This window comes from Ranitomeya imitator, chromosome 1 (genome assembly GCF_032444005.1).
Source record: "Ranitomeya imitator isolate aRanImi1 chromosome 1, aRanImi1.pri, whole genome shotgun sequence".
NCBI classification, from domain to species: Eukaryota; Metazoa; Chordata; class Amphibia; order Anura; family Dendrobatidae; genus Ranitomeya; species Ranitomeya imitator.
This window is the reverse complement of record NC_091282.1, coordinates 772718078-772862256: the sequence shown is the minus strand read 5'-3', so window position 1 is coordinate 772862256 and position 144179 is coordinate 772718078. Positions and strand designations below refer to the sequence as shown.

General features: G+C 47.2%; 5 protein-coding genes across 15 annotated transcripts; 3 read left to right on the top strand and 2 right to left on the bottom strand.

Annotated features, from left to right (window-relative positions):
* Window positions 1-21136: 21136 nt before the first annotated feature.
* BATF (basic leucine zipper ATF-like transcription factor) lies at window positions 21137-26357 on the top strand. The gene is made up of 3 exons (XM_069736225.1): window positions 21137-24304; window positions 25695-25799; window positions 25938-26357. The coding sequence occupies exons 1-3, from the start codon at window positions 24242-24244 to the stop codon at window positions 26061-26063; spliced, it is 294 nt and encodes a 97-aa protein (XP_069592326.1). The 5' UTR covers window positions 21137-24241; the 3' UTR covers window positions 26064-26357.
* Window positions 26358-66281: 39924 nt separating this feature from the next.
* Window positions 66282-95386, top strand: FLVCR2 (FLVCR choline and putative heme transporter 2). 3 transcript variants are annotated; one of them, XM_069736178.1, is made up of 12 exons: window positions 66282-66487; window positions 68302-68869; window positions 69065-69206; window positions 81411-81548; window positions 81697-81764; window positions 81835-81938; window positions 82218-82328; window positions 82423-82528; window positions 94013-94124; window positions 94378-94433; window positions 94983-95051; window positions 95230-95386. In XM_069736178.1, exons 2-11 carry the CDS (start codon window positions 68324-68326, stop codon window positions 95049-95051), a joined length of 1452 nt encoding a protein of 483 aa, XP_069592279.1. In that variant the 5' UTR covers window positions 66282-66487; window positions 68302-68323; the 3' UTR covers window positions 95230-95386. The 3 variants fall into 3 exon arrangements, with proteins under 3 accessions (XP_069592279.1, XP_069592288.1, XP_069592292.1); XM_069736187.1 differs by lacking the exon at window positions 94983-95051 and having other exon boundaries at window positions 66283-66487; XM_069736191.1 differs by lacking the exons at window positions 94983-95051; window positions 95230-95386 and having other exon boundaries at window positions 66349-66487; window positions 94301-94434.
* On the bottom strand, window positions 66423-68205 carry LOC138645066 (uncharacterized protein DKFZp434B061-like). Its single transcript, XM_069734139.1, has 2 exons — window positions 68144-68205; window positions 66423-68091 (listed from the first exon to the last, which is right to left on the bottom strand). The coding sequence occupies exons 1-2, from the start codon at window positions 68203-68205 to the stop codon at window positions 66423-66425; spliced, it is 1731 nt and encodes a 576-aa protein (XP_069590240.1).
* ERG28 (ergosterol biosynthesis 28 homolog) lies at window positions 95340-109838 on the bottom strand. 2 transcript variants are annotated; one of them, XM_069736212.1, is made up of 5 exons: window positions 109772-109838; window positions 103383-103563; window positions 103013-103103; window positions 102165-102283; window positions 95340-95571 (listed from the first exon to the last, which is right to left on the bottom strand). In XM_069736212.1, exons 2-5 carry the CDS (start codon window positions 103513-103515, stop codon window positions 95483-95485), a joined length of 432 nt encoding a protein of 143 aa, XP_069592313.1. In that variant the 5' UTR covers window positions 103516-103563; window positions 109772-109838; the 3' UTR covers window positions 95340-95482. The 2 variants fall into 2 exon arrangements, with proteins under 2 accessions (XP_069592313.1, XP_069592305.1); XM_069736204.1 differs by having other exon boundaries at window positions 109700-109802.
* A 62-nt stretch (window positions 109839-109900) lies between these two features.
* TTLL5 (tubulin tyrosine ligase like 5) lies at window positions 109901-135159 on the top strand. 8 transcript variants are annotated; one of them, XM_069736144.1, is made up of 30 exons: window positions 109901-110023; window positions 119604-119710; window positions 121225-121307; window positions 121386-121492; window positions 121779-121909; window positions 121993-122075; window positions 122743-122812; window positions 122976-123060; window positions 123172-123273; window positions 123347-123438; window positions 124356-124463; window positions 124536-124617; window positions 124700-124761; window positions 124840-124901; window positions 124985-125080; window positions 125329-125420; window positions 125496-125558; window positions 125629-125738; window positions 127460-127673; window positions 127757-127865; window positions 129608-129754; window positions 132609-132682; window positions 132762-132868; window positions 132949-132996; window positions 133066-133320; window positions 133412-133578; window positions 134257-134345; window positions 134513-134603; window positions 134678-134769; window positions 134846-135159. In XM_069736144.1, exons 1-30 carry the CDS (start codon window positions 109953-109955, stop codon window positions 135060-135062), a joined length of 3216 nt encoding a protein of 1071 aa, XP_069592245.1. In that variant the 5' UTR covers window positions 109901-109952; the 3' UTR covers window positions 135063-135159. The 8 variants fall into 8 exon arrangements, with proteins under 8 accessions (XP_069592245.1, XP_069592223.1, XP_069592229.1 ...); XM_069736150.1 differs by lacking the exon at window positions 109901-110023 and adding an exon at window positions 118571-118708; XM_069736122.1 differs by having other exon boundaries at window positions 134513-134769.
* The last annotated feature ends 9020 nt before the right edge of the window (window positions 135160-144179 follow it).

Sequence of the window (144179 nt, the reverse complement as noted above, 5' to 3'; positions counted from 1 at the left end):
GTTGGGGCTCACAATCTAAATTCCCTATCAGTATGTCTTTGGAATGTGGGAGGAAACCGGAGTACCCCCACGCAAACACGGAGAGAACATACAAACTCTTTGCAGATGTTGTCCTTAGTGGGGTTTGAACCCAGGACTCCAGCGCTGCAAGGCTGCTGTGCTAGCCACTGCGCCACCGTGCTGCCCCAATGTGTGGATTATGTGTGTGTGTGTTCTCCTGGAGTCACCCTATAGCCTCTGTCACCCAGTTATATATTGCTTTAACAAGAATGCTGTGTGATGGTACAATGTCTTACTATTTGGGATCCTGCTTTTAATTTTGCCCAGGGCCCTAATTTGTCTATAACTGCCCCTGATATTACTATATCACACTGAGAAGGGTGGCCATATCTAATATAATGGTAGGAGCGTCACTGTCTGAAGCCATTATAGACTGCGCAAGCGCGACGTGCCTGCGCAGTCTGGACCCCACAGAGTTACGCATCTGGGGATGAGGATTGTGGCCCAGGAGATCGTTGTATGCCCAAGCACTGAAGGCATACCGTGATCTCTGGCACAACTCCTAGCAGGTGTTGCGTGGGGTAAATTGTGATTGGACTGTGGAGCTTTCCATTCCTGTCCTGCAGCCGTGACACGCGTGTCTGAGCATCACTCGTGTACACGCAGCACGTTACAGTGACGCGCTTCCCGGAGCTGAGCCGTGTGCTGGGGATGGAGGCTGACGAGCAGTGAGAGGACCAAAGCCCTGGTAGCGCCATGTCGAGCAGATAGCACTGAACTCTGCTTCCTGATGGCGTCCCCCACCCTGAATGTCCAGGGTGATTGTGGTCTCCAGTGGGCTGCTGCTGATGATGATAGAGCGCGTATCCTGGCCGAGGTGAAGATCCCTGCTCCCCACGGGGACGTGGCATAACGGACACAGCCAGGAGCCGGAGGAGCAGCAGATCCTGCGGGAGATACAGAACCGGACGCGGCGGGCGTGTGGGCAGCAGGACATAGTGCCTTATACTACAGTGTCTGTGGGGGGGAGGGTTGCAGCCTTATACTACGGGCTCTTTGTGCCTGTGGGGGGGTGCTGCCTTATACTACGGGGTCTGCCTATGGGGTGCTGCCTTATACTACAGGGTCTACTTATGGGCTGCTGCCTTATACTACAGGGTCTGCCTATGGTGTGCTGTCTTATACTGCAGGGTCTGCCTATGGGGTTCTGCCTTATACTACAGGGTCTGCATATATAAAATAAGTCAGTGGAGCGATCCAGCCAGTTTCTACTGAATGAATATATACATCAGCGCAGCAAGCCAGTGCCTTTTTACTGCACATGACAGAATGGGAGTGCAGGATGGGATCAGCACATGGCAGAATGGGGGCGCAGGATGGGTGCAGCACATGACAAGATGGGAGTGCAGGATCAGAGCTCCACATGACATGATGGGGGCGCAGAATTGGAGTAGTACGTACCAGGATGGGGCAGCACATTCCAGAATGGAGGCACAGGATTGGAGCAGCACATGACAGCATGGGGGCGCAGGATGGGAGCACCACATAACAGGATGGGGCGCTGGATGGTATCACCACATGACAGGATGAGGGCACAGGAAGAGAGTAGCACATGACAGGATGGAGGCGCACAAAACAGGATTGGAGCAGCATCTAAGATGATGGAGACCATATTCAATATAAATGCTCACCACCCATGCGTAGAACGGGTTCAATGGCTAGTTACTATATGCAGTTGTGCTCATAAGTTTACATACCCTGGCAGAATTTTTGCTTAATAGCCAAAAAATAAAGAGAAGAAAGCAGAACGGCACTAGATCCGACGGCAGAAAGTGTAATGGTAACCCCGATTTCCAATGACAAGGTGGTGCTTTACATGCTCATTGCGGTGCTCGACATCGTATAGCAATCCATAAACAGCATATATAAAGAAAAAAGGAAAGGTGTGGCACTCACCGAGTCGTGTTGCAATGAAAGTCCTTTATTACTCCGTTACAAGGATTAAGGACATTATTTCAAAAGGCTGTAGGTACATGCAAGGGTGCAAGGTGACCGAGGACGACGGCCGTTTCGCGCCGACTGCGCTTCAACGGGTCCAGGTATTTTTCCTTTCTTAGCCTTTTTTCAGAGGATATGAATAACACCAAAACTTTTTCCACTCATGATTAGTGGTTGGGTGAAGCCATTTATTGTCAAACTACTGTGTTTTCTCTTTTAAATCAGAATGACAACCCAAAGCATCCAAATGACCCTGATCAAAAGTTTACATACCCTGGTGATTTTAGCCTGATAACTTCTGTGAATGCTGACACAAATGGGTAGGACTGGCTACTAAAGGTAACATCCTCCCCTGTGACCGGTTTCCTTGTAATCTGAGTGTGTGCATAAAAGCTGAGTGAGTTACAGGGATCCAGACAGACTCTTGCATCTTTCATCCTGCCACTGATGTTTCTGGATTGTGAGTCATGGGGAAAGCAGAAGAATTGTCAATTGATCTATGGGAAAAGGCAGTTGAACTGTATAAAACAGGAAAGGGATACAAGATATCCAAGGAATTGATAATGCCAGTCAGCAGCGATCAAACTGTGATTAACAAATAGGAAATCGAGGGCTTTGTAAAAACAAAACTACGGTCAGGTAGACCATCTGCGCACGCGCGGCATCCCGCGGCCATTTTCCTGAAGCCCCGTGCAGCAGAGCACTCCATCTGCGCACGTGTGGCCTCAGGAAGATGGCCGCCCCCACCGATAACCAGGGGAATAGCGCCGATCGCGCTCTTTTTCTTCACCTGCGCAGTGGATTCAGCAGTTGGGCATGCGCAAACCACTACGCCAGCAACGGAATGATATGCAAGATCTGGGGGAAGAAACAGCGATGTCACCACGCCCATCTGAATAGACCAGCCTGATTGACAGGCCAAAACGGCGACTTTGGTAAGGTGTTTCGGCAGCATAGGTGGGGAATCAGGATACACAAAATACACTATTGTAATGCACAGCTCAGGCCCTATTTAACAGTATTTTTATCTCATACTGAAAAAACGGGGTGACAGGTTCCCTTTAAATGCGCAATTCATGCTAGAGAGCCCAGAAATTTAAAGGAACTGGAGGCTTTTTGCATCTGAGAAAATAAAAGAACCTCTTCCACAAGTACCACAAAAGACTTCAAGCTGTCATTGATATTAGAGGGGGCAATACACAGTATTAGATTTGGGATATGTAAACTTTTTATCAGGGTCATTTGGATGTTTTGGCTTGTCATTAAGATTTAAAAAGCGAAAACACAGTAATTTGACAATAAATGACTTCACTCAATCACTAACCATGAGTGGAGAAAAAGTTTTGGTGTTATCATTCATATTCTCTGAAAAAAAAGGCGAAAAAAGCAAAAATTCTGCTGGGGTATGTAATCTTTTGAGCACTACCGTTCAAAAAGTTTAGGGTCGCTCAGACAATTTTGTTTTCCATGAAAACACATTTTATTAATCAAATGAGTTGTGAAATTAATTGAAAATCGTTTGAAAAAAAAGATTATTTGAAATAATAATTTTCGCCTTCAAACTGTTTTTGGTCAAAGAATGCTCCCTTTGCAGCAATTACAGCATTGCAGACCTTTAGCACTCTAGCAGTTAATTTACTGAAGTAATCTGGAGAAATTTCACTCCATGCATTCAGAAGCCCCTCCCACAAGTTGGTTTGGCTTAATGGGCACTTTTTGCGTACCATACGGTCAAGCTGCTCCTATAACAGCTCAATGGGGTTGAGATCTGGTGACTGCGCTGGCCACTCCATTACAGATAGAACACCAGCTGCCTGCTTCTTCCCGAAATAGTTCTTGCATAATTTGGAGGTGTGCTTTGGGTCCTTGTCCTGTTGTAGGATGAAATTGGCTCTAATCAAGCGCTGTCCACAGTGTATGGCATGGCTTTGCAAAATGGAGTGATAGTCTTCCTTAGGCTACTTTCACACTAGCGTCGTTTTGCAGAAAAAAATGCATTTTGCAAAGTTGTCTGCAGGATGCGTTTTTTCTCCATAGGCTTGTATTAGCAACGCATTGCCACACGTCGCAACCGTCGTGCGACGGTTGCGTCGGACCGTCGGCACCAAAAAACGTTGCTTGCAACATTTTTTGGTGCGTCATGGATTAAACAAATATCTAATCCAGAACCTGGAAGAAGTTCCTGGTCACTTTAGATTTTAACTTTGAAGAAGGAGTGCTGATACATCAAATCTTAGAATTTCTGCAGAAGGGTTTTGAGTTAAATCTCTCCACAAGTACACTAAAAGTACAGGTCTCAGCCCTAGGTACCCTGTTCTCTTGTAACATTGCCAATAGCTATTGGGTTTCGAGGTTTATTAAGGCAGCTGGTAGAGCGAGGCCCATACACAAAAATGAAACCGCACCACGGGATCTTAACCTAGTCATTTCATCTTTGACAAAGGAACCGTTTGAACCCTTACATTCTGCCTCAATTGAGATGTTGTCCCTTTAAAACAGCTTTCCTGGTAGCAATAATGTCTGCCCGTAGAGTAGGAGACATCCAGGCACTTTCTAGACTTCCTCCTTATACAGAATTCTTGCAGGATAGAGTAGTCCTCAAGCCGGACCCAGCCTACATTAGACGTTAGAAGATGCCTCCTGGAATATATCTGTCACGGATGCTTGGAAGAAAGATAATGCATTATTTTTATCCTTCCAAGGTCCTAGGAAAGGGCTTAGAGAATCAAAATGCACATTAGCGAGATGGATTAGGGAGGCTATCTCTCTGGCTTATACAACAGGTGGGAGTCCAGCTCCGCAGAATCTGAGGGCACATTCCACCTGGGCCATGGCATCATCCTGGGTGGAAAGAACTGGAGTGTCAATCGACCAAATATGTAAGGTGGCCACATGGTCATCCCCTTCCACCTTTTTCAAACACTATCGGTTGGACTTGGGGTTCTCCTCAGATCTCACCTTCGGGTTAAGGGTGCTACAGGCTATAGTCCCTCCCTAAGGTAGCTTACATCTCTGTAAGTCTCGTGGTGCTGTCATGGGTCTCCGAATAAAGCATTAAGTTACTTACCGGTAACTACATTTTTTGGAGGCCCATGACAGCACCCCTAATTCCCTCCCTTTTTTCCCGTGGGGGTTGCACTTCCAAATAAAAAGAAAAAAAGTTTTTTCACATGGTAACTAGTTACAGTTCAAATAAGATGTTTTGTATATAACTGTGTATAAAGTATATCTGTGTGCCATTAACTGCGGTAGTCCTCTCAGGCTCTGAAATACAAATCATACAAAAAGGGTGGCACCTCTCCCACGTATCTGTAGGTTTCCTGGTCGTGAAGGGCGTATCCCCTCTCTCGTGGTGCTGTCATGGGCATCTGAAAAATGCCGTTACCGGTAATTAATGCTTTTCCAATCTTCCTTTGTCCAATATCTGTGTTCTTTTGCCCATACTAATCTTTTCCTTTTATTAGCCAGTCTCAGATATGGCTTTTTGTTTGCCACTCTACCCTGAAGGCCAGCATCCCAGATTCGCCTCTTCACTGTAGACATTGACACTGGCGTTTTGTGTGTACTATTTAATGAAGCTGCAAGTTGAGGACCTGTGAGGCATCGATTTCTCAAACTACAGACTTTAATGTACTTGTCTTGTTGCTCAGTTGTGCAGCGTGGCCTCCCACTTCTCTTTCTACCCTGATTAGAGCCTGTTTGTGCTCTGAAGGGAGTGGTACACACCCTTGTAGGAAATCTTCAATTTCTTGGCAGTTTTTCGCATGGAATAGTCTTCATTTCTAAGAACAACATTAGACTGTCGAGTTTCACATGAAAGTTCCTTTTTTCTGTCCATATTGAGAGTTTAATGGAACCAACAAATGTAATGATCCAGATTCTCAACTAGCTCAAAGGAAGATCAGGTTATAGGTTCTCTAATCAGCCAAATTGCTTCCAGCTGTGCTAACATACTTGCACAAGGGTTTTCAAGGGTATTCTAACCATCCATTAGCCTTCTTATACAGCAAACACAAAGTACAATAAGAACACTGGAGTGATGGTTGTTGGAAATGGGCCTCTATACATGTATGAAGATATTGCATTACAAACCAGATGTTTGCAGATAAAATAGTCATTTACCACATTAACAATGTATAGAGTGTATTCCTGAATTATTTAATGTTAGCTTCATTGGAAAAAAATGTGATTTTCTTTAAAAAATAAGGAAATTTCTAAGTGACACTTAACTTTTGAATGGTAGTGTATATATTACCTGATCATTACTGAGGAGAAGGGTGGCCATATTACTATACACTGTGTTCCAAATTATTATACAAATGATATTTGTCTCGGATTTTCCTAAATGGTCGGTACAAATGACAGTCAGTCTAATAAAAGTCATCACCCGTTAGATTATACATCAAATTTTATTGAAGAAACCTCCCAATTATAACAGTATAATCTCCAAAATAAATAAAAGCTCAAAATACACTGTTCCAAATTATTAGGCACAGAAGAATTTCTATACATTTGATATGTTTTAACCCCTTTACCCCCAAGGGTGGTTTGCACATTAATGACCGGGCCAATTTTTACAATTCTGACCACTGTCCCTTTATGAGGTTATAACTCTGGAACGCTTCAACGGATCTTGGCGATTCTGACATTGTTTTCTCGTGACATATTGTACTTCATGATAGTGGTAAAATTTCTTCGATATAACTTGTGTTTATTTGTGAAATAAATGGAAATTTGGCGAAAATTTTCAAAATTTTGCAATTTTCCAACTTTTAATTTTTATGCCCTTAAATCACAGAGATACAGTACACACCAAAAGTTTGGACACACCTTCTCATTTAACCCCTTTCTGCCATTAGACGTACTATTGCGTCCATGTGGGGTGGGCTTTACTTCCCAAGGACGCAATAGTACGTCATATGCGATCGGCAGCGCTCACGGGGGGAGCGCCGCCGATCGCGGCCTGGTGTCAGCTGTTTATCGCAGCTGACATCCGGCACTATGTGCCAGGAGCGGTCACGGACCGCCCCCGGCACATTAACCCCCGGCACACCGCGATCAAAGATGATCGTGATGTGCCGGCGGTACAGGGAAGCACCGCGCAGGGAGGGGGCTCCCTGCGGGCTTCCCTGAGCCCCCCGCAGCAACGCGATGTGATCGCGTTGCTGCGAGGGTCTCACCTCCCTCCCTGCTCCCTCCAGCCCCGGATCCAAGATGGCCGCGGATCCGGGTCCTGCAGGGAGGGAGGTGGCTTCACAGAGCCTGCTCAGAGCAGGCACTGTGAAGGCTGCAGCGCTGCATGTCAGATCAGTGATCTGACAGAGTGCTGTGCAAACTGTCAGATCACTGATCTGTGATGTCCCCCCCTGGGACAAAGTAAAAAAGTAAAAAAAAAAAAATTCAAATATGTAAAAAAAAATAAAAAAAAAATATTCCAAAATAATGAAAAAAAAAAAAATATTATTCCCATAATCACATTTCTTTATCTAAATAAAAAAAAAAACAATAAAAGTACACATATTTAGTATCGCCGCGTCCGTAACGGCCCGACCTATAAAACTGGCCCACTAGTTAACCCCTTCAGTAAACACCGTAAGAAAAAAAAAAAAAAAAAAAACGAGGCAAAAAACAACGCTTTATTATCATACCGCCGAACAAAAAGTGGAATAACACGCGATCAAAAAGACAGATATAACTAACCATGGTACCGCTGAAAACGTCATCTTGTCCCGCAAAAAACGAGCCGCCATACAGCATCATCAGCAAAAAAATAAAAAAGTTATAGTCCTCAGAATAAAGCGATGCAAAAATAATTATTTTTTCTATAAAATAGTTTTTATCGTATAAAAGCGCCAAAACATAAAAAAATGATATGATTGAGGTGTCGCTGTAATCGTACTGACCCGAAGAATAAAACTGCTTCATCAATTTTACCAAACGCGGAACGGTATAAACGCCTCCCCCAAAAGAAATTCATGAATAGCTGGTTTTTGGTCATTCTGCCTCACAAAAATCGGAATAAAAAGCGATCAAAAAATGTCACGTGCCCGAAAATGTTACCAATAAAAACATCAACTCGTCCCGCAAAAAACAAGACCTCACATGACTCTGTGGACCAAAATATAGAAAAATTATAGCTCTCAAAATGTGGTAACGCAAAAAATATTTTTTGCAATAAAAAGCGTCTTTCAGTGTGTGACGGCTGCCAATCATTAAAATCCGCTAAAAAACCCGCTATAAAAGTAAATCAAACCCCCCTTCATCACCCCCTTAGTTAGGGAAAAATTAAAAAAATGTATTTATTTCCATTTTCCCATTAGGGCTAGGGTTAGAGTTAGGGCTAGGGTTAGGGCTAGGTTTAGGGCTAGGGTTAGGGTTAGGGCTAGGGTTAGGGCTAGGGTTAGGGCTAGGGTTAGGATTAGGGTTAGGGCTAGGGCTACAGTTTGGGTTGGGGCTAAAGTTACAGTTAGATTACATTTACGGTTGGGAATAGGGTTGGGATTAGGGTTAGGGGTGTGTCAGGGTTAGAGGTGTGGTTAGGGTTACTGTTGGGATTAGGGTTAGGGATGTGTTTGGATTAGGGTTTCAGTTATAATTGGGGGGTTTCCACTGTTTAGGCACATCAGGGGCTCTCCAAACGCGACATGGCGTCCGATCTCAATTCCAGCCAATTCTGCGTTGAAAAAGTAAAACAGTGCTTCTTCCCTTCCGAGCTCTCCCGTGTGCCCAAACAGAGGTTTACCCCAACATATGGGGTATCAGCGTACTCAGGACAAATAGGACAACAACTTTTGGGGTCCAATTTCTCCTGCTACCCTTGGGAAAATACAAAACTCGGGGCTAAAACATATTTTTTGTGGGAAAAAAAAAGATTTTTTATTTTCACGGCTCTGCGTTATAAACTGTAGTGAAACACTTGGGGGTTCAAAGTTCTCACAACACATCTAGATTAGTTCCCTGGGGGGTCTAGTTTCCAATATGGGGTCACTTGTGTTGGGTTTCTACTGTTTAGGTACATTAGGGGTTCTGCAAACGCAATGTGACGTCTGCAGACCATTCCATCTAAGTCTGCATTCCAAATGGCGCTCCTTCCCTTCCGAGCTCTGCCATGCGCTCAAACGGTGGTTTCCCCCAACATACGGGGTATCAGCGTACTCAGGACAAATTGGACAACAACTTTTGGGGTCGAATTTCTCCTCTTACCCTCGGGAAAATACAAAACTGGGGGCTAAAAAATAATTTTGGGGGGAAAGATTTTTTTTTTAATTTTCACGGCTCTGCGTTACAAACTGTAGTGAAACACTTGGGGGTTCAAAGCTATCACAACACATCTAGATGAGTTCCTTAGGGGGTCTAGTTTCCAAAATGGTGTCACTTGTGGGAGGTTTCTACTGTTTAGGTACATTAGGGGCTCTGCAAATGCAATGTGACACCTGCAGACCATTCCATCTAAGTCCTCATTCCAAATGGAGCTCCTTCCCTTCCGAGCCCTCCCATGCGCCCAAACAGTGGTTCCCCCCCACATATGGGGTATCAGCGCACTCAGGACAAATTGGACAACAAATTGTGGGGTCGAATTTCTCCTGTTACCCTCGGGAAAATACAAAACTGGGGGCTAAAAAATAATTTTTGTGGGAAAAAATTTTTGTTTTATTTTTACGGCTCTCCATTATAAACTTCTGTGAAGCCCTTGGTGGGTCAAAGCGCTCAGCACACATCTAGATAAGTTCCTAAGGGGGTCTACTTTCCAAAATGGTGTCACTTGTGGGGGGTTTCTACTGTTTAGGTACATTAGGGGCTCTGCAAACACAACATGGCGTCCCATCTCAATTCCTGTCAATTTTGCTTTGAAAAGTCAAACGGCGCTCCTTCCCTTCCGAGCTCTCCCATCCGCCCAAACAGTGGTTTACCCCCACATATGGGCTATCAGCGTACTCAGGACAAATTGTACAACAACTTTTGGGGTCCAATTTCTTCTCTTACCCTTGGGAAAATAAAAAATTGGGGGCGAAAAGATAATTTTGTGAAAAAATATGATTTTTTATTTTTACGGTTCTACATTATAAACTTCTGTGAAGCACTTGTTGAGTCAAAGTGCTCACCACACCTCTAGATAAGTTCCTTAGGGGGTCTACTTTCCAAAATGGTGTCACTTGTGGGGGGTTTCAATGTTTAGCCACATCAGGGGCTCTCCAAACGAAACATGGCGTCCCATCTCAATTCCAGTCAATTTTGCATTGAAAAGTCAAATGGCGCTCCTTCGCTTCCGAGCTCTGCCATGCGCCCAAACAGTGGTTTACCCCCACATGTGGGGTATTGGCATACTCAGGACAAATTGTACAACAATGTTTGGGGTCCATTTTCTCCTGTTACCCTTGGTAAAATAAAACAAATTGGAGCTGAATTAAATTTTTTGTGAAAAAAAGTTAAATGTTCATTTTTATTTAAACATTCAAAAAATTCCTGTGAAGCACCAGAAGGGTTAATAAACTTCTTGAATATGGTTTTGAGCACCTTGAGGGGTGTAGTTTTTAGAATGGTGTCACACTTGGGTATTTTCTATCATATAGACCCCTCAAAATGACTTCAAATGAGATGTGGTCCCTAAAATAAAATGGTGTTATAGAAATGAGAAATTGCTGGTCAACTTTTAACCCTTATAACTCCCTAACAAAAAAAAAATTTTCGTTCAAAAATTGTGCTGATGTAAAGTAGACATGTGGGAAATGTTACTTATTAAGTATTTTGTGTGACATATCTCTGTGATTTAATTGCATAAAAATTCAAAGTTGGAAAATTGCGAAATTTTCATAATTTTCGCCAAATTTCCGTTTTTTCACAAATAAACGCAGGTACTATCAAATAATTTTTACCATTGTCATGAAGTACAATATGTCACGAGAAAACAATGTCAGAATCACCAGGATCCATTGAAGCGTTCCAGAGTTATAACCTCATAAAGGGACAGTGGTCAGAATTGTAAAAATTGGCCCGGTCATTAACGTGCAAACCACCCTTGGGGGTAAAGGGGTTAAAGATTTTTCTGTATTTTCATGACTATGAAAATTGTACATTCACACTGAAGGCATCAAAACAATGAATTAACACATGTGGAATTATATAATAAACAAAAAAGTTTGAAACTGAAAATATGTCTTATATTCTAGGTTTTTCAAAGTAGCCACCTTTTGCTTTGATGGCTGCTTTGCACTCTCTTGGCATTTTCTTGATGAGCTTCAAGAGGTAGTCACCGGGAATGGTCTTCCAACAATCTTGAAGGAGTTCCCAGAGATGCTTAGCACTTGTTGGCCCTTTTGCCTTCACTCTGCGGTCCAGCTCACCCCAAAGCATCTCGATTGGGTTCAAGTCTGGTGACTGTGGAGTCCAGGTCATCTGGCGTAGCACCCCAGCATTCTCCTTCTTGGTCAAATAGGCCTTACACAGCCTGGAGGTGTGTTTGAGGTCATTGTCCTGTTGAAAAATAAATGATGGTCCAACTAAACGCAAACCGGATGGAATAGCATGCGGCTGCAAGATGCTGTGGTAGCCATGCTGGTTCAGTATGCCTTCAACTTTGAATAAATCCACAACAATGTCTCCAGCAAAACACCACCAAACCATCACACCTCCTTCTCCATGCTTCACAGTGGAAACCAGGCATATAGAGTCCATCCGTTCACTTTTTCTGAGTCGCACAAAGACACGGTGGTTGGAACCAAAATCTCAAGCTTGGACTCATCAGACCAAAGCACAGATTTCCACTGGTCTAATGTTAATTTCTTGTGTTCTTTAGCCCAAACAAGTCTCTTCTTCTTGTGCCTGTCCTTAGCAGTGGTTTCCTAGCAGCTATTTTACCATGAAGGCCTGCTGCACAAAGTCTCCTCTTAACAGTTGTTGTACAGCTGTGTCTGCTGCTAGAACGCTGTGTGGCATTGACCTGGTCTCTAATCTGAGGTGCTGTTAACCTGCGATTTCTCAGGCTGGTGACTCGGATAAACTTATCCTCAGAAGCAGAGGTGACTCTTGCTCTTCCTTTCCTGGGGCAGTCCTCATGTGAGCCAGTTTATTTGTAGCGCTTGATGGTTTTTGCAACTGCACTTGGGGACACTTTCAAAGTTTTCCCAATATTTTGGACTGACTGACCTTCATTTCTTAAAGTAATGATGGCCACTAATTTTTCTTTACTTAGCTGCTTTTTTTCTTGCCATAATACAAATTCTAACAGCCTATTCAGTAGGACTATCAGCTGTGTATCCACCAGACGTCTGCACAACACAACTGATGGTCCCAACCCCATTTATAAGGCAAGATATCCCACTTATTAAACCTGACAGTGCACACCTGTGAAGTGAAAACCATTCCCGGTGACTACCTCTTGAAGCTCATCAAGAGAATGCCAAGAGTGTGCAAAGCAGTCATCAAAGCAAAAGGTGGCTACTTTGAAGAACCTAGAATATAAGAAATATTTTTAGTTGTTTCAAACTTTTTTGCTGAGTATATAATTCCACATGTGTTAATTCATAGTTTTGATGCCTTCGGTGTGAATGTACAATTTTCATAGTCATGAAAATACAGAAAAATCTTTAAATGAGGTGTGTCCAAACTTTTGGTCTGTACTGTATGTCATGTAAAATAATTAATAAGTAACATTTCCTACATGTCTACTTTACATCAGCACAATTTTGGAACCAAAAATTTTTTTTTTTAGGGAGTTATAAGGGTTAAAAGTTGACCAGCAATTTCTCATTTTTACAACACCAATATTTTTTAGGGACCACATCACATTTGAAGTCATTTTGAGGGGTCTATATGATAGAAAATACCCAAGTGTGACACCATTCTAAAAACTGCACCCCCCAAGGTGCTTAAAACCACATTCAAGAAGTTTATTAACCCTTCAGGTGTTTTACAGGAATTTTTGGATTGTTTTTAAAAAAATTAACATTTAACTTTTTTCACAAAAAATTTAATTCAGCTTCAATGTGATTTATTTTCCCAATGGTAAGAGAAGAAATTGGACCCCAAAAGTTGTTGTGCCATTTATTCTGAGTCTGCCGATACCCCACATGTGGGGGTAAACCACTGTTTGGGCGCATGGCAGAGCTCGGAAGAGAAGGAGCGCCATATGACTTTTCAATGCAAAATTGACTGGAATTGAGATGGGACACCATGCCACGTTTGGAGAGCCCCTGATGGGCCTAAACATTGAAACCCCCCACAAATGACACCATATTGGAAAGTAGACCCTCTAAAGGAACTTATCTAGCTGTGTTTTGACAGCTTTGAATCCCCAAGTGGTTCACTACATTTTATAATGCAGAGCCGTGAAAATAAAAATTATTTTTTTCTTCACAAAAATTATTTTTTAGCCCCCAGTTTTGTATTTTCCCAAGGGTAACAGGAGAAAGTCGACCCCAAAAGTTGCTATCCAATTTGTCCTGAGCACGCTGATACCCCATATGTGGGGGGGAACCACCGTTTGTGCGCATGGCAGAGCTCTGAAGTGATGGAGCGCCATTTGGAATGCAGACTTAGCTGGATTGGTCTGCAGGCATCACGTTGCATTTGCAGAGTCCCTGATGCACCTAAACAGTAGAAACCCCCCACAAGTGACACCATTGTGGAAACTAGACCCCCACAGAACTTATATAGATGTGTTTTGACAGCTTTGAACCCCCAAGTGTTTCACTACAGTTTATAACGCAGAGTCGTGAAAATAAAATATTTTTTTTCCCACAAAAATGTTTTTTTTTAGACCCCCAAATTTTTATTTTCCCAAGAGTAACAAGAGACATTGTACCCCAATAGTTGTTGTCCAGTTTGTCCTGAGTATGCTGATACCCCATATGTTGGGGTAAACCCCTGTTTGGGCACACGGGAGAGCTCGGAAGGGAAGGACCACTGTTTTACTTTTTCAACGCAGAATTGGCTGGAATTGAGATCGGATGCCATGTCGCGTTTGGAGAGCCCCTGATGTGCCTAAACAGTGGAAACCCCCAATTCTAACTGAAACCCTAACTCCAACACACCCCTAACCCTAATCCCAACCATAACCCCAACCACACCCCTAACCCTGACACACCCTAACCCTAATCCCAACCGTAAATGTAACCCTAACTTTAGCCCCAACCCTAACTTTAGCCCCAACCCTAACCCTAGCCCCAACCCTAACCCTGACTTTAGCTGCAACCCTAGCCCCAACCCTAGCCCTAACCCTAATGGGAAAATGGAAATAAATACATTTTTTTTTTTTATGTTTCCCTAACTAAGGGGGTGATGAAGGGGGGGTTTGATTTACTTTTATAGCGGGTTTTTTAGCAGATTTTTATTATTGGCAGCCATCACACACTGAGACGCTTTTTATTGCAAAAAAATATTTTTTGCGATACCACATTTTGAGACCTATAATTTTTCCATATTTTGGTCCACAGAGTCATGTGAGGTCTTGTTTTTTGCGTGACGAGTTGACATTTTTATTGGTATCATTTTCGGGCACGTGACATTTTTTTGATCGCTTTTTATTCCGGTTTTTGTGAGGCAGAATGACCAAAAACCAGCTATTCATTAGTTTCTTTTTGGGGGGGGGGGGGGAAGGTGGTCGTTTATACCTTTCTGCGTTTGGTAAAATGGATAAAGCAGTTTTATTCTTCGGGTCAGTACGTTTACAGCGATACCTCATTTATATCTTTTTTTATGTTTTGGCGCTTTTTATACGATAAAAACTATTTTATAGAAAAAATAATTATTTTTGCATCGCTTTATTCTGAGGACTGTCACTTTTTTAATTTTTCGCTGATGATGCTGTATGGCGGCTCGTTTTTTGCGGGACAAGATGACGTTTTCAGCAGTACCATAGTTATTTAAATGCGTGTTATTCCACTTTTTATTCGGCAGTATGATAATAAAGCGTTGTTTTTTGCCTCGTTTTTTTTTTCTTTTTACGGTGTTCACTGAAGGGGTTAACTAGTGGGACAGTTATAAAGGTCGGGTCGTTACGGACGCGGCGATACTAAATATGTGTACTTTTATTGTTTTGTTTTTTTTATTTAGATAAAGAAATGTATTTATGGGAACAATATATATATATTTTTTTTCTTTATTTAGGAATTTTTTTTTTTTTTACACAATTTTTTTTTTTACTTTGTCCCAGGGGGTACATCACTGTACAGTGACAGATTGCTGATCTGACACTTTGTCGAGCACTGTGTCAGATCAGCGATCTGGCGTACCCTGCTGAAGACTTACAGACGCTTGCTCTGGACCCGGACGTACTCCCTGCAGGACCCGGAAATAGCCCCGCGGCCATTTTAGATCCGTGGCCTGCAGGGAGGAGACACTCGGTACAAGGTGAGCACATCTCCTTGTACCGATCGTCTCAGGGAAGCACGCATCGCAGTGTGCCGGCGGTATTGGGAAGCATCGCGCAGGGAGGGGCCCTGCACGATGCTTCCCTATACCGCCGGCACACTGCGATCATGTTTGATCGCGGTGTGCCGGGGGTTAATGTGCCTGGAGTGGTCCGTGACCGCCCCTGGCACATAGTGCCGGTGTCAGCTGCGATAGTCAGCTGACACTTGGCCGCGATCGGCCGCGCTCCCCCCGTGAGCGCGGCCGATCGCGTATGACGTACTATCCCGTCACTGGGAATTAAGTCCCAGGTCACCTTGATGGGATAGTACGTCATATGAGATTAAGGGGTTAAAGACCTTTCCCCCATTTCATCAACGGACCTCCCGAGGGCCACGGACTGGGTCAGCCACCGTGACATCCCCACCGAGAACCGAAGGACCGAGTACCCCACGGCCCTTGGGGCCGCTCCAGTTACACTGGCTGCCCATTCATTACAGGATACAATTCAAAGTACTTGTTCTCACCCACAAAGCTTTCCACAGTGCGGCACCCCCTTACATCTCCTCCCTCATTTCTGTCTATCGGCCTAACCGACAGCTGCGCTCTGCAAATGACTTTTGACTAACCTCTGCACTAATCCGTACCTCCCACTCCCGACTCTAAGACTTCTCCCGTGCTGCGCCAATCCTCTGGAATGCTCTACCCCAAGATATTAGGACCATCCACAATTTGCATAGTTTTAGGCGCTCGCTCAAAACACATTTGTTCCGAGCGACCTACCACGTTCGCTAATCAAAGTCATTTTATGTTTGTATGTGTGTAGCCCATTCACTATCTCCATCTACCCCCTGAAGATGGCTGGACCATCATTGTAAATACATCATAGTAAATACCAACCTGTGCTTTGTATCTCCCCCACCGCATTGTAGATTGTAAGCTCTCACGAGCAGGGTGGTCTTATTTCGCTTTAATTATTGTATTGTTAACGTTGTTACTTATGACTGTTGTGATTGAAACTGTTAAACTGTAAAGAGCTGCGGAATATGTTGGCGCTATATAAAGATTATTATTACCCAATTTTTTCAGGGATAACAACCCCTCTTACCGTCCTCCTCAAGGGAAAGAACTCGGTCATGGTTCGGTGGGACCCCCAGGCAGAGGAAGCGTATCAATCTATGAAGGCAGCACTGTGTGGACAGCCCGTTCTAATTAGCCCCTACTTGAGGTACCGTCTCACAGTGGCACTTTGGTCGCTACGACGGCACGATCCGTGACGTTCCAGCTATATACTTACGATCTCGCTGTGTCTGACATGCTACTGCGATCAGGGACCCCGCTGAGAATCGTACGTCGTAGCAGATCGTTTGAAACTTTCTTTCGTCGTCAAGTGTCCCGCTGTGGCGGCATGATCGCATCGTGTAACAAAGGTGTGCACGATATTGTATACGATGTAATGGGTGGAGGAGCTTGATACGTAGGAGCGCACGACTTCAACATCGCAAATACGTCATGAAATTATCGCTCCAGCGCCGTGCATTGCGAAGTGTGACAGCAGTCTATGACGCTGGAGCGATAATAGAGCGACGCTGGAACGTCACGGATCGTGCCGTCGTAGCGACCAAAGTGCCACTGTGAGACGGTACCCTTACAGAAATGCTTCATTGTACAGGCAGATACCTCTTGCATGGGCCTAGGAGGGGTCCTGTCACAGGAGGTGCATGAAGAGGAGCATCCGTTTCCTTACCTAAGTAGGAAACTCACCCCTGCCGAAAAAAACTATAGTGTAGTGGAGAAGGAGTGCCTGGCCATTAAGGGAGCTTTGCAGTCCTTAACCACTTAGTGACAGAGCCAATTTGTGACAGAGCCACTGTCACTTTATGAGGTTATAACTCTGGAACGCTTTAACGGATCCCGCTGATTAGGAGATTGTTTTTTTCGTGACATATAGTACTTCATGATAGTGGTAACATTTCTTCGATATTACTTAGGTTTATTTATAAAAACAAAATGGAAATATGACAAATATTTTTAAAATTTTGCAATTTTAAAATTTTAAATTTTTATGCCCTTAAATCTGAGAGATACAGTATGTCACATAAAATAGTTAATAAATAACATTTCCCACAGGTCTACTTTACATCAGCACAATATTGGAAACAATTTTTTTTTGTTAGGAAATTATAATCATTAAAAGTTGACCAGAGATTCTCATTTTAACAACAAAATTTACAAAACCATTTTTTTACGGACCATCTCACCATTCTAAAAACTACACCCCTCAAGGTGCTCAAAACCACATTTAAGAAGTTTATTAACCCTTTACATGCTTCACAGTAACTGAAACAATGTGGAAGGAAAAAATTAACATTTAACTTTTTACAAACATTTTACTTTAGAACCAATTTTTTTTATTTTCACAAGTGTAAAAAGAGAAAATTAACCACAAAATTTGTTGTGCAATTTCTCCTGAGTACGCTGAAAACCCAATATATGGGGTTAAACCACTGTTTGGGCGCACGGCAGAGCTTGGAAGAGAAGGAGTACCGTTTGACTTTTTCAATGCAGAAGTGGCTAGAATTGAGATCGCCAAGTCGTGTTTGGAGAGCCCCTGATGTGCCTAAACAGTAGAAACCCCCCACAAGTGACACCATTTTGGAAACTAGGCCCTTTAAGGAACTTATCTAGATGTGTGGTGAGCACTTATAACCTTCTATGAAGCACTTGGGGGTTCAAACGTAGAGCCGTGGAAATAATAAAATCACATTTTTTCTACAAAAATTATATTTTTGGCCCAAAAATTTTTATTTTCACAAGGGTAACAGGAGAAATTAGACAACAAAAGTTGTTGTGCAATTTGTCCTGAGTACGCTGATACCCCATATGTGGGGGTAAACCACTGTTTGGGCGCACGACAGAGCTCGGAAGGGAAGCAGTGCCGTTTGACTTTTTCAATGCAGAATTAGCTGGAATTGAGATCAGATGCCATGTCGCGTTTGGAGAGCCCCTGATGTGCCTAAACAGTGGAAACCCCCCACAAGTGGCAACATTTTGGAAATTAGACCCATTAAGGAACTTATCTAGATGTGTGGTGAGCACTTTGAATCCCCAAGTGCTTCACAGAAATTTATAACGTAGAGCTGTGAAAATGAAAAATCTTTTTTTTCCTCAAAAATGATTTTTCAGCCCGCAATTTTTTTATTTTCACAAGGGTAACAGAAAACATTGGACCACAAAATTTGATGTCCAGAGTACGCAGATATCCCACATGTGGGGGGACTACTGTTTTGGCACACATTGGGGCTCGGAAGGGAAGTAGTGATGTTTTAAAATGCAGGCTTTGATGGAATGATCTGCGGGCGTCATGTTGCATTTACAGAGCTCCTGATGTACCTAAACAGTAGAAACCCCCACAAGTGATCCCATTTTGGAAACTAGACCCCCAAAGGAGCATATCTAGATAAGTGGTGAGCACTTTGAACGCCCAAGTGCTTCACAGCAGTTTATAATGCAGAGTCATGAAAATGAAAAATATTTTCCTTTCCACAAAATGATTTCTTAGCTTGCAATTTTTTATTTTCACAAGAGTAACAGGAGAAATTGGACCCCAAAAGTTGTTGTAGAATTTGTCCTGAGTACGCTGATGCCCCATATGTGGGAGAAAACTACTGTTTCGGCACACGTCGGGGCTCGGAAGTGAAGTAGTGATGTTTTGGAATGCAGACTATGATGGAATGGTCTGTGGGCATCATCTTACGTTTGCAGAGCCCCTGATGTGCCTAAACAGTAGAAACCCCCAAGTGACCCCATTTTTGAAAATAATTCCCCCCAAGGAGCTTATCTAGATGTGTGGTGAGCATTTTGAACACCCAAGTGCTTCACAGAAGTTTTAAGCTGAGCCATGAAAATAAAAAATCATATGTTTTCCACAAAGTTGATTTTTTAGCCCCCAATTTTTTAATTTTGCCATGGGTAACAGGAGAAACTGGACCCCAAAAGTTGTTGTCCAATTTGTCCTGAGTAAGCTGATGCCCCATATGTGGGGGTAAACCACTGTTTTGGCGCACAGAAGAGCTCAGAAGGGAGGGAGCACCATTTGACTTATTGAACTCAAAATAGGCTGGAATCAATGGTGGAGCCATGTGGTGTTTGGAGATCCCCTGATGTACCTAAACAGTGGAAACCCCCCCAATTTTAACTCTAACCCTAACCCCAACACACCCCTAACCCTAATCCCAACCCGATCCATAATCCCAATCACAACCCTAACCCCAACACACCCCTATTACCAACCCTAACCATAACCCTAATCACAACCCTAACCCCAACACACCCCTAATCCCAACCATAACCCTAATCACAACCCTATCCCCAACACACCCTTAACCCTATACCCAACCCTAACATAACCCTAATCTCAACCCTAACCCCAATCCCAATACACCCCTAACCCTAATCCCAACTCTAACCATAACCTTATTCCCAACCCTAACCCTAATCCCAAAACCTAACCCTAATCCCAAACCTAACCCTAATCTCAACCCTAACCCTAATCCAAACCCTAGTCCCAACTCTAACTTTAGCCCCAGCCCTAACCCTAACTTTAGCCCCAACCCTAACCCTTACTTTAGCCCCAACCCTAACCCTAACTTTAGCCCAACTCACTTTAGCCCAACTTTAACCCTAATTGAAAAATACATTTTTTTTATTTTATTATTTTTTCCTAACTAAGGGGGTGATAAAGGGGGGTTTATTTACTATTTTTTTTCTTTTGATCACTATGATAGGATCTATCACAGTGACCAAAATAAAGCAAGGGGAAAAATCTTTCTCTTGTTGCCAGGTGCCGGCCAGCAGATCTCGGCAGGAACACACGAGTGGCTGTGAGGGGAAGCAGGAGGACCAAGGGACATCAGGAGACACTGGTAAGTATCTGGGGGGGCGGATCAGGGACCCCATTTCTCTGTCCTCTGATGTGCGATCACATGAGAGGACAGAGACATTGAATGACATATCGGACTTTTTTTTTAGGTCGCCGGTAAACGGTTAATACCAGCGATCGCAAAACAGGGGGTCAGTAAAAACCGACCCGGATCATGTTCTTTGGGGTCTCGGCTACCCCCGGCAGGTGCAATGTGCATTTGCCCGCCATTTTCTTACCGGAAGAAGATGGCGGCGCCATGGGGGGAATCACAAGGGCTGAGGAGCACCGGGAGGTACCGGGGGGTGGGGGGGGGTGAGATCAGGTACCCTATTTCTCTGTCCTCTGATGTGCGATCACATCGGAGGACAGAGAAATTAAGTGGCAAATCACGCTTTTTTTGCGGTCGCCGGTAAATATCGGCGATCACAACCTGGGGTCGGTAAAAACCGACCCGAATCATGTTCTCTGGGGTCTTGGCTACCCCCGGCAGCTGAGACTCCAGAGAAAATCCATCTCTGTGGGCGCTATACACTTTTTCCACAGCGCCATTAATTTATGGCGCTGTGGTTTAAGTACCCTTAACTACCGCTGTTAAAAAGACGTATCGGCGGTCGTTAAGGGGTTAAGTTAATATATGACCTTGGTAACAGATCATTAACCCTTGGTCTGGATGAGGGATGCCAAGGAGAGAAATGCGGGGGTCACCCGCTGGTACCTGCGTTTGCAAAATTTTAATTTTACCGTGGAACATCTGGCGGGGAAGTAACAGGGAAATGCTGTATGGTGACAAATGTTCAACCCCACTAGTTTGAACAGGGAGGGAGGGAGGGGGGGGGGGAAGTATGTAAGGCTGTGACTGGTGTTATTTGCGAGGGTCGCTATGTGTCCCCCAGGATGTGCTCAGAAGCCTATTAGATCTGCTGGAGTGCCTTGTGGTCACAGCAGAATGTCTGTGGGTCACAAGGCAGAATAAAAGTTAGCATGAACCTGGTCAGATTATGTGGCCAAGGAATTGTTCACAAAAATCCAGTATGGGCTTTTATTTTTGAAACTGACTGCAGGAAGGTAGTGGGGCAGGTCCGTTTCCTCCAGGCCAGATCTTGCAAGTGGCCCATGGCCACAGATTCCAGTTGAGAGGAGAAACAAAACCTGCAAGAAGGGTTTGGGCACAGTGTGGACACCGCTACGCTACACCTCTCATATTTGTCTGTCTGGGTCTCTCCAACCATTGGCGATTCCCCATTGACTTTGGACTAATTTATCAGTCGATTTTATCACTGATCCACGCGTGTCGGCAGATAATACTGTAATCTTGGTGGTGGTGGACCGATTCAGTAAAATGTCACATTTTATTGTGCTACCTGTTTTACATAACACCAAGAAGTTTCATCAGAAAGATTGTAATGTTACATGGGATCCCTACAGATATTGTTTCTTACCGGGGGGAATGTCCGTTTACTTCCAAATTTTGGAGGACGTTTTGCACTCGTTTGGGGATCCATCTGTCATTCTCTTCATCATTTCACCCACAGTCTAATGGGCAAACTGAAAAGGATAACCAGAATCTTGAAACGTATCTTAGGAGTTTTGTGTCTGAGAATCAGGAGGATTTGGTTACCCACTTGCCTCTAGCTGAATTTGCGGTAAATAATCGTTGTCATGAGTCTACAGGTAAGTCTTTCTTCGGTGCATACGGGTTTCATTATCAGTTCAGCTCATTTAATAGGAATCGTTCTTCTGAAATACCTAATGTACAATTTTCATAATCAATTACGTCTGTGTGGCAAGGGGTTCTTTATCATTTGAAGAAGATGGGGTCCAAATATAAAAGTGTGGCAGATCTGAGATGTTTGGTGGGTCCAGACGTGTGTTGGTGACTTGGTGTGGTTGTCCGCAAGGAACATTAAGTTGAAGGTTCCTTCTTGGAAACTGGGTCCCAGGTTCATCGGTCCTTATAACAGTGTGACCATCGTCAATGGCGTAGCATTCCGCCTTGCTTTGCTGCCCATCTTTAGGATTCATAAAGTGTTTCAAATAGATAAGATTTTTTAGTACACTGGAAGGGATACGGTCCTGAAGAGAGGATGTGAGTACCAGCGGCCAGGCTGATCCGGTCTTTTCACATGGCACACCCTGATAAACCTGGATCTGAGATTCCGGAGGTCCCTCATAGAAGAGTGGAGACTGTCACGGGTTTACCATGACAGAGAGGAGCCAGAAGACAGCAGTGTCTGATTTCTGCTGCTCCTGAACTGATTAGAAGCACTTCACCTTCTTATTAAATAGTATAACTTTCTTTTAGCAGTGCATGGATTAATCTGCTCAGTTGAGAGCTCTTGGAAGCTTTCCTTCATTAAGGCTCTCAGCTTTTCACTGTTATCCACTCCCATCTCCTATATAATAATAAGAAGATGCAGGAATTTCTGGCCAGTCCATGTATCCTGCTTGTAAACACAATTTCCCGTATTCATCATATTTCTAGCCTGTGGGGATGGGAGGCAACATGGAAGCCTTTCTTTGCAAAAAAAAAAAACAAACAAACCCAGCCAAGTTTAGCTCTGCGGTACCAATACCTCCATCATGTCTGGTAAAAGTAGTAGTGTGTTAAGTAGCGGCTAGGGACTGTGAGGCTTACCTGATCCTTCAAAGTGGGGGGCGCCATAGTCTATCCCTGTCCCCCAGATTACTCCACAAGGTGAAGACACTGGGGTCACATACCTTGCTATGCTCTTATCTTATAATTTATCTGTTCCCTCCCTTACCCAGGGAGGTGTGAGGCTGAAGTGTATAGGATTACACTAACCAGACACACAAGGGAAGACAAACAGGGATGAAAGAAAACTACAATCATACAAATACACTCACCAAACAACAGAGTGGAACACATGGGAGGAGAAACCAAATATTTATTTATTTACTAAAATATGAGAGGAGAATAAGCAAGAAAACCAACTACAAGCAGAAATCTCCTGAACAACTCTCCAACCGCCTACTCCAAACACTGAATTTCTCCTCCAACTCCAAATCAGGCTGAATGACCTGTCACAGGTGTACAACAACAGAGAGGAGCCAGAAGATTCCAATTTCTCCTATTCCTGCACTGATGAAAAGCACTTCACCTTTATATTAAACGATGCAGGTTTCTTTCAGCAGTGCAGGGGTTAATCTGCTCAGCCTAGCACTCATTGTCAGAGCTAGCTTATGCTGCTTGGTTGGAGGTTGTTGGTGGTTGTTATTGGAGAAGGAATTTGGTGGATTTATCTGAGACTGTAGCTAGGTTTTAAATGTGCAATAATTCCCTTTTATTTTCCTACTTTGGTTTAACCCCATCCTCCACTCCCAGTACTTACCTCTGTTGTTTGTGTGAGTATATTTGTATCATTGGTATTTTCCTATATTCCTGTTTGTATTACCTTGTTAGTCTGGTAGGTGTATTACGATACTACTACTTCTCAGACTGAGGGTGGATTCAGGAGCTAAGACAAGGTACGGGTCTCCGGCGTTTTCACCATCAGAAGTAATCCATGGAACAGTGCGAGCTAGGTCACCCCTAGCGGTAGGGACAGGGAAGGAGCTCCTGGTCCTGGGACATCCGACAACAGAATCGTGACAGTACATGTCTCTGTTTCCTGGGTCGTCTGACTCTGTACACGTCTCTGAGTTTTCTGGTTGCACGTCTCTGTGGATGGAAAGTGTTGGTTGCCGCAGGGTGGATGCCTCACTTGCTTCTTGTCACTTCCTGCCCACGGCCCTCACTCCGTCGGGGTTTTCCTAGGTGATTTTTGCCCCGGTCCCTTTGGGTTTTCTGCTGATTGACCTTTCAGATGTTTCCTTCATGTCATTTGCAGCTCAGGTCCCCAGATACCAAAACCACAGGAAGAAGGAGACGGCAGAGCAACAGAGACGGCAGCGAGACAGAGAAAGCAGAGCTGACACTGCCTCACAAGAGACAGGAGGCCAGTGCAGCGGGACATGCAACCTGACTCTGACAGCAATGAGCTCGGATACGTCAGCTCCCCTTCCAGCAGCAAACAGGTACCCAACTCCGAATCAGTGATGTTAGCTCTTTCATGGTGTGATATCACTCTGCTCTGTATGATGTCACGTTTTCATCGGTTGATGCTGTGCTTTTGTTGGGTGATGTCATGCTGCTCTGTATGATGTCATACTCTCATAGGGTGATTCCACGTTATTGCTGGATGATGTCACACTCTCAGAGGGGGATACCTGCTCTTGTCGGGTGATGCCACACTTTTGTCATGTGATATCACTCTACTCTGGTCTGGTGATGTCACGTTGCTATGTGTGATGACAAGCTCTCGTTGAGTGATGTTACGCTCTTGTCAGGTGATGTCATGTTCCCATTGGGTGATGCCACACTCTTGTCAGGTGATGTCACGCTCTTTTCAGGTGATGCCACGCTCTTGTTGGGTTAAGCCACGCTCTCTTCGGATTATGTCACGCTGCTCTATCTGATGACACCCTCTCGTCGGATGATGCTATGCTTTCGTTAGGTGATGTCACTTTCTCATTGTGTCACGTCATGTTCTTGTTGTGTGATGCCACACTTTCCTCAGATAATGCCATGCTCTCATCAGGTGTACCACGCTCTAGGTGGGTGATGTCATGTTCACGTTGTTTGATATCAAGCTCCTGTTGTATGATTCACACTTTCATCGGGTCATGCCAAGCTCTCGTTGGGTGGTGCCACGCTCTCATCGGGTAATACTACGCACTAGTTGGGTGATGCCATGCTCTTGTTGGGTGGTGCCACACTCTCTTGGGGTGATGCCACAATGTCATGCTGTTCTTGATTGATGCCACGCTCTCCTTCAGTGATGTCATGCTGCCCTGTGTGATGCCTTGCTCCAGTTGGGTGATGCCACTTTTTCGTCGGTTGATGCCACGCTGTTTTAAATTTTTCCACAATCTCTTTCGGTGATGTCACACTTTTCTAAATGATTCCATGCTCTCATTGGGTGATGCCACATTCTCATCGAGTTTTGCCACGCTCTCGTCGGGTAATACTACGCACTAGTTGGGTGATGCCATTCTCTTGTTGGGTGGTGCCACACTCTCTTGGGGTGATGCCACAATGTCATGCTGTTCTTGATTGATGCCACGCTCTCCTTCGGTGATGTCATGCTGCCCTGTGTGATGCCTTGCTCCAGTTGGGTGATGCCACTTTTTCGTCGGTTGATGCCACGCTGTTTTAAATTTTTCCACAATCTCTTTCGGTGATGTCACACTTTTCTAAATGATTCCATGCTCTCATTGGGTGATGCCACATTCTCATCGAGTTTTGCCACGCTCTCGTCGGGTGATGTCACGTTCTCATTGGGTGATGTCACGTTTTCGTTGGGTGATGCCATGCTCTCGTCTGGTGATGCCACGCTCTTTTGTGATGTTTTCTTTGATTTTTCAGGATTCTTCTGACGATATGAAAAAAGTTCAAAGACGAGAAAAGAATCGTGTTGCTGCCCAAAAGAGTCGCCAGCGTCAGACCCAGAAGGCGGACACATTACATGTGGTGAGAGGCCTGTACACCCGGGGCAGCAGTGACGTGGGTGTGGCTGCTGTATGGATGAGGGGGTTAGTAGTTGGCCAAAGGACTACCCCTACTGTAATGGTAGTTGCGGTCTAAGCTCATCCTCTTGTGTCCCCCCAGGAAAGCGAGAACCTGGAGCGGCTGAATGCAGCACTGCGCAGGGAAATCCTCTGCCTGCGCGACGAGCTGAAGTATCTGACGTGTGTCCTGAGCAGTCACCAGTCCATGTGCTCCCTGCCTGCCTAGAACCCATACCCCCTCCGCTGCATCCCACCACCCCCCTGCTACCAGCTCTGACAAGTGAGCACCATGCGAATAAAGGGCTGGTTTGTGATCCGTCTCCACCTATTCTGCCACACAGAATGTTAGCTCTTGTGCCACAGTGACTTCTGGCGTTATACAGGTAGAGGTTCTTGTTGCTCTCTTCACAGATGGAGCAGGTTTAGTTGTAGCAATTGTTGCAATGTTTTAGCTTTCTTCTGCTGCTCATTTCCAAATAACGCGATGTCGAGCTGGGATATAAAATGGCATAAACTCTGACATTGTGTGCACTAACGTCTACTCCACCAGACATGTAAACACAGGTGTAAGAGGTGGACACAAAATCCCAATCACCTTTAAATATGCAACATCCGCCTCATATGAGATGTTTACATCTCCCCCTGCTGGGTGCACACTGCACTTCATGAGGTGACAACAGCAGTTAAAATCTCATCAGATGCCCCTATAAGAGATACTGTGCTGATTAACGTCTCTCACTATTCTGCTAGTGCAGTCACAATTTACATTACGTTACTGATCCCGTACTGATCCTGATTTACATCCTGTATCGTACCCCAGAGCTGCACTCACTATTCTGCTGGTGCAGTCACTGTGTACATACATTACAATACTGGTCCTGAGTTACATCCTGTATTATACCCCAGAGCTGCACTCACTATTCTGCTGGTGCAGTCACTGTGTTCATACATTACTGATCCTGGGTTACATCCTGTATTATACCCAGAGCTGCACTCACTATTCTGCTGGTGCAGTCACTGTCAATCAACAACAAGTGGAACATAATTGAGAAGTTGAACGAAATTTATTTGTTATTTTTAATTTTTGTGGAAATTCAAAAACTGAAAAGTGGGGCGTGCAATATTATTCGGCCCCTTTAACTTAATACTTTGTTGCACCACCTTTTGCTGCGATTACAGCTGCAAGTCGCTTGGGGTATGTCTCTATCAGTTTTGTACATTGAGAGACTGAAATTCTTGCCCATTCTTCCTTGGCAAACAGCTCAAGTTCAGTGAGGTTTGTGTTGTGAATTCTGTGGCAGAGCTCCCTCCTGTGGTCACAAGTGGTACTTCGGCTGATTCTCTCTGTGAGCTTCTGTTGGTGGAGGGAAGTGGTACTGCGGCTTCTGAGTTTCCTCCCTCAGGTGATCTGGTGAGGTCGTTAGGTGCTTCTCTACTTAACTCCACCTAATGCTTTGATCCTGGCTTCCTGTCAATGTTCCAGTGTTGGACTTGCTTTTCCCTGGATCATTCCTGTGGCCTGCTGCTCTGCATAGCTAAGTTCTTCTTTGCTATTTGTTTGCTATTTTTTCTGTCCAGCTTGTCTAATTTGTTGCTGGAAGCTCTGGGACGCAAAGGGTGTACCTCCGTGCCGTTAGTTCAGTACGGAGGGTCTTTTTGCCCCCTTTGCGTGGTTTTCTTTAGGGTTTTGTGTAGACCGCAAAGTTACCTTTTCTATCCTCGCTCTGTTAAGAAAGTCGGGCCTCACTTTGCTGAATCTATTTCATCTCTACGTTTGTCTTTTCATCTTAACTCACAGTCATTATATGTGGGGGGCTGCCTTTTCCTTTGGGGTATTTCTCTGAGGCAAGGTAGGCTTATTTTCTATCTTCAGGCTAGTTAGTTTCTCAGGCTGTGCCGAGTTGCATAGGCAGAGTTAGGCGCAATCCACGGCTGCCTCTAGTGTTGTTTGGAGAGGATTAGGGATTGCGGTCTGCAGAGTTCCCACGTCTCAGAGCTCGTTCTATGATTTTGGGTTATTGTCAGATCACTGTATGTGCTCTGACCGCTATGTCCATTGTGGTACTGAATTGCCTTTCATAACAGGTTTGATGGAGATTGTTTGTGAACAGCAGTTTTTAGCTCTTTCCACAGATTCTTGATTGGATTGAGGTCTGGACTTTGACTTGGCCATTCTAACACCTGAATACGTTTATTTGTGAACCATTCCATTGTAGATTTTGCTTTATGTTTGGGATCATTGCCTTGTTGGAAGACAAATCTCCATCCCAATCTCAGATCTTTTGCAGACACTAACAGGTTTTCTTCAAAAATGGTCCTGTATTTGGCTCCATCCATCTTCCCATCTATTTTAACCTTCTTCCCTGTCCCTGCTGAAGAAAAGCAGGCCCAATCCATGATGCTGCCACCACCATGTTTGACAGTGGGGATGGTGTGTTCAAGGTGATGAGCTGTGTTGCCTTTACGCCAAACATCGTTTTGCATTGTTGCCAAAAAGTTCGATTTTGGTTTCATCTGCCCAGAGCACCTTCTTCCACATGTTTGGTGTGTCTCCCAGGTGGCTTGTTGCAAACTTTAAACAACACTTTTTATGGATATCTTTGAGAAATGGCTTTCTTCTTGCCACTCTTCCATAAAGGCCAGATTTGTGCAGTGTACCACTGATTGTTGTCCTATGGACAGACTGTCCCACCTCAGCTGTAGATCTCTGCAGTTCATCCAGAGTGATCATGGGCCTCTTGGCTGCATCTCTGATCAGTCGTCTTCTTGTTTGAGATGAAAGTTTAGAGGGACGGCCGGGTCTTGGTAGATTTGCAGTAGTATGATACTCCTTCCATTTCAATATGATCGCTTGCACAGTGCTCCTTGGGATGTTTAAAGTTTTTTAAATCACTTTGTATCCAAATCCGGCTTTAAACTTCTCCACAACAGTATCACGGAAAAGAAAACCAACCACAACTACAACTCGGACAGCCAGAAAAGTGCACCCACACAGGAAGATCGATTAAAAAGTAGCCTTTATTAATAGTGGCAAATAATACATAAAAATTAAGTACGCGAATACAACAGGACACTGTTAAAAAAATATAGTATATTGAAATCAAAATTGGATATAAATAGGTAACCCCAGAGAGTAAATATTAATAAATGTACATTGCATGTAGTGATGGCCAGAAAAAATAAAATATATTATATAGATTAGAAAAATAATACTAAATTGATATAGAAAAATAATGTATCTAAAAATATGACAAAAAAAATCGGGAAAGAAGTGCACAAAAATATGATAAGAAATAATAAAAAATATACAAAAAAGTGTCAGAAATATATGTGCTACCGCGCAAAAAAATCACACAAATGTGAAGTAAAAATAATTAAGCTAAAGTGCAAGAGTGCTAAACAGAGCCAATATATTATGGTATCTATAGGGCATACAATGAGCAACAACAGCAAGAAAAGTGCAAAGTGCTAGATCGCACAGCAAATCTCAAATGTGCGGAGTAGAGTTAATTATGCTGTAGTTCAAAAGTGCTAGACAAAGACCACTAAACCATGTAATGTGCAAGCCGCACAAACTGCAATGTGCTGCAAACTGGCCATACAAAACAAGGGTTAATATCGCTCAACAGTTTACCTTATAGGGGGGGGTCACCTAAAGTCCCGCAATCGCGCGATTGCGGGACTTTAGGTGACCCCCCCTATAAGGTAAACTGTTGAGCGATATTAACCCTTGTTTTGTATGGCCAGTTTGCAGCACATTGCAGTTTGTGCGGCTTGCACATTACATGGATACTAAGGTATCTTAGTGTTCAGTCACTAATTCTCTCCTTCACAGTGCACCAGTAGGGGTCTATTGATTACGTACATACATATTAAATATAAATTGTTGGATATTTATTGGTGCATTGTGTCTGTTTAAAAACAGTATCACGGACCTGCCTGTTGTGTTCCTTGGTCTTCATGATGCTCTCTGTGCTTCAAACAGAACCCTGAGACTATCACAGAGCAGGTGCATTTATACGGAGACTTGATTACACACAGGTGGATTATATTTATCATCATTAGGCATTTAGGACAACATTGGATCATTCAGAGATCCAGGGCCGTATTTAGAGTTTCTGCTGCCCTAGGCACTTTTAGTGCTGCCTCCCCCTTTGGTGAGTATAACACTATCGGCAGTGACTTTGGCAAAAATCGCTGATGTGAAAGTCGCCTTTTGCAGCAGATCCGACAGTTTTTCCGCATCTGCCGCGTAATGGATCACTTAGGGCAACACTGCATTCGGCCTCATTCATTCCCTATGGGACTTACAGACATGTGCGGCACTTGCGGTTTTGCCGCCATCCGGCAAATGCGGTACTTGCAGCAATGAGAAAAAACACTACTAGCAGTGTTTTATGTATCATCGTAAGTGCAAAACCGCAATTGCCGCACATGTTCGCAAGTAGCCATCACTACCTGTCCCTGCACCTTGCTAGCTCATCCCTATCCAACCCTCCCTGACCTATAACTACACTATAAAGCTTCAGAAAAGCAATTTATTAACTGACATATTCCTATGATAATGAGGGCTCTAGGCTACGGCGTAGACTGGGACGGGCAGTGTCCGGGTCTCCATCCTCTCTGTGCACACCCTCAGTCCCTGCCTCACTGCCTGTGCACAGACCTCCCTCCACCGGACCCGGTAATCGCCGCTCGCAGTAGGATACCGGCAGAGGTGTATCTAGGGTTTCTGGCACCCGGGGAAAGAATTCATTTTGGTGCCCCCCCTCCGCCAAGGACATATGTGATTTGCACACTCAGTCATGTGCCCACGAGCTCCTCTCCCTAATGCTCTCAATGTTCAGTGAAAAACTAAGAGAAGCAGAAGAGAAGCTCGTTGTCACAGGACCATAAGAGTATGTGTCCACGTTCAGGATTGCATCAGGATTTGGTCAGGATTTTTCATCAGTATTTGTAAGCCAAAACCAGGAGTGGAACAATTAGGGTCTGTTTCCACGTGCAGGAAACGCTGCGTGTCTGACGCTGCATAGAGCCGCAACGTCAAACACGCAGCGTCCAGATGTTACAGCATAGTGGAGGGGATTTCATGAAATCCCGTCTCCACTATGCGTGGTAACACGCACGCGGTGGCCCTGCGACTCCGGACATGCTGCGCGTCTTTTCAGATCGCAGCATGTCCGTATATCTTGCGGCGACGCTGCGTCGCCGCAAGATATAGCACAGGGCGCTATGGTGGGGTGCGATGATGCCGGATGTGTGCTGTGAACACATCCGGCATCATCGCGTCCCAGAAAGGGGGCGGGGCTTACCGCAGAGCGGCTAAGCCGCTCCGGCGATACCGCCGGCCATCCTGAAAGTGGACACATAGCCTTAGAGGAAAACTATAATAGAAACATATGCACCACTTCTGTATTTATCACCCACTCCTGGTTTTGGCTACAAATACTGATGTAAAATACTGACCAAATCCTGATGCAATCCTGAACGTGGACACATACTCTAAGTCTGAAAATCGCATATGAGTGACGTGTCCATGTGACGACTACTGGAACTTGCAGAGCTGAATCCTGACATCGCAGCTTCTGAATTCTCACAACGCATGCACTGCACACTTTTAGGATTCTCCCTTGCCGGTGGACAGTCATGTCAGCACAAGTATGTGATTTGTATACTTCTGACCACATTCCGACTAGATGTGCCCGGCCTCGCTCAGTTCATTTTCATTGACGGAGGTCACGCATGTCTAGTCAGCACATGATCGCATTAATGTAAATCCCCAGCATGAGAGAATCCTGACAGCGTGCAGTGTGCACTGTGAGAATTCAGAAGTCTGCAGTCACAAAGAATGACTGCAGACTCATCACAAGCCTGGACATCCCCTTTAAAAGGGACTCTGTCACCTGAATTTGGAGGGAACAATTTTCAGCCATAGGGGCGGGGTTTTCGGGTGTTTGATTCACCCTTTCCTTACCCGCTGGCTGCATGCTGGCTGCAATATTGGATTGAAGCTCATTCTCTGTCCTCCATAGTACACGCCTGCACAAGGCAAGATTGCAGATTGTGCAGGTACAGTATGTACTACGGAGGACAGAGAATGAGCTTCAATCCAATATTGCAGCCAGCATGCAGCCAGCGGGTATGGAAAGGGTGAATCAAACACCCGAAAACCCCACCCCTATGGCTGAAAATTTTTCCCTCCAAATTCAGGTGACAGTGTCCCTTTAAATCTCCTAGCATATATAAAAACATGAGAGTTAGCATCACAAATAACATTTACATCCAGGTACCTGATAGATGACGTCGCCTCTGGAGCCGTTCTCCTTTTCTTCATCTTGTCCAGATCCCATGATGAGTTTTTTCTCATCCACAGCCGTCTCTGCAGACTTCCATCTTCGCCGCTCTTTTGCAGAAAGTCTCCACATGACGCCCTTAAAGATACAAGTGTCATTATAATGCTCCCAAATAAAAAATTGCCCCTCACTATATTGTCTGCACAAAGTATGACCCCCACACTGTCCCTCTTATGGTACATGCTCTTCACACTGACCTCTCCTTTCTATACCGGTCCCCTCTTCACACTGTCCTCTCACACTGTGTCCCCCTTATAGGGCCCAGTATTTATACTCCATATTTATACTCCATCCTCCCACACTGCGTTCATGCCTCCCCCATCCTCCCACCCTGCGTTCATGGCTCCCCCATCCTTCTCCCCTGCAAGCATGGCTCCCCCATCCTCCCACTCTGCGTTCATGGCTCCCCATCCTTCTCCCCTGCGTTCATGGCTCCCCCATCCTTCTCCCATGCGTTCATGGCTCCCCCATCCTCCCACTCTGCGTTCATGGCTCCCCATCCTTCTCCCCTGCGTTCATGGCTCCCCCATCCTTCTCCCCTGCGTTCATGGCTCCCCCATCCTCCCACCCTGCGTTCATGGCTCCCCCATCCTCCCACCCTGCGTTCATGGCTCCCCATCCTTCTCCCCTGCGTTCATGGCTCCCCCATCCTTCTCCCCTGCGTTCATGGCTCCCCCATCCTCCCACTCTGCGTTCATGGCTCCCCCATCCTCCCACTCTGCGTTCATGGCTCCCCATCCTCCCCTGCGTTCATGGCTCCCCCATCCTTCTCCCCTGCGTTCATGGCTCCCCCATCCTCCCACCCTGCGTTCATGGCTCCCCCATCCTTCTCCCCTGCGTTCACGGCTCCCCCATCCTTCTCCCCTGCGTTCACGGCTCCCCCATCCTTCTCCCCTGCGTGCACGGCTCCCCATCCTTCTCCCCTGTATGCACGGCTCCCCATCCTTCTCCCCTGCGTTCACTGCTCCCCATCCTTCTCCCCTGCGTGCACGGCTCCCCATCCTTCTCCCCTGCGTGCACGGCTCCCCATCCTTCTCCCCTGTGTGCACGGCTCCCCATCCTTCTCCCCTGTGTGCACGGCTCCCCATCCTTCTCCCCTGTGTGCACGGCTCCCCATCCTTCTCCCCTGTGTGCACGGCTCCCCATCCTTCTCCCCTGTGTGCACGGCTCCCCATCCTTCTCCCCTGTATGCACGGCTCCCCATCCTTCTCCCCTGTATGCACGGCTCCCCATCCTTCTCCCCTGTATGCACGGCTCCCCATCCTTCTCCCCTGTATGCACGGCTCCCCATCCTTCTCCCGTGTGCACGGCTCCCCATCCTTCTCCCCTGTGTGCACGGCTCCCCATCCTTCTCCCCTGTGTGCACGGTTCCCATCCTTCTCCCCTGTATGCACGGCTCCCCATCCTTCTCCCCTGTGTGCACGGCTCCCCATCCTTCTCCCCTGTATGCACGGCTCCCCATCCTTCTCCCCTGTATGCACGGCTCCCCATCCTTCTCCCCTGTATGCACGGCTCCCCATCCTTCTCCCCTGTGTGCACGGCTCCCCATCCTTCTCCCCGGTGTGCACGGCTCCCCATCCTTCTCCCCTGTGTGCACGGCTCCCCATCCTTCTCCCCTGTATGCACGGCTCCCCATCCTTCTCCCCTGTATGCACGGCTCCCCTTCCTTCTCCCCTGTATGCACGGCTCCCCATCCTTCTCCCCTGTATGCACGGCTCCCCATCCTTCTCCCCTGTATGCACGGCTCCCCATCCTTCTCCCCTGTATGCACGGCTCCCCATCCTTCCCCCCTGTGTGCACGGCACCCCACTTTTTTTCCCTGTCATACTTACCTCTCACCGGCGCGCAGCACAGAACTTCCTGGCATCTCAGCGTCTTCCTTCCTGTCTTCAGCGGTCACATGGTAGCGCTAATTAAGGGTGATGAATATGCGCATATTCATCACCCTTAATGATCGGTACCATGTGACCGCTGAAGACAGGACGCGCTGCAGGCGCTGAGACGCAGTTGCAGCCACCGCTGGAGGAAGGTGAGTATTACGTCTTCAGGGAGGGAGGGAGGGGGGCGGGAAGGAGGGAGGAGGGGGGGGCGGGAAGGAGGGAGGGAGGAGGGGGGGCGGGAAGGAGGGAGGGAGGAGGGGGGGCGGAAACTTGACCCCGGAGTTTTATAAAAAAAAAAAAGAAAAAAAAAGAAAAAACCTAGCTCAAGGGCGCCCCCCCGCATCCCGCCGCCCTAGGCACGTGCCCTCAAGTGCCTAGTGGCAAATACGGCCCTGCAGAGATCCACAATGAACTTCTGGAGTGAGTTTGCTGCACTGAAAGTAAAGGGGACGAATAATATTGCACGCCCCACTTCTCAGTTTTTGAATTTCCACAAAAATTTTAAATAAGCAATAAATTTTGTTCAACTTCACAATTGTGTTCCATTTGTTGTTGATTCTTCACCAAAAATTTACATTTGGTATCTTTATGTTTGAAGCATGATATGTGAGAAAAGGTTAAAAAGTTCCAGGAAGCCGAATACTTTTGCAAGACACTGTATGTGACATTACTGATCCTGCGTTATATCCTGTATTATACTCCAGAGCTGTACTCACTATTCTGCAGGTGCAGTCACTGTGTTAATACAGTGGGCACTGAAAGTACTCCGACCCTTTTACATTTTTCACTCTTTATTTCATTGCAGCCATTTGGTAAATTCAAAAAAGTTCATTATTTTCAAATTAATGTACACTCTACACCCCATCTTGACTGAAAAAAAAACAGAAATGTAGAAATTTTTACAAATTTATTGAAGAACAACTGAAATTTCACATGGTCATAAGTATTCAGACCCTTTGCTCAGTATTGAGTAGAAGCACCTTTTGAGCTAGTACAGCCATGAATCTTCTTGGGAATGATGCAACAAGTTTTTCACACCTGCATTTGGGGATCCTCTGCCATTCTTTCTTGCAGATCCTCTCCAGTTCCGTCAGGTTGGACGGTGAACGTTGGTGGACAGCCATTTTCAGGTCTCTCCAGAGATGCTCAATTGGGTTTAGGTCAGGGCTCGGCTGGGCCAGTCAAGAATGGTCACAGAGTTGTTCTGAAGCCACAGATTTGTCATTTAAGCTGTGTGCTTAGGGTCATTGTCTAGTTGGAAGGTGAACCTTCGGCCAAGTCTGAGGTCCAGAGCACTCTGAAAGAGGTTTTCATCCAGGATATCTCTGTACTTGGCCGCACTCATGTTTTCACCAATGACAACCAGTCATCCTGTCCCTGCAGCTGAAAAACACCCCATAGCAGGATGCTGCCACCACCATGATTCACTGTTGGGATTGTATTGGGCAGGTGATGAGCAGTGCCTGGTTTTCTCCACACATACCGCTTAGAATTATCACCAAAAAGGTCTATCTTTGTCTCATCAGACCAGAGAATCTTATTTATCATAGTATGGGAGCCTTTATGTGTTTTTTTAGCAAACGCTATGCGGGCTTTCATATGTCTAAGGCTGACGTCACACTAGCAGTATTTGGTCAGTATTTTACATCAGTATTTGCAAGCCAAAACCAGAAGTGGGTGATAAATGCAGAAGTGGTGCATATGTTTCTATTATACTTTTCTTCTAATTATTCCACTCTTGGTTTTGGCTTACAAATACTGATGTAAAATACTGACCAAATACTGCTAGTGTGACAGCAGCCTTACACTGAAGAGGGAGAGTCTTCCGTCGGGCCACTCTGACATAAAGGCCTGACTGGTGGAGGGCTGCAGTGATAGTTGACTTTGTGGAACTATCTCCCATCTCCCTACCCCATCTCTGGAGCACAGCCACAATGATCTTGGGGTTCTTCTTTACCTCTCCCACAAGGCTCTTCTCCCACGATTGCTCAGTTTGGCTGGATGGCCAGGTCTAGGAAGGCTTCTGGTGGTCCCAATCTTCTTCCATTTAAAGATTATGGAGGCCACTGTGCTCTTATGAACCTTGAGTACTGCAGAAATTATTTTGTAACCTTGGCCAGATCTGTCCCTTGCCACAATTGTCTCTGAGCTCCTTGGCCAGTTCCTTTGACCTCATGATTCTCATTTGGTCTGACATGCACTGTGAGCACAGGAGTGTGCCTTTCCAAATCAAGTCCTATCAGTTTAATTAAACACAGCTGGACTCCAATGAAGGAGTAGAACCATCTCAAGGAGGATCACAAGGAAATGGACAGCATGTGACATAAATATGAGTGTCTGAGCAAAGGGTCTGAATACTTATGACCATGTGTTATTTCAGCTTTTCTATTTTAAAGGGAACCTGTCACCCCCAAAATCGATGGTGAAGTAAGCTCACCGTCATCAGGGGCTTTTCTACAGCATTTTGTAATGCTGTAAGTAAGCCGCTGATGTTACCTGAAAGAGGAGAAAAAGACGTTAGATTATACTCACCCAGGGGTGGTCCCGCTGCGGTCTGGTCAAATGGGTGTCTCAGGTCCGCTCCGGCGCCTCCCATCTTAATTCCATGACGTCCTTTTCTGGTCTTCACGCCACGGCTCCAGCGCAGGCGTACTTTGCCCTGTTGAGGGCAGAGGAAAGTACTACAGTGCGCAGGTGCCGGAAAGGTCAGAGAGGCCCGGCGCCTGCGCACTGCAGTGCTTTGCTCTGCCGTCAACATGGAATGAAGATGGGAGGCGCCGAAACGGACCTGAGACACCCATTTGACCAGACCGCAGCGGGACCACCCCTGGGTGAGTATAATTTAACCTCTTTTTCTCCTCTTTCAGGTTACATCAGGGGCTTATCTACAGCATTGCAGAATGCTGTAGATAAGCCCCTGATGCCAGTGGGCTTACCTCACCATCGATTTTGGGGGTGACAGGTTCCCTTTAATATATTTGTAAAAATGTCTTCATTTCTGTTTTTATTCAGTCAAGATGGGGTGCAGAGTGTACATTAATGAGGAAAAAAAATGAACTTTTTTGAATTTACCAAATGGCTACAATGAAACAGTGAAAAATTTTAAAGGGGACTGAATACTTTCCATACCCACTGTACATTACATTACTGATCCTTAGTTACCTTCTGTACTATACTCCAGAGCTGCACTCACTATTCTGCTGGTGCAGTAACTGTGTACATACATTTCATTACTGATCCTGAGTTACATCCTGTATTATACTCCAGAGCTGCACTCACTATTCTGCTGGTGCAGTCACTGTGTACATACATTAAATTACTGATCCCGAGTTACATCCTGTACTATACTCCAGAGCTGCACTCACTATTCTGCTGGTGCAGTAACTGTGTACATACATTTCATTACTGATCCCGAGTTACATCCTGTATTATACTCCAGAGCTGCACTCACTATTCTGCTGGTGCAGTCACTGTGTACATACTGTACATTACTGATCCTGAGTTACATCCTGTATTATACCCCAGAGCTGCACTCACTATTCTGCTGGTGCAGTCACTGTGTACATACATTACTGATCCTGAGTTACATCCTGTATTATACTCCAGAGCTGCACTCACTATTCTGCTGGTGCAGTCACTGTGTACATACTGTTCATTACTGATCCTGAGTTACATCCTGTATCTCTTTTTATTATAAAAGTACCAAACAAAACTTACAGGAAAAGCTTACAGGCAAACTCAATAACAAAACAAATTATTTACAAACCCCAAAAAGTCCAATGTCCAGCAGATTTATACAAACAAAATGTTCCTCCATTTCATTAATACCCCCAGCAAGGGAAGAGACCTCAACCTATTTCCTTTTTCCCCCTCATACACACATTCCCATGCATTCATCCCTAGAAGAAAAAAAAAAAAAACAAGTCAGCCAACTGCCCTAAACAAAGTAAATAGGCCACCTGGCCGAAATTAATCATATTTTTATATATTTTTTTATTTTATTTTTTTAATAATTTTATTTTTTTTTATTTATTTTTTTTTTATTTTTTTATTATTATTTTTTCCTCTCCTAAACTATACCACCACCATTCCCCCAAAGGTCCCACAAAAGTTTGTGGCCTATCACACCAGGTCCCACGAGAATTTGTGGCCTATCACACCAGGTCCCACCAAAGTTTGTGGCCTTTCCTATACAGCAAGGTCCGTAAAAGTTTATGGCCTTTTTTTTTCCTCTTCTTGGCATCCCGCCGGACGTCCATTCTCCAAAACCCATTCCCCCACCCCCCAAGAAACCCCCCACCCCACCTAAACTAAATCCCCCTACACGCATCATAGTACACATGTAACATATATATACAACCTTATAATAACATATCAATAATAACATAATAATAATAACCAGTTCACACCTTAACCATGACCAAAGAACAGGCCCAAGTTCAATGCTTGCAAGCCCTATACACAGGTTACCAATTACAAAACAAAAATCTGTAAGTGAGGGTTACAGCACACCACCAGGAACTGGAGACCAGAGGCTCTCAACCTAATCTACCGCACATCACCCTGACCCTCCCTAACAACACAAAAGAGAAAATCCTGTCCCTATAGCCCTACCAATCTCTCCCTACCTGCCCATACCTGTCCCTCACTGACCCTCACTACCAACCTAATACTAATTACCTGTCCCTAAAGACTGTCCCTATCTGTCCCTCCCTGTCCCTACACATCTATCTGACCCTACAAAATAAAAATAAAAAGATAAAACAGACTAACTTAACGCTATCACAGGCACACAGAACCTAACTCTCCCTAGGGCACATTAAAGGAGAAACCCCTCCATAGAAGAGAGGCCCTCCCTGCACCCAGCCTCTCAAACTCCAGCACGCGCACTTTTGCCAGGTCACCCAGGATGTTCCTAATCACCTCTCCCCGGGGGAGGACTTTCCGCTGAGTAGACACTAGACACTGTGCATTCCACGTGTGGAACCTAGTTACTAAACTAACTAAGAAAACAGTGCCCCGATCTCGGCCACCAAGGGACCTGAATGCCCCATAGGCCCACTCCGCATAGGAAAGGCCTGCCAGCCTGGGCCAGCCAATGGAAGCACCCACCCTGCTATAGACCTCTGTATTAAAGGGACACCGAAGCAGGAAATGCTCCATGCTTTCAAGCATGCCGCCACACTCCTCGCGGGGAGAATCCCGGTCATCAGAGCGTCTGCACTTCAGGTTGTCCCTCACATACAGCTTCCCATGGAAGCAGCCCCAAGCCAAGTCCCAAAACTTCAAGGGGATCCGCTTAGAGTTCAATAACCCGAGCCCCACCTCAAGATCCCAGCTTGGGCAATCCCTGAGCGCCAGGGGCTTCTGAAAGTGGGTCAACAGGACCCTATTGTCAAGAAACCTTCTCAACATGGTCCTGATCTCCCACACTCCCAGACCCCACCGACGGATCACCTTCAGAACCGGGGTAGCATAAGCCGGAAGATGCCCATGAGGTGTACGAAGGTCCTTCACCTGCCCTCCTGTCTCCCATTCCTGGAAGAAAGGCCGAAACCACCCCCTACAGGAGAATACCCACAGAGGAGCCCTCTCTAACCAGAGTTTGGCGATGTTTGCCTTAAGAAAGGTGTTTACTAGAAACACCACTGGGTTGACCATACCCAACCCTCCTAGTCTCCTCGTGCGGTATGTGACCTCCCTCTCGATTAGGTTCAGCATATTTCCCCATAATAATTGGAAAAACAGGCTGTAGACCCGTGTCCAAAGAGGCTCTGGCAAGATGCAGACGTTGCCCAGATATATTAGCAAAGGAAGCAAATAGCCCTTGGCAAGACTAACCCTTTCCCTTAGGGTCAAAGACCAACCCTTCCACTGATTCACCTTCTGAGCGGCAATCTTAAGTCTGCCCTCCCAGTTTTGCTGGGGATAATCCCCCAGGCCGAAACTGATGCCTAATATTTTTGCTGTGGCCTGAGGCCCTGGAAGGGTGTCCGGGAGATCAAAACTTGGATCTCCCCCTCCCAGCCAGAGACTCTCACACTTGTCCCGGTTGATCATGGATCCGGATGCCACCGAGTAGCGTTCAACCTCAGACATCACCCAATCTGCCTCCTCTCTCGAGGATACAAAAAGGGAAACATCGTCAGCGTACGCCACTACCCTCAAGGCGGCCTAAAGAAAACACTCCTACCCCGCGACTATAGACCTTCCAGAGATTACCACCACACCAAGATCTTAATCATTAAAATAAATTTTATTATACAGTTCAAGAATAGCAACATTACAACAACATATAAAAGTAAAAACAATTACCAGTACGCACCACAGGACAATAATATAATACCAATATAATATACAATATAATGGCAGCAATACCCAGAGCGATATAGATCCCTACCAATGTAATATGCAGTATCCAAATTTAATATATAGCAAGAAGAGCAATTTATACAGAAAATATTAATATGAACCAATAAAAAAAGGGGTACTACATGTAAAAATTAAAGTGTTTGGTAAAAAAAAATATATATACGAAAATCCGTGAAAAAAACATAAAAATATATACATAAATATATCATATCTATATATAGGGAAATTGTGCCTATAAAACGGTCAATATATATTCTGCCACACACTAGTGTAATAAAAAAGATATAAAAACAATAATCAATATGTTATGGTGCTATAAATCAAAGAAGAATATATTACATGCAAAATTATGTAAACCCAACTAATGACTATAACCAACTATTGCTTCCTTACTAAATGAGTAAAGATCACCTAAAAGGTGACTCAGCTGTAGGTGATACACTGAATCACTAAACCGCTTGTGATATCTGGGATACAATAGAGTGCCCACTAAAAGTGCTATGTGCTGTGCATATAAGAAAACTATATATGTGCCGCAGAAGTATTGCTAGATCTAGTGCTAAAAAAATAAGCTACAAGGGTTGCACGGGACACAATAGAGCACCGTGATAACTGGCGCACATAAAAAGTGCTATGTGCTAAGTGTATAAAGAATCTATGTGTGCCACAAAAGGTTCTGCTATATATAGTGCTCAGCTGCAAGGGATACACATGATACTCTAGATCGCTGTGCTACCCGGATTACAATGAGGTACTTATATACTTATAACAAATGCCAAGGGGGGATCTGAAAATATATTGCCAATGTATACCTTAGGGTCGCTGAGTCCTGTGGAAAACGCACCCCTTTTTTTTATTGGTTCATATTAATATTTTCTGTATAAATTGCTCTTCTTGCTATATATTAAATTTGGATACTGCATATTACATTGGTAGGGATCTATATCGCTCTGGGTATTGCTGCTATTATATTGTATATTATATTGGTATTATATTATTGTCCTGTGGTGCGTACTGGCAATTGTTTTTACTTTTATATGTTGTTGTAATGTTGCTATTCTTGAACTGTATAATAAAATTTATTTTAATGATTAAGATCTTGGTGTGGTGGTAATCTCTGGAAGGTCTATAGTCGCGGGGTAGGAGTGTTTTCTTTACTTCGTGTGGTGGTGGTAAACACACATCTTTTCACAAGAGTACCTGGAATCACTATTTTAAACAATTTGTCGCATATATATATATGGCATAGACATAGATTCTGTGATATTCCCTGGTAACTTCTGTGTTATATAATACCTCAAGGCGGCCTCAGGATCCGCCTGGTCCATCCCGACTTCCACCAACGGTCCACGCTCCACCGTCCTTAAAAGGGGGTCGATCGCAAACACGTATAACAGTGGGCTCAGAGGACAGCCCTGGCGGACACCAGACCTCACCTCAAAAGGGTGTCCGACCCAACCGTTCACGAGCGGAAAAGTCTCTGCCCCATTGTATAAAACTCTCAACCAATCAACAAACCTCCCAGGCAGACCATACCTCAGAAGGACGGACCAGAGGTACTCATGGTTAACCCGGTCAAAGGCCTTCGCCTGATCTAAGGACAGCAAGTACCCCTTCCAGTGACCTGCCCTGCCCTGCTCCATTGCCTCCCGGACACCAAGCACAGCACTAAATGTACTGCGGCCTGGAACAGAGCAGTGCTGGGCCCCCGAAAGGAGCCGGGGCGCAAACTGCACCAACTGATTAAAAAGCACCTTTGCCAGAACCTTTCGGTCCGTATTGAGAAGCGCTATGGGACGCCAATTCTCAATACGGGACGAGTCTTTACCCTTTGACAGGATAATCAGGGCTGACTTCCTCATTGAACTGGGCAGAATGTCCGAGGAGAGACACTCATTAAACATCTCAGTCAAGAGGGGGACCAAAGAGTCCCTAAAAGTCTTGTAGAACTCGGATGTTAAGCCATCCGGACCGGGCGACTTTTTGGGCCGGAGCCCATCAATCGCCCATCTCACTTCCTCTTCCCTGATTGCTTCTGTCAAAACATGAAGAGAGGGGTCATCCCCTGGCTCAGGGATGGTTTCAGTCAGGAAAGCCGACATCTCATCTCGATCAGGATCCCTCCTCCCCAAGAGGTGCAAGTAGAAGGATCTGACCACCTCCAGGATCCCCGATTTGGATCTGTTCAGGGACCCCGTACTGTCAATCAGTCCTCTCACCATCTTACAATTCACTGACAACCTGCAGTTTCTGTAAGGGTCGGGCGAGCGGTACCTCCCGAAATCCCTCTCAAAAACCAAGGATGTGTGCCTATCATACTGACACCCCTTGAGCAAGGTCTTCACCCTGGAGATTTCCTCTCGGTCCCCTCCAGTCGAGACGAGCTGCTCGAGTTTCCTCCCCAGCTCCCGATACTGGCGGTACCTGTTCAGGCCCCTGAGGCTCGAGAGCTGACGGAAGAACCCCGCGACCCTTCTTTTGAAGATCTCCCACCACTCAGACTTACTGCTACAAAGACCCAAGAGAGGTACCTGGCTCTGAAGAAATTCCTCAAAGGACTGTCTTACTTCCGCCTCTTCCAGAAGGGACGAATTCAGCTTCCATAGGCCTCTCCCCATCCGGGGGGTCTCTGTAACATTCAAAGTAAAGAAAATGAAACAGTGATCGGAGAACTCCACCTCAACAGCGGACACTGCAGAAGAGACGGCTTCCTCCTTTAAAAAAACCTATCTATCCTAGACCTACTGCTTCCCCTAAAAAAGGTGAAACCCCCGTGACCTGGGGTGTGCCGGATGTGGACATCCACCAGGCGAGCTTCGCTTACTATGCTATTCAAGGCTACGCTATCATAAGCCAGCCGATCTCCGGGGCCTCCCCTATCACGGAGTCTGGTTACAGTATTAAAATCCCCACCGAAGACCACCTGCCGGCTCGTAAAAAGATAGGGCTTGATCCTCAGGAAGAGACATTTACGGTCCCACTTAGATTGCGGGCCATAGATATTGATGAGCCGAAGCTCCTGTCCCCTCATGAATATGTCAAGGACCAAACATCTCCCCATTTCTACCTCAATCACCCGTCTGCATTCCACCTCCGCGGTCTTAAAAAGGACCGCTACCCCGCTATACGGCTCGGCCGCAAGAGACCAGTATGAGGGCCCACTCATCCATTCCCTCTTTGCTTTATAGATGGACCCCAGGTCGTTAGTCTGGTCTCCTGCAAAAATAAAATATCAGCCTCAACCCGGGTGAAAAAATCAAAGGCCGTAAATCTAGCCGTATCTGACTTTATGCTGGCGACATTAATTAATGCCAGAGTCAACGGGGTAGGTTCCGCCATCATGGGTGATTGAGTTAGATGGCCTGTTTTTTAACCGTACCCCCTGATTTCCTCTTCCCCTCTGAGGAAGAGCCCGACTCACCCCTCCTCTTTAAAGACACCAAGGTGTCCATATCCTCCTTTACAGCACAGGGCTTCCCAGAAATAGATTCCTCGCCCCTGGACCCCGAGGTAGTCCCCCTCCAGAGGAGTGTGAATCCCCCGGAGGACAGACCTCACCACTCCCCGAAAGCACCCCAGATGTTGCGTCCGGCCCCTCACCCCCGACCTCCGACACAGCAGAGTCATCGAGGGCTTGGAACCGATTGGAGAGGGGGATCAGAGGGGAGTCGGTGAGCCCTTCCGTAGGCACCCCAGTGGCCAGGGGGGGGGGGGCTTAGATTTTGTAGCCTTGTTCTTCTTCTTCCGACTCTTACCGGTACGATTGTCACCCGTTTTTTTAGGCTGCTCCACCACCTCTTCATCCAGACTTTCATACTGGAAAGAGTTATCAGAAGCAGCCAACTCCTCCCTCTCCATCCTCCGGATCTCCTCGCTCACTGCCTTCTCCCCCAGGGCCTCAGAGGCTTCGGCTGCCGCGTCCAGGCTGGGGGCAGTCATCACCCCAGTTGCCTGAGGCTTATCCTGCCCCTTGCCCTTATGGCGCCTCACCTGTTGCCACTGGTGGGCAGATGTACCAGCCTCGCCTTTCCTCACTGACCCCTCAGCTCCCCTCAAGCCTCCACCCTCAGCCCCAGCAGAAGTTGCACCACCAGGGACCCCCCGGGGCTCCCCCCCGCTGGGCCAGAGATGGTGCTGGAGAAGGAACGGGGGCAGCGGCTATACGGGTGACCTAGGTCACCACACAGGTGACACCTAATGTCACCACAGGCCGCGGCAAGATGGCCTACCCCGCCACACAAGGCACATTTCTGCACCTTGCAGCCTGCGCTGAAGTGGCGGGGATCACCGCACCTGTGGCAGACCTTCGGTTGCCCCTGGTAGAAGATCTGGATTCTGTCCCTCCCCAGAAATGCTGAGGAGGGGATGTGGGTGACCATACCTCCTGAAACCTTCAACTTTACCATGAAGGTCCAGCCCCCTGACCAAATGCCAAACTCGTCCCTATTTTTCTTAGGGACTTCGGTGACTTCCCCATAACGGGAAAGCCACGTCATTATGTCGACCCCAGAGAGTGACTCGTTACTTGTCAGAACGGTCACCCTCTTTACACTATTTTGACGAGACACCGCCTGCACGGCAAAGTCTCGCCAGCCGGGCTCCCCCTTTGCCAGTTCAAAATTTGACCAGAAAAGCTCCAAGCCCTCTGGCCGCACAAAACTGACATCGAAGAAGGCGGTGCCAAACGGATGAATCGGGGCAAAGATGTCCGTTGCCCTGAAGTCCATCTTCAGAAGGAGCTCCACAACCCTCGCCCTTGGCGGGCACGCTTCACTGCCCCTCCACCGAAGACGGACCACATTCCGCCTGGCCACCCCCTGCCCGGCTGTCGGGAGGGACCAAACCGTTTCCCCTTCCCTTTTATCTTGGAAGGCAGCCAGGCCGTGTCTATCCAACCAAAAGGCCAAGTCCACCACTCTTCCCTCTACTTCGATCGTCCGTTCTCCCTTTTTGAGGGCCTCCAGGAAACGGCGCCACAAGACGCTATCCCTGAGGTCCAGAGGCGAGGAAACCCCTTGACTAGACCCCGAGGCTCCAGCCACCACCCCCGAATAACTCAGAGGACCTGTGGCTGGGGGGGCAGATGGACCGGCCCCCTCCCCCCTTCTCCCACTACCAACAAACACCGTACTCACACTTGCCACGATATTCACACTTGCCACCTTAGACGCACTGCCACTCGCATCCTGAGCCACAGACACTTCCATACCCGCACCCTCCTCATCCACTCCATCAGTCACCGCACTCTCACTCACATGCACACTGGGGTCAGTATTATTTTGCCTCACCTTTTGGGTATTTCCAGGTTTTGTTTTCCCACTGCTACCGCCACCTACTGGTGGCATCTTCCCTGCTGGGGGGTTTGGAACACACAGTGCTGCTGTCCCTTTAAGAGTCCTGCTGCCATTGGGTTTAAGCAGCACTTTCTTACTTTTCACCACAGCAGTCACAGAGCTTCCTCCCTCACTGGCAGGTAGGAAGTCAGGAGCAGACCCGCCTCCAGCTCCATCCTGCCTTGTGGCCGGAGCCCCCACCGCAGGTAAGCCCCCCGACACAGGGGACCCCGCCAGGCAGGCGCCCTTGCTGCTATCTGCTGCAGCTGCAGTTCCTGCACCATTGCTGACCGCAGCTAAGACCATTTTTTTTTCTTTTGCTTGGGAAGCCACGCCCCCAGCCGCACAGGACAGCTATCCAAAGCTGCTCCTACATGGGTAGCGGGTACCGAGGAGGCCACGCCCCCTGAGACCAGCCGCAGCGGGACCCCCAGAGCCGACCCAGAGCTGGATCCACCCCCAGGAATCCCCCCAACGGTACCAGTCCCTTGAGGCACAGCACCCCCCACCACCACACCCTGGGCCACAAACAGCCTGGCCACAGCAACTCCAGCGGATGGCCCCAGGCTAGGCCACTCCCCCTCAGCATCCACCAGCGGTGGTGCCCCCAATGCAGGAGACCCCGACTTCACCGCAGAGCCAGCCAGGGGAGCTTCCACCATTTTCTTTTTATGAGCCTGTTCAGCCGGATCCGCAGGCCCCTCACCCTTTACTTTACTAGGTGCCTGGGTCCCCAGAAGCGATCCAGCTTTAACGGATCCGTAAGTGGGGGAACCAGACACCCCAGCGCTCACCGCCGGAGATGCGGTCCCGGCTGTCACTCTCCTGCCCACCACTGGGCCTACCTCCGGGGGAAGGAGCCGCCGCGGCCTCAGGGGTCCTACGGGTCTTCATGTTGGATCCTTGGCCAGATCTTGTGGCCCTAGCCGGAGTTGGAGTCCTCCCACCCCCCGCCGACTTGGACCGGGAGGTGGGAGCCGGGGGCCCAGCCCCGGAGGCCAGTCCCAAAATGAGCCTTCTTTCCTGGGAAGGGGGCGGACAAAAAGTCCTGGATGGAAAACTTTACCTCCCTTCCCAGGAGCTCTCTCTAGGCAGCACACAGAGCACACGGCAAACAGGCTCCGCCTCTTCCTGTATGACACTCCAGAGCTGCACTCACTATTCTTCTGGTGCAGTCACTGTGTACATACATTACATTACTGATCCTGAGTTACATCCTGTATTATACTCCAGAGCTGTACTCACTATTCTGTTGGTGCAGTCCCAGTGTACATACATTACATTACTGATCCTGGGTTACATCCTGTATTATACCCCAGAGCTGCACTCACTATTCTGCTGGTGCAGTCACTGTGTACATACATTACTGATCCTGAGTTACATCCTGTATTATACTCCAGAACTGCACTCACTATTCTGCTGGTGCAGTCACTGTGTACATACATTACATTACTGATCCTGAGTTACCTCCTGTATTATACCCCAGAGCTGCACTCACTATTCTGCTGGTGCAGTCACTGTGTACATACATTACTGATCCTGAGTTACATCCTGTATTATACTCCAGAACTGCACTCACTATTATGCTGGTGCAGTCACTGTGTACATACATTACATTACTGATCCTGAGTTACATCCTCTATTACACTCCAGAGCTGTACTCACTATTCTGCTGGTGCAGTCACTGTACATACTGTACATTACATTACTGATCCTGGGTTACATCCTGTATTATACCCCAGAGCTGCACTCACTATTCTGCTGGTGCAGTCACTGTGTACATACATTACATTACTGATCCTGAGTTACATCCTCTATTATACTCCAGAGCTGTACTCACTATTCTGCTGGTGCAGTCACTGTACATACTGTACATTACATTACTGGTCCTGGGTTACATCCTGTATTATACCCCAGAGCTGCACTCACTATTCTGCTGGTGCAGTCACTGTGTACATACATTACTGATCCTGAGTTACATCCTGTATTATACTCCAGAACTGCACTCACTATTATGCTGGTGCAGTCACTGTGTACATACATTACATTACTGATCCTGGGTTACATCCTGTATTATACTCCAGAGCTGCACTCACTATTCTGTTGGTGCAGTCCCTGTGTACATACATTACATTACTGATCCTGGGTTACATCCTGTATTATACTCCAGAGCTGCACTCACTATTCTGGTGGTGCAGTCCCTGTGTACATACATTACATTACTGATCCTCGGTTACATCCTGTATTATACTCCAGAGCTGCACTCACTATTCTGCTGGTGCAGTCACTGTGTACATACATTACATTACTGATCCTGGGTTACATCCTGTATTATACTCCAGAGCTGCACTCACTATTCTGGTGGTGCAGTCCCTGTGTACATACATTACATTACTGATCCTGAGTTACATCCTGTATTAGGCCATGTTCACACTTTGCGGTTTTTACCGCGGCGATTTTGCAGCTGCGGGTCCGCAGCAGTTTCCATAGCGTTTACAGTAACATGTAATCCCTATGGAAACTGCAAACCGCTGTACACATGCTGCGGGAAAAAACGCGCGGGAACGCAGCGGTTTACAACCCGCAGCATGTCACTTCTTTGTGCAGAATCGCGGCGATTCTGCACACATAGGAATGCATTGATCCATTTACTTCCCGCATGTGGCTGTGCCCACCATGCGGGAAGTAAGCGGATAATGTGCGGGTGGTACCCGGGGTGGAGGAGAGGAGACTCTCCTCCAGGCTCTGGGAACCATATTTGTGTAAAAAAAAAAAAAAAGAATTAAAATAAAAAAATAATGATATTCTCACCTCTCAGCGCTGCACGCGGCCGTCCGGTCTCAGGTTTGCTTTGCGACCAGGACCTGCGCCCTCCCTCCCCCCCCGCTCAATACACACAAAGGTTACCAAAAATGGTCTTCCTGTTTTGTAGAACTTAAACTGGGCCTAATGGTGTCACCCCCACATGCCACACATGTGACTTAATACCACCACACCATGACCAGGCCACATAGTGACCGAATAATACTACATACAAGGGACAAATACCACAACACCATTTCCAGACCACATATTACCACCACATAGTGACTGAATACTACAATACTGATCAGTAATAAAAAAAAAACCCACAATACTATCACCATAAGTGCCAGTATTCACAGGAGATCTGTACTTAGTATGCAGTGTCTGTGTAGAGGTAATACAGAGATCACTGGTGACATTATACACAGGACCTCTATATAGTGTATAGTGTCAGTGTATAGGTAACACTGACTCACCAGTGACGTCTCTAGGTGAAGTCCTTCATCTTTCATCCAGCACAGACCGCCATCATTCCTTCCAGCCAGGACTCGTTTCTGCAGGAAATAACACAGTTCTCGAGCTCCGCTTGCAGAACACATTACTTAATTTTTCACAACTTCTACATTACACCACATGAAGATAAAAAGGCGATATAGTGTCACTCTGCACAGTAACAGGACCGCCCCCCCATTTAAAACAGTATACTCAAAAAATAAAATAAATACATCACTGCAGTAATAATATCCCTTAATTATCCCCTATGGTAACACTATTCCCCACCCTGGCCCCGTTTATCTCATTCCTGGCTCCAGCCATATGTTCTCGCATCCTGCCCTCATGAGTATCCATTCTACCCCATATGATCTCCCCATCCTGCCCCACCAGCCTCCATCGTATCCGTCCTGCCCCATGATCCAATCCTGCCCTGTGTCTCCAATCATGCCCCGTATCTACATTCTGCCCATGCCTCAAGTCCTGCCCCCAGTGTGTCCAGCATATTACCCCCATGTTGTCCAGCAATCTGCCCCAGTGTATCCAGCATATTACCCCCATGTTGTCCAGCAATCTGCCCGTGTGTCCAGCATATTACCCCCAGTGTGTCCAGCAATCTGCCCCAGTATGTCCAGCACTGCCCCCAGTGTGTCCAGCAATCTGCCCCAGTGTCCAGCCTTTCCCCAGTGTGTCCAGCATATTACCCCCAGTGTCCAGCATTGCCCCAGTGTGTCCAGCATATTACCCCCAGTGTGTCCAGCAATCTGCCCCAGTGTCCAGCATTGCCCCAGTGTGTCCAGAAGTCTGCCCCAGGGTCTCCAGCATTGCCTCAATGTGTCCAGAAATCTGCCCCAGGGTCTCCAGTATTGCCCCAGTGTGTCCAGCAATCTGCCCCATGGTCTCCTGTATTGCCCCAGTGTGTCCAGCATTCTGCCCCATGGTCTCCAGTATTGCCCCGGTGTGTCCAGCAATCTGCCCCATGGTCTCCTGTATTGCCCCAGTGTGTCCAACATTCTGCCCCATGGTCTCCAGTATTGCCCCAGTGTGTCCAGCAATCTGCCCCATAGTCTCCTGTATTGCCCCAGTGTGTCCAGCAATCTGCCCCATGGTCTCCTGTATTGCCCCAGTGTGTCCAGCATTCTGCCCCATGGTCTCCAGTATTGCCCCAGTGTGTCCAGCAATCTGCCCCATGGTCTCCAGTATTGCCCCAGTGTGTCCAGCAATCTGCCCCATGGTCTCCAGTATTGCCCCAGTGTGTCCAGCATTGCACCCAGACAGTCAGACATAAAGAAAAAAAAAAGTAAAATCCTCACCTCTCCCGTTCCTAGCGCAGGTCCGGTGCAGCCAGTCAGCGTCTCTCCGGCTCTGCGACGCTCAGGACAGAGAGGCAGAGCGGCGCGCACAGTAGTGACGTCATCGCGCCCTCTGCTCTGAGACGTCGCAGAGTCAGAGGACGCTGCAGCTGCCGGCGCCGCAGGAACCAGGAGAGGTGAATATTAGAGTGGGGGGCGGGGGCGGGGCCCGGGGGAGGGGGGAGCTGGCCCTGGTCGTGGCGGCGGACGGCGCCGCCCGAAGATTTAAAGGGGCGTCTTTTTTTTTTTTTTTAAATTTCTTCTTCTGCTGCTGCGCCGGCCGCCCCCTGCATTGTGCAGCCCGGGGCGGACCGCCCCCCCCGCACCCTCTTTCCTACGCCACTGTTTATTATACTCTAGAGCTGCACCCACTATTCTGCTGGTGCAGTCACTCTGTACATACATTACATTACAGATCCTGAGTTACATCCTGTATTATACCCCAGAGCTGCACTCACTATTCTGCTGGTGCAGTCACTGTGTACATACATTGTATTACTGATCCTGAGTTAGGCCGGCGTCACACTTGCGAGTTTTACGGACGTAAGAGCGCAGAAACTACGTCCGTAAAACTCGCAAAAAATACGGCACAATTATTCTCTATGCCCCTGCTCCTATCTGCCATATTAAACTGATCAGTATTATACGGCTTTCTACGGCCGTAGAAAATCGCAGCATGCTGCGTTTGTCACCGTATTGCGCAAATAAAACGTCAATGAAAGTCTATAGAAGCCCCAAAAATACGGATTACACACGGACCAGCAGTGTGACTTGCGAGAAATACGCAGCGCTGTTAGAGAGAAAAGCCGGCAATTCAGTGCGGTGTACAGTAAAATCACACTGACAGCTTACAGTAGAATAGGTAGAATAAATGTGTACACATAGAATAGGTATATATATATATATATATATATATATATATATATATATATATATATAGTCAGTAGACACATATATGTATATATATTAATATTTCATCCGGCGCGATATAGCAGAAAGCCGGTAATTCAATTGCCGGCTTTTGCTTTCTCCTTCCTAAACCCGACATGATATGAGACCTGGTTTACATACAGTAAACCATCTCATATCCCCATTTTTTTTTTGCATATTCCACACTACTAATGTTAGTAGTGTGTATATGCAAAATTTGGCCGTTCTAACTAGTAAATTAAGGGGTTAAATGGCGGAAAAAATTGGCGTGGGCTCCCGCACAATTTTCTCCGCCAGAGTGGTAAAGCCAGTGACTGAGGGCAGATATTAATAGCCTGGAGAGGGTCCACGGTTATTGCCCCCCCCCCCCTGGCTAAAAACATCTGCCCCCAGCCACCCCAGAAAAGGCACATCTGGAAGATGCGCCTATTCTGGCACTTGGCCACTCTCTTCCCATTCCCGTGTAGCGGTGGGATATGGGGTAATGAAGGGTTAATGTCACCTTGCTATTGTAAGGTGACATTAAGCCAAATTAATAATGGAGAGGCGTCAATTATGACACCTATCCATTATTAATCCAATACTAGTAAAGGGTTAAAAAAACACACACACATTATTAAAAATTAATTTAATGAAAAAAACACAAAGGTTGTTGTATTAATTTATTCTACTCTCAATCCACTCACTGAAGACCCTCGATCTGTAAATAAAAAAAATAAAATAAACCAAGAATATACATACCTTCCGAGGATCTGTAAGGTCCAACGATGTAAATCCATCTGAAGGGGTTAATATATTTTGCAGGCAGGAGTTCTATTAATGCAGCGCTACTCCTTCCTGCAAAACCCCAGCGAATGAAGGTAAAGTAGGTCAATGACCTATATTTACCTGCATTTGCGGTGAGGCGCCCTCTGCTGGCTGTTCCTAGATCGTGGGAACTTTCCTAGAAAGCTCCCTGGCTCGAGATCATAAGAGGGCGCCCTCTGCTGGTTGTCCTCATATGAACTCGAGCCAGGGAGCTTTCTAGGAAAGTTCCCACGATCTAGGAACAGCCAGCAGAGGGCGCCTCACCGCAAATGAAGCTAAATATAGGTCATTGACCTACTTTACCTTCATTCTCCTGGGTTTTGCAGGCAGGAGTAGCGCTGCATTAACAGAACTCCTGCCTGCAAAATATTTTAACCCCTTCAGATGGATTTACATCGTTGGACCTTACAGATCCTCGGAAGGTATGTATATTCTTGGTTTATTATTTTTTTTTTATTTACAGATCGAGGGTCTTCAGTGAGTGAATTGAGAGTAGAATAAATTAATACAACAACCTTTGTGTTTTTTTCATTAAAATAATTTTTAATAATGTGTGTGTGTTTTTTTTAACCCTTTACTAGTATTGGATTAATAATGGATAGGTGTCATAATTGACGCCTCTCCATTATTAATTTGGCTTAATGTCACCTTACAATAGCAAGGTGACATTAACCCTTCATTACCCCATATCCTACCGCTACACGGGAATGGGAAGAGAGTGGCCAAGTGCCAGAATAGGCGCATCTTCCAGATGTGCCTTTTCTGGGGTGGCTGGGGGCAGATGTTTTTAGCCAGGGGGGGGGGGGGCAATAACCATGGACCCTCTCCAGGCTATTAATATCTGCCCTCAGTCACTGGCTTTACCACTCTGGCGGAGAAAATTGTGCGGGAGCCCCCGCCAATTTTTTCCGCCATTTAACCCCTTAATTTACTAGCTAGAACGGCCAAATTTTGCATATACACACTACTAACATTAGTAGTGTGGAATATGCAAAAAAAAATGGGGATATGAGATGGTTTACTGTATGAAAACCATGTCTCACATCATGTCGGGTTTAGGAAGGAGAAAGCAAAAGCCGGCAATTGAATTACCGGCTTTCTGCTATCTCGCGCTGGATGAAATATTAATATATATACATATATGTGTCTACTGACATTATATATATATATATATATATATATATATATATATATATATATATATATATATATATGGTTTTTTTTTGTTTTTTTGTTACACATGGTTCCCTTGTATAGCCGTATGTCGGTTTTGCAAGCCTGCGATAAAAACACGCATTACGGCTGCCATACGGATTACATACGGAGGATGCCATGCGCAAAAAAACGGTGACACACCCTGCCTACGGAGGAGCTACGGACCACTATTTTCGGGACTTTTCAGCGTATTACGGCCGTAATATACGGACCGTATTTTCATACGCTGTGTGTGACGCCGGCCTTACATCCTCTATTATTCGCCAGAGCTGTACTCACTATTCTGCTGGTGAAGTGTTATGTAGGCAATCCAGTGACACAGTGTGCCAGCAATCAGAGCACATACAGTGATCTGACAATAACCCAAAAACAATAGAACGAGCTCTGAGACGTGGAATCTCTGTAGACCGCAAAACCTGAACCTAACCTAAACACAACTAAAGGCAGCTGTGGATTGCGCCTGACACTACCTATGCAACTCGGCACAGCCTGAGGAGCTGACTAGCCTGAAGATAGAAAAACAAGCCTGACTTGCCTCAGAGAAATACCCCAAAGGAAAAGGCAGCCCCCCACATATAATGACTGTTAGCAAGATGAAGAGACAAACGTAGGGATGAAATAGATTCAGCAAAGTGAGGCCCGATATTCTAGATAGAGCGAGGATAGCAAAGAGAACTTTGCAGTCTACAAAAAAAACCCTAAAGCAAAAAACCACGCAAAGGGGGCAAAAAGACCCACCGTGCCGAACTAACGGCACGGCGGTACACCCTTTGCGTCTCAGAGCTTCCAGCAAAACGAAAAGACAAGCTGGACAGAAAAAGTAGCAACAAAAGCAAAGAAGCACTTATCTAAGCAGAGCAGCAGGCCACAGGAAAGATCCAGAAGCTCAGATCCAACACTGGAACATTGACAAGGAGCAAGGAAGACAGAATCAGGTGGAGTTAAATAACAAAGCAGCCAACGAGCTCACCAGAACACCTGAGGGAGGAAGCTCAGAAGCTGCAGTACCACTTGTGACCACAGGAGTGAATTCAGCCACAGAACTCACAACAGTACCCCCCCTTGAGGAGGGGTCACCGAACCCTCACCAGAGCCCCCAGGCCGACCAGGATGAGCCACATGAAAGGCACGAACAAGATCTGGAGCATGGACATCAGAGGCAAAAACCCAGGAATTATCTTCCTGAGCATAACCCTTCCATTTAACCAGATACTGGAGTTTCCGTCTAGAAACACGAGAATCCAAAATTTTCTCCACAATATACTCCAATTCCCCCTCCACCAAAACCGGGGCAGGAGGATCAACAGATGGAACCATAGGTGCCACGTATCTCCGCAACAATGACCTATGGAATACATTATGTATGGAAAAGGAGTCTGGGAGGGTCAGACGAAAAGACACAGGATTGAGAATCTCAGAAATCCTATACGGACCAATAAAACGAGGTTTAAATTTAGGAGAGGAAACCTTCATAGGAATATGACGAGAAGATAACCAAACCAGATCCCCAACACGAAGTCGGGGTCCCACACGGCGTTTGCGATTAGCGAAAAGTTGAGCCTTCTCCTGGGACAACGTCAAATTGTCCACTACCTGAGTCCAGATCTGCTGCAACCTGTCCACCACAGAATCCACACCAGGACAGTCCGAAGACTCAACCTGTCCTGAAGAGAAACGAGGATGGAACCCAGAATTGCAGAAAAATGGAGAGACCAAGGTAGCCGAGCTGGCCCGATTATTAAGGGCGAACTCAGCCAACGGCAAAAAGGACACCCAATCATCCTGGTCTGCAGAAACAAAACATCTCAGATATGTTTCCAAGGTCTGATTGGTTCGTTCGGTCTGGCCATTAGTCTGAGGATGGAAAGCCGAGGAAAAAGATAGGTCAATGCCCATCCTACCACAAAAGGCTCGCCAAAACCTTGAAACAAACTGGGAACCTCTGTCAGAAACAATATTCTCAGGAATGCCATGCAAACGAACCACATGCTGGAAGAACAAAGGCACCAAATCAGAGGAGGAAGGCAATTTAACCAAGGGCACCAGATGGACCATTTTAGAAAAGCGATCACAGACCACCCAAATGACTGACATCTTTTGAGAAACGGGAAGGTCAGAAATGAAATCCATCGAAATATGTGTCCAAGGCCTCTTTGGGACCGGCAAGGGCAAAAGCAACCCACTGGCACGTGAACAGCAGGGCTTAGCCCTAGCACAAATCCCACAGGACTGCACAAAAGTACGTACATCCCGTGACAGAGATGGCCACCAGAAGGATCTAGCCACTAACTCTCTGGTACCAAAGATTCCAGGATGACCAGCCAACACCGAACAATGAAGTTCAGAGATAACTTTACAAGTCCACCTATCAGGGACGAACAGTTTCTCCGCCGGACAACGATCAGGTTTATTCGCCTGAAATTTTTGCAACACTCGCCGCAAATCAGGGGAGATGGCAGACACAATGACTCCTTCCTTGAGGATACTCGCCGGCTCAGATGAACCCGGAGAGTCTGGCACAAAACTCCTAGACAGAGCATCCGCCTTCACATTTTTAGAGCCCGGAAGGTATGAAATCACAAAATCGAAGCGGGCAAAAAATAACGACCAACGGGCCTGTCTAGGATTCAAGCGCTTGGCAGACTCGAGATAAGTAAGGTTCTTATGATCAGTCAATACCACCACGCGATGCTTAGCTCCTTCAAGCCAATGACGCCATTCCTCGAATGCCCACTTCATGGCCAGCAACTCTCGGTTGCCCACATCATAATTACGCTCAGCAGCCGAAAACTTCCTGGAAAAGAAAGCACATGGTTTCAACACTGAGCAACCAGAACCTCTCTGTGACAAAACCGCCCCTGCTCCAATCTCAGAAGCATCAACCTCGACCTGGAACGGAAGAGAAACATCTGGTTGACACAACACAGGGGCAGAACAAAAACGATGCTTCAACTCCTGATAAGCTTCCACAGCAGCAGAAGACCAATTAACCAAATCAGCACCCTTCTTGGTCAAATCGGTCAATGGTTTGGCAATGCTAGAAAAATTACAGATGAAGCGACGATAAAAATTAGCAAAGCCCAGGAATTTTTGCAGACTTTTCAGAGATGTCGGCTGAGTCCAATCCTGGATGGCTTGGACCTTAACCGGATCCATCTCGATAGTAGAAGGGGAAAAGATGAACCCCAAAAATGAAATTTTCTGCACACCGAAGAGACACTTTGATCCCTTCACAAACAAAGAATTAGCACGCAGGACCTGGAAAACCATTCTGACCTGCTTCACATGAGAGTCCCAATCATTTGAGAAGGTCAAAATGTCATCCAAGTAAACAATCAGGAATTTATCCAGATACTCACGGAAGAGGTCATGCATAAAAGACTGAAACACAGATGGAGCATTGGCAAGTCCGAACGGCATCACTAGATACTCAAAATGACCCTCGGGCGTATTAAATGCAGTTTTCCATTCATCTCCTTGCCTGATTCTCACCACATTATACGCACCACGAAGATCTATCTTAGTGAACCAACTAGCCCCCTTAATCCGAGCAAACAAGTCAGATAACAATGGCAAGGGATACTGAAATTTCACAGTGATCTTATTAAGAAGGCGGTAATCAATACACGGTCTCAGCGAACCATCCTTCTTGGCTACAAAAAAGAACCCTGCTCCCAGTGGTGATGACGATGGGCGAATATGTCCCTTCTCCAGGGATTCCTTCACATAACTGCGCATAGCGGCGTGTTCAGGCACGGATAAATTAAATAATCGACCTTTAGGGAATTTACTACCAGGAATCAAATTGATAGCACAATCACAATCCCTATGCGGAGGTAGGGCATCGGACTTGGGCTCTTCAAATACATCCTGAAAATCAGACAAGAACTCTGGGACCTCAGAAGGAGTGGATGACGAAATAGACAAAAATGGAACATCACCATGTACCCCCTGACAACCCCAGCTGGATACCGACATAGAGTTCCAATCCAATACTGGATTATGGGTTTGCAGCCATGGCAACCCCAACACGACCACATCATGCAGATTATGTAGCACCAGAAAGCGAATAACTTCCTGATGTGCAGGAGCCATGCACATGGTCAGCTGGGTCCAGTACTGAGGTTTATTCTTGGCCAAAGGTGTAGCATCAATTCCTCTCAACGGAATAGGACACCGCAAAGGCTCCAAGAAAAACCCACAACGTTTAGCATAATCCAAATCCATCAGATTCAGGGCAGCGCCTGAATCCACAAACGCCATGACAGAATACGATGACAAAGAGCATATCAAGGTAATGGACAGAAGGAATTTGGATTGTACAGTACCAATGACGGCAGACCTATCGAACCGCTTAGTGCGCTTAGGACAATCAGAAATAGCATGAGTGGAATCACCACAGTAGAAACACAGACCATTCAGACGTCTGTGTTCTTGCCGTTCAACTCTGGTCATAGTCCTATCGCACTGCATAGGCTCAGGTTTAATCTTAGACAATACCGCCAAATGGTGCACAGATTTACGCTCGCGCAAGCGTCGACCGATCTGAATGGCCAAAGACATAGACTCATTCAAACCAGCAGGCATAGGAAAACCCACCATGACATCCTTAAGAGCCTCAGAGAGACCCTTTCTGAACAAAGCTGCCAGTGCAGATTCATTCCACAGAGTGAGTACTGACCACTTCCTAAATTTCTGACAACATCATCCTTCTATATCATCCTGACCCTGGCACAAAGCCAGCAAATTTTTCTCAGCCTGATCCACTGAATTAGGCTCATCGTAAAGTAATCCGAGCGCCAGGAAAAACGCATTGACATTACTCAATGCAGGGTCTCCTGGCGCAAGAGAAAATGCCCAGTCCTGAGGGTCGCCGCGCAAAAAAGAAATAATAATCAAAACCTGTTGAATAGGATTACCAGAAGAATGAGGTTTCAAGGCCAGAAATAGCTTACAATTATTTTTGAAATTAAGAAACTTAGTTCTATCACCAAAAAACAAATCAGGAATAGGAATTCTTGGTTCTAACATAGATTTCTGATCAATAGTATCTTGAATCCTTTGTACATGTGTAACGAGATTATCCATTGAAGAGCACAGACCCTGAATATCCATGTCCACACCTGTGTCCTGAAACACCCAAATGTCTAGGGGGAAAAAAAGACTGAACACAGAGCTGAGAAAAAAAAATGATGTCAGAACTTCTTTTTTCCCTCTATTGAGAATCATTAGGTAGGCTCCTTGTACTGTTATGTAGGCAATCCAGTGACACAGTGTGCCAGCAATCAGAGCACATACAGTGATCTGACAATAACCCAAAAACAATAGAACGAGCTCTGAGACGTGGAATCTCTGTAGACCGCAATACCTGAACCTATCCTAAACACAACTAAAGGCAGCTGTGGATTGCGCCTGTCACTACCTATGCAACTCGGCACAGCCTGAGGAGCTGACTAGCCTGAAGATAGAAAAACAAGCCTGACTTGCCTCAGAGAAATACCCCAAAGGAAAAGGCAGCCCTCCACATATAATGACTGTTAGCAAGATGAAGAGACAAACGTAGGGATGAAATAGATTCAGCAAAGTGAGGCCCGATATTCTAGATAGAGCGAGGATAGCAAAGAGAACTTTGCAGTCTACAAAAAACCCTAAAGCAAAAAACTACGCAAAGGGGGCAAAAAGACCCACCGTGCCGAACTAACGGCACGGCGGTACACCCTTTGCGTCTCAGAGCTTCCAGCAAAACGAAAAGACAAGCTGGACAGAAAAAGTAGCAACAAAAGCAAAGAAGCACTTATCTAAGCAGAGCAGCAGGCCACAGGAAAGATCCAGAAGCTCAGATCCAATACTGGAACATTGACAAGGAGCAAGGAAGACAGAATCAGGTGGAGTTAAATAACAAGCAGCCAACGAGCTCACCAGAACACCTGAGGGAGGAAGCTCAGAAGCTGCAGTACCACTTGTGACCACAGGAGTGAATTCAGCCACAGAACTCACAACAGTGCAGTCACTGTGTACATACTGTACATTACATTACGGGTCCTGATTTACATCCTGTATTATACCCCAGAGCTGCACTCACTATTCTGGTGGTGCAGTCCCTGTGTACATACATTACATTACTGATCCTGAGTTACATCCTGTATTAGGCCATGTTCACACTTTGCGGTTTTTACCGCGGCGATTTTGCAGCTGCGGGTCCGCAGCAGTTTCCATAGCGTTTACAGTAACATGTAATCCCTATGGAAACTGCAAACCGCTGTGCACATGCTGCGGGAAAAACCGCGCGGGAATGCAGCGGTTTACAACCCGCAGCATGTCACTTCTTTGTGCAGAATCGCAGCGATTCTGCACACATAGGAATGCATTGATCCGTTTACTTCCCGCATGTGGCTGTACCCACCATGCGGGAAGTAAGCGGATAATGTGCGGGTGATACCCGGGGTGGAGGAGAGGAGACTCTCCTCCAGGCTCTGGGAACCATATTTGTGTAAAAAAAAAAAGAATTAAAATAAAAAAATAATGATATACTCACCTCTCAGCGCTGCACGCGGCCGTCCGGTCTCAGGTTTGCTATGCGACCAGGACCTGCGGTGACGTCGCGGTCACATGACCGTGACGTCATGAAGGTCCTGCTTGCATAGCATCTTTGGAAACGGACCGCCGCCTGCAGCGCCGAGGAGATCGGGACGTCAGAGGGTGAGTATATCATTATTTTTTATTTTTAACATTACTATTGATGCTGCATATTGCTGCATGTGCAGCATCAATAGTAGGGGTTAAATCCCGCAGCGGAACCCGCAGGACAAAACGTGATAAATCTGCAGGGATAACCGCAGCGGGTTTGCCCTGCAGATTTATCAAATCCGCTGCGGGAGAACCCGCAGCCCCCTTTCTAGGTGCGTCTGAACATGGCCTTATACTCCAGAGCTGCACTCACTATTCTGCTGGTGCAGTCACTGTGTAACATAGTAACATAGTAACATAGTTAGTAAGGCCGAAAAAAGACATTTGTCCATCCAGTTCAGCCTATATTCCATCATAATAAATACCTTGTGTAATGTAATGTACATACATTACATTACTGATCCTGAGTTACATCCTGTATTATACTCCAGAGCTGCACTCACTATTCTGCTGGTGCAGTCACTGTGTACATACATTACAATACTGATCCTGAGTTACATCCTGTATTATACTCCAGAGCTGCACTCACTATTCTGCTGGTGCAGTCACTGTGTACATACATTACATTACTGATCCTGAGTTACATCCTGTATTATACTCCAGAGTTGCACTCACTATTCTGCTGGTGCAGTCACTGTGTACATACATTACATTACTGATCCTGAGTTACATCCTGTATTATACTCCAGAGTTGCACTCACTATTCTGCTGGTGCAGTCACTGTGTACATACATTACATTACTGATCCTGAGTTACATCCTGTATTATACCCCAGAGCTGCACTCACTATTCTGCTGGTGCAGTCACTGTGTACATACATTACATTACTGATCCTGAGTTACATCCTGTATTATACTCCAGAGCTGCACTCACTATTCTGCTGGTGCAGTCACTGTGTACATACATTACATTACTGATCCTGAGTTACATCCTGTATTATACCCCAGAGCTGCACTCACTAGTCTGCTGGTGCAGTCACTGTGTACATACATTACATTACTGATCCTGAGTTACATCCTGTATTATACTCCAGAGCTGCACTCACTATTCTGCTGGTGCAGTCACTGTGTACATACATATATTACTGATCCTGAGTTACATCCTGTATTATACCCCAGAGCTGCACTCACTATTCTGCTGGTGCAGTCACTGTGTACATACATTACATTACTGATCCTGAGTTACATCCTGTATTATACTCCAGAGTTGCACTCACTATTCTGCTGGTGCAGTCACTGTGTACATACATTACATTACTGATCCTGAGTTACATCCTGTATTATACCCCAGAGCTGCACTCACTATTCTGCTGGTGCAGTCACTGTGTACATACATTACATTACTGATCCTGAGTTACATCCTGTATTATACTCCAGAGCTGCACTCACTATTCTGCTGGTGCAGTCACTGTGTACATACATTACATTACTGATCCTGAGTTACATCCTGTATTATACTCCAGAGCTGCACTCACTATTCTGCTGGTGCAGTCACTGTGTACATACATTACAATACTGATCCTGAGTTACATCCTGTATTATACTCCAGAGCTGCACTCACTATTCTGCTGGTGCAGTCACTGTGTACATACATACATTACTGATCCTGAGTTACATCCTGTATTATACCCCAGAGCTGCACTCACTATTCTGCTGGTGCAGTCACTGTGTACATACATTACATTACTGATCCTGAGTTACATCCTGTATTATACTCCAGAGTTGCACTCACTATTCTGCTGGTGCAGTCACTGTGTACATACATTACATTACTGATCCTGAGTTACATCCTGTATTATACCCCAGAGCTGCACTCACTATTCTGCTGGTGCAGTCACTGTGTACATACATTACATTACTGATCCTGAGTTACATCCTGTATTATACTCCAGAGCTGCACTCACTATTCTGCTGGTGCAGTCACTGTGTACATACTGTACATTACATTACTGTTCCTGAGTTACATCCTGTATTATACCCCAGAGCTGCACTCACTATTCTGCTGGTGCAGTCACTGTGTGCATACATTACATTACTGATCCTGAGTTACCTCCTGTATTATACCCCAGAGCTGCACTCACTATTCTGCTGGTGCAGTCACTGTGTACATACATTACATTACTGATCCTGAGTTACATCCTGTATTATACTCCAGAGCTGCACTCACTATTCTGCTGGTGCAGTCCCTGTGTACATACATTACATTACTGATCCGGAGTTACATCCTGTATTATACCCCAGAGCTGCACTCACTATTCTGCTGGTGCAGTCACTGTGTACATACATTACATTACTGATCCTGAGTTACATCCTGTATTATACTCCAGAGTTGCACTCACTATTCTGCTGGTGCAGTCACTGTGTACATACATTACATTACTGATCCTGAGTTACATCCTGTATTATACCCCAGAGCTGCACTCACTATTCTGCTGGTGCAGTCACTGTGTACATACATTACATTACTGATCCTGAGTTACATCCTGTATTATACTCCAGAGCTGCACTCACTATTCTGCTGGTGCAGTCACTGTGTACATACTGTACATTACATTACTGTTCCTGAGTTACATCCTGTATTATACCCCAGAGCTGCACTCACTTTTCTGCTGGTGCAGTCACTGTGTGCATACATTACATTACTGATCCTGAGTTACCTCCTGTATTATACCCCAGAGCTGCACTCACTATTCTGCTGGTGCAGTCACTGTGTACATGCATTACATTACTGATCCTGAGTTACATCCTGTATTATACTCCAGAGCTGCACTCACTATTCTGCTGGTGCAGTCACTGTGTACATACTGTACATTACATTACTGTTCCTGAGTTACATCCTGTATTATACCCCAGAGCTGCACTCACTATTCTGCTGGTGCAGTCACTGTGTACATACTGTACATTACTGATCCTGAGTTACATCCTGTATTATACTCCAGAGCTGCACTCACTATTCTGCTGGTGCAGTCACTGTGTACATACTGTACATTACATTACTGTTCCTGAGTTACATCCTGTATTATACCCCAGAGCTGCACTCACTATTCTGCTGGTGCAGTCACTGTGTGCATACATTACATTACTGATCCTGAGTTACCTCCTGTATTATACCCCAGAGCTGCACTCACTATTCTGCTGGTGCAGTCACTGTGTACATACATTACATTACTGATCCTGAGTTACATCCTGTATTATACTCCAGAGCTGCACTCACTATTCTGCTGGTGCAGTCCCTGTGTACATACATTACATTACTGATCCGGAGTTACATCCTGTATTATACCCCAGAGCTGCACTCACTATTCTGCTGGTGCAGTCACTGTGTACATACATTACATTACTGATCCTGAGTTACATCCTGTATTATACTCCAGAGGTGCACTCACTATTCTGCTGGTGCAGTCACTGTGTACATACTGTACATTACATTACTGTTCCTGAGTTACATCCTGTATTATACCCCAGAGCTGCACTCACTTTTCTGCTGGTGCAGTCACTGTGTGCATACATTACATTACTGATCCTGAGTTACCTCCTGTATTATACCCCAGAGCTGCACTCACTATTCTGCTGGTGCAGTCACTGTGTACATGCATTACATTACTGATCCTGAGTTACATCCTGTATTATACTCCAGAGCTGCACTCACTATTCTGCTGGTGCAGTCACTGTGTACATACTGTACATTACATTACTGTTCCTGAGTTACATCCTGTATTATACCCCAGAGCTGCACTCACTATTCTGCTGGTGCAGTCACTGTGTACATACTGTACATTACTGATCCTGAGTTACATCCTGTATTATACTGCAGAGCTGCACTCACTATTCTGCTGGTGCAGTCACTGTGTACATACTGTACATTACATTACTGTTCCTGAGTTACATCCTGTATTATACCCCAGAGCTGCACTCACTATTCTGCTGGTGCAGTCACTGTGTGCATACATTACATTACTGATCCTGAGTTACCTCCTGTATTATACCCCAGAGCTGCACTCACTATTCTGCTGGTGCAGTCACTGTGTACATACATTACATTACTGATCCTGAGTTACATCCTGTATTATACTCCAGAGCTGCACTCACTATTCTGCTGGTGCAGTCCCTGTGTACATACATTACATTACTGATCCGGAGTTACATCCTGTATTATACCCCAGAGCTGCACTCACTATTCTGCTGGTGCAGTCACTGTGTACATACATTACATTACTGATCCTGAGTTACATCCTGTATTATACTCCAGAGTTGCACTCACTATTCTGCTGGTGCAGTCACTGTGTACATACATTACATTACTGATCCTGAGTTACATGCTGTATTATACCCCAGAGCTGCACTCACTATTCTGCTGGTGCAGTCACTGTGTACATACATTACATTACTGATCCTGAGTTACATCCTGTATTATACTCCAGAGCTGCACTCACTATTCTGCTGGTGCAGTCACTGTGTACATACTGTACATTACATTACTGTTCCTGAGTTACATCCTGTATTATACCCCAGAGCTGCACTCACTTTTCTGCTGGTGCAGTCACTGTGTGCATACATTACATTACTGATCCTGAGTTACCTCCTGTATTATACCCCAGAGCTGCACTCACTATTCTGCTGGTGCAGTCACTGTGTACATGCATTACATTACTGATCCTGAGTTACATCCTGTATTATACTCCAGAGCTGCACTCACTATTCTGCTGGTGCAGTCACTCTGTACATACTGTACATTACATTACTGTTCCTGAGTTACATCCTGTATTATACCCCAGAGCTGCACTCACTATTCTGCTGGTGCAGTCACTGTGTACATACTGTACATTACTGATCCTGAGTTACATCCTGTATTATACTCCAGAGCTGCACTCACTATTCTGCTGGTGCAGTCACTGTGTACATACTGTACATTACATTACTGTTCCTGAGTTACATCCTGTATTATACTCCAGAGCTGCACTCACTATTCTGCTGGTGCAGTCACTGTGTGCATACTGTACATTACATTACTGTTCCTGAGTTACATCCTGTATTATACCCCAGAGCTGCACTCACTATTCTGCTGGTGCAGTCACTGTGTGCATACATTACATTACTGATCCTGAGTTACCTCCTGTATTATACCCCAGAGCTGCACTCACTATTCTGCTGGTGCAGTCACTGTGTACATGCATTACATTACTGATCCTGAGTTACATCCTGTATTATACCCCAGAGCTGCACTCACTATTCTGCTGGTGCAGTCACTGTGTACATACTGTACATTACATTACTGTTCCTGAGTTACATCCTGTATTATACCCCAGAGCTGCACTCACTATTCTGCTGGTGCAGTCACTGTGTACATACTGTACATTACTGATCCTGAGTTACATCCTGTATTATACTCCAGAGCTGCACTCACTATTCTGCTGGTGCAGTCACTGTGTACATACATTACATTACTGATCCTGAGTTACATCCTGTATTATACCCCAGAGCTGCACTCACTATTCTGCTGGTGCAGTCACTGTGTACATACTGTACATTACATTACTGTTCCTGAGTTACATCCTGTATTATACCCCAGAGCTGCACTCACTATTCTGCTGGTGCAGTCACTGTGTACATACATTACATTACTGATCCTGAGTTACATCCTGTATTATACTCCAGAGCTGCACTCACTATTCTGCTGGTGCAGTCACTGTGTACATACATTACATTACTGATCCTGAGTTACATCCTGTATTATACTCCAGAGCTGCACTCACTATTCTGCTGGTGCAGTCACTGTGTACATACATTACATTACTGATCCTGAGTTACATCCTGTATTATACCCCAGAGCTGCACTCACTATTCTGCTGGTGCAGTCACTGTGTGCATACATTACATTACTGATCCTGAGTTACATCCTGTATTAGTCTATGTTGACTTGTTTATGCAGCACGTATTTGTTATGTATTACTCCAGTGCAGCACTCAATAATCCGCTGTTACTTTGTATCTCTTGGTTTTGCTGTATGATACAGTAGTTGGAGTTTGGGGTGCGGTAACCTGAGGACGTAACAGCTGGAGGTTAGAAAAAAGTGACCTTCTATGGGCGTGGCTGCGGGTGGCCACGTGTTACATGGAGGCGGCCAGATTATGTTCTCTTGTAACTGCCGACCTATCAGGGTTGGGGGCGGGGTTACAGTGTGGGACTCTAAGTTTAAGTGGTGAAACCACTGGGAGAGACAGAGAGCGGAGAGACAGAAGCCTGGAGAGAAGAGGACAGCGCAGAAACCGGGCAGAGCGCGGAAAGTTGGGGGCAGTGATTGGAGAGACCAGCGCAGAAACCGGGGCAGCAGCGGGGATCTGATTCCAGTACATGCTGAAATTAAGAGGAAGAAAAAACATGTGATACCCGACCACAGAGAGGAAGGGACGTGACGTGACCCAGAGGTCTGTGGAGGCTGACTGATTGAGGGGGCCCGTAGAGGCTGACTGATAGAGGGGGTCCGTAGAGGCTGACTGATAGAGGGGGTCCGTAGAGGCTGACTGATTGAGGGGGCCCGTAGAGGCTGACTGATAGAGGGGGTCCGTAGAGGCTGACTGATAGAGGGGGTCCGTAGAGGCTGACTGATTGAGGGGGCCCGTAGAGGCTGACTGATTGAGGGGGCCCGTAGAGGCTGACTGATAGAGGGGGTCCGTAGAGGCTGACTGATAGAGGGGGTCCGTAGAGGCTGACTGATTGAGGGGGCCCGTAGAGGCTGACTGATAGAGGGGGTCCGTAGAGGCTGACTGATCGAGGGGGTCCGTAGAGGCTGACTGATTGAGGGGGCCCGTAGAGGCTGACTGATTGAGGGGGCCCGTAGAGGCTGACTGATTGAGGGGGCCCGTAGAGGCTGACTGATTGAGGGGGCCCGTAGAGGCTGACTGATAGAGGGGGCCCGTAGAGGCTGACTGATCCAGGGGGCCCGTAGAGGCTGACTGATCCAGGGGGCCCGTAGAGGCTGACTGATTGAGGGGGCCCGTAGAGGCTGACTGATTGAGGGGGCCCGTAGAGGCTGACTGATTGAGGGGGCCCGTAGAGGCTGACTGATTGAGGGGGCCCGTAGAGGCTGACTGATTGAGGGGGCCCGTAGAGGCTGACTGATTGAGGGGGCCCGTAGAGGCTGACTGATTGAGGGGGCCCGTAGAGGCTGACTGATTGAGGGGGCCCGTAGAGGCTGACTGATTGAGGGGGCCCGTAGAGGCTGACTGATTGAGGGGGCCCGTAGAGGCTGACTGATTGAGGGGGCCCGTAGAGGCTGACTGATTGAGGGGGCCCGTAGAGGCTGACTGATTGAGGGGGCCCGTAGAGGCTGACTGATTGAGGGGGCCCGTAGAGGCTGACTGATTGAGGGGGCCCGTAGAGGCTGACTGATTGAGGGGGCCCGTAGAGGCTGACTGATTGAGGGGGCCCGTAGAGGCTGACTGATTGAGGGGGCCCGTAGAGGCTGACTGATTGAGGGGGCCCGTAGAGGCTGACTGATTGAGGGGGCCCGTAGAGGCTGACTGATTGAGGGGGCCCGTAGAGGCTGACTGATTGAGGGGGCCCGTAGAGGCTGACTGATTGAGGGGGCCCGTAGAGGCTGACTGATAGAGGGGGTCCGTAGAGGCTGACTGATAGAGGGGGCCCGTAGAGGCTGACTGATAGAGGGGGTCCGTAGAGGCTGACTGATAGAGGGGGCCCGTAGAGGCTGACTGATTGAGGGGGCCCGTAGAGGCTGACTGATAGAGGGGGTCCGTAGAGGCTGACTGATAGAGGGGGCCCGTAGAGGCTGACTGATTGAGGGGGCCCGTAGAGGCTGACTGATTCAGGGGGCCCGTAGAGGCTGACTGATTGAGGGGGCCCGTAGAGGCTGACTGATTCAGGGGGCCCGTAGAGGCTGACTGATTCAGGGGGCCCGTAGAGGCTGACTGATTCAGGGGGCCCGTAGAGGCTGACTGATTCAGGGGGCCCGTAGAGGCTGACTGATTCAGGGGGCCCGTAGAGGCTGACTGATTCAGGGGGCCCGTAGAGGCTGACCGATTAGAGGGGGCCCGTAGAACCTATAAGGAGAGATTGTCACATACAGAAGGCCTATAGAGACTGTCCGACTGTGAGCCCAAGTGTCAGAGGAGGTGAGACAAGCCATGACGCAGAGTGTCACCCATAAGGAGAGCCTTGCAGTAATGATAGACTGTGTCTGTAGGCTTTCTTGCAGTAACTGATTGTCAGCTCTTGTGTCCAGTGATATCACAAGCTGTGCAGTAATGGTGACAGACGGGCTCTCGGGGGAAGATCTGCAGCCTGGAGGTGATGGATCAGCTGATGATCGGGTCTCCAATGGGGCGGTTGTGCGGCTGGAGAAGGGTCACATGACTAAGCTGTACGGCCGGCGCTGGCCGATGGTGCTGCTCTTCAGCGCCTACTCGCTCTGTAACTCCTTCCAGTGGCTGCAGTACGGGATCATCAGTAATATCTTCATCGACTACTATGGCGTCAGCAGCCTCGCCATCGACTGGCTGTCCATGACCTACATGCTGACCTACATCCCGCTCATATTCCCGGTGACCTGGCTGCTGGACACTCGAGGCCTGCGGCTCATTGCATTGGTTGGATCAGGACTTAACTGTCTGGGCGCCTGGATAAAGACGGCCAGCGCCCGGCCGGATCTGTATGGTGTCACACTGTTTGGACAGTTAATATGTTCGATGGCTCAAGTCTTCATCCTGGGAATGCCAGCACACATTGCGTCCGTGTGGTTCAGCTCCACCGAAGTCTCCACCGCCTGCTCTCTTGCAGTTTTTGGCAATCAGGTATGTTCTTCAGGGGATGTCGTCCAAAGAATGTAATTCTGTAGCAGGAGGAGATGTGATAGGTTGCCAGACATGGTGGGAGAGAGCAATATGCAGTGCCGCCATGTGACTGCCCCCGGTACGTAGCTTAACTATTTTGTCCACCATGCTGCATCTTCTAATGTCTTTTCATCTCACAAACTCTCTGTTTTACAGCTCGGGGTGGCAGTGGGATTCCTTTTACCCCCAGTCCTGGTTCCCAACATAGAAGATAAAGAGGAGCTGTCACATCACATTAGCATCATGTTCTACGGGACAGCGGTAGCTGCGAGTCTGCTCTTCACCCTGGTAATTTGTGGTGCGCATCATCCAAATCTAAATTACAGGAAAAGAAGATATAAGGCAAAGATGGAGTGTATACTGTGTATAGCACAGGGAGAGTAGATACCGGGCAGGATGGAGGTGTACTGTACAGGGAGAGTAGATACCGGGCAGGATGGAGGTGTACTGTACAGGGAGAGTAGATACCGGGCAGGATGGAGGTGTACTGTACAGGGAGAGTAGATACAGGGCAGGATGGAGGTGTACTGTACAGGAATAGTAGATACAAGGCAGGATGGAGGTGTACTGTACAGGGATAGTAGATACAGGGCAGGATGGAGGTGTACTGTACAGGGAGAGTAGATACAGGGCAGGATGGAGGTGTACTGTACAGGGAGAGTAGATACAGGGCAGGATGGAGGTGTACTGTACAGGGATAGTAGATACAGGGCAGGATGGAGGTGTACTGTACAGGGAGAGTAGATACCGGGCAGGATGGAGGTGTACTGTACAGGGAGAGTAGATACCGGGCAGGATGGAGGTGTACTGTACAGGAATAGTAGATACAGGGCAGGATGGAGGTGTACTGTACAGGGATAGTAGATACATGGCAGGATGGAGGTGTACTGTACAGGGAGAGTAGATACAGGGCAGGATGGAGGTGTACTGTACAGGGAGAGTAGATACAGGGCAGGATGGAGGTGTACTGTACAGGGAGAGTAGATACAGGGCAGGATGGAGGTGTACTGTACAGGGAGAGTAGATACCGGGCAGGATGGAGGTGTACTGTACAGGGAGAGTAGATACCGGGCAGGATGGAGGTGTACTGTACAGGGAGAGTAGATACAGGGCAGGATGGAGGTGTACTGTACAGGGAGAGTAGATACCGGGCAGGATGGAGGTGTACTGTACAGGGAGAGTAGATACCGGGCAGGATGGAGGTGTACTGTACAGGGAGAGTAGATACCGGGCAGGATGGAGGTGTACTGTACAGGGAGAGTAGATACCGGGCAGGATGGAGGTGTACTGTACAGGGAGAGTAGATACAGGGCAGGATGGAGGTGTACTGTACAGGGAGAGTAGATACAGGGCAGGATGGAGGTGTACTGTACAGGGAGAGTAGATACCGGGCAGGATGGAGGTGTACTGTACAGGGAGAGTAGATACAGGGCAGGATGGAGGTGTACTGTACAGGGAGAGTAGATACAGGGCAGGATGGAGGTGTACTGTACAGGGAGAGTAGATACCGGGCAGGATGGAGGTGTACTGTACAGGGAGAGTAGATACAGGGCAGGATGGAGGTGTACTGTACAGGGAGAGTAGATACAGGGCAGGATGGAGGTGTACTGTACAGGGAGAGTAGATACCGGGCAGGATGGAGGTGTACTGTACAGGGAGAGTAGATACCGGGCAGGATGGAGGTGTACTGTACAGGGAGAGTAGATACAGGGCAGGATGGAGGTGTACTGTACAGGGAGAGTAGATACAGGGCAGGATGGAGGTGTACTGTACAGGGAGAGTAGATACCGGGCAGGATGGAGGTGTACTGTACAGGGAGAGTAGATACAGGGCAGGATGGAGGTGTACTGTACAGGGAGAGTAGATACAGGGCAGGATGGAGGTGTACTGTACAGGGAGAGTAGATACAGGGCAGGATGGAGGTGTACTGTACAGGGAGAGTAGATACCGGGCAGGATGGAGGTGTACTGTACAGGGAGAGTAGATACCGGGCAGGATGGAGGTGTACTGTACAGGGAGAGTAGATACCGGGCAGGATGGAGGTGTACTGTACAGGGAGAGTAGATACCGGGCAGGATGGAGGTGTACTGTACAGGAATAGTAGATACAGGGCAGGATGGAGGTGTACTGTACAGGGATAGTAGATACAGGGCAGGATGGAGGTGTACTGTACAGGAATAGTAGATACAGGGCAGGATGATGGTGTACTGTACAGGGATAGTAGATACAGGGCAGGATGGAGGTGTACTGTACAGGGAGAGTAGCTACCGGGCAGGATGGAGGTGTACTGTACAGGAATAGTAGATACAGGGCAGGATGATGGTGTACTGTACAGGGATAGTAGATACAGGGCAGGATGGAGGTGTACTGTACAGGGAGAGTAGATACATGGCAGGATGGAGGTGTACTGTACAGGGATAGTAGATACAGGGCAGGATGGAGGTGTACTGTACAGGGATAGTAGATACATGGCAGGATGGAGGTGTACTGTACAGGGATAGTAGATACAGGGCAGGATGGAGGTGTACTGTACAGGGATAGTAGATACATGGCAGGATGGAGGTGTACTGTACAGGGATAGTAGATACAGGGCAGGATGGAGGTGTACTGTACAGGGATAGTAGATACATGGCAGGATGGAGGTGTACTGTACAGGGATAGTAGATACAGGGCAGGATGGAGGTGTACTGTACAGGGATAGTAGATACATGGCAGGATGGAGGTGTACTGTACAGGGATAGTAGATACAGGGCAGGATGGAGGTGTACTGTACAGGGATAGTAGATACATGGCAGGATGGAGGTGTACTGTACAGGGATAGTAGATACAGGGCAGGATGGAGGTGTACTGTACAGGGATAGTAGATACATGGCAGGATGGAGGTGTACTGTACAGGGATAGTAGATACGGGGCAGGATGGAGGTGTACTGTACATGGAGAGTAGATACGGGGCAGGATGGAGGTGTACTGTACAGGGAGTGTATGCACAGGACAGGATGGATGTGTACTGGTTTAGAGCTGTGTACTGTACAGGGAGAGTAGATAGCGGGCAGGATGGAGGTGTACTGTACAGGGATAGTAGATACCGGGCAGGATAGAGGTGTACTGTACAGGGATAGTAGATACCGGGCAGGATGGAGGTGTACTGGTGTAGAGCTGTGTACTGTACAGGGAGAGTAGATACCCTGCTGGATGGAGGTGTACTGTACAGGGATAGTAGATACAGGACAGGATGGAGGTGTACTGGTGTAGAGCTGTGTACTGTACAGGGAGAGTAGATACCGGGCAGGATGGAGGTGTAGTGTACAGGGAGAGTAGATACCGGGCAGGATGGAGGCGTAGTGTACAGGGAGAGTAGATACCGGGCAGGATGGAGTTGTAGTGTACAGGGTGAGTAGATACCGGGTAGGATGGAGGTGTAGTGTACAGGGAGAGTAGATACCGGGCAGGATGGAGGCGTAGTGTACAGGGAGAGTAGATACCGGGCAGGATGGAGGCGTAGTGTACAGGGAGAGTAGATACCGGGCAGGATGGAGGCGTAGTGTACAGGGCGAGTAGATACCGGGTAGGATGGAGGTGTAGTGTACAGGGAGAGTAGATAGCGGGCAGGATGGAGGTGTAGTGTACAGGGAGAGTAGATACCGGGCAGGATGGAGGTGTAGTGTAGAGCTGTGTGTACAGGACAGGATGGAGGTTGTCACGATTCCCCTGACCGCTGTCACCACTGGGTCAGGATTCACACCGTGACCGTCACCCCTACGTCACGGATCAGGGTGACTTTAGGCCAACAGACGGCTATCACATGTGCAGGGGGGCTTATCTTAGTTATCCCTCCACTGCTAACAATGTGATGAAAAACCACACACAAGGCTATTGACCTCTTAGTTTACAGCAGGGGCTTATTCTAGGTATCCCACTGCTTTTCTATATACCACGAACTGCAGGGATTTATGTATATCCCGCTTACAGTTCCACTTAACACTTGCAGCTCTCTGGCGCCCCCCTTACTCTCAGGTCAGATTAGGTACTGCACCCTGGGTAATTAGTCGCCAGAAAGGCTGCCTGCTATGTACTGGCTATTGGGCACGCTGCAGTGACGCGATAACTACTCCCACACAGGCAGGAACAATAATTATCAAACCCGCAGTTGCTTCAGCATAATCCAACCGTCAGCACACTTTCGCTGCCACCAGCTTCGATTAAACGGGTCCGAAGCTAACCCAACACAACAGTAACAGTAGCGTATTTTCCCTTCAAGAGACTTAGGGTACGGTTTAGAGCGGGAGAACGAACTAATATATAATAGTATATCCCATTCAAAATAACTAGGCAGTGCGTTATTAAAAATAGTTTATAAAGATGTTATACATGAGACAATTGCAAATATGTACAAGGGTAATTATAACATAAAGGGAATAAATGAGAAAAGATAACACTCACATATTAAAAGCATTGCAGGCATCCAGGCTAGTGCAGTTTCCATACATCCCAGTCCATGGGATGTACCAGCTCTTCCAGGACAATAGGACAAAGCAGTCCAGAAGGAGAAATCAGCAAAAAGTGACTCCTCAGAGCCTGCCAGACACTTAAAACATTAAGGCGGTGACATCACAGAAAGGCTGGCTTATCCAGACCCTCCTCTCTCTACATTCTGCATAAACTTTAAACTATTCTCTCTGATTTCTATAACTTCACTACAAAACATGTCAGCGTCCTAAAAAGCTCATCATTCATCTCAGATTAACGTGAGCATTCTAATGAGATCAAATATGTCCTATCTGTGATACATATTTACAGAGAAAACCCTACTTCTTTACCAGATGGAGTTAGAAACTCGTGTTTCATGAGATGTGTAGCTACACCGAGTGGGACTACGAATATATATTTTCGTATTTCTAGCTTAAATCGTTTGCCTAATATCTAACAAAAACTAAACAAAGAATCTTTCATGGATTTTTGGAGCCATTTTTCCTGTTCTAGCTGGACAAGGGCTTACACAGGAAATGCCAGTCGTAAATTCCGTTCGGCCATAAAACTTCCCCCAGTGCAGGGGCAAAGCAGCTCTTGGCTGAATGAAAGGGAAGGGGGGCTTGTTAGCCCACAGCCTTGAGCAAGAGAACTACTTATGATATTTCATACCATATCGTGACACCTCCCCCTTTTGGTGTGCGCTAGGGAGGCAGGACCTGATGGTTCTCCTCCATGCGCACCTCAGCAGGTTCACCCTGGTGGGCCAACCCATCACCATTGCCATGCTCTGGCTCCATGGTGCCTTCGCCTACCCGGTGCCCCAGGTAGTGAACCTCCCTCATGCCCATCTGACACTTTCCCGGCTTGATAGTCAGTCCTGCTTGGTGAATTCGCCTGAGCACCTCCTCGAGATGCTGCAGGTGTTCCTTCCAGGAGGGACTGAAGATGGCAATGTCATCCAAGTACGCCACGGCGTACGTCTCCAGTCCCTGAAGCAGGCGGTTGACCATCCGCTGGAAAGTGGCAGGGGCATTCTTCATGCCGAAGGGCATGACCGTGGACTCGTACAGTCCAAAGGGTGTGATAAAGGCGGACTTCTCCTGCGCCTCAGGGCTCAGGGGAATCTGCCAGTATCCTCGACTCAGATCCATTATTGTCAGGTATTTTGCGCCAGCTAACTTCTCAAGCAGCTCCTCGATGCGCGGCATTGGGTGCGCATCAGAGGCTGTGATGGCGTTGAGCCCCCTGTAGTCCACGCAGAACCGTGTGGTCCGGTCCTTCTTTGGCACGAGGACTACAGGCGATGCCCACGCGCTCTTTGACCGTCGAATCACCCCCAGCTGTAACATCTCATCGATCTCTTGGCGCATAGTCTGCTGCACCTGGTCAGAGATTCGATAGGGTGTTCGCCGTAGTGGGGCGTGATTCCCGGTGTCCACCTCGTGGACGGCTAACTCAGTCCTCCCAGGTCGGTTGGAGAACACGACCCGGAAAGGTTCCAGTGTGGTTTGCAACTGTACCCGCTGGGGTTCAGTTAACGAGGCGCTTACCTCCACATCCTCGATGGACCCATTGGCCTTGGCTTGGGCCAGCATGTCCAGGAGGGTGTCTTCCTCACCGTCTTCGGGCAAGCTGCAGACCGGGAGGACGAAAGGTTCACGTTCGTGATGAGCCTTCATCATGTTGACGTGAAAGGCCTTTCGCCTACCCCGAGCGTGGTCAAGCGTGACCACGTAAGTGACCTGGTTGAGCTGTTGGTGGACGACGTACGGGCCCTCCCAGGCTGCCTGAAGCTTATCCGTTGGTACGGGGACCAGCACCCACACCTTTTGACCCACGTGGTAGGTCCGCTCCCGGGCGTTCTGGTCGTACCAGTGCTTCTGATCAGCCTGAGCCTGCGTCATGTTGTCATGCACCAACTGCGTCAAGGTCTGCATCTTGTCACGGAAGCGCATGACATACTCCACTATGGACACTTCAGAAGGGTTCGGCTCCTCTTCCCAGGATTCTCTTACCAACCCAAGGGGTCCCCGAACTCGCCTGCCATACAGGAGCTCGAAGGGGGAGAACCCCGTCGAGGCCTGCGGAACCTCTCGGTAAGCGAACAGCAGGTGTGGGAGGTACCGCTCCCAGTCGCGCCCTTGAGTCTCAACCAGCATGCGTAGCATCTGTTTGAGGGTACCATTGAAGCGTTCACACAAGCCATTGGTCTGTGGGTGGTACGCACTCGATACCAGGTGCTTCACCTGCATTTTCTTACAGAGAGCCTCCATTAGGCGAGACATAAATTGGGTCCCTTGATCAGTAAGCATTTCCCTGGGAAATCCTACACGTGAAAAGATGGCCAACAGGGCATCCGCCACCTTATCTGCCCTAGTTGACGACAGAGCTACTGCCTCTGGGTACCGGGTAGCATAGTCTACCACAGTAAGGATGTATTGCTTTCCAGAGCTGCTGGGGACGGCCAGCGGGCCCACAATGTCCACCGCGATCCTCTGGAAAGGCTCTTCTATCACTGGCAAAGGGATCAGGGGAGCCTTAAGAGCAGGCCCTGCCTTCCCCACTCTTTGACAGGTGACACAGGAGCGGCAGTAGTTTGACACATCTGTCCCCATCTTAGGCCAATAGAAGTGTTGAGACAGCCGGGCCTTAGTTTTGCTGATCCCCAAGTGTCCAGCTAGCGGGATCTCATGGGCAATCCGCAACAACTCACCCCGGAATTGCTGCGGGACGACCAGCTGTCTTTCCCTCAACCACTCCTTTTGTGATTCTCCGGGTACTGTCTCCCGGTATAACCTTCCTTGTTCCCAGAACACCCTCTCCTTATCAGTCACGGAGGTGGGCGTCTCGGCGAGTTGTCTCAAACTCTCTAGGCTCGCATCTGTGTGCAGAGCGGCCTGAAACTCCTGGCTAGGGGAAGCCAAAAGCGACGTCAGGGTCCCTTCCCCACGGGAACCCTCTTGGACCTGCTCTGGGTCCACCTCTGGTTCAGTCACAGTGGGGACTGAGGAGGGTCCGGAAGGCAGACAGTTATCTGCGTTCCGGGCACTCTGACTGCGGGTGACAGCAGCTACGTAGGCTGTCTCCCCGGGGATTTCTACAGGCCCATCAGCCGGCGCTGCTATGGGCTCTACCTCCCCATCCACCCCCAACACTCCAGGGGCTGTGCTACTTATGGGCCAGTTACCTTCCTCGGTGGCACTGGTCACTTTCATGGCGTCACCTTCCTCACGGTTCCCATGCATCTCCCCATTTCCTGTAGCACCGACACTTGCCCCTGTTAGGGGTTCCTCAGCCGTCTCACTCCGCAGAGCGACGTGGCTGGGCACACCTGTACCTATGGACACATTAACCTTCACAGAAAAATCATTATCAGGTTCAGCTGGCACAGGTACAACATTTTCACCATCAATCCTAGGGAAAAAATCATTAGTAGATGCATCAACACAAGATAAAGCATGGTCAGGTAACACATGCGATTTCCCATCATCATCATCATCAGGGTTAACTTTACCCTCATTAGTAGATTGGGGAGGGGTGTCAGGGACGTAGTATGCATACATCCTCCCCAAATCAGTCCCCAACAAAACATCAGTGGGCAAATTATCAGACAGCCCCACTTCCTTCACCCCGCTCCCAGCACCCCAATCAATAAAAACCCGGGCCATCGGTAAGGGACAGCTGATGCCCCCAATCCCAGTGACAGTTAGGGTTTTCCCCAGAATGATTTCTTCAGGGGCCGCCAGTTCGGGTCGGATGAGGGTTCGTTCAGCCCCGGTGTCCTTGAGGCCTGTAGCAACATGGCCTCCCACAGTGACGGGCTGTACGTTGTCACACACCCTCCCAACCACACCACCCACCAAAAGAACTGCTGCATTAGGCCCTGGGGCCTTGGCTGGGGGGTTCTTCGGCCTGTCTGGACAGAAGGTACGGATATGCCCAGGCCGCTTGCAGGTGTAACACGCGCGAGGTTCGGTGGTAGGTCTGGTGCTGTTGGCCACAGGGCCAGGACCTCGGGTGTGCTGGCTGGCAGGGGCACTGGCGTTGGTTGCAGGCTTACCCCCTCTCCAGCTGGTGGTGACTGGCTTCCGCACTTCCGATCTACGGTTGGCCTCATAGGCATCGGCAATCTGTGCTGCTTTCGTCACGTCTTTGGGTTCTCTGTCCATCACGAACTGTCGCACCTCAGCTGGGCAAAGATGAAAGAACTGGTCTTTGATCATCAGGTCTCGCAGCTGTGCAAAGGTGGTCACTGACAGTCCTTGGGTCCACTGGTCAAAGTGGGTCCCCAGTCCATGCACCACATCACTGTAACTGTCGTGTGGGCCACGTTGGAGGGTCCGGAACTTTCTACGGTACACCTCGGGTGTAAGCTGGTACTTGGCTATCAGGGCCTGCTTGATGGCCTCATAGTCTCCATCTTGTTCTTGAGGGAGGGCAGCAAACGCCTCCAGAGCTTTACCTTTCAGCCCTGGTGTCAGGTATCGGGCCCATTCATCTGTAGGCAGCTGGTACTGCCTGCAGGCTTTCTCAAAGGCCCGCAGAAAAGTGTCCAAATCTCCGTCCTTCTCCATAACAGGAAAGTGATCAGGCCGGGGCTTCGGTGTCTGAGCGCTGCTAGGCTCACGGTTGGTCTGAGACAACCCCTGCATTTGCAGTCGGGCTAACTGCAGCTGGTACTCCCGCTCAGCTTGCCGCTCGGCTCGCTGGGCCTCTCTCTCAGCTCGGGCCTCTCTCTCGGCTCGCTCCTGGTATTGCTGGATCAGCTGCAGACGTCTCTCATGGTCGTCAATGGGGAATTCTTTCAAGGCCGCCTGCAGGTGGGGGTCCAATTCGCCCGGATTGCTAACAGGGCCAGCATTCAGTGGTTGGACCTCTGCTGCAGCACCATGTTCGCTGGTGCTGGCTTCTGCGGCCTCTGAGCTCTGAGATTGGTCTCGAGCGGCTTCCCATTGCACCAGATCTGCGACCAGTTGGGCTTTGTTTTTGCTTGCAAAGTCAATGTGCTGTGTCTTGCATAAGGCAACAAGGGTGTCTCTGGTCTGCTGCTCATAAAAGGTTTCTCCCAGCCCAACCATGGTTGCCAAATAAAAGATAGGATAGAAAAACGAAGAGAAAGGGAAGGGATAATTACCAGTACGCAATTGTCTCACAACTAAAAAGCACTGAGTTCGTTCTCCAAACTTATTTGCGCAGAGTCCTCGCAAGAACTTTCTGCAAGTTTTTAGTGAGAGGAATGATTACTCAAACCAAATCACTAATGCTCTAAGATATCCCACCGCCTTGCCACCAATTGTCACGATTCCCCTGACCGCTGTCACCACTGGGTCAGGATTCACACCGTGACCGTCACCCCTACGTCACGGATCAGGGTGACTTTAGGCCAACAGACGGCTATCACATGTGCAGGGGGGCTTATCTTAGTTATCCCTCCACTGCTAACAATGTGATGAAAAACCACACACAAGGCTATTGACCTCTTAGTTTACAGCAGGGGCTTATTCTAGGTATCCCACTGCTTTTCTATATACCACGAACTGCAGGGATTTATGTATATCCCGCTTACAGTTCCACTTAACACTTGCAGCTCTCTGGCGCCCCCCTTACTCTCAGGTCAGATTAGGTACTGCACCCTGGGTAATTAGTCGCCAGAAAGGCTGCCTGCTATGTACTGGCTATTGGGCACGCTGCAGTGACGCGATAACTACTCCCACACAGGCAGGAACAATAATTATCAAACCCGCAGTTGCTTCAGCATAATCCAACCGTCAGCACACTTTCGCTGCCACCAGCTTCGATTAAACGGGTCCGAAGCTAACCCAACACAACAGTAACAGTAGCGTATTTTCCCTTCAAGAGACTTAGGGTACGGTTTAGAGCGGGAGAACGAACTAATATATAATAGTATATCCCATTCAAAATAACTAGGCAGTGCGTTATTAAAAATAGTTTATAAAGATGTTATACATGAGACAATTGCAAATATGTACAAGGGTAATTATAACATAAAGGGAATAAATGAGAAAAGATAACACTCACATATTAAAAGCATTGCAGGCATCCAGGCTAGTGCAGTTTCCATACATCCCAGTCCATGGGATGTACCAGCTCTTCCAGGACAATAGGACAAAGCAGTCCAGAAGGAGAAATCAGCAAAAAGTGACTCCTCAGAGCCTGCCAGACACTTAAAACATTAAGGCGGTGACATCACAGAAAGGCTGGCTTATCCAGACCCTCCTCTCTCTACATTCTGCATAAACTTTAAACTATTCTCTCTGATTTCTATAACTTCACTACAAAACATGTCAGCGTCCTAAAAAGCTCATCATTCATCTCAGATTAACGTGAGCATTCTAATGAGATCAAATATGTCCTATCTGTGATACATATTTACAGAGAAAACCCTACTTCTTTACCAGATGGAGTTAGAAACTCGTGTTTCATGAGATGTGTAGCTACACCGAGTGGGACTACGAATATATATTTTCGTATTTCTAGCTTAAATCGTTTGCCTAATATCTAACAAAAACTAAACAAAGAATCTTTCATGGATTTTTGGAGCCATTTTTCCTGTTCTAGCTGGACAAGGGCTTACACAGGAAATGCCAGTCGTAAATTCCGTTCGGCCATAAAACTTCCCCCAGTGCAGGGGCAAAGCAGCTCTTGGCTGAATGAAAGGGAAGGGGGGCTTGTTAGCCCACAGCCTTGAGCAAGAGAACTACTTATGATATTTCATACCATATCGTGACAGAGGTGTATAGACTGTGTATAGCACAGGAATAGTAGATACCAGTCAGGATGGAAATGTAGTATAGCGCTGTGTACAGTGCTGGCATAGTAGATACAGGGCAGGATGGAGGTCTACTGTAGAGCTGTATGAACAGTACAAGAATAGTAGATACAGGACAGGATGGCATTGTAGTGTAGGACTGTGTGAAGCACGGGAATAGTAGATAGTGTAGGACTGTGTGTACAGTACAGGACAGGATGGAAGTGTAGTATAGATTGTGTAGCACTGGAATAGTAGATACCTGACAGGATGGAGGTGTAGGTGGTGTACAGTACAAGAATAGTAGATTCTGGGCAGAATGGAGGTGTAGTGTAGAGCTGTGTACTGTACAGGGATAGTAGATACAGGACAAGATGGAGGTGTAGTGTAGAGCTGTGCACAGTACAAGAATGGTAGATACATACAGGACAGGATGGAGGTGTAGTATAGACTGTGTGTAGCACAGAAATAGTAGATACCTGGCAGGATGGAGGTGTAGGTGCTGTACAGCACAAGAATAGTAGATACTGTTCAGAATTGAGGTGTAGTGTAGAGCTGTGTACTGTAAAGGGATAGTAGATACAGGACAAGATGGAGGTGTAGTGTTGAGCTGTGTACTGTACAGGGATAGTAGATACAGGACAAGATGGAGGTGTAGTGTAGAGCTGTGCACAGTACAAGAATGGTAGATACAGGACAGGATGGAGGTGTAGTGTAAAGTTATATACAGCACAGGAATAGTAGGAAACACACAAGATGGAGGTGTAGTGTAGAGCTGTGTATGGTACTGGAATAGTAGATACAGTGCAGGATGGAGGTGTAGTGTAGAGCTGAGTGTACAGAATAAGAATAGGAAATACCGAACAGGATGGAGGTGTAGTGTAGAGCTGTGTTTGGTACGGGAATAATGGATACAGTGCAGGATGGAGGTGTAGTGTAGAGCTATGTGTAGCACAGGAATAGCAGATACAGAAGAGGATGGAGGTGTAGTGTAGAGCTATGTGTAGCACATTAATAGCAGATACAGAAGAGGATGGAGGTGTAGTGTAGAGCTATGTGTAGCACATTAATAGCAGATACAGAAGAGGATGGAGGTGTAGAGCTGTGTGTACAGTACAGGAATAGAAGATACAGGACATGATGGAAATGTGTAAATTGTGTATAGAATAAGGGTGCATGTGAGCACTTGCTTTTTGCATTGGGTGTAGCAATTGTCACCCCCCCCCCCCCACACACACTTTTACTATTGTCTGTTGGTTTCAGTATTTCAGGACCGCCCACCACTGCCCCCCACGTTGGCTCAGGCTGTACAGCATTCTTCTTCTGCGCAGTATTCGTACAAGCTTTCCATTGTGTCTCTCCTGAAGAACCCAAACTTCATTCTACTTGTTTTGTCGTATGGTGAGTCTTTGAGTGGGCACTTCCGGTCATGGCTGTCTTTTTTTGTCTTAAAGTCTTTTTTGGCCCCTGGGTGGCTGTTTACGTCCCTCCGGAGGTGGAGAATCATCAGTGCTTTTTTAATCAGTGGCTCTTTTTTAAATGTTTTTAGGACTTAACACTGGTGCCTTTTACTCTCTTTCCACTCTACTGAACCGCATGGTGATTGAGCACTATCCGGTAAGTGGATTGTGTCGGTTTCGTGCTCCGGTTAGTGTTGCCGCCATTCTCTGATTGCTCTTCTGGCCAGGGAGAAGAGGTGAATGCCGGGCGCATCGGGCTGACAATCACTGTAGCCGGAATGTGTGGAGCCCTGGTTACTGGATTCTGGTTGGACAGAACAAAAACCTACAAGTGAGTGTGAAGAAAATGGGGGATACGTACGTGAGAATGTGGTGTGAGTGTGAAAGAATGAGGGATACGAATATAAGAAATTAATGTGAGAATGGGGGGGGGGAGGTCAGTGTGAAGAGTATGGGGGAGCAAGTGTGAACACTGGGGTTAGTGCTGGTCAGAGGTGTGAGTACTAAGGGAGGGCAAATATAATGAGATGACACTAATGTGAGCTGGACAAAAGCTAAATGTGAATAAGGGGAGGGTTTGGGGGCTGCTCACTCAGGCTCTTTCTTTCAGACAGACCACCCTAGGGGTGTACATCTTCTCACTGGTGGGGATGCTGATTTTTACGTTCACCCTGGACCTTGGCTACCTCTGGCTTGTCTTCATTACAGCGGGATGTTTGGGGTGAGTCTGCATTATGCGCCTCTCATAACGAGTGCTAGTCATGTTTTATCTAAAGTTGGGGTTACTGATACAATTGTGTCCCACCTCCTTCCAGGTTCTTTATGACGGGGTATCTTCCACTTGGCTTTGAGTTTGCAGCAGAATTAACTTATCCAGAATCAGAGGGAACGTCTTCTGGACTCCTGAATGTGTCCGCTCAGGTACTTGTACAAGGGGGAGGAGCCAAAATGTCCCACATTCAGCCAGTCTTGCTTGTATGTCATGTTGTTGGTTATTTTGCGGATTGGAGCAATTGAAGCAATTCCAGGTTTGCATGTTTGTTTTTGTGCCTCTATGATGTTTGTTTTGCCCTGCTTCTTCTAAGTATACTGTGAACCTAGATGTCAGAGATCCCACCGTGCTGCCATCAATTTGTCACGTACCCGCTCTCAGCACGCGATTTGGGGATACACCTGCAAGGATTAATCTCTCCCCTCTCTCAGTCCAGCATTCAACCTCTGTCCTATGCTGTAATGGGAGCATAAATCACACACCGACCCAGGCCACACACCCGCTCATACACACTGCCACCACTCACCGAACACACGGGCAATGAGTCCCGGAAATATTACTACTATTGTCTGCTAATCATAAGTCTCACACAGTTTAAGGCTATGGATTCTTTAGAACATACAAGGTTCAACTAGTTAAAGTTTAATACTTTAATATAAAAGGTACAGTTCTTACAATAAAAATGTTATAAAAATATGGTAATAAAAAGACATACAAATATGGAAAACAGTTATAAAAATAAACAGGAGAAAACTTACAGAAATACCTAACTTTGTAGTCTGCTTTCTGCTCCCTGAGGGGGGTATAAATATAGAATGGAACACATCAGCTTGGCTAGAAGGTGTGAAATGTTTCCCTTTCCTGGTTCCCAGCAAGGCCCCCTGGTGAGATTGGAGACCGTAGACTGCTTGCTCTTGATACCATATGCTGTAACCCCCTGTGAGACCTGCAGTCTCCGGACAGATGTTAAATTATTGCTGGTTACATATATAAACCTATACATATTTCACCACACTAGACATCCACAAAATTGGCAGGATTGTTTACATAAACTAAGGCAAATCAAGTTTTTTTTTTTTTTCCTTCATTAGTGTTGCTTTCCTGGTTGAGGGGGTGGTGAGATGGTTGTAGCAAGATACCAAACCTTGCCCGTATTCGGCCTTTGACTAGGGCTTTTGGCTTCAGAAAGGGAACTTTCTCCCACTGTCAAACCTCTTAGATGCTATAGTTATCAGTAAGTGTGGCATCTAGGGGGTTAAACATCCAGGAACATTGATCTGGTTTCAGTCCACCACGCACAGGACATGGACGTATTATCTGTGGTTACGTGGGAAGGAGCTGGTCACTGTGCTGGGCTCAGCTCGAAGTTAAAGACTGTGTAATATTTAAAGGGATAGAGAGGTTAACCCCTTTCTGCCATTCGACGGAATAGTACGTCTGATGGCAGAATCCCTGCTTTGATGTGGGCTTTGGAGGTGAGCCCGCATCAAAGCCGGGACATGTCGGGAGTTTTGAACAGCTTACATGTGCCCGCAATAGGCGCGGGCGGAATCGCGATCCACCTGCTCTTATTAACTAGGTAAATGTCGCTGTCAAACAGTGGCATGTAACAAGCGCTTACGGCCATCTGGCTGGAAATGCGCGCTCAGGTGACCACCGTCACGTGATCAGGGGGTCATCGGCATGACAACCAGAGGTCTCCTTGAGACCTCTTTGGTTGTTTAGGCCGAATTGTTGTGAGAGCCACCCTGTAGCAATGCTGTAATTCTTATACATAGAGGAGATCTGAGCATCGCCCCTATGTAGCAGAGGTGATCGAGTTATGGCAGCTTCTAGCCTCCCAAGGAGGCTATTGAAACATGCCAAAATTAAACTTATTTTTAATTTTTTTCATATTTTAACTTTTTTTAACTCCTTTTTTTTCGGTTTTTCGTTTTTGTTTTTTGCTACCCTTGTTTCCAGAGCCATAACTTTTTTTTTTTATTTTTCCGTCAATTTGGCCATGTGAGAGCTTATTTTTTTGCGTGACGAGTTGTACTTTTGAACGTCATCATTAGTTTTAGCATGTCGTGTTCTCAAACGGGAAAAAAATTTCAAGTGCGACGATCTTGTGGGAATGCATTTTTTTTGCAATTTCACCGCACTTAGAATTTTTCTCCCAATGATGACGTTCAAAAGTACAACTCGTTCTGCAAAAATTAAGCCCTCACATCGCCATATTGACAGAAAAATAAAAAAGTTTTGGCTCTGGGAAGGAGGGGAGCGAAAAACAAAACACGAAAAGCTCTGGTTGTTAAAGTTAGCTTCAGCTTTATGCCGGGGTCACACTAGCGAGTTTTACGGACGTATGAGAGGCGCAATAACTACGCATTGCACACGGACCAATGATTCTCTATGGGGCAGCTCCTATCTGCCGTATATTTCTGTGCTGTATTTTACGGGCGTAGAAAATCGCAGCATGTAGCGTTTGTCAGCGCATTGCTCAAAAAATCCGCCAATGAAAGTCTATGGGGGCGAGAAAAATACGGATTACACACGGACCAGCAGTGTGACTTTCGAGAAATACGCACCGGTCTTCTATAGAAATGCCGGCAATTCAGTGCGGTGTACAGTAAAATCACACTGACAGGTTAGAATAGATAGAATAAATGTCTACACATAGTATATATAATTTTTTTTTCTACCATGCAATTGTCTAAGGGCCACTTCTGTCTGTCTGTCTGTCTTTCTGTCACGGATATTCATTGGTCGCGGCCTCTGTCTGTCATGGAAATCCAAGTCGCTGATTGGTCGTGGCAAAACGCCCATGACCATTGCCACGACCAATCGGCGACGGGCGCAGTCCGGCGGCAATATGGCCGCCCCTTCCTCCCCGCAGTCAGTGCCCGCTCCGTACTCCCCTCCAGTCAGCCCTCACACAGGATTAATGCCAGCGTTACCGGAGCGCTGTGTAACGCACTCCGGTTATGCAGCTATTAACCCTGTGTAACCAACTTTTTACTATTGATGATGCGTATGCAGCATCAATAGTAAAAAGATCTACTGTTACAAATAATAATTAAAAAAAAACGTTATTCTCACCCTCCGTGTTGTCCTGTCCTCGGCAGTGCAAGCGGCAGGTTCCGGTGCTAAGGATGCTATGCGACAAGGACCTGCCATAACGTCACGGTCATGTGACCGCGACGTCATCACAGGTCCTGCGCTCATTCCAAACCTGGGACCGGAAGCTGCCGCGTGCACGGCACACATGCGACAGGATTACAAGGGGCCCTTCAGAAGGTGAGTATGTTTATTTTTTTTAACCTGTTACATACGTGACTGGCCAATATACTACGTGGCTCTGTGCTGTATACTACGTGGCTCTGTGCTGTATACTACGTGGCTCTGTGCTGTATACTACGTGGCTCTGTGCTGTATACTACGAGGCTCTGTGCTGTATACTACGAGGCTCTGTGCTGTATACTACGTGGCTCTGTGCTGTATACTACGTGGCTCTGTGCTGTATACTACGTGGCTGGGCAATATACTACGTGGCTCTGTGCTGTATACTACGTGTCTGGGCAATATACTATGTGTCTGGGCAATATACTACGTGGCTCTGTGCTGTATACTACGTGGCTCTGTGCTGTATACCATGTGGCTCTGTGCTGTATATTATGTGGCTGGGAAATATATTACGTGGCTGGGCAATATACTACGTGGCTGGGCAATATACTACATCACTGGGCAATATACTACGTGGCTGGGCAATATACTACGTCGACATGCATATTCTAGAATACCCAATGCCTTAGAATCGGGCCACCATCTAGAATAATATATATATGTGTGTGTGTATATATATACATATATACACACAGACACTAGATGGTGGCCCGTTTCTAACGCATCGGGTATTCTAGAATATGTATGTATGTATATAGCAGCCACATAGTATATAGCAGAGGCCACGTAGTATATAGCAAATACTACGTAGTATATAGCAAATACTACTATATAACACAACCCATGCAGTATATAGCAGCCACGCAGTATATAACACAGGCGAGGTAGTATATAACACATGCCACGCAGTATATAACGCAGCCCGCGCACTATATAACGCAGCCCGCGCACTATATAACGCAGCCCACGTACTATATGACGCAGCCCACGCAGTATTTAGCAGTGTACACAGCCCACGGTGTATATAACACTGCCCATGTAGTATATAGCAGCCACGCAGTATATAACACTGCCCACGCAGTATTTAGCAGTGTGGGCATCATATCCCTGCTAAAATAAAAAAGTTATATACCCCCCCCCCTTAGGATCCAGCGAAACTCTGGCGATGCGCGCGCGACTGCCGCCATCTTCCGTTCCCAGGATGCATTGCGAAGTTACCCAGATGACTTAGCGGTCTCGCAAGACCTTTAAGTCTTCTGGGTAATTTCGCAATGCATCTCTGGTAACGGAAGATGGCGGCCGGCGCGAGCGCATCGTCTGATGACGGAAGGTGAGAATAGCAGGTTTTTTGTTTTTTTTATTATTTTTAACATTACTTCTTTTTACTATTGATGCTGCATAGGCAGCATCAATAGTATAAAAGTTGGGGACACACAGGGTTAATAGCAGCGGTAACGGAGTGCGGTACCCGCGGCCCGTTACCACTGGCATTAACACTGTGTGAGCGGTGACCGGAGGGGATTACGGAGCGGGCGCCGGGCACTGACTGCAGGGGAGTAGGGGAGGGACTAATCGGACTGTGCCCGTCGCTGATTGGTCGCGGCAGCCATGACAGGCAGCTGGCGAGACCAATCAGCGACGCGGGATTTCCATTATGGAAGTTGCCACGACAGAAAGACGGAAATACCCCTTAGACAAGACAAATATATATATATATATATATATATATATATATATATTCAGCGACGCGGGATTTCCATTATGGAAGTTGCCACGACAGAAAGACGGAAATACCCCTTAGACAAGACAAATATATAAACTGGGAAAACTTAATAACTCGAGTATAAACCTAGGGTGGGAAATGCAGCAGCTACCGGTAAATGTCAAAAGTAAAAATAGATGCCAATAAAAGTAAAATTAATTGAGACATCAGTAGGTTAAGTGTTTTTGACTATCCATATTGAATCAGGAGCCCCATGTAATGATCCATAAAGTTTGATAGCCCCACACGATGCTCCATATTAAAATATGCCCCATATAATCCTGCATAAAGGTTAATAATGGCCCCATAAGATGCTTCATAGACACATTTGCCCCATATAGTGCTGCACAAATGCTGATTATGGCCCCATAAGATGCTCTATAAAGATATTTGCCCCAATAGTGCTGCACAAACCTTGATTATGGCCCTATAAGATGCTCCATACAGACACTTGCCCCATATACCGTAATGCTCCACAAACGTTAATTATGGCCCCATACAGACACTTGCCCCATATAGTGCTGCACAAATGTTATGGCCCCATACAGTGCTGCACAAACGTTATGGCCCCATATAGTGCTGCACAAACGTTATGGCCCCATAGATCACATACTCACCTCTCCATCGCTCAGGCCCCCGGCACTTTCAATAGTCACCTGCTCCTCGTTCCGGGGCCACTCCGTGTTCAGCACTGACGTTCAGCAGAGGGCGCGCACTAACAACATCACTGCGCCCTCTGACCTGAGCGTCACAGCTGAAGACGGAGCGGCGCCGGAACGAGGAAAGGTGACTATCGCGCAGCGCTCCCCTCCCCGATATACTCACCTGGTCCTGGCGCTGTGCAGGTCCCTGCTTCCCCGACGCCGCAGCTTCATCCTGTACTGAGCGGTCACCATTACCGCTCATTACAGTAATGAATATGCGGCTCCACCTCTATGTATGACTGCTCAGTACAGGAAGAAGCTGCTGCTGCCGGCGCCGGGGAAGCCAGGGACCTGCAGGGACCACGCCTGGAGTAGGTGGGTATTATTAGACAGTCCCCGCTCCCCCTCCCCTGCCAACCCCTGGGTATGACTCGAGTATAAGCCGAGAGGAGGACTTTCAGCCCAAAAAAGTGGGCTGAAAATCTCTGCTTATACTCGAATATATACGGTATATATATTTCATACAGCACTAGATAGCAGAAAAGCCGGTAATTCAATTGCCGGCTTTTCCTATCTCCTACCCAAACCTGACAGGATATAAGACATGGTTTACATACAGTAAACCATTTCATATCCCTTATTTTTTAACATATTCCTCACTAATAAAGTTCCAAGTGTCTGTGTACAAAATTTGGGGGCTATAGCTGTTAAAATAAAGGGTTAAATCACGGCGTGGCTCCCACACCAATTTTCTCCGCCAGAGTGGGAAAGCTAATGACTGAGGGCAGATATTAATAGCCTAGAGAGGTACCATGGTTATATGACCCCCCCCCCTCTGGCTAAAAACATCTGCCCCCAGCCACCCCAGAAGAGGCACATCTGGAAGATGCGCCTATTCTGGCACTTAATAAAATAATAAAAACCAAATCTATAATATAAGGCTGGGAGCGTCACTCTGTCCGAAGCCTTTATAGACTGCGCAAGCGCCGGCGCAGTCTGGACCCCACAGAGTGACGCAGCCCAGGAGATCGCGGTATGCGTAAGCACTGAAAGCACACCGCGATGTCCCGGTCCAGCGCTGCGCGCCGCTCCATCTTCCGGGTCCTCTGCCTGTGACGTTCACAGTTCAGAGGGCGCGATGACGCGCTTAATGTGCGCCGCCCTCTGACTGAACAGTCACAGCCAGAGGACCCGGAACACGGAGCGGTACGCACTGCTGGATCAGGGCCAGGTGACTATAGCAAGAGTCGGGGGCCTGAGCTAGCGGCGACTCCGGCACCTGACCCCCACAGCGCGCCGGTGTCCCCGCCTGCTCAGGCCCCCCAGCACTCGGCGCCCAGCGACGATAGGTGAGTATGTTGTTTATTTTTTTTATATATCGCAGCAGCATACTGGGCATATACTATGGAGCATCTTATGGGGGCCATCAACATTTATGGAGCAGTGTACGGGGCATATACTATGGAGCATCTTATGGGGGCCATAAACCTTTATGGAGCAGTGTACAGGGCATATACTATGGAGCATCTTATGGGGGCCATAAACCTTTATGGAGCAGTGTACTGGGCATATACTATGGAGCATCTTATGGGGGCCATCAACCATCATGGAGCAGCATATGAGGCATATACTATGGAGCATCTTATGGGGGCCATCAACCATAATGGAGCAGCGTATGAGGCATATACTATGGAGCATCTTATGGGGGCCATAAACCCTTATGGAGCAGTGTACTGGGCATATACTATGGAGCATCTTATGGGGGCCATCAACCATAATGCAGCAGCATATGAGGCATATACTATGGAACATCTTATGGGGGCCATCAACCATAATGGAGCAGCATATGAGGCATATACTATGGAGCATCTTATGGGGGCCATCAACCATAATGGAGCAGCATATGAGGCATATACTATGGAGCATCTTATGGGTGCCATAAACCTTTATGGAGCAGTGTACGGGGCATATACTATGGAGCATCTAATGCGGGCCATCAACCTTAATGGAGCAGCATATACTATGGAGAATCTTATGGGGGCCATCAACCATAATGGAGCAGCATATGAGGCATATACTATGGAGCATCTTATGGGGGCCATCAACCATAATGGAGCAGCATACGGGGCATATACTATGGAGCATGTTATGGGGGGCCATCAACCATAATGCAGCAGCATATGAGGCATATACTATGGAGCATCTTATGGGGGCCATCAACCATAATGGAGCAGCATATGAGGCTCTGGATAAGTTGTAAACTTGGGCTGAAAGGTGGCAGATGAGGTTTAACAATGATAAATGTAAGGTTATACACTTGGGAAGAAGGAATCAATATCACCATTACACACTGAACGGGAAACCACTGGGTAAATCTTACAGGGAGAAGGACTTGGGGATCCTAGTTAATGATAAACTTACCTGGAGCAGCTAGTGCCAGGCAGCAGCTGCCAAGGCAAACAGGATCATGGGGTGCATTAAAAGAGGTCTGGATACACATGATGAGAGCATTATACTGCCTCTGTACAAATCCCTAGTTAGACCGCACATGGAGTACTGTGTCCAGTTTTAGGCAACGGTGCTCAGGAGGGATATAATGGAACTAGAAAGAGTACAAAGGAAGGCAACAAAATTAAAAAAGGGGATGGGAGAACTACAATACCCAGATAGATTAGCGAAATTAGGATTATTTAGTCTAGAAAAAAGACGACTGAGGGGCGATCTAATAACCATGTATAAGTATATAAGGGGACAATACAAATATCTCGCTGAGGATCTGTTTATACCAAGGAAGGTGACGGGCACAAGGGGGCATTCTTTGCGTCTGGAGGAGATAAGGTTTTTCCACCAACATAGAAGAGGATTCTTTACTGTTAGGGCACGAGAATCTGGAATTGCTTGCCTGAGGAGGTGGTGATGGCGAACTCGGTCGAGGGGTTCAAGAGAGGCCTGGATGTCTTCCTGGAGCAGAACAATATTGTATCATACAATTATTAGGTTCTGTAGAAGGACGTAGATCTGGGGATTTATTATGATGGAATATAGGCTGAACTGGATGGACAAAAATCTTTTTTCGGCCTCACTAACTGTTACTATGTATATACTATGGAGCATCTTATGGGGACCATCAACCATAATGGAGCAGCATACGAGGCATATACTATGAAGCATCTTATGGGGGCCATCAACCATAATGGAGGGGCATATACTATGGAGCATCTTATGGGGGCCATCAACCATAATGGAGCAGCATATGAGGCATATACTATGGAGCATCTTATGGGCCCATCAACCTTTATGGAGCAGCGTATGGGGCATATGGATGGGAGCAGCAAATTACAGAACGGTGGTGCAGGATGGGAGCAGCACATGTCAGAATGGGGGCGCAGGATGGGAGCAGCACATGACAGAATGGAGGCGCAGGATGGGTGCAGCACATGACAGAATGGGGGCGCAGGATGGGAGCAGCAAATGACAGAATGGAGGCGCAGGATGGGTGCAGCACATGACAGGATGGGGGCGCAGGATGGAGCAGCTCATGACAGGATGGGGACGCAGGATGGAGCAGCACATACCAGGATGGAGACCATATACCAATATAAATGCTCGCCACCCGGGCGTAGAACGGGTTCAATAGCTAGTATATATATGTGTGTATGTATGTATGTATGTATGTGTGTATGTATGTATATATATATATATATATATATATATATATATATATATATATATATATATATATATATATATATATACGGCTCTGCATTATAAACTTCTGTGAAGCCCTAGGTGGGTCAAAGTGCTCGCCACACATCTAGATAAGTTCCTTAGGGGGTCTACTTTCCAAAATGGTGTCACTTGTGGGGGGTTTCAATGTTTAGGCACATCAGTGGCTCTCCAAACGCAACATGGCGTCCCATCTCAATTCCTGTCAATTTTGCATTGAAAAGTCAAACGACGCTCTTTCCGTTCCGAGCTCTCCCATGCTCCCAAACAGTGGTTTACCCCCACATATGGGGTATCAGCGTACTCAGGACAAATTGTACAACATCTTTTGGGGTCCATTTTCTCCTGTTACCCTTGGTAAAATAAAACAAATTGGAGCTGAAATAAACTTTTTGTGAAAAAAAGTTAAATGTTCATTTTTATTTAACACTAGATGGTGTCCCGATTCTAACGCATCGGGTATTCTGGAATATGCATGTCCACGTAGTATATTGCCCAGACAAGTATGTAACGGGTTAAAAAAAACATACTCACCATCTGAGGGCCCCTTGTAGTCCTGTCGCCTGTGTGCGGTGCACGCCGCAGCTTCCGGTCCCAGGGTTGGATGAGCGCAGGACCTGTGATGACGTCACGGTCACATGACCGTGACGTCATGGAAGGTCCTTCTCGCATACCATCCTTGGCCCTAGAACCTGACGCTTGCACTGCCGAGGAGAGGACGCGACGGCGGAGGGTGAGAATAACTTTTTTTTTTTAATTATTATTTGTAACATTAGATCTTTTTACTATTGATGCCGCATACGCATCATCAATAGTAAAAAGTTGGTCACACAGGGTTAATAGCTGCGTTAATGGAGTGTGTTACACCGCGGTCCATTAACGCTGGCATTAACCCTGTGTGAGGGCTGACTGGATGACTGGAGGGGAGTACGGAGCGGGCACTGACTGCGGGGAGGAAGGAGCGGCCATTTTTCCGCCGGACTGTGCAGGTCGCTGATTGGTCGCGGCAAATCAGCCACGACCAATCAGCTACTTGGATTTCCATAACAGACAGAGGCCGCGACCAATGAATATCCGTGACAGAAAGACAGACGGAAGTGACCCTTAGACAAATATAAATATATATATATATATTTATTTTTTTTTCATGAATATTTGAACCCATGGATCCATTGTATGTCCGTTTTGCAAGCCGGCGAGAAAATCTCGCTGTACGGATGCCATACGGAGGATGGCATGCGTAAAATACGCTGCCACACCCTGCCTACGGATAACATATGGAACACTATTTTGGAAACATTTCTGCGTATTGCGTATGTAAAATATGGACCGTATTTCCCTATGCTGAGTGTGACTCCGGCCTTATACTGAGGGTGTAGAACAGTGTTTCCCAAACTCCAGTACTCTGTCCCCTGCTTGTCATGTTTTTAGGATTTCTATAGTGTTGTCAGGTGAGAGCATTCCTGATTTCTTGATAACTAGATGGTGGCCCGATTCTAACGAATCGGGTATTCTAGAATATGTATGTCCTCGTAGTATATTGCCCAGCCATGTAGTCTATTGCCCAGCGACGTAGTATATTGCCCAGTCACGTAGTATATTGCCCAGTCACGTAGTGTATTGCACAGGCCACGTAGTATATTGCACAGGCCACGTAGTATATTGCCCATTGATAATACTTTCATCACCTTTCCAACACTAAAGAAATCCTGAGAACATGACCTGTGGGGGCCATGAGTTTGGGAAACACTGGTGTAGAGGGAGAGCAGTGTGGTGTAGGTTTGCCTCACAGGCTCTGCACAATATGCACCATGAACCCAGTGTAATTCCAGCAGAGCAAGAGTTGAAGATTAGACATATCTGACATTCCCCGAAGTTGCTCAACAATCGGCCTCTGTGAACTTTATCCCATGCAGCTGATCTGAGCAGCTCCACCCTATCCCTGAAGCCAGTGTTGCGATAATCTGCAGACACAGCAGGAGGTGGAGGAGCGAGCCATGCTCTGGAAAGATTAGTGGCGTAATAATCTGCAGGATATCACTCTGTATCTGTCAGCAGTGCTGTTCTGCAGCCCTGGAGGCTTATGGTGTAGTAATCTGCAGTGGAGCGATGCTCTGCTGAGGATGTGCGGAGCTGCTCCTGTCCTACCCATGTGTCCCTGTACTGATCACTGGTCAATACTGTGAGGTCGTGACATGTTGCAGTCAGAGGACAGAATGTCACATGACTAATGCCGGGCTCCGCCCACCGCGCAGCGAATTGCTGAGATCGGACTGCTTAACTCTGTGTGTGCCGGGCAGATGTGGCGCCCTGGTTAATGCGTCTCCTCTCCGCAGGTGTTCGGACTTGTCTTCACCACGGCCCAGGGTCGGATACTGGATAAGTTTGGGGTGAAGCTGGGTAACGTTTTCCTCTGCTGTTTCCTGCTGGTGGGAGCAATTATTACTGGTATGTATTCATGGCTGATGAGAGAGAGCAATAGCAGCTGTGTTGTCTTGGGGAGGTGTAGGGAAATGTGTTCTGTGTCCTTCAATATGGGGAAAGTCTCAGCACATATCGGCCTGACAGGATCCAGAGGTTGGGAAACTTCTGTAGTAAGACTGTGTGCACACTGTGTCTTCTAGATGCTGGTGATGGGTCCCAGAAGTAGCCATCTCTTCAACATACTGTGCCCATGACTTCTGCTTCTTCTTCTTTGCAGCCTTCATTAAGTCTGACCTCCGCAGGCAGAGGGCAAATCTGGAGGCACCACACGCGGTAAGTAGATCACAATTTGTCCGTGTGCCAATGCCCCTCTTCTAATCCTTATCCTAGTGATATTGTACAATGGGTGTCCCTTCCACACCCCGCAGGCGGCGTCTCGCCTGTCTGGGGTAGCACCTGAATGGTAAAGGGATAACACACTTGACATAACATAGTAGCGCAGTGGTTAGCATTGCAGCGCTGGGGTCCTGGGTTCTAATCCCACCAAGGACAACATCTGTAAGGAGTATGTATGTTCTCCCCGTGTTTGCGTGGGTTTTCCCCGGGTACTCCGGTTTCCTCCCACACTCCAAAGACATACTGATAGGGAATGTACATTGTGAGCCCCATCGGGGACAGCGATGATAATGCGTGCAAACTGTAAAGCGCTGCGGAATATGTTAGCACTATATAAAAAAAATAAAGATTATTATATATTTTTTTTTTATTATATATATATATATATATATATATATATTTATATTTATAGTAGCGTCCACCCACAATGCTGCAGCCTGGGGGGTGGGGTAGAGCACCCTCTGGTGACAGCCACTGTTGTTGCAGCCACTTGTGTCGGGCCATACTACGGACACTGTGGACGTCCAGTACGGCTCCGTAGCCATGCGCCAGTAGGTAAGTACCTGGCTTTGTGGTGCTACTGCTTCTCATCTGTCCTTGTTGGGAGAGGGGCTTCCGCCATCATCATTAACCATATTGCTGAAACACGAGCCTCACGTTACTGACTGCGGTGTTGGTGAATGGATGGGGGCTGCATTCCTGTGCATGACAACTACATACTTCCTTTGCACAGGGACCAGCGCCATGCCAGTTGACTACACAGGAGGTCCCACTCCACACCTGATCCAAGACCCCTTAGCCCGGGAGAAGAAACGCCTCAGAACCAAAGATCGGCCGCCGCAATCACAACCACATCATGGTTTATTTAAATAAAGAAGTCATGAAAAGATGGTGGAATGTTCCTTTTAAGTCCTGTCTCCTGGGAGTCCCACATGGCATCAGAGGTGAAAGGTCACGGGTTCTGGGGGCGAGGTTCTGCACTTCCATCAGTTCCTCTTCTTGGTGCTGGAGCTGGGGGGTTCAGGCAGAAGCTCTAGATATTGGTAGCCAATGCCCATTCCCATAATGGAGAAGCCTGTGGGGATGGGAGAAGAGCAGCATGAGGAGCAGATCTAAAATGTAAAGTGCTGCAGAACATGTTGGCGCTATAGAAATAAAACAATAATCTGAACACACACACCTAATCTGCAGACTCTGCCCACCACTCTCCCCCATGCTTCACAATCCATCATTTCCCAAAGATTCTACTATTTCTCCCCCCTGAAGATTCTGCAATTCCACCCTCATCTTCCCTCCCCCTCCATCCAGTTCACATCGTGTTAAAGCAGCCCGTTTAACGCATGTATTGAACAAGTTGCGTTAACACAAGTGTGGATAGAGCTAGCAGATGCTCTATCTGCGCTAGCGGTGACGGACCCGGAAACGTTGCAGCCCACGTCCCAGGGTCCATCACTCAATGACGGAACATCGCTAGCGATGCACCGGAAATAGGGCTTAATGGCAGCGTTAACGGACTGCTTACAGTGCAATGTGAACTTAGCTAAGACCACCACTATCAAGCACAAGCGACAAGCCTGTCTCATGTCCTGACATTGTACCAAGGCAAAGCCCCTTCCTCCTCAAAGGTACTGTAGCAGCTGGATCTCAGCAGTTCTCTCATATTATTGATGCATGCACCGTCAACAGGGGCAAAAACAAACAGACGATGAGACAAGCAGACCATGAAACACACACACAGAGAGAAGCAGATGATGCTCTGCCCTTGCACAGACCGGCCACCGGAAACTTAGGATCCAGAGCAAATAAAAGTGATTCGTAGGTTATGGGTGATGAGCAGATAGTGCAGGACCTTGTCTGATCATGAAGGGGGAGCCATAACATGAGCACAGCCAGATCCTGACCTATGGAAGCTATAGTGTAACAGTAAAACAGTGATTTCTTGCTGACAATATACAGTATCAGCCAAAAGTTTTAGACACCCACCCCCCTACTGCAGTGGTTTTCCTCATTATTATTGGAATGTTCACATTGTAGATTCAGACTGAAGACAGCAAAATATAGAAGGAAGGAAAGAAAGAAAGAGCACGTCTGGATTCAAGAGCTAAAGAGCCGGGTATCACATTCTGGTTTGTGTCAGTCCTCAAACTCCTTACTGCCTTCAATTACTCTACGCCTCTAGCCCCCTTTGTCATTCTCTCTCCACCTTCATCAGGTCTTCAACTGTTCTGAAGAAGCTCACACTTATCAATCCATCTCACTTAAGTTGAGATTGAGCGATTGGAGGCCATGACCTCTGACGCTGCCTCTCTGTCTACTTTTCGGTCACATCACCTGGAGGGGTTTTGGGTCATTGTCCTGTTGCATCACAAATGGGACGATGGTCGCTACAGTGTCCACGCTGTGCTATTTGCCAATTATTTGAAATAATCACCTACGTGTCACCAGCAGACCTCCCCCATCACAGCCTCCCCTCTGTGCTTCACAGTGGGCAACACATGGAGGAACCATGAGCTCAGCTTTACTGCATCTCTCTGATCCAGTGCTTGTGTTGCTCAGTCCATACAAATCATCTTTTTTGCAGTCCTCAGTAGAGGCTTTTTATTCTTTGCCGTTCCTCAGTACCAGGGGCTTTTTTTTTTTTTTCTTTGCCTGCCTCAGTAGAGGCAGCTGCTGCTTCTTTTTTTTTTGTCATGAATAGTGGGTGGGAGTTTGTTCACCCTATCTCCACCCCAGGGTGTGGGTCCAGAAGCTAACTGCGGAACCTTTGGACTCACTCAGTGTTTCTGGAGATGAGCTCCAGAGCTGTGCTCATGTTAAAGAGAACTGAACCATTTTTTTTTTCCCTTGAATGGGCAGATCCCCAAAGACTACACTATATATTATTTTGTTTTCCTGTTATAGCAGAAGGGACGTTTGTTTGATCTAATTTTGCACTGATTTATGCATTTTTTTTTTTTAACAATAAACCAGGTGACACTTAATGGAAAGCGTTCCTGTGACTACCACAGAATGCACAAGAGGAATCTGAGGGGTAACTTATTCTGAACTGTATTAAACCTGTTTCTTTATGCCTTGTTTCTATATGTGCTCCTTTCTATTTTTGCTGCCTTTAGTCTGAGTGCACATGCCAGTAACAACAAGAAAAACTTTTGCATCTACAGGGGTATCCAAACTTTTAACTAGTACTCTATATGTACATCCTGTCAGCACCTCAGATGATGGAAAATACCGCATTCTTTCTTTGACAAAAGTAGCAACAGATAATGATGCACGAAGACAACAAGAAAAGCTGGTGATAAAAAGACATACTGCTTCCTGCGATCACAATATTTAGAGTCATGGCCAAAAGTATTGACACCCCTGCAATTCTGTCAGATAATACTCAGTTTCTTCCTGAAAATGATTGCAAACACATTCTTTGGTATTATTATCTTCATTTAATTTGTCTTAAATGAAAAAACACAAAAGAGAATGAAGCAAAAAATTGATCATTACACACAAAACTCCAAAAATGGGCCAGACAAAAGTATTGGCACCCTCAGCCTGAGGCCGGCGTCACACACAGCGTAAAACAATACGGTCCGTATATTACGGCCGTAATACGCTGAAAAGTCCCGAAAAAAGTGGTCCGTAGCTCCTCCGTAGGCAGGGTGTGTCAGCGTTTTTTGCGCATGGCATCCTCCGTATGTAATCCGTATGGCATCCGTACTGCGTGGTTTTCTCGCAGGCTAGCAAAACCAACATACCGCTATAGAAGTGATCCATGTGTCCCAAAAAGAAAAGAAAATATATATATACTGTCTATATATATATATAGTGTGTACAGTAAAATCACACTGACAGCTTACAGTAGAATAGGTAGAATAAATGTGTACACATAGAATAGGTATATATATATGTCAGTGAGACACATATATGTATATATATTAATATTTATTCCAGCGCTATACAGCTTGAAAGCCGGTAATTCAATTACCGGCTTTTTCTTTCTCCTTCCTAAAACCCGACATGATTTGAGACATGGTTTACATACAGTAAACCATGTCTTCTCTCCATTTTTTTTGCAGATTCCACACTACTAATGTCAGTAGTGTGTATCTGCAAAATTTGGCCGTTCTAGCTCTTAAAATAAAGGGTTAAATGGCGGAAAAAATTGGCGTGGGCTCCCGCGCAATTTTCTCCGCCAGAGTAGTAAAGCCAGTGACTGAGGGCAGATATTAATAGCCTGGAGAGGGTCCACGGTTATTGGCCCCCCCCTGGCTAAAAACATCTGCCCCCAGCCACCCCAGAAAAGGCACATCTGGAAGATGCGCCTATTCTGGCACTTGGCCACTCTCTTCCCATTCCCGTGTAGCGGTGGGATATGGGGTAATGAAGGGTTAATGCCACCTTGCTATTGTAAGGTGACATTAAGCCTAATTAATAATGGAGAGGCGTCAATTATGACACCTATCCATTATTAATCCAATTGTAGTGAAGGGTTAAATAAAACACAAACACATTATTTAAAATTATTTTAATGAAATAAAAACAATGGTTGTTGGAGTATTTTATTCAACGCCCAATCCAGTCACTGAAGACCCTCGTTCTGTGAGTAAAAAAACATAATAAACCAACAATATACTTACCCTCCGCAGATCTGTAACGTCCAACGATGTAAATCCTTCTGAAGGGGTTAAAACATTTTGCAGAAAGGAGCTGTGCTAATGCAGGCTGCTCCTCGCTGCAAAACCCCAGGGAATGAGGCTAAAAATAGATCAATGATCTATATTTAGCTTCATTTGCGGTGAGGCGCCCTCTGCTGGCTGTTCATAGATCGTGGGAAATTACCTAGAAAGCTCCCAGGCTTTCTAGGTAATTTCCCACGATCTATGAACAGCCAGCAGAGGGCGCCTCACCGCAAATGAAGCTAAATATAGATCATTGATCTATTTTTAGCCTCATTCCCTGGGGTTTTGCAGCGAGGAGCAGCCTGCATTAGCACAGCTCCTTTCTGCAAAATGTTTTAACCCCTTCAGAAGGATTTACATCGTTGGACGTTACAGATCTGCGGAGGGTAAGTATATTGTTGGTTTATTATGTTTTTTTACTCACAGAACGAGGGTCTTCAGTGACTGGATTGGGCGTTGAATAAAATACTCCAACAACCATTGTTTTTATTTCATTAAAATAATTTTAAATAATGTGTTTGTGTTTTATTTAACCCTTCACTACAATTGGATTAATAATGGATAGGTGTCATAATTGACGCCTCTCCATTATTAATTAGGCTTAATGTCACCTTACAATAGCAAGGTGGCATTAACCCTTCATTACCCCATATCCCACCGCTACACGGGAATGGGAAGAGAGTGGCCAAGTGCCAGAATAGGCGCATCTTCCAGATGTGCCTTTTCTGGGGTGGCTGGGGGCAGATGTTTTTAGCCAGGGGGGGGCCAATAACCGTGGACCCTCTCCAGGCTATTAATATCTGCCCTCAGTCACTGGCTTTACTACTCTGGCGGAGAAAATTGCGCGGGAGCCCACGCCAATTTTTTCCGCCATTTAACCCTTTATTTTAAGAGCTAGAACGGCCAAATTTTGCAGATACACACTACTGACATTAGTAGTGTGGAATCTGCAAAAAAAATGGAGAGAAGACATGGTTTACTGTATGTAAACCATGTCTCAAATCATGTCGGGTTTTAGGAAGGAGAAAGAAAAAGCCGGTAATTGAATTACCGGCTTTCAAGCTGTATAGCGCTGGAATAAATATTAATATATATACATATATGTGTCTCACTGACATATATATATACCTATTCTATGTGTACACATTTATTCTACCTATTCTACTGTAAGCTGTCAGTGTGATTTTACTGTACACCGCACTGAATTGCCGGCTTTTCTCTCTAACAGCGCTGCGTATTTCTCGCAAGTCACACTGCTTGTCCGTGTGTAATCCGTATTTTTCACGCTTCCATAGACTTTCATTGGCGTATTTCTTGCGCAGTACGGTGACAAACGCAGCATGCTGCGATTTTGTACGGCCGTAGAAAGCCGTATAATACTGATCAGTAAAATACGGCAAATAGGAGCAGGGGCATAGAGAATAATTGTGCCGTATTTTTTGCGAGTTTTACGGACGTAGATTCTGCGCTCTTACGTCCGTAAAACTCGCAAGTGTGACGCCGGCCTAATACTTGGTTGCACAACCTTTAGCCAAAATAACTGCGACCAACCGCTTCCGGTAACCATCAATGAGTTTCTTACAATGCTCTGCTGGAATTTTAGACCATTCTTCTTTGGCAAACTGCTCCAGGTCCCTGATATTTGAAGGGTGCCTTCTCCAAACTGCCATTTTTTAGATCTCTCCACAGGTGTTCTATGGGATTCAGGTCTGGACTCATTGCTGGCCACCTTAGAAGTCTCCAGTGCTTTCTCTCAAACCATTTTCTAGTGAGTGCTTTTTGAAGTGCGTTTTGGGTCATTGTCCTGCTGGAAGACCCATGACCTCTGAGGGAGACCCAGCTTTCTCACACTGGGCCCAAATTTGTTGGTAGTCTTCAGACTTCATAATGCCATGCACACGGTCAAGCAGTCCAGTGCCAGAGGCAGCAAAGCAACCCCAAAACATCAGGGAACCTCCGCCATGTTTGACTGTAGGGACCGTGTTCTTTTCTTTGAATGCCTCTCTTTTTCTCCTGTAAACTCTATGTTGATGCCTTTGCACAAAAAGCTCTACTTTTGTCTCATCTGACCAGAGAACATTCTTCCAAAACGTTTTAGGCTTTTTCAGGTAAGTTTTGGCAAACTCCAGCCTGGCTTTTTTATGTCTCGGGGTAAGAAGTGGGGTCTCCTACTATACAGTCCCTTTTCATTCAGACGCCGACGGATAGTACGGGTTGACACTATTGTACCCTCAGGCTGCAGGGCAGCTTGAACTTGTTTGGATGTTAGTCAAGGTTCTTTATCCAACATCCGCACAATCTTGCGTTGAAATCTCTTGTCAATTTTTCTTTTCCGTCCACATCTAGGGAGGTTAGCCACAGTGCCATGGGCTTTAAACTTCTTGATGACACAGGAACATTCAGGTCTTTGGAGATGGACTTGTAGCCTTGAGATTGCTCATGCTTCCTCACAATTCAGTTTCTCAAGTCCTCAGACAGTTCTTTGGTCTTCTTTCTTTTCTCCATGCTCAATGTGGTACACACAAGGACACAGGACAGAGGTTGAGTCAACTTTAATCCACGTCAACTGGCTGCAAGTGTGATTTAGTTATTGCCAACACCTGTTAGGTGCCACAGGTAAGTTACAGGTGCTGTTAATTACACAAATTAGAGAAGCATCACATGATTTTTCGAACAGTGCCAATACTTTTGTCCACCCCCTTTTTTTATGTTTGTTGTGGAATTATATCCAATTTGGCTTTAGGGCAATTCTTTTTGTGTTTTTTCATTTAAGACAAATTAAATGATATCAAATAATTTGCGTTTGCAATCATTTTTAGGAAGAAAATGATTATTATGTGACAGAATTGCAGGAGTGTCAATACTTTTGGCCATGACTGTATGTTCCAATTGTAATGTGAAATTGTGCAAACTGAAACTGCCATCACAAAACCAGTGACACCAGTCAGCTGAGGGAGAAGCTCTGGGACTGGAGCCACCAACGTAATTTATTACTCACTTGCAACCATCAATGGTGCCATGACTCCAATCGTCATCTGTGCAGTGTGGTAAACCCAGACTTCTGACAAGAAGTGTGCCAAAGCCATGATGAATGTCCACAGGGTGATGTGATACAGCCTGCATGTACAACACAAATGCAGGGTGAGAACAACCATCGGGAATGGGGTCAGAAAATATGGGGGCTAGAAAATGCAAGGCCAGGACACCCCGAGGAAATAAAGATCGCAAATGCAGGTCAACGACTCCATGGGGGAATGAGGTCAGAAAATACATGGCAAGGACTACACGGGAATGGTTGAACAACCATGGGGGAATGGGGTTGGCAAACGCGAGGCAAGGAACAAACACCGGGAATAGCAAACGCAGGGCGCTGAACAACCGCCGGGGCATGGGGATGGCAAACGCAGGGCGAGGAACAACCGCCGGGGCATGGGGATGGCAAACGCAGGGCGAGGAACAACCCATGGGGAATGGGGATGGCAAACGCAGGGCGAGGAACAACCCATGGGGAATGGGGATGGCAAACGCAGGGCGAGGAACAACCCATGGGGAATGGGGATGGCAAACGCAGGGGGAGGAACAACCGCTGGGAATCAGAGATGGCAAACAAGGGTGAGGACGCCACTGGAGAATGAGGCCAGAAAATACATGGCAAGGTCACCAGAAAGCTACAAAATGCATGGCGAGGACCTCATTGGGAAATGATATTAGAAGACACAAGGCAAGGATTCCATGGGAGTTAGACAACATAGGACAAAGACTTCATGGGGGAATAGAAAAAAACAAACACAGGGCGAGGACAAGACGGGAATGGGAGCTACGGACAGGTTTCTGATTAATGCATACATTTTATTCTTGATGTCTATGGCACAGGCGCAGCGGATCACTGAGGACAGCAGCGTCCAGATCCCGAAAGTCCGAGCCTGCAGACCATTAACTGGGGAAGAAAAAAAAAAAAAAAAAAAAAAAAAAAAAAAGATTAGGGTTACATGGTCACATGATGCACGCCTGGCGCATGCCATTTATGATTCCCCCACGGAGCGCCTAAGTTACAGCAGAGGAATGAAAACTTCACTTACAAAACCCTTCCCCACATCTCATACCCTCCCTTTATATGAATACTGAACACCCATCTCCAGTGAGGAGCACCCCTCGGATGTCAGGTGCAATGTTTTACTGGGGTGTGAGGGGAATGAGACGTGGGGCTCACATTTACCTTGGCCAGGCTTCCCTGTGTACAGCTTATCACTGAGGAAACTGTGGTCCCTGAAGCTTTGGAGCGTATTCCCTGCCGCAATAATAGCGACCATCATCAGCCAACTGCGCAAGACGGCGAGAAAACGGCTCATCCCGTATACAACCGCAGGCAAACAGGAGGAAAGAGAATCCTGCAGAGACTAAAAAATGGGGTGTAAGCCATGGCACCGGCGCTGGAGACAAAACACCAAGGACCCAACATTAATCAGAATAAAGGGCCTTGAAAACGTCTTTATACCCTGTCAAGGTTTCTACATTTTTTTCACATCTCACACGCCCACAAAGTTAACATCTCTCAAACTAACACGTGGTATATTGTCCCCCCTTAACACACACACTGTGGTATATATTGCCCCACTGCTACACACGCTGTGGTATATATCCCACCTAATATGGTATATAGATTGCCCCCCTCATACACACATTGTGGTATATATCCACCCTAATATGGTATATATATTGCCCGTCATATACACACTGTGGTATATATATTGCCCCCCTCATACACTCACTGTGGTATAAATTGCCCCCATATACACACACTGTGGTATATATTCCCCCCCCCATACACACATTGTGGTGTATATTGCCCCCCCCTCATACACACACTGTGGTATATATTGCCCCTTCCCCCTCATACACACACTGTGGTGTATATTGCCCCTTCCCCCTCATACACACACTGTGGTATATATTGCCCCCTCATACACACACTGTGGTATATATTGCCCCCTCATACACACACTGTGGTATATATTGCCCCCTCATACACACACTGTGGTATATATTGCCCCTTCCCCCTCATACACACACTGTGGTATATATTGCCCCTTCCCCCTCATACACACACTGTGGTATATATTGCCCCTTCCCCCTCATACACACACTGTGGTATATATTCCCCCCCCCCATACACACATTGTGGTATATTTTGCCCCCCCCTCATACACACACTGTGGTATATATTGCCCCTTCCCCCTCATACACACACTGTGGTGTATATTGCCCCTTCCCCCTCATACACACACTGTGGTATATATTGCCCCCTCATACACACACTGTGGTATATATTGCCCCCTCATACACACGCTGTGGTATATATTGCCCCCTCATACACACACTGTGGTATATATTGCCCCTTCCCCCTCATACACACACTGTGGTATATATTGCCCCTTCCCCCTCATACACACACTGTGGTATATATTGCCCCTTCCCCCTCATACACACACTGTGGTATATATTGCCCCTTCCCCCTCATACACACAGTGTGGTATATATTGCCCCACCTCATACACACTGTGGTATATATTGCCCCTTCCCCCTCATACACACTGTGGTATATATTGCCCCCCCTCATACCCACACTGTGGTATATATTGACCCCTCATACACACACTGTGGTATATATTGCCCCCCATACACACACTGTGGTATATATTGCCCCCCATACACACACTGTGGTATATATTGCCCCTTCCCCCTCATACACACACTGTGGTATATATTGCCCCTTCCCCCTCATACACACAGTGTGGTATATATTCCCCCCCATACACACACTGTGGTATATATTGCCCCCCCCTCATACACACACTGTGGTATATATTGACCCCTCATACACACACTGTGGTATATATTCCCCCCCATACACACACTGTGGTATATATTGCCCCCCTCATACCCACACTGTGGTATATATTGACCCCTCATACACACACTGTGGTATATATTCCCCCCCATACACACACTGTGGTATATATTGCCCCTTCCCCCTCATACACACACTGTGGTATATATTGCCCCTTCCCCCTCATACACAGTGTGGTATATATTCCCCCCCATACACACACTGTGGTATATATTGCCCCCCCCCTCATACACACACTGTGGTATATATTGACCCCTCATACACACACTGTGGTATATATTCCCCCCCATACACACACTGTGGTATATATTGCCCCCCTCATACCCACACTGTGGTATATATTGACCCCTCATACACACACTGTGGTATATATTCCCCCCCATACACACACTGTGGTATATATTGCCCCTTCCCCCTCATACACACACTGTGGTATATATTGCCCCTTCCCCCTCATACACACAGTGTGGTATATATTCCCCCCCATACACACACTGTGGTATATATTGCCCCCCCCTCATACACACACTGTGGTATATATTGACCCCTCATACACACACTGTGGTATATATTCCCCCCCATACACACACTGTGGTATATATTGCCCCCCCCTCATACACACACTGTGGTATATATTGACCCCTCATACACACACTGTGGTATATATTCCCCCCCATACACACACTGTGGTATATATTGCCCCCCCTCATACCCACACTGTGGTATATATTGACCCCTCATACACACACTGTGGTATATATTCCCCCCCATACACACACTGTGGTATATATTGCCCCTTCCCCCTCATACACACACTGTGGTATATATTGCCCCTTCCCCCTCATACACACAGTGTGGTATATATTCCCCCCCATACACACACTGTGGTATATATTGCCCCCCCCTCATACCCACACTGTGGTATATATTGACCCCTCATACACACACTGTGGTATATATTCCCCCCCATACACACACTGTGGTATATATTGCCCCCCCTCATACCCACACTGTGGTATATATTGACCCCTCATACACACAGTGTGGTATATATTCCCCCCCATACACACACTGTGGTATATATTGCCCCTTCCCCCTCATACACACACTGTGGTATATATTGCCCCTTCCCCCTCATACACACACTGTGGTATATATTGCCCCTTCCCCCTCATACACACACTGTGGTATATATTCCCCCCCATACACACACTGTGGTATATATTGCCCCTTCCCCCTCATACACACACTGTGGTATATATTGCCCCTTCCCCCTCATACACACAGTGTGGTATATATTCCCCCCCATACACACACTGTGGTATATATTGCCCCCCCTCATACCCACACTGTGGTATATATTGACCCCTCATACACACACTGTGGTATATATTCCCCCCCATACACACACTGTGGTATATATTGCCCCCCCTCATACCCACACTGTGGTATATATTGACCCCTCATACACACACTGTGGTATATATTCCCCCCCATACACACACTGTGGTATATATTGCCCCCCCTCATACCCACACTGTGGTATATATTGACCCCTCATACACACAGTGTGGTATATATTCCCCTCATACACACACTGTGGTATATATTGCCCCTTCCCCCTCATACACACACTGTGGTATATATTGCCCCTTCCCCCTCATACACACACTGTGGTATATATTGCCCCTTCCCCCTCATACACACAGTGTGGTATATATTCCCCCCATACACACACTGTGGTATATATTGCCCCTTCCCCCTCATACACACACTGTGGTATATATTGCCCCTTCCCCCTCATACACACAGTGTGGTATATATTCCCCCCCATACACACACTGTGGTATATATTGCCCCTTCCCCCTCATACACACACTGTGGTATATATTCCCCCCCATACACACACTGTGGTATATATTGCCCCTTCCCCCTCATACACACACTGTGGTATATATTCCCCCCCATACACACACTGTGGTATATATTGCCCCCCCTCATACCCACACTGTGGTATATATTGACCCCTCATACACACACTGTGGTATATATTCCCCCCCATACACACACTGTGGTATATATTGCCCCTTCCCCCTCATACACACACTGTGGTATATATTGCCCCTTCCCCCTCATACACACAGTGTGGTATATATTCCCCCCCATACACACACTGTGGTATATATTGCCCCCCCCTCATACCCACACTGTGGTATATATTGACCCCTCATACACACACTGTGGTATATATTCCCCCCCATACACACACTGTGGTATATATTGCCCCCCCTCATACCCACACTGTGGTATATATTGACCCCTCATACACACAGTGTGGTATATATTCCCCCCCATACACACACTGTGGTATATATTGCCCCTTCCCCCTCATACACACACTGTGGTATATATTGCCCCTTCCCCCTCATACACACACTGTGGTATATATTGCCCCTTCCCCCTCATACACACACTGTGGTATATATTCCCCCCCATACACACACTGTGGTATATATTGCCCCTTCCCCCTCATACACACACTGTGGTATATATTGCCCCTTCCCCCTCATACACACAGTGTGGTATATATTCCCCCCCATACACACACTGTGGTATATATTGCCCCCCCTCATACCCACACTGTGGTATATATTGACCCCTCATACACACACTGTGGTATATATTCCCCCCCATACACACACTGTGGTATATATTGCCCCCCCTCATACCCACACTGTGGTATATATTGACCCCTCATACACACACTGTGGTATATATTCCCCCCCATACACACACTGTGGTATATATTGCCCCCCCTCATACCCACACTGTGGTATATATTGACCCCTCATACACACAGTGTGGTATATATTCCCCCCATACACACACTGTGGTATATATTGCCCCTTCCCCCTCATACACACACTGTGGTATATATTGCCCCTTCCCCCTCATACACACACTGTGGTATATATTGCCCCTTCCCCCTCATACACACAGTGTGGTATATATTCCCCCCCATACACACACTGTGGTATATATTGCCCCTTCCCCCTCATACACACACTGTGGTATATATTGCCCCTTCCCCCTCATACACACAGTGTGGTATATATTCCCCCCCATACACACACTGTGGTATATATTGCCCCTTCCCCCTCATACACACACTGTGGTATATATTGCCCCTTCCCCCTCATACACACACTGTGGTATATATTGCCCCTTCCCCCTCATACACACACTGTGGTATATATTCCCCCCCATACACACACTGTGGTATATATTGCCCCTTCCCCCTCATACACACACTGTGGTATATATTCCCCCTCATACACACAGTGGTATATATTGCCCCTTCCCCCTCATACACACACTGTGGTATATATTGCCCCTTCCCCCCCATACACACACTGTGGTATATATTGCCCCTTCCCCCCCATACACACACTGTGGTATATATTGCCCCTTCCCCCTCATACACACTGTGGTATATATTCCCCCCCATACACACACTGTGGTATATATTGCCCCCCATACACACACTGTGGTATATATTGCCCCTTCCCCCCCATACACACACTGAGGTATATATTGCCCCTTCCCCCTCATACACACTGTGGTATATATTCCCCCCCATACACACACTGTGGTATATATTGCCCCTTCCCCCTCATACACACACTGTGGTATATATTGCCCCTTCCCCCTCATACACACACTGTGGTATATATTCCCCCTCATACACACTGTGGTATATATTGCCCCTTCCCCCCCATACACACACTGTGGTATATATTGCCCCTTCCCCCCCATACACACACTGTGGTATATATTGCCCCTTCCCCCTCATACACACTGTGGTATATATTCCCCCCCATACACACACTGTGGTATATATTGCCCCTTCCCCCTCATACACACACTGTGGTATATATTGCCCCTTCCCCCTCATACACACACTGTGGTATATATTGCCCCTTCCCCCTCATACACACACTGTGGTATATATTGCCCCTTCCCCCTCATACACACACTGTGGTATATATTGCCCCTTCCCCCTCATACACACTGTGGTATATATTCCCCCCCATACACACACTGTGGTATATATTGCCCCCCATACACACACTGTGGTATATATTGCCCCTTCCCCCCCATACACACACTGAGGTATATATTGCCCCTTCCCCCTCATACACACTGTGGTATATATTCCCCCCCATACACACACTGTGGTATATATTGCCCCTTCCCCCTCATACACACACTGTGGTATATATTGCCCCTTCCCCCTCATACACACACTGTGGTATATATTCCCCCTCATACACACTGTGGTATATATTGCCCCTTCCCCCCCATACACACACTGTGGTATATATTGCCCCTTCCCCCCCATACACACACTGTGGTATATATTGCCCCTTCCCCCTCATACACACTGTGGTATATATTCCCCCCCATACACACACTGTGGTATATATTGCCCCTTCCCCCTCATACACACACTGTGGTATATATTGCCCCTTCCCCCTCATACACACACTGTGGTATATATTGCCCCTTCCCCCTCATACACACACTGTGGTATATATTGCCCCTTCCCCCTCATACACACATACCTCTCGGACGTCACCGGTTATCTGTGTGGCTTTCCCGCTATCTGTACATTATTTACAGTCATCACCTCTCACCTGACAGCTTTGGCCACACACCCCAATCACATGACCTCGCTCTGTCCAATGATTATGCTGAATCGTCGCAATCCTCTAGTGAGAATTCGCCCCGCCTATCTCTGTCACCAAAGGACGCAGGTACCGGAAGTGACGTGTGGTTGTTGTGGTAACGAGGAAAGCGGAGAGTGCTGTGGGAAAGATGCCGGTCTGGGTAACCGGAGCGTCCAGTGAGCGGGCGTGTGCGGCGGAGGAGGCGGAGGCCGGCTGTGGGTGAGTGTGAGTCCAGAGCCCGGTGTGCTTGTGGGGAATATCAGGCGGTGGCGAAGTCACAGTATATAGCCTCATATATGATGTGTGTGTATATATATACACAATTTTCGCATGCTTTCCCACCTACAGAGAATGGAGAGGTCTGTAATTTTTATTGTAGATACACTTCAACTGTGAGAGACTGAATCTAAAAACAAAATCCAGAAAATCACATTGTGTGATTGTTACATAATTTGCATTTTATTGCAATAAATAAGTATTTGATCACTGAAGAACCCGCAAGAATTCTGGCTCTCACAGACCTGTTAGCTTCGAAGCCTCCCACTCTGCTCTCATTACCTGGATTAATTGCACCTACATGAACTCGTCGCTTGTATAAAAGACACCTGTCCACACAATCACTCACACTCCAACCTCTCCACCATGGCCAAGACCAAAGAGCTGTCTAAGGACACCAGGGACAAAATTGTAGACCTGCATAAGGCTGGGATAGGCTACCGGGCAATAGGCAAGCAACTGTTGGCACAATTATAAGAAAATGGCAGAAACACGAGATGACTGTCAATCTTCCTCGGTCTGAGGCTCCATGCAAGATCTTGGCTCGTGGGGATGATTCAGGGAAATGTCAGTAATCAGCTCAGAACTACACGGGAGGACATGGTCAATGACCTGAAGAGAGAAGGGACCACAGTCTCATACATTATCATTAGTAACATACTACGCCGTCATGGATTGCAATCCTGCAAGGCACGCAAGGTCCTCCTGCTCACGGAAGGACATGTCCAGGCCCAGTTTGAAGTTCACGAATGACCATTTAGATGATCCAGAGGAGGTATGGAAGAAGGTCAGATGAATCCAGAATGCAACGTTTTGGTATCAACTCGCTTGTTATCAGTGTCAGTGGCCACCAGCCAGAAGTACTCACTTACGAAGCTGGCCTTCTTCTGATAGTGGCGGCTGCAGGGTGCTACACATCTGCCTCTTATTGATTTTAACCCCTTTCTGCCAGCTGACGGAATAGTACGTCAGCTGGCAGATCCCTTGCTTTGAGGTGGGGTCCGGCGGTGAGCCCACCTCAAAGCCGCGACATGTCAGCTGTTTTGTACAGCTGACATGTGCGCGCAATGAGCGCGAGCGGAATCGCGATCCGCCCGCGCCCATTAACAAGTTAAATGCCGCCGTCAAGCGCTGACAGCGGCATTTAACTAGCGCTCCCGGCCGTGCGACCGGAAGTGCTCGCACTGCGGACCCCCGTCACATGATCGGGGGTCAGCAGTGCATCACCATAACAACCAGAGGTCTCCTTGAGACCTCTATGGTTGTTGATGGCCGATTGCTTTGAGCGCCACCCTGTGGTCGGCGTTCAAAGCAACCCTGCATTTCTGCTACATAGAGGTGATCTGTACTTCACCTCTATGTAGCAGAGCCGATCGAGTTATGCATGCTTGTAGCCTCCTATGGAGGCTATTGAAGCATGCCAAAATTAAAAAAAAAAAAGTGATTAAAAATATAAAAAAAATAAAAAATATATAAAAGTTCAAATCACCCCCCTTTCGCCCCAATCAAAATAAAACAATTAAAAAAAATCAAACATACACATATTTGGTATCGCCGCGTTCAGAATCGCCCGATCTATCAATAAAAACAAAGGATTAACCTGACCGCTAAATGACGTAGCGAGAAAAAAAATCAAAACGCCAAAATTACGTTTTTTTGGTCGCCGCGACATTGCATTAAAATGCAATAACGGGCGATCAAAAGAACGTATCTACACCAAAATGGTATCATTAAAAACGCCAGCTTGGCACGCAAAAAATAAGCCCTCACCTGACCCCAGATCACGAAAATTGGAGACGCTACGGGTATCGGAAAATCGCGCATTTTTTTTTTTTAGCAAAATTTGGAATTTTTTTTCACCACTTAGATAAAAAATAACCTAGACATGTTTGGTGTCTATGAACTCGTAATGACCTGGAGAATCATAATGGCAGGTCAGTTTTAGCATTTAGTGAACCTAGCAAAAAAGCCAAACAAAAAACAAGTGTGAGATTGCACTTTTTTTGCAATTTCATCACACTTGGAATTTTTTTCCCATTTTCTGTTACATGGCATGGTAAAATCAATGGTATCGTTCAAAAGTACATCTCGTCCCGCAAAAAATAAGCCCTCACATGGCCATATTGACGGAAAAACAAAAAAGTTATGGCTCTGGGAAGGAGGGGAGCAAAAAACGAAAATGAAAAAGCGGAAAAAGCTCCGGGGGTGAAGGGGTTAATATGAGGTGGATGTGTAGTAAAAGGAGATGACCAGCTCTGCCATTGAGTACTCATGGCCACCGATAACAGCTGATCAGCGGGGGTGTTGGTTGTTGTACCCTGACCAATGAGACATTGATGACCTATCCTAAGGATAGGCCACCAATGCTAAAGTAGTAGACAACCTCTTAAAGGTGATGAACAGAAATCTCCTTTGAAACGTTTAGGAATTGCAGCCATTTTTCTACAAATCCTTCTCATTTCTGGGACTCAGAAGAAATTTACCAAATTAACTTTCCCATAAATGAAAGGTCCATGTTTGTAGAGAATCCATTGCAGCAATGAAGGACTGCCGTCACCATCGCTCATCTTCTCCAGTGTGAGGCTTTGCAATTATGATGGCCTGGAGGTCATGGATCTCACCATTGCTTGTCTCCTCCAGTGAGAGGTGTTGGAGAAATGAAGGCCTGAAGTCTGAAAGCCATGGCCGTCACAATCGCTGGTCTCCTCCAGTGTGAGGCTTCGCAGTAATGATGGCCTGAAATCTGGAAGCCATAGATCTCACCATCTCTGGTCTCCTCCAGTGTGAGGCTTTGCAGCAATGATGGCCTGAAGTCTGGAAGCCATGGCTGTCACAATCACTGGTCTCCAGTGTGATTCTTTGCAGCAATGATGGCCTAAAGTCTGGAGGCCATTGATCTCACCATTGCTGGTCTCCTTCAGAGTGAGGCTTTGCAGAAATGATGGGCTGAAGTCTGGATGTCATGGCCTGAAATATAGAAGTTCTTTAGTCAAATCTGTCCTATTTTTCAGACTCATTAATGATTTGCACCTTGTCGTCACCCATCTGTATTTCCTCCCATGACTAGAGTTGAGCGAATATGTTTGGAATCGGTCACCAAATCTGAATTTGCCATATTTGTGCCACAACCTGTCCCCTCCCTATATCTCTGAACTAATCTCTCGATATCTTCCCTCACGTAATCTTTGATCCTCCCAAGACCTCCTGCTCTCCACACTTATTCATTCCTCACACAACCGCCTCCAAGATTTCTCCCGAATATCCCCCATCCTCTGGAATTCCACGCCTCAACACATCCGATTATCCACCACCCTCGGATCCTTCACACTGAACCTGAAAATCCATCTCTTCAGCAAAGCCTACAGCCTGAAATAACCATGCTGCCGCCTCACCACCACCCGAGCTGCCGCCTCACCACCACCCGAGTTGCCCCCACGTCACCAACCACCCGAGTTGCAGCCACGTCACCAACCACCCGAGCTGCCGCCTCACCAGCGCTCGAACTGCCACCTCACCAACCACCCGAGCTGCCGCCTCACCTCCACCAGAGCTGCCGCACCCCCGACCTTCTGTTTCCTCCCCATTATCACGTAGAATGTAAGTCCGTAAGGACAGGGTCCTCTCCCCTCTGTACCAGTCTGTCACTGTAAATTTGTTTACTGTAAATGATATCTATAACCCTGTACGTAACCCCTCTTCTCATGTACAGCACCATGGAATTTATGGCGCTATATAAATAATAATATTGGTACCATAATCCTGCCGTATTTATGTTTGATAATCGGTTCTGAACATATTCGGTAATTTCTACTCCCATTGACTCCAATGACGTTCGGCGAATATTGCAAAAAAAATTTGCAGCTGATCGTAATCGGAACCAAATTTTTAAAAATTCACTCAACTCCTGATGTCTTCTCTTTATGGTGTATTTAGATACTGGGACAACGAATTCCTGGAGAGTGGTCTTCACTTGGTCTTCAACCCTCCTGTATCCTGCAAATATTAGCCTATCCCTTTAGCATGGCCTTTGATTAGGTAGCTCCTACCCCTCCCCGCCTGAACATTGGTTCCTGCTGTTAGTCCACATTCATATTTGCATCAGTATTTCACTTCCCATCATCGACCTGGCTACTCTTCCCATCCTGCCTGACCTCTCCGCTCCTGACCTTAGCTTCCTTTACTGTTTCTGTGTTGCCTGCTCTGACTTTGGAGGGTCTGATTACGCCTCTGTTTTGCCCCTCTGTACCTTGTACTGTGACGCTGAACTTCCTGACAACTGCTGTAGTCTCTGGGACTAAAATATCAACCACCAACTGGAGTACTGTACTCATCTGACAAAAAGTCACATTTTTATTTTGAATATCTACAGGACAATATAAAAGAACAATAATAACCATATAGTTGTAGGAGGTTAACCAGAAAGATCCAAAAAATATCAAAGGATTTGCAGCATAATGATCACTAGCGTAAACAGTTCAAATAGTCGCAATGAACATTTTGTAACAATATACAATAAGTCAAATGTCAGAAGACAATACATCTAATAGTATATGAAAAAGTGACCTACAAAATTGCTACTATAGCATATATAGCCATGAACTGTAGATTTAGGATGACACAAGGTAAATCGTGTGAGATGCCCAAATTATCCAATGCAGATGCAGAGCTCTAGGGAAATCCCAAATTGAAATAAATAATGTGAGAAAGCAAGCATAAAAATGAATTATATAGGCAACTTATCGATTCTGATAAAGTTCTTGTGCAAAGTCCAGAGAGGTTCACCAGACTCGGACTACCTTGGAGCGAAACCCAGTAGGTAAGCCCAACCATGGTGCAGTTGATCCACATCACCAGGGTTCTCGCAGGTGAGTATGAGCCCTAAGACAACTGCACAAGTGCTGTACGAGGAGGTCCGCTCTCAGCGTGAGCAGCAGGACTAGTTGATGCAGGCTATCAATGTGGTGGCAACCCAGCTGCAGGATCTTCCACCGCTATGTCCGCTTCTACCATGTCCAGACAGTGCGTTTTTGGACAGTCTGCCGCTATGAGGGATCCACCTTATGCCCCAGTTTATGGTGTAACTGCAAAGCTACGGCTTTGACTTGTGTCTAAAAGAGCTGCAATTTCGTTAATCAATGTAAGACCCACTTTAAACTCCATGCTCACCTTTCCTTCGGACCAGACTTAGATAGCATTTATGGTCTCTTTTACTATCTGGACAAGCCCTCTCCTGGGCAAACCCAGTTTCGGAGTGTGGTGGTCTGGAAACTCAGGATCTCGAAAGGTTTCTGAAGATGTTCCGTATGGTTTTTGTGGTTCCAGGCCATACCTCCTCTGCTGCCTCGTCTCTAAGGCTAAAAGGCTGCTTTCACACATAAGTTTTTTGCTGTCAGGCACAATCCGGCGAGCTTTGAAAAAAACGGATCTGGCAAAAGTTGCCGCCGGATCCGTTTTTTTCTTATAGACTTGTATAAGCGACGGATGGCCTCGTGTTTCATCCGTTTTTCGCCGTATCGTCGATAATTGGTTTTCCAGTGGCCAGAGAAAACAGACATAACGTTTTTTTGTGTCCATCGAAAAAACGGACAGCGAAGGATCCGTCACTGTCCGTCATTTGCTACAATGGAACCCTATGGCGCCGGATTCCTTTTTTTTTTCTTTTTTTAAAGGATCCAATTAGCTCTATCAGCTAGTCGGATCCGTCAAAAAAATCGGATCCGTCGCATCAGTTTTTCACAATCTGCGACAGATCAGTTTTTTTTCAATATTCAACGGATTGTGCCTAATGGCAAAAAACTGATGTGTGAAAGCAGCCTAAGGGAGACCACGGATCCCGTGGCCCAGTATGCCTTATGCTTTAGTACCCTGGTGCTGAAGCTTGCTTGGAACAAAGTAGCTCTAGTGGCAATCTTCTGGCAGGGCCTCTCCAGTCCAATTAAGGATGAGCTTGCTGGCAGAAACTTGCCCTCCTTGCTGGACACCATTATACACCTGGCCAGCAGGATTGATCTCAGCCTCCATGAGCAGATCCTGGAACAACCTTCAGCGTCGCCCCGTGCCTCCCAGACTGCCTCCGAACTTTCAGGCTCCTTTGCTACCACAATTGACACCACCTACTTCTGAACCAATGAAAGCTGAGCGCACTATACTTTCTGTACAGAAAATGAAAAATGGAATAGGCTTTCTTGCCCAGGAGAGGTGACAAAACAAAACAGGGACCCAACTTTTGAAGGACGCCTTGACGTGACAGTTGGGCACACATATATTGGTCAGTTTATGCGCTAAGTACCTTTTTTTTTTTTTTCTATTGTATTTTTCATAGCAATTTTTGCAGATGAATATTTAATATATACATTATGTAGCACTTTTCCCCCATTTTCTATGGCAGTAATGCATCTTCAATGTTCTAGAGTAATCATTCTTGGTAAATCATGGTGCAGCCTTTATTGTAGTTCAACTTTAAATGTTTTTTTGGTTGGCGCCTGTTCACACTAGTTTAAATGTCGCTGTCACAGATTAACAGCGGCATTTAACAGTGTAACAGCCGCGGACGGAACGCTGCTCCACCTGCAGCTGTGAGAGGCAGATGATGGATGATTACTATAGCCATCATCTGCTGGGAAATATGTGGGCTCGGTGTGCAAACTGGCATATGAGGTAACAGTACGTCTTTTGTCAGTAAGTTGTTATGGTCTGTATTGACAAAGGTTCCAATTCATCCTTTGCACTTTTTTTTAAGTAACCTTTCTTTATCGTTTTATTCATTGCTGTTATATTTTTTTTGCTCCAAATTTTCTAAAATTGGCATTTTCTGCACAATAAAAAATGTTTTCTATTTTTGTGCTTTACCTTAGTTGCGCTTTTTTTTTTTTTTTTTTAGAACAAAAGAAATTACAAAATTCTTTAAAATATTACGCACAATGCTAACATTTGCACAAAAAATTCTGGGAAAGAAATTTTCTCTAGAACAGGACTATTATTGTGCAAAAGAAAAATTGTGACTTTTTAAAAAAGTTGTACATAACTATTAGGTTATAGACATCTGAATTACAAAAAATAGGCCCAGAGGGGAAAAAAGTAGATAAACCAGTAGAAAATAGATTTCAAAATAGGTGCAACTTAACTGAAAAAAACACAGCTTAAAACAGGACAAACTAGAAAAAATAGCTGCAAGTACTGTAATGAATCAGACCCATAACATGTATATGGTGCTTAAAGGGATTAAAAAAGGGGTTGATCCAATGATAACACTGTTCTAGATATTTTCAAAAGTCGCTTGAAGGTGCCTTCATACAAGTTTGCTCCTCGGTACCATGGACCTTTCAGGATTCTCAGGCAAATCAACCTGGTCTCCTATAAACTTCAGCTGCCACACAATCTTTGAATCCCAAATGCCTTGCATGCTTCACTCTTGAAACAAGTAGTCCTAAATCGGGTCTACAAGGTCCGTACTCCTGCCCCTATATTTGTTGTTGGAGGCACTTCGGATGTGTTAGAGGTTAATGACATTTTGGACTCTTAAGAAGGTCTTATGGAAGATCTTCTATTTGGTTGACTGGAGAGTTTTGGGAGCCCGCTGAGAGCATCCATGACCCTGACATTCTCGAAAGGTTCCTCCAACGTTCTGGCCAAAAAAGCAGGGGGCATAGGGGGGTCCTGTCACGGCGGTGACTTCCAAGCTTCCCCTGCTCTGCTCTACTCACCGTGCATTTTTTTCTTATATCTGGCTGTCCTGCTGAGTCTGTCAGCCTATCCTATACTAGCATGGCCTTTATTAGGCAGCTCCTCCTACCGCTCCCCACTCGAATGTTGGTTCCTATGCTGCAAGTCCATATTTGCTTGCGTCAGTATTTCACTTCCAGTTACCGACCCAGTTAGCCATCCTGTCCTGCCTGACCTCTCCGTTCCTGACCTTCGGTTTTGTTTACTAGTCCTATGCTTCCTGCCCCAACACCGGACCGCCTGACTTCACCTCTGTTTCGCCCCTCTGCACCTGGTATCGTGCCTTTTGACATTCTGGTCAACTGCTGTAGACCTGGCGACTGCCTTGGAGTGGTACCTGGTGACTACCGGCGGCCACGGCTATCTTCACCAGGCCTTTCTGAGTCCCCAAGCTCATCAGTGTGCTCTCTATTTTGTTTAACGTAAAAAAAACTGTTGATTTGGCCCTTTCCTAACGTATCTGATCTCTCTGATGGATTTCTTTTATTTTTCAGCTATCCTTTGACATGAGCTCCTCAAATTAAAATTGGGTGTCACACTTTAAGCCCAGATTGAATATAGAAATGGGTTTGGGATATGTTTTGGTAAACTGCTCAAATGCCAAAACCTGTGTGACCGTCCAAATATTTCTGAACCTAACTATACATGTATGTATAGGCTAGAATTAAATCCCCACACTACAGGTTCTGATTCGCTGCACCTAGATAGCTAAAACTAGAACCAGGCGTTCACTGGTCAGTCGGCAGGGGGAGCGGAGCAGACTTGATTGTGTTGGAGGCGGAGAGAGACAAGCCAGAATCTCTGAGAGGAGACTGCACAGGCCGAGTGCACCAAACTGCAAGTCTCAGTGGTAGCAGTGGATGATAGCCATTTTGTTTGACCGACCGGGGACTAGCTCTGCTGTGTGTGAGTAGCCAGGGTGTGTATTGTTTAGTTAGCGCCTTGACAAGGCCAGGATTTTGCAAGGCCAGTGGTGTGCAACCTGTGGACATAAACATCACATTGTTTTGACACAAGAATCCAGTACCTGTGTGAACGCTGCGTACTGCTGAGCATGAATCCATACAGTGTATGTATATATTTAGCCAGAAGTCGTTTCATGGCACATTTGCTGCTAAAACTTACCTACTTGGAAACAAGAACAAGAGTCTCAAGAAAGCATAAGAACTGAGGAGTAGAATGTCAGCAAGTGTCTGGACTGAGGAGTCACAATGTGAATATTCAACTGTAACAGAAGCAAATTGAAGGCCCAGAGAGTGGCACAATGAGGGTGTGCAGAAGTAGAGACACACAGTGGGGGGTCCGGTGGGTGTGTGGCTGAATTTCAGCAAGTGGAGTTGAGGATTTGATCATGATTATTGGTATTTTCAATGATGAGAAATCCCAGAGATATTTCTACATCATGTGATACCATCAGGAGGCGTCTGATTGGCGATCACCGTATACTGATGTCGGAGGCCACGGGCAGTCACCGTATGCTGGATGATGGAAGCGACTGGGCGGTGACCGGATATTAATGATGGGGGGCGACGGGTGGTCACCAGATACTGATGACGGGGGTGACGGGCCGTCACCGGATACTGATGACGGGGGCGACGGGCAGTTACCGGATACTGATGACGGAGGCGACAGGCGGTCACCGGATACTGATGGCATGGGCAACAGGCTTTACATTTCTGGCATCTAAATTTCTCTTCAGTCCCTTTTTGCATTTTGTTACTTGATAAAGATAAACTATTAACCCTTTTATACACTGTATGGTTTAAGACAGAGGCTGTATATGATTTCTTTTTTTTCGCAGGGAGCCCTCCTGTATCTCGTGGAGCAGAGGGCCGCACAGAGTCCCTGTGCTGGTGTTTCATGCAGAAGCAATTCTGTTCCAGGAGTCATGGCTGCGCACGGTGGGGGGTGAGTTAGGCTTCAGACTGACCTCTGTATCTGCTCCTCCCTGGGGGGGTTTGGGTGATTATGGTGGCAGGTTGGCTGTTCCTCCATGTGGTCGGGGTGAGTAGGACGCCAGACTGACCCCTGTATCTTCTCCTCCCTGGGGTTTGGGTGAGTTGGATGACAGACTGGCTCCTGTGTCTGCTCATCCCTGGGGTCTGGGTCAGTAGAACACCAGACTGACCCCTGTTTTTCTGTCCTGGGGTCTGGGTGAGTATCTTCTCCTCTCTGGGGTCTGCGTGAGTAGTGCATCACTCTCTCCTGTATCTGCTCCTCCATGGGTCCTGGGTGACTAGGACAACAAACTGACCCCTCTATTTTCTCCTCTCTGAGGTCTGGATGGTTAGGGTGGCAAACTGACCCTTGTATCTTCTCCCTGGGGTTGGGGTTATTAGGGCGGCAGACTGACCCCTGTGTCTGCTCCTCCGTAGGGTCTAGGTGATTAGGAGAGCAGACTGTGTCATATATCTGCTTCTCCCTGGGGTTGGGGTGAGTATGGTAGCAGACTGTCTCCTGTATCTGCTTCTCCTTGAGGTTGGGAGGTTGGGGTGAGTAGGACCCCTGGGGTCTGGGTGATTAGGGTGGCAGACTGACCCCGTATCTGCTTCTCCTTGAAGTTGGGGTGAGTAGGACGGCAGACTGATCCCTGGGGTCTGGATGATTAGGGTGGCAGACTGACCCCGTATCTGCTTCTCCTTGAAGTTGGGGTGAGTAGGACGGCAGACTGATCCCTGGGGTCTGGATGATTAGGGTGGCAGACTGACCCCTGTATCTGCAGCTCCCTGGGGTCTGGGTGAGTAGGACTTCACCTGACCCCTGTATTTTCTCCTCTCTGGGGTCTGGGTGAGTAGGGCGGCAGACTGTCTGCTGTATCTGCTCCTTCTTGGGGTCCAGGTAAATAGAACACCAGACTGACATCTGTATTTTCTGCTTCCTGGGCTCTGGGTGTGTAGGACAGCAGACTGTCCCCAGTATCTGCTTCTCCCTGGGGTCAGGGTAAGTAGGACAGCAGACCAATGGATTTTCTTCTACCTGCGGTCTGGGTGATTAGGGTGGCAGACTGTCCCCTGTATCTGCTCCTTCCTGAAGTATGGGTGAATAGGGTGACAGACTGTCACCTTTATCTTTTCCTTCCTGGGGTCTGGGTGAGTAGGACAGAGCCTGACCCCTGTATTTTCTCCTACCTGGGATGTGGGTGAGTAGGATGGCAGACTGTCCCCTTTATCTTCACCTCCCTGGGGTCGGCTGAGTTAGGTGGCAGATTGGTCTCTGTATCTGTTCCTCCCAGGGGTCAGGGTGATTAGGGCGACAGAATGGCCCCTGTATCTGCTCCTCCCAGGGGTCAGCATGATTAGGGCGACAAACTAGCCCCTGTATCAGCTCCTCCCAGGGGTCGGAGTGATTAGGGCGGCAGAGTGACCCCTGGGGTCAGGGTCTGTTTTGGTGTCTCAAGCTTGTTTTTGCCTTTGCCCCCACAGAACGTTATCACCTGTCTTACAAGATGGTTCGCACAGACAGCCGCCTGGTCCGCAGCATTCTCTCCGCACATGGCTTCCAGGAGGTGACCGGCAACACTGTTCTTTGAGTTTTATGTGTGGACCCCTCACTCTTCACCACTAAAATCACTCTGCTTTTCTAGGTAAACGCAAGGAGCAATGACTTCAACCTGATGTGGACAGGGTCACACATCAAGCCACATCTGATGCGCTGCCTGACTGGCTTCCAGAGGGTTAACCATTTCCCCAGGTACAGAGGTGGGTTGGGAGGCGACAGTGTGGTTCAGAGGTGGTGGCTGGGGAAGTCCATGGAGGAGAACAGCCCAGTATTGAAGATGTGATCTGTCATCCTCCATCTCTTTTGTTGCCTGCTTAGTGCAGCATACCCCTCAGTTGTCGGCAGATGTGACCACAGAATAGACCCCTATGACATTTTTCTCTCTGTGTGGGGACATCTTTGATCTGGGGCCCTGCGAATATCCCACCGTAATGTCCTCCCAGGGCCCCACATTTCTCAGGTTGTTTCTCTGATGCAGGTCGTATGAACTTACCCGCAAGGATCGACTCTACAAGAATGTACAGCGCATGCAGCATACTCATGGAGTGCGGAACTTTAACATCCTACCCCAGACCTTCCTGCTACCAGCAGAGTACCAGGAGTTCTGCGGTACGTGCCCAGTGAGCCCATGAGAGGAGGAATCCATATCTCTGGCAGTCGCATGGCCGATTACAGATTGTCTTCTTCCACAGACTCTTTCTCAAAGGATCGTGGACCCTGGATTGTCAAGCCAGTGGCATCATCTCGTGGACGTGGTGTTTATCTAGTGAACTCTGTATGTACCTGCATCCTCTCCCCCTCCCCCCCCCCTTCCCCCCGCCTGCCTCTCTCCCCTCCTCCTCTGGGCTCGCTCTCAGCCTCTCTCCCCTCCTCAGTTCTCACTGTCGGCCTCTCCCCCATTCCTCCTCCTGTCTCGCCGTCGGCCTCTTTCCCCTTACTCTTCAGGGCTCCCTGTCGACCTCTCCCTCCTCCTCCTCGGGGCTTGCTGTCGGCCCCTCCTTTTCAGGGCTCGCTGCAGGCCTCTGCCTCCTACTTTTTCGGGCTCGCTGTCTGCCTCTCCCCCCTCTTTCTCCGGGCTCGATGTCGACCTCTCCCCCTCTTCTGGGCTCGATGTCGACCTCTCGCTGTCGGCCCCCCCACATCGGGGCTGCTGTCGGGCCCCCACTTCGGGGCTTGCTGTCGGCCCCCCACTTCGGGGCTTGCTGTCGACCCCCCACTTCGGGGCTCGCTGTCGGCCCCCCCCACTTCGGGGCTCGCTGTCGGCCTCTCCCCCTTTCCTCCTCGGGGCTTGCTGTCGGCCTCTCCCCTTTACTCTTCGGGGCTCGCTGTCGGCATCTCCCCCATACTCCTCGGGTCTCTGTTGGCCTCTCCCCCCTCCTCCCCAGGGCTCTCTGTCGGCCTCCTCTCTCCATCCGTTGTCATCAGTCTCTCTTCTCTTGCAGCCATCTCAGGTCAGTGTGGAGGAGAATCTCTTGGTGTCTCGCTATATCAGTAACCCTCTGTTGATCGATGGTGAGTCTCTTCTGATGTGGTGTTTTGGGATCAGGAGCTGCACTGCCACTGATTCATTACAAAGCGTGTTACTCCATAGCACCTCTTGTTATTTGCTGGGGAGGAAGGTACATACATGGTCACCAGGTATGTGGGTTACACAATGCTGCATTTTTTTCTGTAGGGTTCAAATTTGATGTCCGCTTGTATGTACTGATCACCTCCTACGATCCACTTGTCATCTACCTGTATGAAGAAGGGCTCACCAGGTAATATGCTAAATCTGTCAAGCTGCTCCAGTGTCCCCTTCACACTCCTGGTCCTCGCCCTCCTGCCCCCCCCTGACACTTCAAGATTCTCCTCTTTTACCACACTCTCAGGTTTGCTACGGTGCGGTATGATCAAGCTGCCAAGAATATAAAGAACCAGTTCATGCATCTGACAAACTACAGTGTGAATAAGAGGAGTACAGACTATGTGAGGTACAATGCACTGCAGGCAGTGACTAAGGATATCCCATAAAGAGGTATTTTATACATTGTCATGTCCTATTAGTTGCGATGACCCTGAAGTGGAGGATTATGGGAACAAATGGAGTATGAGTGCCATGCTACGTTACTTGAAGCAGGAAGGGAAGGACACAGCTGGTAAGAAAGAGATGCCTCCTACCCACCTTATTGTCATCCTTGCCCACACATGATGGGTGTAAATGGCCAACAATTCACCAATCCACTATTTCACTCCTTCTCTGTTATTCCTTGCATTCTTTCTTGCTTTTCCATTCTATGTGACTCCTCCCCCTCTCTGTTACTCCTTTCTCTTTACCCTGCTCCTCCCTTGTTCTGTGACGCCTCACCCTGTCCTTTGCTAGTCTTCCTTTCTGTGACTTCTTCCCTTTTCTTTGACTTTTCCCTGTCCCCGTTGAATCCCCCATTCTGTTACTCCTCCCGCTTTCTGTGAATCCTCTCCCTGTGCTATGGTCTTTCCGCTTTCTGTGATCCTTCCCCATTAGGTGACTTTTTGGGACTCTACCCTCTCCTCTGGTCCTTCCCCTTTATGTGACTGTTCCTTTTCTCCTCCCTCTTTCTGTGACTCTTTCCTCTTCTGTGTCAGCTCCCTGTCCTTATCCCCTTTTTCTTTCTGTGACACTTCCCTCTCCCACTTTTCTCCCTCTTTCAGTGACTCTGCTCACTGTTATCTGATTCCTCCCACTTTCTGTCACTCTTCTCCCTGTCCTCTGGTCCTTCCTTTCTGTTACTCCTCCCCACTTTCTGTGACTACTTCCTGTCCCTGTCTCCTTCCTCTTTCTATGACTCCTCCCCTTTTGTCTCCTCCCTGATTTTAACTTATCCTGTGATGTTTCTCTGCCCCAGTCTACTCTATCTTTCAGTTATGCCATACAGTCTTGTGACTCCTTCCCTTGCTCCTCCCCGTTTTGTGGCTCCTCCCTGTCTCCTACCTCTTTCAATTACTTATCCCCTTTGTGTGACACCTCTCCACACCACTTGGTTGTGTCCCTCTTCCTGTGTGGCTCTCATGGCTGTATTATCCTTATCCTCCGCAGCGCTTATGACTCAGGTGGAGGATCTCATCATTAAGACGGTCATCTCTGGGGAACTTCCGATAGCCACAGCCTGCAAGTCCTTCCAGGTGCACAGAGGGAACTGCTTTGGTGAGTTTGGGGCAGTGAGAGCAGCGCCTCCTGGTGCATGGTGATGTACTGACCCTTCTTCTGCTCTTGCAGAGCTTTATGGTTTTGATGTGCTCATTGATGGGAATCTTAGACCTTGGCTCCTAGAAGTTAATTTGTCTCCATCGCTGGCCTGGTAAGATATGCCCCTCCACCCCTGGCACCAGCCCCAAACCCTCCGGCACCCACATGACTTATTCATCCATATCTGCTGGCAGTGACGCCCCTCTGGACATGAAGGTGAAGGCCAGTATGGTTTCTGACATGTTGACCCTGATAGGTGAGTAAGATGGATGTACTGCAGGTATCCGCCATAGATCATGCTTTAAATGACAGGTCTTTTCTATGGTCTCTGTAGGTTTGGAGTGTCAGGACCCTCAGCAAGGAACGGGACGTGAGAAGCGGGTCCCAAGACCACAGGTTAGCTCCTATGGTAGCCACCATTAACAGACGTCTTTTCTCATTGATGACACTAAAGTGATGGGTTCTTTGTCTCTCGGTAGCGCCCCCTGTCAGCCAGCGACATTGACACCAAAATGCACCTTGGAAGCAGAGAGAAGACTGGAAGAAGTGGGGTCCTGGGTCTGTCCACGGAGGAGGTCTGTCCACTCCTATCCACAGCGCTACGTGGGCGGTCTTCAGACCCCTGTAATGCACCACTTTAGTAAAGCCCTCCCCCATTCTGTTGCACCCTATGTGTAGATTGTGAGCTCTTTAGCTGAGGTGACATCACAGTAATAACACTGGCCATGTACTCTAAAGATCCCAATACCCGAGATGCCGGCTCTGTGCCCGAGATGCAGGCTCTGTACCGTTTACAGTCTGACACTCAGCTTCATGTGTCCAGGTAAAGATCTTGCGTAGGCTGCAGGATGAGGAAGCGAGACGTGGCGGTTTTGTTCGCATATTTCCTAGATCTGATACTTGGGCACTGTACAGGTAAGTCCGCTATACAGTGAGGCAGATTTCTTGTCCTTCTGCGCCTTCCTTTGATTCCCTACCATGTTCACACAGCTCGTTCCTGGAACACAAGACATCCATGAATTACATGCTGTCCACCCACCTCTTCTCCAGCAAGTATGTAGAAGCCCCCCTGCCTCTGCCGATAATGTAGCCTGTCATGTCATCGTCCTTTCATCTGCCACAGAACAGTTACAAATGACCCCCGACTGACTCTAAATGCAGCTTTGTATGAACGAAAACTGATTTCACTACAACTGCGTAGGGCCAAGAGGCATGGGCGAACACGTAGAACAGGTATAATGTCTGTATTGTGAGTCTAGGTTATGATTGGCTGTGTGTGCTCCTCATGCTTCCCTCCAATTCCTATGATTGGCTGCTCGTGCAACTCAAGTTTCCCAGCACCTTCTATGATTGGCTGCTCGTGATGCCCCAGTTCCCCAGCTCCTACTGTGATTGGTTGCACATTCTTCTCCAGCACCTCCTGTGATTGGCTGCGGGTGCTCACCCAGTTCATCAGGACCTTCTGTGATTGTCTGCACATGCTTCACAAGTTGTCTAGATCCTCCTGTGATTGGCTGTATGTGTTCCTTTAGTTCACCAGGACCTCCTGTGATTGGCTGCATGTGCTCCTCCAGTTCTCCAGGACTTCATGTGATTGGCTGTGCGTGCTCCTCCCGCTCCCCAACAATTCCTTTGATTGACTGTGCTTCCTCCTCCAGTTCCCCAGCATGTCATGTGATTGGGTGCACATGCTCCTCCCGCTTTCCTCCTCTTTGGCCATGCGGGCACATCATGCTTTCATCCCCTGTGATTGGTTCTGTGTGCTCTTATCGCTTCCCTCCTCTGTGATTGATTGCGCTTGTGTGTTTCTCCTGCTCATACTCTTGACTGTGCATATTCCTCCAACTCCCCACCACTTCCTGTGATGATTGGTGGTGCATACTCTTCCTGCTCCCCACTCCCTGCTGTGATTGATTGTGTGTGCACCTTCTGCTTTCATCTTATGTAATCATCGGTACATGCGCCTCTAGCTCCTCTTTACCTCCTGTAGTTTGCGGTGTGTGCTTTTCCAGCTTCTCTCCACTGTGATTGGTTGTTTGTCCTTTTCCTTCTTCCCAGCACATCCTGTGGTTGGCTGTGCGTGCTCCTTCCTCTTCCCGACCCTGTGATAATCTGTGCTTGCTTCTCCTGCCTAGCGGATTGCGCTAACGCAATGTTTTCTATGGGGCTGCGGTCGGGGTCGCGGTAACGTCCCCGATCTGCGAGAGCGGGGAACGGACCGCGGGCGCGCCTCGGACGCTGCTTACAGCGTCCGCGGCGCGCCAGGAAACACCGGCGCGTCGCTAGCGCGTGCCGAACATGGCACGCGCTAGTGAAGCGCGTTCCCATTGCCTTCAATGGGCGTGTTAACGGACGCGTTGCACGGCGTTAATTTCGCCGTGCAACGCTGTCCGTTAAACGCGGTCCCATAACGCAATGGGAACCCAGCCTTACAGTGATTGGCTGTAGTGTTACTGCATCTTCCAACCGCTGTGAATGGTTGTGCATGTTTCTCTCGCTTCCCTTTGTGATTGGTTTGTGTCCTCCTTCAGCTTCCCTCCTCTGTGATTGGCTGTTTGTGCTCCTCCTGTTCCCCAGAACCTCCTGTGAGTGGCTGCACGTGCTCCCTGGCACCTTCTGTCATTGGCTACACGTGCTTCTCCCTGTCACCTCCCATGATTGCATGTACTCCTCTTGTTCTCCACCACCTCCTGTGATTGGCTATGCATGCTCCTATCACTTCCATCTATGAATGGCTTTGTTTCCCCTCACCTCCTCCTGTGATGACTGGCAGTGCATCCTCCTCCCTCTTCCCAACTCCTTCTGTGATTAACTGTGTGTGTTCATCCCGCTTTTCTGTGATTGGCTGCCCGTGCTCTTCACACTTCCCTCTATGTGTGTGTGCTCCTCCCTCTCCCCACTTCATGCTATGATTAGCTCCTTACTCTTTAGTAAAGTCCTGCATTATATTGCAGCTTTGCTTCGCCAATCTGACTGCGGTGTACAGGAGGAAGAGGAGGAAGATGACCTTGAAGATGAGGAAGAGGTGCAGGAGCAGCTGAGCCCTCCAGTACCCACTCTGATCCCCCCAGTACCCGCCTTGATCTCTCTGGTACCCGCCCTGACCCCTCCAGTACCCGCTTCCCGTGTCAGTATCATTCAGCTGTTACATAAGGGGGCAAACCTTAGGTAAGTGGCTAGAGGAAGGCTGAGTGGCGTGTCCTTGCTGTTGTGGGTGCTCGCCATACACTTGGTTATTTTTGTGTCTGCAGTAAGGTCCAGGCTCGTCTGGCTTTCTCTGGCTATTTACAGCGGGTGCAGAGTCGTCTACAGGATGAGCGACATAAAGAGAGTGCAGTGCCGAAAGCTGAAGAGCAGATGGTGAGGCACAAAAGTCACCCCTCCTGAAATACAAACCAGGGGTTACTAGATTTAGTCCTATTGACTTACAGGGTCAATGATACCCCAAAACTGGTGTCTCTGTATACCGAGGACAGATCTGTCGTGGCAGCGGTCTTGCGGCTATATAACAAGGGTGGAGCTATGGCTGCAGTGCCCGTGCTGCTGTATTACATGGGCGGATCAGTGTCAGCAGCGCCCGTTTTGCTTTATAACAAGTGTTGATCAGTGTCAGCGGTGCCCATGTCGCTGTATAACGAGGGCGAGCTGCCGCCTATGTGTATGTATGTATGTATATATATATATATATATATATATATATATATATATATATATATATATATATATATATATATATATATATATATATATATATATATATATATATATATATATACACGTATGTATATTTTACACACAGTACAGACCAAAAGTTTGGACACACTTCACTTCCTTCACTCTGCGGTCCAGCTCACCCCAAACCGGCAAAAGGGCCAACAAGTGCTAAGCATCTCTGGTTCAAGGTTCAAGGTTATTGGAAGACCATTCCCGATGACTACCTGTTGAAGCTCATCAAGAGAATGCCAAGAGTGTGCAAAGCAGTCATCAATGCCAAAGGTGTCTCCTTTGAAGAACCTAGAATATAAGACATAATTTCAGTTGTTTCACACTTTTTTGTTAAGTATATAATTCCACATGTGTCATTTCATAGTTTTGATGCCTTCAGTGTGAATGTACAATTTTCGTAGTCATGAAAATACAGAAAAATCTTTAAATGAGAAGGTGCGTCCAAACTTTTGGTCTGTACAGTACATACATACATACATACATACATACATACATACCTCCGGTCTGTCACTGGAGGGCGGATCAGTGGCGGCGGCGCTTGTGTCACTGTATAATGAGGGCGGATCAGTGGCAGCGGAGCTTGTTACTCTATAGGGGAGATCAGTGGCAGCTTCGTTTGTCACTGTATAAGTAGGGCGGTTCAGTAGCGGTGGCGCCTGTTTCGCTGTATAAAGAGGGCGGATCAGTGTTGACTGCGCCTGTGTCTGTGTATAACGAAGGCGGATCAGTGGCGGCGGTGCCTGTGTCACTGTATAACAAGGGCAGATAAGTGTCGGCGGTGCTTGTCGCTGTATAACGAGGCGGATCAGTGGTGTTGGTGCCTGTTTCGCTGTATAATAAGGGCGGATCAGTGTCGGCGGCGCCTGTGTCACAGTATAACGAGGGTGGTTTCAGTGGCGGTGGTGCCTGTGTCGCTGTATAACTGGGGCGGATCAGCTGCAGTGGTGCCTGTGTCGCTGTATATCTAGGGCGGATCAGTGGGGCGGTGCTTGTGTTACTGTATAGGGTAGATCAGTGGCAGCGGCGTTTGTGTCATTGAGTAGAAGGGGGCCTCTTAATGTATTTCATGTGTCCTCTGACTGCCATAGCCAAATGTTTTTTCTGCCAGGGGTTGACGGACCTTCCTGTCCTTGTTTACATGACTTTTTAAGGTGAAAGCTGTAATGTATTTATTGAGTGAATTTGGCCACGTCCCATCCTGGATACTGTTAAAAAAGTTGTGGCACACCCTGGTTCTGGCTTAAAAGTTGCACAATTGTTGGGGTATGTGAAGCAGTTTTATGCCAGAGATCTGATTAGTTTCTGCTGCGGTTGATTGTGGGGAGAGAGATGTGCGAGTGCCTCTATGTTTATTGCTATGTGTTTGTGCCCCTCAGGAGCTGGTGATGAGGTTTCTGCAGAGGGCGGCTCCTAATTTACAGCATTCGGTGAGTCTGAAGTTGCCAGGCCGATGTTTGCCCGTCCAGGAAAAACGTCACCTGCTGGCCAAGCAGCTGGGAGACTTCATCCACCTGTACGATCAGGTGAGTGCTGCGCACCCCATGGCCCATCTCATTACACTAACACTGTGGATGTACGCTTGTTCACTTGTCCATTTAGGAGTTCTGCTATACATTGGGCATAAAAATTCTACACGCCCCTAGTAAATTCTTAGCTTTTTGTCATGTAAATAACTGTACCACGAAGAATCACTTCAGAACTTTTTCACCTATGTCGCCCATAATCTGTATAGATTCTGGAAGAAACAAAATTAAATAATTTTTGATGGGGAAATAAAAATAGCAAAACTAAAATAATATGGCTGCATAAGTTTGGAGACCCTCCTGTCATTGGGCTCAGAGGTTTTGCACTTCCTAGATCAGGTGCTTCTCCAACCTCAATGGTGTTGTGGCTGCTACACCTTTGGGATCCAGGGTGTTAGGATTTTGTTTAGTTTGACCTGGTGAAGTGGATCCTCTAAGCCTCAGGGCTGGCTGTGGGGGCACACGGACCCCAGGTGTTGGTGCATCTTCCTCCAGGACTAGTGAAACTGTGAGGATTTGGTACACTCAGGAATCTCAGGAGCAGTAGGACAGGTGAAGTGTAACCAACAGAGGTCACCCTTTGTCTCTCCTGAGTTAGGGTTGGCACAGATGGCAGAGTACACCAACATAGGACTCTGGAGTTTCAATTTCAAGACACAGGTGTGTGTATTAGTGGGCCTCAAATAGGCGAGAGGTGATAATGTCATCGAGATACGACAGTCAGCTTGCAAAACCTTATGTGGAGCACAACAGAGGGCAATGGAGCAAGGCGAGGGAAGCAGAGCCTGGGATACCCAGGACAGATATGTAAGAGGTGACATTAAGGGGAGGAAAAGTCTTCAATATGACAATAACCTGGGACTGAAACAGATGTGTAAGTTGGCTAAGTAACAAAAACAGAGGTGGAGAGGTCCAATGATTATTATGGGGTTGGCTGGTTGTGCTTTTTCTTCCATTATGATCCCTTCAGTTTTAGAACAGAAAAAAATCACAACTTGCAAATTTTAGAATAACCATTGGGCCCCCGCCTTTGTTTTGTGACATGCAGCCATTGGGTCTGTGCTAAGCATGAATTCTGGTTGTCTGTCCATGTATCAGAACTCCCAAATGTACATGAGAACTTCCCCTATAATGGGTTGTCCAGTGAAAACAGGTAATCAGCTTTCCACAGGTGGAGGTCTGACCACTGGGAGCGACATTGACCAGCATAACAGAGAATTTGTATCTGTATTAGAAAAAGCAGCAAAGTCTGACCACTGCCTCATTCATTCGTTATGGAGTTGATGGAAGTCGCCACTCACAGCGCCGAGCTGCCCCATAGAGAATGAATCGTGGAGCTTGTAAACTGCAGCTTCTTTCTCATACCGAGAAAAGGGCCTCGTTCTGCTGATTGGATCGGACTCCCATCAGTAAGTTGTCCTCTTTCCTGTGCAAAGGTGATTACTTGTTTTCACCGAACAATCCCTTTTATCACAGCATTCCCCTTTCTCCTCCAGTCCCATTGTCCCCAAAGTAAGATGTCTGACCCATCGCTCCCAGTGTATAACATCCTGCCCCCAGTGTACACCCTACAGCCCCCTTGCTCCGGTGTATAGCATCCAGCCTCCTCGCCCCCGGTGTATACTATCCGGCCTCCTCACCCCTGGTGTATAACATCCAACCTCCTCGCCCCCGGTGTATAACATCCGGCCTCCTCGCCCCTGGTGTATAACATCCGGCCTCCTCGCCCCTGGTGTATAACATCCGGCCTCCTCGCCCCCGGTGTATAACATCCGGCCTCCTCGCCCCCGGTGTATAACATCCGGCCTCCTCGCCCCCGGTGTATAACATCCGGCCTCCTTGCCCCCGGTGTATACCATCTGGCCCCCCGCATGTTGTCTGCCGTTACTATCATGTGACAGATTGGCCGGTGGTGCAGAGCTCCCCGATACCAGCACAATCCTGGAATAGGAGCCCCCGGAGTAACAAGTCCGTCCATGACATTTCTTCCCCTTGGATTTTCCACTTCACTTGTGAGTGATATTATTAAGAAGTGGAAGGAACCGCAGCAACTCTGCCATGAAGTGGAGACTCCATAACGGCTCCGAGCAGGGGGCTGAGTACTGAAAGTCATCAATGCAGATGTATTGTGCTTCTTCGGCCATTTGTCCTGTGTCACAAGTCAGTACCATCAGGTTCCTGTGTCCCGCCGGCACTGTATATATGGCCCCGTTTTTGCTTCTCTAGTAGAAAGCTTCCAGGTCTGAGGATTACATATTGCAAAAGTTTGGTGCAACATTAGGCTGTGTACGCCAATTTCCAGTTGTGAGTGATTCATTGAGAGATGTGTGCTCCTTAATAAATCCAGAGCGTCTGACTCCAATGCACCCCTCGTTAAGACTGGCGTAAACACATCTGCAGATCAGTGGCGGCTCCTTCCTGTAAATCCCGTCTTCTGCAGATCAGTGGCTGCTCCCTACTGTGAATCCCGTCATCTGCAGATCGGTGGCTTCTCCTTCCTGTGAATCCCGTCATCTGCAGATCAGTGGCGTCTCAGTCCTGTGAAGCCTATCATCTGCAGATCGGTGGCGTCTCCTTCCTGTGAAGCCTATCATCTGCAGATCATTGGGGGCTCCCTCATGTCAAACCTGTCATCTGCAGATCATTGGCAGCTCCCTCCCGTTAATCCTGTCATCTGCAGATCATTGGCAGCTCCCTCCCGTTAATCCTGTCATCTGCAGATCATTGGCATCTCCCTCCTGTGATCGCTATCCTTTCACCACTTCTTCTTGTGGCTGTAATGTCTATGTCTAGGGCTGCACATGATAATCTCTTGTCCCTCACATTCTTTAATTAACGCACACTGTTTCCCCAGGAGACGCATGGGCTCAGTGGGGAGGATTTGGGGGTGAATCTGACGGATTTTCAGGTCTTTCTGGCCGAGGCTAGGTAAAACATCTAATACCAAATCGCCAGCCACCATTCCCCCTCCACTGTCTGACAGCTCAGCCTCTCGTGTCTGTTTTAGTGAACTTCAGCTGGAGGAAGTTCTGACATTTTACACCCACAAGAATAAATCTGCCAGCGTTTTCCTGGGGGGATCCCCCTGCGTGGAGACTGACGGTCCACAGGCAGGTGAGTGACCGTATTGGGCCTGTGGCTGAGATGTCCCCCCCCCCCCCCCTTGCTGACATCTCATTACGTGTCCTTTTCAGATTCGCGGATAGCCCTTGGGGCCCCAGGAACATGTTCTCCACAGGAAGGTCAGTGCTTCAAGACATCACCTCCCTCTCTGTCCACCCTTCCTTTTGATCATCTTTTCCTGTCCACAGTCTTGCCGCCATCTTCAGATTCTCACACAGTCTGCTCATCATCGGAGGCTGTTGCAGCACTTGGAGTCATATCATCAAATCACAGGTCACGTCCTCTGTCCTCCTCGAGCCTTTTGCAGCCACCTTCCACCTTTGCACAGTCTGCCTCCGGGGTGCCACGCCTTCAGTCTTGCCGACTGGGATTATTCTCCTCTTTCCAAAGTGCTGCTCAGATCTACAGTCAGCGCCTGAGTCGGGCGGGCTCCACTTGGACAGGTACTACCGCTGAGCCAGCCTTGTTCACACGACATGCCTCCACCCCAAGGTTTCCTTCCTCACTTCCACCATTTTGAATCCGTGTATTTAGCCATTTCGCAGCCACATGTCCTGAGAACTCGAAGCCGCTCTGCGGGGGCACTGAGAGAGCTGGAAGACCCCTATCATGTGGGAGCAGTGACTGCGTCATTGCAGCGCCTGGCAGAGAGGCGAGCTAGACCCTCCAGCTCCAGTCACCGGAAACAGCTGACACAGCAGGTACGGTGAGCAGCCGACTCTCCATGAGGGGCACGCTCTGTCGCCATCTCTACAGGGCTGGGATCTTCTGCAAATGTAATCCTTTCACTGCCATGTTATCATATAGGCCATGATTTCCTATCATAGCGCATTAGAGTAGCTGCGCCAGTATGGAGATGTCTCTTCTTGTAGGCCGTGCAATGCTTATCTTGGCAATGCAATCTGCTAATTTCTTCTTCAAAGAGGAAGAAGATAGGAACTCTAGCCCCACTTAATGGATGTAGCGATCCTATCAGTCCATATCTACCCTTTAACAAGCCTTGCCACATGATTTGCGATAGAAGAGGCTATATGCACATCATGTGATCCATACGTCTCCTACTCCTGACAGAGGCTCTCTCACTAAGCCAGATCACACCTCCTGATTTGTACTGATGAGGGGTAAATGCACTGAAACACTTGTCTACAAATAGAGGCCAAACCACTCAAAGCTTAGAAAAATGCAGTAATGTGGAAGACTGGATAAATCAGCTCTGGACTTTTAGGATTGTGATGTCCAGTAGGTGGTGCTAAAAGTCCTGCCTCTCTGGACAGGCTGTCTAGCTGTAGAGCATGTGGCGGGAGGCCAGGCTACAACTCCCCCCGGAGGGCACTTCTGTACAGACAGGGTCCGTGAACACTGCTCCCTCTCCTCCTCAGCTGTCCCGCATGAACATCAGCAGCAGCAGCCCTCCCTCCAGAGCAGGACTCTGCCTGACAAGAGCTGTTCACACGGAGGAAAAGCACAGGTGAGTGATAGCTGCAGATGACGGATGGTGCTGACCCCTGCCATGGTCAGGCAGGCTCGTCTGGGCCCACTCATTACAAACGTTTAATCATCACTCCTCATCAGTCATCTTCAGCCTGCTCCCAGAGTGGTGCATATGGCATAAACATCTCCCATTGTGTCATGCAGCACGGGGGATGATGGTGACAGTTCAGCGCTCCCCACCACCTGTAGCAGCGCTGCCACCATCTCAACAGAGCAGAGTCACGACCTGGAGGAGGTGAGTCCAGCTCCGGCGCCATTCATTGTGATCTCCTTGTCATTGCCCTATCTGTCTCCTGTCCTTTTCTATAGCCTCCAGACATCCAGCATGGCCGCCTTGAGCCAGCTCCGCCTACTACCCCGATGGGAGGAGCCAGAAAGCTGTGTCCCTCGCGTTCAGTGCGGTACGTATGACCATGTATCTGTGCTGAGGGAGGTGCATACTGACACCCATGTGACCCGTGCACATGCTTCCTGTAGGGTGGTGGTGTCAGACAAACAGAAGAACCCTGGTATTGTCCTTGTTGCGGACCCCGAAGCTGCGTACCTCCATAGCAGGCGGACTTCAGTCACAAGCATTGCACCTGCAGGCCTTTCCGACGCCACCCAGATTGTGTTTGCCAGATCCAGACCTCCAGTCCCTCCACCCAGGACGCCCAGTGCAGTGCAGAAGAGGAGGGTGGTCTGCCCGACATGACGACCACTTCACACCCCCTCCCCCATTGTGTAAAGAATTTAGTTTTATTTTTCTAATTTTAATTTGCATAAGAAGAAAAAAAATCTAATGAATGTGACGTCCTGTGGTAATTACTGCAGGGTGGGGGAGGGGCAGGCCTCTAATGTACAGGCGCCTCCAGCAGTGAGGCTCAGGGCAGAGGCCCCATCACAGCCTCGGCGCCACGGTCCAGTGCTATGTCAGGACGAAATGCCACCAATACAGCAATGCTCTGCTGCGCAACAATGAACCCAGAACCTGCAACAGAGCTGAGGGACGCTGCTGTCAAAGCTGGGTGTGAGCACTGCGATGGGGCAAGTATAGCCAATCTGTTTGTGTATTACAGCAGCGAACGATATGATGGGACAGGCCCGGGAGTGCTGATGGAAGAAGACTGAGTGAGGGTGTCGGCGGAGGATAGCGGGCAGGGCAAAGAGTGAAGGCGGGGCAGTGCTGGTGGAAGAAGACTGAGGGAGGGCTCCGGCTGTCACGGGTTTAACGCGACAGGAGGCAGAAGACCGCAGTGTCTGATTTATCTTACTCCTGCACTGATTAGAAGTACTTTGCCATCATATTAAATGGTGCAGGTTTCTTTTAGCAGTACTGTGGTTAATCTGCTCTGTTAACCCTCCGTCAGATACAATATTCGGACTAACGAGTTCACATACAATGTGCCTGTCAGGCGCCTGCTGGAAAAATACCTATAATATCTAATGTTTGCAATTTCAGTGCTCTAAAAGTGATCAGTGACCTTCATAGGGATGTAATAAAAGAGACTACACATAATCAGTTGCAAAAAAAACCCATTTACTTAACATAAAACTAATAACTATGAAATACAAACTTTTCAAAACTCCCGCCAAATAGTCCCCAGTTCGACGCTCTCAAAAAAATGTACAAAGAAAATTTTTGAACACAAACTTAATTTTAAGGTACCTTAAGTACTATTAAAAACATATTCAATCAGAAGTAGATGCTGAGGTTTCCCCAGAAAAGTCACACTTGCAGAGCAAATAGCAAGAATTACACACCATTTTTGCATGTGTCAGGCAAATTGCTTTATGACATTTGAGACATTCATAATTTGAAAGCCTTCTGGTTCCGCTTTCCGTTTGGCAGGTGGTGCATCTCCTTCTTTTGTGAGGTGGTGCAGATGGTGACTTTTCACCATCATCTTCTGGGCGGAACCTTTTGAGCTAAACTTGAAGGCGAGAGGGGATACCGATTGTTTTCACGCTTCTCCTGCGTAGCTCTCCAAGTACTAGTTCATGGGCCAATTTTTTCAGATACAATCGTCTACGGAGTGGTTCAAGCTTGCTTTCAAGATAAATTACTTGTGAATTTATACCACCCAAATTCAACATAGCAAAAAATATGACCATTGGCCAGCGTTTGATGTTTCTGCTGACGTTGAAAGTGGAGCACATCTGATCTGCTGTATCCACACCCCCTTTGGTGGCATTGTAAAATGTAATTATCTCCGGTTTTTTTTCTGCCCCAGTCCCAGGATCGATGGCAGCATCATCATGAAGTGTTGATAGAAGAAGTACGATTTTTTTGGCATGTGGTACATAGGAAACTAAAGCCTTTCCATTATGGAATGCAAACATACTGCTGTACTGTTGTCTCTCTTTCACACTTACAAACTGTGGCGGCAATTCCCTTTTGTTTTTTCTTACAGTTCCCACATATGACAGCTTCTGAATTTTCAGATAATCAATCAGATCACAACTTGTAAACCAATTGTCAGCTGTAATATTGCGACCCGATCCAAATAAGGGTTCAGCCAGTCTTTTTACAACATCAATGGGTTTGTTGCTCACACAGTAAGGACCGTCTGGTTGTTTTCCTGCATAAACTTCCAGGTTGTAAGTGTAGGTCTTACTGGCATCAACAAGGGCATAAATTTTTATTCCATATTTGTTTGGCTTTGATGGAATATATTGACGAAAGGCACATCTACCACGAAAACCAGGGAGCATTTCGTCAATAGTGAGATTCTCTCCAGGGTAATAACTTTGTTTACAGTTTACAACAAATCTTTGAAATATATCACGAATTGGAGCAAGTCGGTCATGTGTTTTGCGTTCGGTTCGGGTAGTTCTGTCGTCAATCCGAAGGCAACGAATTAGAATCTTGAATCTGTTTATGGACATAACAAGGCTAAATTTTTCAACTCCATCCCCATCTTTACCCCAAAGTTCATCCAAACTTTGTCTATTTGCCCTATAAGCTCCTGCAAGGTACAGTAATCCAAAAAAAGCACGCAGTTCTATTTCATCTGTGGGCTTGATGGTTCTGTTGCAGATGTACTTGTCCTTTATAATGTCTATATATTGGTTGGTATATGTGACAATAGAGTCCAGAATGTCATCTGTAAATATACTGTTCCAGCATTCAACTGCAGTTTTTGCATTACGTGCAGTTCCTATTACTGCAGGAAGGTGAGTAATAATGTTTAAAGGTTCCCTACGTTTTTTCTGGAATGGCTTCTTGTTCCATTTAGTATTTTTATCTTTTCCAATATAATATGATCCAACTTCTTCATCCTCACCACTGTCACCATCTTGCTCTGTTTCAGAATCCAGGACACATTCTTCCACCTCATCATGAGAATCAATTTCACTTTCCTCTCCTAAATCCTCATTCAGTGTGAGGTCTCTATCATCTAACAGCATGTTTGTTACTTCCTCAACATCAAGTTGTTTGGATAAATTGTACATTTTCCTCTCCATTTCAGCAGGTAATCTGAAGCAAGAGAAGGAATATGTTAGGGAACTACTGTATATGCCTGAGCAGCACACTTTCTTTTATAAAATCTCCCTTATTTCTATGAAATATCCTCACATTTTGTGCTATACATTCATAAAACAAGCTAAATAAACTATTGTGATGAATAAAAACATAAAATACCAACCTTACTGAATGTGACGTATTCACATACAATGAGCCTGAGAGATCTGTGCAGCTATATCCTCTCCCCTGAAGCTCTGAAATCCAACTGTGATATCAGGTTTCACAGACCTTCAAGAGACAGGAGACTACCTGGAGGGAGGGGGTTTCCTCACAATCTGGTGAGGAAGGAGAAATGAAAGTAAAAGAGAAGCGCCTGTCAGATCAGTTGTATGTGACGGAGGGTTAAGAGCTCCTGGAGCTAAGGCTCTGGTCTATGCACTGTTAAAGGGAACCTGTCACCTGAATTTGCAGGGATCGGTTTTCGGTCATATGGGCGGAGTTTTCATGTGTTTGATTCACCCTTTCCTTACCCGCTGGCTGCATGCTGGCCGCAATATTGGATTGAAGTTCATTCTCTGTCCTCCGTAGTACACGCCTGCGCAAGGCAGTCTTGCAACACATCAGACCGTGACTCCCTGGCAACCAATAGTGAAGCCCAATATCGCTTTCATCCTTGTTCCTCAGGAGCCGAGGAGCAACGGGTGGGGATAATCTCTCCTTCAGAGGACCCCCAGGCATGGGCATTCTCTCTCCCATCTGTCTCCGAGTTGTTCCAGACGGTGGAGGAATTTTTTCTGGCGCTGGGTCATATATATGACTGCCTATGCCTGGCTAAGTCCACACTACTTCAACTTCAGCAGGGAGACCAACTGGTGGAGGAGTATTGCTCTGAGTTTCGGAGGTGGTCCACTGACGCTAACTGGAATGACCCTGCGCTCCATAGCCAGTTCTGTGAAGGGTTATCAGTTAAGGTGAAGGATGCCTTAGCCTTGTATGAGACTTCAGTTTCCCTTGAGGCGGCCATTTCTTCGCCAGAGATATAAAGAGACACCCCGATGTGCAGGAGGTCCGGGCACAAGGGAAACCTGGTCTGAGTCATCTGAGGAACCTATGCAATTGGGTGGGGTGACTCGTTCTGGAAATCAGACTGTAGTTTGGCGTAAAGGGTGAGTATGTTTTTACTAAGTCATATTGCACGACTCGTTAAAGGGTTGATTGTGACTTGTAGGATCGCTACTTCCAACAGGTGGCGCTATAGAGTTTAAGTCCCCTTTTTCTCAAAAGAGGCAATTTGCATAATTAATTTCCCAGAGGAGCATTGCACGGCGAATAAGCCTCCTTACCTTGACAAGCCAGCTGGTATGTAACTCTCCATAAGGAGAAACGTTACCCCCTTAGACCCCAGTCCAGAGCCTCTCATTTAGCCAGATCCGTTCTCATGCTTCGCACTGACGGGGGCCAATAGCCCGAAACACCGTGTCTGCAAATTGAGATACTGATTTGGCTTTTATCCTAAGTCATATTGCACGACTCGTTAAAGGGTTGATTGTGACTTGCAGGATCGCTGCTTCCAACAGGTGGCGCTATAGAGTTTAAGTCCTCTTTTTCTCAGAAGAGGCAATTTGCATATGTTTTACTGTAAGAGAAAGGACCATTTTGTGGGTGCATGTCCTTCCCTGTCTCACTGTAAACAGCCGCCGGGAAAAGGGGCCTGGGCTGCGGGCAGGTTAGCTATCTCCGTGGGTAGGACACAATTTTTTCTGCCTGCTGAGATCCATCTGGGCAAAAATAAGGTAATTTCTGGACGGTGGGGCGGGGTTTAACTTGATCGATGCTAGGTTCGTCCAGGCCTGAAACCACATACACTGTCCAGACCTATACCCATAATCTCCATTGACTCTGCACCTTTGAGACCGGGGTATTTTACTCAAGTCATCCGAGGGTTACATCTACAGGTAGCTGTCATGCACGCAGAAGGTATTGACTTATGTGCTAGAGGGTCTACCCTCTCCTATGTTTCTTGGACTTTGTTGGCTCACTCTGCACAACCCTGTTGTAGTTTTGCAGATTCGGGAGGTGGTAAAGTGGAGTGCGTATTGTCAAGGACACTGCTTGGAAACCTGGCTCGCAAGGGTAGATACCCAGTCTGTGCGTAAATACCTGTCTGATTTTGGGGATGTTTTCTTGGAGCAGAAGTGCAAAGAACTTCCTCCCCATCATCCTTATGACTGCACTGTTAATCTTGTTCCTGGGGCCAAACTGCCAAAGAGCACGCTATATAATATCTCTGGTCCCGAGAGGCAGGCCATGAAGGACTATCTCACCGAAAGTTTGGCAAATGGTCATGTCAGACGATCCTCATCCCCCATTGCTGTGGGGTTTATCTTTGTAAAGAAGAAAGACGGGGTTACGCCCCTGCCTAGATTTTCGAAAACTCAATCCGATCATGGTCCGAGATCCATATCTGCTCCCTTTCATCCCGGACCTCTTTAATCAGATTGTATTAGCAAAATGGTTTTCTATACTGGATCTAAGGGGGTGTATGATCTAATTTGTATTAAAGAAGGCAATGAGTGGAAAACAGCTTTCAATGCGCCTGAGGGACACTATGAGAATCATGTGATACCATTTGGGTTGACTAATGCTTCCTCCGTCTTTGAGCACTTTGTCAATGATATCTTTAGTCACCTGGCGGGTAGATTTGTTGAAATCTATCTTGATGACATATTAATTTATTCACCTGACCTTGAGTCACATCCGGTCCATGTCAGGCAGGCCTTACAGACACTTAGAAAAAAATTATTTGTCAAAGCCGAGAAATGTATGCTCTCGATTGAGGAGATCCCTTTTCTAGGATATGTTTTATCGTCCACCGGTTTTCGCATGGATCCTGTGAAAGTCCAGTAAGTACTGGATTGGGATCGTCATGAGAATTTGAAGGTGTTACAAAGGTTTTTGGGTTTCGCCAACTACTACCGTAAGTTCATCAAAAACTTTTATGTAGTGGCCAAACCTATGACGGATGGGACATACTTTTCTAAAAAAAAAAAACTGTCATCTACGGAGACAAATTTTGACATTGGTACCGGGGACAAGTGGGCGTTTGAAGAGTGGCGTCATTTTCTGGAGGGGATAGTTCATCCAGTTATGGTAATCATGGATCATAAGAATTTATATCTAAAGTGTGCAAAATGTCTAATTCCTAGACAGGCAAGATGGGCATTGTTCTTCACCAGGTTTAACTCTTTTGTTGCATATAAGCCGGGGAACAAGAACATTAAGGTGGATGCCTTTTCTCATTGTTTTCATGAGAGTGGAGATGATCGAACTGATTCTTATACTACAAATAGGGGTGGTTATTGTGTCTATAAGCTCTGATCTTGAGAAAGGTTGTTGAGGCTCAGGTGCATGTCCGTGCTGGCTGTCCGTTAGGAAAATTGTTTGTACCTGTAAATCTCCGTCTCTTAAGAGTTTTTATTGAACATCATTATTCAGTCTTGGTCGGACTCCCCAGTAATAAAGCCACCACAGGGAGTATGTAATTACTTGCCTGTTCACGTCCTAAGACCTCATACTCGTCAGTCTGGTCTCTGCAACCATTGGCGATTCCAAGTAGACCTTGGAGTCATGTAATTGTCGATTTTTATCACTTATCTACCCGCGTTGGCAGGTAATACTGTAATTTTGGTTGTGGTCAGGGCCTCCATCAGGGCATTACTGGCTGCCCTGACTGGCGTATGGGGTCCAATGAGCAGAGGGGGCCCGCATGGGCACCCGTCTCTTCTGCTCACCGGGCCCCAGCACCAGGATTCTGCCGGTGCAACTCGAGACACAGGTTCAGTTAAACTCTATTGCTGCGCACGGTAATAGTTAAAAGCCTCCAGCCAATGGAGGCTGGCAGCTAACGTCAGTGCGCACGTCGCCGGCGTATGACGTCATTGTTATTCGCCGGCCAGTCTGAGCTTGAAATGTCTGGAGGAAATATCGCTACTGGAACGCGGCCAGGTAAGGAGAAAGTGTTTTTTTTTTTTTTAATTGACAGCGGCAAGCCACAATATGTTTGGGCAGCAGGATGGAGTCGCATGGAACTTATCTCTATCTTGCCCCATGATCCTGCGCCATGTGATATGGGTCATGATGTGGACACATGGTGCAGGATGGAAACACATGGTGCAGAGACACATGGGGCAGGGTGGAGACACATGGAGCAGGATCGAGACACATGGAGCAGGATCATGGGGCAGGATGGAGACACGGTGCAGGATGGAGAAAGATGGTGCAGGATCATGGGGCAGGATGGAGACAGATTGGGCAGGAGCATGGGACAGGATGGAGACATGGTGCAGGATCATGGGGCAGGATGGAAACAGATGGGGCAGGATCATAGGGCAGAATGGAGACAAATGGGGAAGGATTGATACAATGGAGACAGCTGGGGCAGGAACATGGGGGAAGAATAGATACACATGGTGCAGGATCATGGGACAGGATGGAGGCAGATGATGCAGAATCATGGGGCAGGATGGAGACAGGTGGGGCAGGATCATGGGTCAAAATCGAGATAGATGGGGCAGGATGGAGACATGGGACAGGATAGAGACAGATGGGGCAGGATGGAGACAGAGCGGGATCATGGGTCAGGATGGAGACAGTGCAGGGTCATGGGGCAGGATGGAGACAGATGAGGCAGGATGGGTACAATGGAGACAGCTGGGGCAGATGATGAGATCATATGGGGCAGGATGGGACATCACATGGGGTTAAAATGGATACTCATGAGGGCAAGTAGGGAGAAAATATGGAGTCAGGATGGTTGAACATGGCTGGAGCCAAGAATGAGACACACGGGGGCCAGGATGGGGGATATTATTAAGATAGGGGCTAATTAAGGGATATTATTACTGCAGTGATGTATTTTTTATTTTTTGAGGATACTGTTTTAAATGGGGGGCGGTCCTGTTACTGTGCAGAGCGACACTGTTGCCTTTTTTTTTCTTCATCTGCTGTAGTGTAGAAGTTGAGAAAAAATTAAGTAATGTGCACTGCAAGCAGTGCTTTATTTCCAGCAGAGACGAGCCCTTGCTGGAAGAAGTGATGGCGATCTGTGCTGGATGAAGATGAAGGACTTCACCTAGAAATGTCACTGGTGAGTCAGTGTGTTACCTGTACACTGACGCTATACACTGTATACAGAGGTCCTGTGTACAGTGTCACCAGTGATCACTGTATTACCAGTACATGGACATTGTAACCGCATGTCCCTCCCCTGACCTGGGTCCCTGGACTGCCATATAATCAGGCATGAGTCAACAACCAGTGGGGGGAGCGCTCCCCCATGGAAGGGTGCATCCCAGGACCCCGAACAATAGACTCCTGTGTCGGCTGATTCAGTTGTGAGGTAACTTGGGAAGGGCTGGGATCTTATGCTGAGGCGAGATCCTGGTGACAGAGTGTGGAGGGTAAAAAGCTGCCACGTTGGACTGTGCTGTGTCCCTCATCTGCTGGAGCCATAGAATTCACTAAAGGACTATTTCTATTTCCCTGGCGTCGGATTGCCGGGTGGTGCCCCCGGGTCTGCTCCATTTGTGTGGATTCATTGTGGACTACTTACGGACGCTGCAGAACTACTTTCATTTGTGTTATCCCAGTCCCCTGTTCCAATAAATCTTGTTGGATAGTCTATTGGCCTGGTGTCTTTCTGCTCTGTCGTAAACCCTGTCACAAACTGGTGGCAAGCAGTGGGGTCAGAGCAGAGGGAATGGAGGACAGCAGCCCATCAATGTCTGGAACCGGAACCTCAGGAAACTGCTGGACCGGAAAGTGGCCTATGCAACCGTTGAAAAGGAATGCCTGGCTGTAGTATGGGCCCTCAGGAAACCAAAGCCATATCTGTATGGGCGAGAATTCACTGTTGTTACTGATCACAATCCCCTCACCTGACTGAACAGAGTCCCCGGGGACAATGGACATTTACTATGATGGAGCCTGGCTCTGCAACCTTATAACTTTACAGCACAATATAGAAGAGGCAGCCAACACCAAAATGCAGATGGGTTATCCAGGCAGGAGGAACCATGAGCCAGATCAGCTATGATTAGGGGTACTTGACAAGCGACCTGTAGAGGTAACTAGTCCGTACACAAATTGAGGGGGAAAGGGGTTGTGACAGCGTGTCCCTCCCCCGACCTGAGTCCCTGGACTGCCATATAATCAGGCATTAGTCAACAACCAGTGGGCGGAGTGCTCCCCCATGGAAGGGTGGATCCCAGGACACAAAACAATAGACTCATGTGTTGGCTGGTTCAGTTGTGAGGTGACTTGGGAAGGGCTGGGATCTTATGCTGAGGCGAGATCCTGGTGCCA

Bases quoted from the DNA above. Each gene is read 5' to 3' on its own strand.
- BATF (XM_069736225.1), top strand. From the start codon at position 24,242: ATGCAACCTGACTCTGACAGCAATGAGCTCGGATACGTCAGCTCCCCT. The intron at 24,305-25,694 runs GTACCCAACTCC...TTGATTTTTCAG, and splicing joins CCCCTTCCAGCAGCAAACAG to GATTCTTCTGACGATATGAA. The intron at 25,800-25,937 runs GTGAGAGGCCTG...GTGTCCCCCCAG, and splicing joins AGGCGGACACATTACATGTG to GAAAGCGAGAACCTGGAGCG.
- LOC138645066 (XM_069734139.1), bottom strand. From the start codon at position 68,205: ATGGCTTGTCTCACCTCCTCTGACACTTGGGCTCACAGTCGGACAGTC. The intron at 68,092-68,143 runs GTATGTGACAAT...CTAATCGGTCAG, and splicing joins ACAGTCTCTATAGGCCTTCT to CCTCTACGGGCCCCCTGAAT.
- FLVCR2 (XM_069736178.1), top strand. From the start codon at position 68,324: ATGGTGACAGACGGGCTCTCGGGGGAAGATCTGCAGCCTGGAGGTGAT. The intron at 69,207-81,410 runs GTGCGCATCATC...TGTTGGTTTCAG, and splicing joins CTTCACCCTGGTAATTTGTG to TATTTCAGGACCGCCCACCA. The intron at 81,549-81,696 runs GTGAGTCTTTGA...AAATGTTTTTAG, and splicing joins TCTACTTGTTTTGTCGTATG to GACTTAACACTGGTGCCTTT.
- ERG28 (XM_069736212.1), bottom strand. From the start codon at position 103,515: ATGAGCCGTTTTCTCGCCGTCTTGCGCAGTTGGCTGATGATGGTCGCT. The intron at 103,104-103,382 runs GTAAATGTGAGC...TTTCTTCCCCAG, and splicing joins CACAGGGAAGCCTGGCCAAG to TTAATGGTCTGCAGGCTCGG. The intron at 102,284-103,012 runs GTATGCATTAAT...TTGTACATGCAG, and splicing joins ATAGACATCAAGAATAAAAT to GCTGTATCACATCACCCTGT.
- TTLL5 (XM_069736116.1), top strand. From the start codon at position 109,953: ATGCCGGTCTGGGTAACCGGAGCGTCCAGTGAGCGGGCGTGTGCGGCG. The intron at 122,813-122,975 runs GTGAGTCTCTTC...TTTTTTCTGTAG, and splicing joins TAACCCTCTGTTGATCGATG to GGTTCAAATTTGATGTCCGC. The intron at 123,439-124,355 runs GTAAGAAAGAGA...TATCCTCCGCAG, and splicing joins GGAAGGGAAGGACACAGCTG to CGCTTATGACTCAGGTGGAG.